General features: G+C 43.6%; 1 protein-coding gene across 5 annotated transcripts; it reads left to right on the top strand.

Annotated features, from left to right (window-relative positions):
- Positions 1-11,896: 11,896 nt before the first annotated feature.
- On the top strand, positions 11,897-113,710 carry LOC137571604 (transient receptor potential cation channel subfamily V member 5-like). Of its 5 annotated transcripts, none has more exons than XM_068280960.1 (16): positions 11,897-11,931; positions 23,192-23,234; positions 25,203-25,297; positions 30,563-30,676; positions 35,032-35,175; positions 41,999-42,100; positions 46,703-46,875; positions 61,511-61,657; positions 65,912-66,118; positions 67,556-67,642; positions 67,757-67,833; positions 103,402-103,567; positions 107,405-107,471; positions 109,270-109,535; positions 111,149-111,258; positions 113,483-113,710. In XM_068280960.1, exons 2-16 carry the CDS (start codon positions 23,209-23,211, stop codon positions 113,631-113,633), a joined length of 1,932 nt encoding a protein of 643 aa, XP_068137061.1. In that variant the 5' UTR covers positions 11,897-11,931; positions 23,192-23,208; the 3' UTR covers positions 113,634-113,710. The 5 variants fall into 5 exon arrangements, with proteins under 5 accessions (XP_068137061.1, XP_068137063.1, XP_068137064.1 ...); XM_068280962.1 differs by having other exon boundaries at positions 111,149-111,263; positions 113,483-113,549; XM_068280961.1 differs by lacking the exon at positions 11,897-11,931 and adding an exon at positions 22,979-23,028.
- The last annotated feature ends 229 nt before the right edge of the window (positions 113,711-113,939 follow it).

The raw sequence follows: 113,939 nt of genomic DNA, 5'->3' as shown, positions 1-113,939 counted from the left end.
AAGATAACAAAAAGACTGACATAACATAGGTATTGACAGATGTACAGTCCACAATAAGTGGGATATAGTGGTGAAGGGTTACACTATAAATATGAAGTATAATGGTGAAGGGTTACACTGTAAACTATGATGTTGTTTAGTGACCAGGTTTATGGTGGTGGGTACAAACATCAGTGAAAAGTATAATTGCAGGGTGAAAGCAGGTAAATAAATCACATGTAAATAAATAACAGCCTAGCGCTGTGTGCAGTCAAGGGAAAACATGATAGTCGGACATTAATAGTGAGAGCGCCATGTAGAGTAAACAGGAATAAAAATCTTACCTGTGAGCAGTCTCAGCAAGCTTAGCGCCTCTGTGCCTTGCTACTGTCTCACTGTTTGAGATATAGTGGGGCTAATAGATTAATTGGGGCTAATTAGCCCTAGTTTACGACAGGTGGGAAGCGCCTGTGAGCGTCGCGTCATTATAACGTCACACGCCTGCGCAGATTTGGACTAATGTCCAAGATAATAGTGGCAGTGTGGGCGGATGCGCGTGCGTCCTCGCTCCCTTACGCACGCGCAATAGGACGCGGAAAGGGGCAGTGTAGATTGGGCGGGTGTGCGTCCTCGCCCGCTCGCGCATGCGCGGTAGGATGCGGCGAGGGCGCTGCCGCCATGTTGGTTTAGGGAAGGGCGCAGCGGCGCCGTTATATTCTATGGCAAATACTCTATAAAGTGTATAGGGTTGAGGGCAAAAGAGGGGTTGAGGGGAAGCAAATAATAACACGTGGGGGATATAAATGTAAATGACGTTGGATGGTTGTTTGAGGATACATTATTATGGTATTTGTGGTGCAGCATAAATTAAGCAGTTTATTTTAAAAAAACGATTAGAGAATGATGACAATTATTGGGGCCCATTATTCTGGGTATTCTATTCTTAATGTGTTTAGAGGGACTGGGAGCTCCCTGTGGGTACCATAGTTGTGCATTATGCGATTTGACCTGAGACATCAAAAAACATAAAAACAAAAGTTGTAAAACATATAAATAAAGCGTAACGTATAAAAGATACCTTATGAAGAAACAATATTAAAAATGATGTTAAGGCATAACATTTGGAGTAAATATGCGCTATCTTGTCATAAAAGCACATTCTTAAGACCTAATAAAAATACACATGACAATACAAGATAAAAGAGAGGACCAATAAAATCGGATCGGATTGTGTGAATTGTTAATATATTTTCTCCAGCTGCTCGTTAAGGCCTGCTGGAGTGAGAGTTTTTAAAATTTGGATCCAGTACATTTCTTGTTTTTTTAAAAATTCAAAGGTATCCTGGCGTGCGTTAGGGACTTGCTCAATTAAAGTGATGTTAAATAGGGCCGGATCGCTGTGATGGTGTGTGGTGAAGTGTCGTGACACACTGTGTAGTGGATACTTTTTGAGAATGTTTCTTTTGTGCTGTCCGACCCTGGCCCGTACCATTTGTGTGGTTCGGCCTACGTATTGTAGCTGGCAAGGGCAGGAGATGACATAGATGACATTTCGGGATGTACAATTAATGTGGCTCTTGATGGAATATGTTGTGTTGGTAACGTAGGATTTGTAGTGGTCCGTTGTACAGATGAATTGACAGGCCTGGCACTTTTTGTTTAGGCAGGGGAAAGAACCTGGTTGTTGTAGGGTTCTTGTGTCAGAGTCTAGCGTTTCGCTGGTATTGACGCGACTGGGGGCTAATATGCTCTTTAGGTTCGGGGCTCTTCTAAAAGTTATAGATGGAGTTTTTGGCAGGAGAGGTAGTAGGTATGGATCTTGGCGTAAGATCTCCCACCTGGTATTGAGGACCTGTCTGATTTGGGTATGTTGTGAACTAAACTTCGTTATGAATCTAGGGGTACTGTCTTGGGATGTAGTGGTATTGGTTTTGGGTCTGGAGGAAGAGTGGGTAGCTTTCTGTCTGGCATTTTTGATGAGTTTACCTGGGTATTTTCTGGTTCTGAATTTGTCTGTCAGGATTTGGGATTGAGCTTTGTAGACATTTGGATCTGAGCAATTATCGTGTATTCTTTTATACTGGCTGTACGGTGTGTTCTTTATCCATGGTTTATGGTGGAAGCTGTCGAAGTGTATGAAGTTATTGGCATCTACTGGTTTGAAGAAAGTTTTTGTTTTAATTGAGTTGGATTCTATGTAAATGGTGAGGTCTAGGAAGTCTATGGAAATGGGATGTTGGTTATGGGTGAATTGAAGACCTGCAGCGTTGGTGTTGAGAAACTGAATGAATTGGGGGATTAGTATAGGATCTCCTTTCCATATGAGAAATAGATCGTCTATATATCTTTTATATAGTATTATGTTTTCATGGAATGGGTTGTTAGGACTCATTTTGAGTAGTTCAATGTAGCCTACTGCCAGATTTGCGTACGATGGTGCAAAGGAACTGCCCATGGCTGTCCCGCTGGTCTGTTGGTATACTGTATCGTTGAAGGTAAAAATGTTATGAACCAGAATAAATTCTGCACATTGTCGGATGAAATGTTGTTGGTTCAAAGGCATATCAAGATGAGAGGAGAGAAAATATTCAAGTGCTGCAAGACCGAAAGTATGTGGAATGTTAGTGTAGAGTGAAGTGATGTCACACGTAAGCCAACAGTAATCTTGTTGCCAGGTGTTGTTTTTGAGTAACTGTATGAGTTGTTGGGAATCTTTCAGATATGATGGAAGCTTTTGGACTAGTGGCTGTAGGTGCTGATCGACAAAACGGGAGAGGTTGCTGGTTATGGAATCTATTCCAGAAATGATGGGTCTTCCGGGTGGTTTTGACAAACTTTTATGAATTTTTGGGAGATAGTAAAAAAACGGGGTTCTAGGATGGTGATTTATTATAAAATTCCTTTCATTTTTAGAGACTATATTGTTCGAGAAAGCTGTATTGATGAATGATTTTAGTGTAAGATTATATTCTGTAGTAGGATCGTAGCTAAGTTTTTTATAGTGTCTTTGGTCACCCAATAACCTTTCTGCTTCTTCCATGTAATCTTTTTTGTTTAATATAACTATCCCCCCTCCCTTGTCGGCAGGTTTAATTACGAGTTCTGGGTTCCTTTTAAGGGTATTGAGGGCTGTACGTTCTTGTTTGGTTAGGTTGTGGTGGATTGGTGAATGGGCTAATTGTATTTTCTGTAGATCTTCTAGTACTAGTGAGTAGAATGTTTCAATGAATCCTCCTTTGGATGCTAATTTTTATCCCGTAGCATCCAAAGGAGGATTCATTGAAACATTCTACTCACTAGTACTAGAAGATCTACAGAAAATACAATTAGCCCATTCACCAATCCACCACAACCTAACCAAACAAGAACGTACAGCCCTCAATACCCTTAAAAGGAACCCAGAACTCGTAATTAAACCTGCCGACAAGGGAGGGGGGATAGTTATATTAAACAAAAAAGATTACATGGAAGAAGCAGAAAGGTTATTGGGTGACCAAAGACACTATAAAAAACTTAGCTACGATCCTACTACAGAATATAATCTTACACTAAAATCATTCATCAATACAGCTTTCTCGAACAATATAGTCTCTAAAAATGAAAGGAATTTTATAATAAATCACCATCCTAGAACCCCGTTTTTTTACTATCTCCCAAAAATTCATAAAAGTTTGTCAAAACCACCCGGAAGACCCATCATTTCTGGAATAGATTCCATAACCAGCAACCTCTCCCGTTTTGTCGATCAGCACCTACAGCCACTAGTCCAAAAGCTTCCATCATATCTGAAAGATTCCCAACAACTCATACAGTTACTCAAAAACATCACCTGGCAACAAGATTACTGTTGGCTTACGTGTGACATCACTTCACTCTACACTAACATTCCACATACTTTCGGTCTTGCAGCACTTGAATATTTTCTCTCCTCTCATCTTGATATGCCTTTGAACCAACAACATTTCATCCGACAATGTGCAGAATTTATTCTGGTTCATAACATTTTTACCTTCAACGATACAGTATACCAACAGACCAGCGGGACAGCCATGGGCAGTTCCTTTGCACCATCGTACGCAAATCTGGCAGTAGGCTACATTGAACTACTCAAAATGAGTCCTAACAACCCATTCCATGAAAACATAATACTATATAAAAGATATATAGACGATCTATTTCTCATATGGAAAGGAGATCCTATACTAATCCCCCAATTCATTCAGTTTCTCAACACCAACGCTGCAGGTCTTCAATTCACCCATAACCAACATCCCATTTCCATAGACTTCCTAGACCTCACCATTTACATAGAATCCAACTCAATTAAAACAAAAACTTTCTTCAAACCAGTAGATGCCAATAACTTCATACACTTCGACAGCTTCCACCATAAACCATGGATAAAGAACACACCGTACAGCCAGTATAAAAGAATACACGATAATTGCTCAGATCCAAATGTCTACAAAGCTCAATCCCAAATCCTGACAGACAAATTCAGAACCAGAAAATACCCAGGTAAACTCATCAAAAATGCCAGACAGAAAGCTACCCACTCTTCCTCCAGACCCAAAACCAATACCACTACATCCCAAGACAGTACCCCTAGATTCATAACGAAGTTTAGTTCACAACATACCCAAATCAGACAGGTCCTCAATACCAGGTGGGAGATCTTACGCCAAGATCCATACCTACTACCTCTCCTGCCAAAAACTCCATCTATAACTTTTAGAAGAGCCCCGAACCTAAAGAGCATATTAGCCCCCAGTCGCGTCAATACCAGCAAAACGCTAGACTCTGACACAAGAACCCTACAACAACCAGGTTCTTTCCCCTGCCTAAACAAAAAGTGCCAGGCCTGTCAATTCATCTGTACAACGGACCACTACAAATCCTACGTTACCAACACAACATATTCCATCAAGAGCCACATTAATTGTACATCCCGAAATGTCATCTATGTCATCTCCTGCCCTTGCCAGCTACAATACGTAGGCCGAACCACACAAATGGTACGGGCCAGGGTCGGACAGCACAAAAGAAACATTCTCAAAAAGTATCCACTACACAGTGTGTCACGACACTTCACCACACACCATCACAGCGATCCGGCCCTATTTAACATCACTTTAATTGAGCAAGTCCCTAACGCACGCCAGGATACCTTTGAATTTTTAAAAAAACAAGAAATGTACTGGATCCAAATTTTAAAAACTCTCACTCCAGCAGGCCTTAACGAGCAGCTGGAGAAAATATATTAACAATTCACACAATCCGATCCGATTTTATTGGTCCTCTCTTTTATCTTGTATTGTCATGTGTATTTTTATTAGGTCTTAAGAATGTGCTTTTATGACAAGATAGCGCATATTTACTCCAAATGTTATGCCTTAACATCATTTTTAATATTGTTTCTCCATAAGGTATCTTTTATACGTTACGCTTTATTTATATGTTTTACAACTTTTGTTTTTATGTTTTTTGATGTCTCAGGTCAAATCGCATAATGCACAACTATGGTACCCACAGGGAGCTCCCAGTCCCTCTAAACACATTAAGAATAGAATACCCAGAATAATGGGCCCCAATAATTGTCATCATTCTCTAATCATTTTTTTAAAATAAACTGCTTAATTTATGCTGCACCACAAATACCATAATAATGTATCCTCAAACAACCATCCAACGTCATTTACATTTATATCCCCCACGTGTTATTATTTGCTTCCCCTCAACCCCTCTTTTGCCCTCAACCCTATACACTTTATAGAGTATTTGCCATAGAATATAACGGCGCCGCTGCGCCCTTCCCTAAACCAACATGGCGGCAGCGCCCTCGCCGCATCCTACCGCGCATGCGCGAGCGGGCGAGGACGCACACCCGCCCAATCTACACTGCCCCTTTCCGCGTCCTATTGCGCGTGCGTAAGGGAGCGAGGACGCACGCGCATCCGCCCACACTGCCACTATTATCTTGGACATTAGTCCAAATCTGCGCAGGCGTGTGACGTTATAATGACGCGACGCTCACAGGCGCTTCCCACCTGTCGTAAACTAGGGCTAATTAGCCCCAATTAATCTATTAGCCCCACTATATCTCAAACAGTGAGACAGTAGCAAGGCACAGAGGCGCTAAGCTTGCTGAGACTGCTCACAGGTAAGATTTTCATTCCTGTTTACTCTACATGGCGCTCTCACTATTAATGTCCGACTATCATGTTTTCCCTTGACTGCACACAGCGCTAGGCTGTTATTTATTTACATGTGATTTATTTACCTGCTTTCACCCTGCAATTATACTTTTCACTGATGTTTGTACCCACCACCATAAACCTGGTCACTAAACAACATCATAGTTTACAGTGTAACCCTTCACCATTATACTTCATATTTATAGTGTAACCCTTCACCACTATATCCCACTTATTGTGGACTGTACATCTGTCAATACCTATGTTATGTCAGTCTTTTTGTTATCTTTATGCTGAAAGAGATTTTATTGGGACTATGTATAGATATATGTGTACATTGATCTATAAGCAATAAGCTCACTACCCTTATTGGGCCCGATTAGAATGAAATACTCAGTAGCTTTGTTTCTTCTGTCTACAGTTCATTTTGATTGCTCCTTTTATAGCCTGATGAAGTGGGTTGCACCCACGAAACGCGTTGCAAAATATTGGAGTTTGTAAATTAAACGTTATTTTGTCAAACTCGACTTTTTCCTGTGTCTGCACTGGGGAGGTAAGTCCACCTATTACCTCCCTGTTTTTAAACATTTTATCTGTTTTTATACTTTTGGCGCCTCTGTTACACTGCTGACTATATTGTATCCACCCCTGGGTGGAGGGGTTTTTGGCCCTCTTTGTTCCTGATCTACAGAGAGCGACTTCTTAATCCTGAGCGGGGACAGGTTTAATCTCCCCGCCTGCCTATACAGTGGTTGCCTGGAAGGTAACCCAGACTTGTGAGTATCACTCCTATTAATTAAATCACCCACATTTCATTACCAGTGCATACTACACCATATCGGGCTCTCGGTGTCTCCCTTCCCTTACATAAACAGCTGAAGGGTTTTTTTGTTTTTGTTTTTTACCTGTACACAGACACAGCTAATTGAAATGTATGCCCTGTTTGGAGACTCTTACTGGAGTGTAGATTTCAATAGCCTGTCACCACGCGCTGATGCCGCTTTTGCCGCCCTGACACCACTATACTCAGCTATCTCATGACAACTCTGAGCTAAGTGAGCTGGTCACAGTGATCAGATTAAAAAAAAAAAAAAGAAAGAAAGCGCTGGTCCTTAAAGGGGCACTATTGCTAATTTCATCTTTTTTAGACCCTTTAGCATAGATATGTGTTGTTGGAGGAATGATGTTTCTCAGTATGTAGTCTTATACAAATGTATTTGTTCACTGGTAATAAACATTTATAGCAAGGCAGTCACGTCAGTAGTTTTACCTTTCCAACGCCAATGTAGTCTAAACCATTATGTAATAGGGAGGCATCTGTTAGTGAGCTGCCGTTATTTTTTACCGCTCTGGCCAGCTCATTTATTTTCTTTTTTCCTTCTTGTAACTGCACTGACCTGCAGTTACTTAGCTCACAGCGGTCGCCGTAAAGCGAAGGACGCAGCCTCCTCCGTACAGCGTAAGATGTTGCTGTGAGCAGCTGAGTGTAGATACGCTGCCCGCCCTCCAAGGACCCCTTTTACCTAAGCTGGCAATGAAACGGACACCTATCATTGTCCGTTTCTATGGGAACCTGACCGGCTTCCGCCGCTAAATTGTGCAGTTCGGAAGCCGGTCAGGTTCCCATAGAAACGGACACAATAGGTTTCCGTTTCATTGCCAGCTTAGGTAAAGGGGTCCTTGGCGGCCGGGCAGCGTATCTACACTCAGCCGCTCACAGCAACATCCTACGCTGTACGGAGGAGGCTGCGTCCTTCACTTTACGGCGACTGCTGTGAGCTCAGTAACTGCATGTTAGTGCAGTTACAAGAAGGAAAAAAAATAAATGAGCTGGTCAGAGGGGTGAAAAATAACTGCAGCTCACTGATCAGTAACAGATGCCTCCCTATTACATAATGGTTTAGACTGCATTGGCGTTGGAAAGGTAAAACTACTGACGTGACTGCCTTGCTATAAATGTTTATTGCCAGTGAACAAATACATTTGTACAAGACTACATACTGAGAAACATCATTCCTCTAACAACACATATGTATGCTAAAGGGTCTAAAAAAGATGAAATTAGCAAAAGTGCCCCTTTAACAGGCCAGAACCTACCAGTCCAAAAATCAGTTATTGCACCTCCCTGACCCAACACCAACAAGAATCACTACCAAGCTTCAGAGCATTGAAATAACATTTGAAGTGAAAATTCTGTCTTCCATGCCAATTGTATGCAGCTTGAAACTCAGCCAATCAGTTTCAGCAGACATTTGCAGTCATGACAGAACTACAGTATTGGCATCTCAATACCAGAATCACAGCCTGGGGGACAAAGAGGAACATAAAGATCACCTGAAAAATGAGAGATGCTGTTGAGCGATTCACTCCATCAACCGCTACCCAATCTGGAAAAAAGGTTTTAGGAAGAATGACCCTCCAGTATTTCTAGAATATCACACCGGCTCACCCTTTATGCCTTTGTCTTCATCTCCACTTCCTTTACCCCCTCAGAGCCTCAGGACACTATTATTGGGCTTGCTAGTTCTACAGCTTTTACTGTTCTTAAAGGGACACTTAAGTCAAACAAAAAAAATGAGTTTTACTCACCTGGGGCTTCCAATAGCCCCCTGCAGCTGTCCGCTGCCCTCGCCGTCTCCCTCCGATCCTCCTGGCCCCACCGGCAGCCACTTCCTGTTTCGGTGACAGGAGCTGACAGGCTGGGGACGCGAGTGATTCTTCGCGTTCCCAGACACATTAGCACCCTCTATGCTGCTATATGGTATATGATATATGCTATAGCAGCATAGATGGCGCTATTGTGGCCAGAAACGCGAAGAATCACTCGCATCCCCAGCCTGTCAGCTCCTGTCACCGAAACAGGAAGTGGCTGCCGGCGGGGCCAGGAGGATCGGAGGGAGACGGCGAGGGCACCGGACAGCTGCAGGGGGCTATTGGAAGCCCCAGGTGAGTAAAACTCATTTTTTTTTTCTGACTTAAGTGTCCCTTTAATGAATGTAATAACATTTGTCATCCTCGACTCTTCTGTTTTTATAATGAGACTAAAATGTTACCGTTAGGTAAAAGTATAGGAAGGTCCACTATTGCAGGATATACATTGCCAACTTTCAGCTGTGCACTTATTTAAATTGACCATTTTGAATTTGTTTTTATAAAATGTATATTATGTACATAAATATTTCACAGTACAGAAATAGTTTTGATGTACTAATTTGTATTTTTATTGACACCCAAAAATCTTTCTGCGGTCCAATAAGAGGTACTTTGCTGATGCAGAGCTTTACATTCATTTCAGTAATAAATGTGTTCCTTTGCTGCAGTCGTTGTGTGCATCTCATGTTTTACATCATTTTGCTCTTGCGCTTTTCTAATATTAAGAGGCCAGAGCCTCCACTCTGACACATACAAATATAAATAAACACTCTTTCAAGCCTATGAGCATTTCAGTGCATGCTTTTCACCCTCCTCTTTGCATAACTAGGGTTATACAGGTGGCAGCCATTAGCAATTCCTCCTTTGCTGGACACCGTCTACTCCACCAGTTTGCCGGATTATTTGCCGGCAATATGAAAGGAAGGGAGGGGTTTCTCCAATAAATGTAAAATATTTTATATTTGTCATCATGCAGCTGAAAAAAGGCTGCTATTTATTATTATAATTTAGAAAATAGATTTTATTTCTGAAATCTTGTATTTTTAGTTTGGGTCCACTTTAAGTCATTTTTAGGAGAAGGAAGATAGATCCACTGGTTTATTTCATTAGTTTATTTTCGTCTCGGGTACCCTTCAAACAATACCAGTTGCCTGGCAGCCCTGCTGATCTATTTGGCTGCAGTAGTGTCTGAATAACACCAGAAACAAGCATGCAGCTAATCCAGTCAGATCTGACAATACTTGTTCGGGGTCTATGGTTAAATGTATTAGAGACAAAGGATCAAAAGGACTGCCAGGCAATGTGTATTGCATATGAAGAAATAAATATGGCAGCCTCCATATCCCTCATACTTTAGTTGTCCTTTAAGTAGTTTTACCTAACGTAATCTAGTAGGGGAATTGACTTTCTTTGCTTAGATGGTTTATGTACTTCATGTTATATTGTGCTTTATAAAGGATAGTACAAATAAAAAAGCAGTTTAAAGCTTTGGTATATACCGGTAAGCCAAAATAAATAACTCAATCTAGTTTTACTTTGGCTTGCAGTATGTTTTGAAAACATAACATAAACTGTATAAATAGTTTTTTTTTGTTTATACAACACTTACCATAACGTGATATGTCAGCTGATAGGAAAGCTGAAAAGGTGTGTTATTTAAGTGCCGTTGCTAATAGACCTTAATTGTATACGTTACATGAATTCAAGTGATCAGATTGTGTTAAAGGAATGTTACCACGCTGATGAATCCAAACACTTAATTAGGAAAGATTATACTGTCCTCTCCTGCTAAATGAATTATCATGACTCTAGTGGCAAGCTAAGGACTAGGAAACTCAAATGTATGCATTTTATGAGATGTTAGACCCATTCTTTGCTGAATGCAGAGCAGGTGCAAGTACTTATCACTAGTAAAACTAATGTGTATATGAGATTACAGAGAAGCATTTAATTAGGTGACACATTTGTAAAGATGGTCACAACAAGACAAACACCGATGTTATCACAGAAAATCCGATCTATGTCTACAAACTCCCTGCAGAATTGTGTTTGAAGCCCAGATATGAATCTAGGTACCTAGTGCTGCAATGCAGAATTCTCATTGGTTCAAGCTGTGGACCAATGTGGAGACCTGACAGTAGGTTTAAAGAATGTTTTGCTGGGGTCCTGGCAGTGTCAGTACTGTGGGGGAAGGTGCTTGGCAGAGCTGCAGTGGGGAACAGTGCTGTGGGGTCAGGGGTGCCTGGCAAAGGATAAATGGGGAGTAGCGAGTCTGACGAGGTGCAGCAGCCAGAGGTCAACTCCTCGACTAAAATAGCAGAAGACAGAAAAAACCATGGGGACAGGTCCTGAGGGTAGGACTTGTGGTGGAATTTAGGAGCCCCTCCTGATGTCCATCCCCTTCCAGGAAAATGGGTATAGAGGTTCACTTTCCAGCATGAATGTGAAAAGGTTGTCGCCGTAAATTGGGAGCTGGGGAAAGCCGCTAGCTACTATTGGGCAGGGGCTGATTCTGATAGTAGAATATCAGTTATTTTTACTAACACTCTGCAGCGCCCAAATTACATTGGGCGTCGCTATAGCAGCAATTAACATTGCAGTTTATGCAGTGTCCATTTTACCGTATGGCCACTGGTGCTTAAGTTATTTGCTTATAATATATATATATATATATATTTATTATTTATTATATTTATTTATTTTTTAATGGGAAGTGCCAGCCAGGGGGTGCAGATCTTCAAACAAGATGACAGATTGCTTTTAACCAATAAAATCTGGTTGCATCAAAAAGAATTTCTAATGATTGACATTGCTAGTGCATTGTGTGCTCATTTCCATGTATTTCATTTCATTATAGTTTGTTATTTAACACATAATAAGCACCTACTCTACAATAATGATCATATCTTGTGAGAAAACACAGATATGGGAGCTGTAGAGAGTGTGACAGGGAAGTCTCACAGGTCACTCACTCCCTCTACTCACCATCCCAGAAGTGGCCTCCCAGTTTCTTTTAATTACATAAACATCTAAAACTGAAGCTTCAAATACATGTGAACCAAGAAGCAGCAAGACAAGACATTGCTCTGAATCTTCACCAAGTACGGTAAGAATTGACAATTCTCCATATTTTCTTTTAAACTCTTTTACATCCTGAATATTATGTATGATTTATCCATTTTCTCTTTCAATCCATCACATTGGCATACTTACCTTGGAATGATAGATAGCAGTCACTGGCTACAATAAGCTATATTTTTATCATCATATATGATGGCATGATAAATAACCACCCCAGTTATCAGTTCCACAAATGTGGATTTCTGTGAATCGGACAAATAGAGATGTCTGTGGATTTTGACTTTGTTCATTTTCTTCTCTTTCTTTTTTTTCTCTTTTTTTTTTTTTAATTTTTTTTCCTCCTTAGGAAGCAAAATACATCTGAGCTGCAAATGTGAGGCTAGTCAGATTTGAAAATGAATGCTTAATTGCCTGATAGCTGGTGAATTATTCAGCTGTAAGGTATCAGGTGAGAAGAATTTCCAAGAACATCAATGAACTTCTATCAGCTATTGCAATTCCTGTAAAACATTATTCCTCTGAGACTCGGTTTACGCTGACCTTAAAAACGATCCGTTTAGCTGAATGTATCTAAGCACGGGAACCAATCCTATGTAAAGCAATCGGATCTATTCACATCAGTCCGTTTGTAATGGATCCGTTTAGCTCAAGTATATGGAGTCTGTGATAATTCCAAATCATACGGACTAAGTGAATATGTTACAGGTGGCAACCGAAATGCCAAGTTGATCGTTGCTAACCTGGCCTCTTCCTGAGTTGCTGTTTCAAGGAACACAGTTGTTAAGGCTCTTCATCGTGGTTGACTTCAGGGCCATCGTCCCAGAAGAACCCCTTTACTCAAAGAGCGACACATCAGCCAAACTGAATTTTGCCCATGAATATTTGAAAGAAAAAAAGAGTTTTGGAAGTCTGTGCTTTGGTCTGATGACCAAAAATTTATGGAGGACGCGCGCAGCTAGAACAGCGCAGGGGCATTGCTTGGTGACTCAGTCACCGAATAGGAAACTGAGCCATGGTGGGTGATTGGTGAGTGATGGCGAGGGCACAGGACGTCTGCAGGGGGCTGGGTAAGGCCCAGGTATGTGAAACATTTGAATTGGTATGAATAATTATTCATACCCCCGGCAAATTTTGACTTAAAGTCACTTTTATTCAACCAGCAAGTAATTTTTTGACGGAAAATGACAGTTATCTCTCAAAAGATAATAAGACGACGTACAAAAGGCATTATTGTGGAAAAAAAACATTTCTCAGTTTTTATTTAAATTTGAGCAAAAAGTGTCCAGTCCAAAATTATTCATACCCTTTACAAACTGTCACAGTCTGTGGGAAAATCCAAAGTTCTATACCATTCCAAATAGTCCAAGCTGTTCTAAAGCAGTTGTTTTGTGGACAGTCATGGCTAAGACAAAGGAGCTCAGTGAGGACCTGTGGCTGCGCATTGTGGCTGCTCACAAGTCAGGAAAGGGCTACAAGGCAATTTCTAAATGTTTCCAAGTTCCAGTGGCTACAGTGCAAAGTATTAATAAAAAAATACAAGATGTTTTGCACTGGAAAATCTCAGAGGATGTGATTGAAAGCCAAAAGTGACACCTGTGGTGGCCAGGAGGATAGTGAGAGAGGTGAAAAGGAATCAAACTATCACCACCAAGGCCATCCTGGTGAATCTGGGCTCTGCTGGTAGCGATGTCTCAAGGCAGACAATCCAACAGACACTGTGTACTGCTGGGTTCCACGGATGCAGACCAAGGAGGAAGCCACTTGTCCAGATAAGGCACGCAAAACCTCGCTTGGCCTTTGCAAATGCTCATCTGGACAAAGTAGAAGACTTCTGACCTTCAGTGTTATGGTCAGACGAAACAAAAATTGAATTGTTGGGTCACAATGATGTTTCCTTTATTTGGCATAAAAAGGAGAAGCCTTCAACCCAAATAACACCATCCCCACTGTCAAACATAGTGGTGGGAACCTAATGCTTTGAGGGTGTTTTACAGCCAATGGACCACATCAAACGACTCTATGAAAAAAGAGCAATACAATGACATCAGGCAGTCTGCAGAGAAACTTGGCCTTGGGCACCAGTGGACATTTCAGCATGACAAACACACAGCAAAAGTGGTGAAGAAATGGTTAGCAGACAACAACATTAATGTTTTAGGCTAATTTCACACCAGGACGTTGCGTTAGAGGGGGCGTTAAGGTCGCATAACGTCCCCCTAACGGAACGCCTGGTGGTGCTGGATCTGGACGTCAGAGTGAGCCGCGTTGTGCAGCTCACTCTGGCGTCAGTGATGCCGTGATGCGCACTCTTGTGCGCATGCGGCATCACGTGGTCCCGCCGGCCAATCGCCGCACAGAGCGGCTGCTCCAGGAAGTAAACACTGCACGTCATAACGTGCAGTGCATAATAATTAGCCATGTGCCTGGCCGCTCTCCGCTCCTCCCCCACATTACTGAGCATGTGCAAGCAGTCTAACGCGGCTTAGCCGCGTCCAAAGTACTGCATGCAGTACGTTGTCTTGTGACGCAGTGTTACAACGTAACGCAACGTCCGCACTGTGAACAGCCCCATTGATTTTTCATTACTGTGCGGTGGGCTGCGTTACAGGCTGCTCTAACGTGCGCCTGTAACGTCCCACTGTGAAACCAGCCTTAGAGTGACCCAGCCAGAGTCCTGACTTGAATCCAATTGATAATCTGTGGAGGGAGCTAAAGATCAGGGTGATGGCAAGAAGACCCTCCAACCTGAAAGATTTGGAGCTCATTGCTAAAGATGAATGGGCACAAATACCTGTGGAAATCTGCAAAAAACTGGTCTGCATTTATAGAAAGCGTAATAGCCAATAATGGCTTTTCTATTGCTTATTGAGAAGGGTATGAATAATTTTGGACTGGACACTTTTTGCTCAAATATAAATACAATGTTCCAGCCTTTAATCTGCAACCATGCTCTAGTGGACTTGGAGGTATGCTTAGGATCATTGTCATGTTGAAATGTCCAACATCTCCTAAGCCTCAGGTTTGTGACAGACTGCATCACATTTTCATCCAATATCTCCTGGTACTGAAGAGAATTCATGGTACCTTGCACATGCTGAAGCTTCCCTGTACCTGCAGAAGCAAAACAGCCCCAAAGCATGCTTGACCCCCCCCCCGCCATGCTTCACAGTAGGCAAGGTGTTCTTTTCTTCATAGGCCTTGTTCTTCCTCCTCCAAACATAGCGTTGATCCATGGGCCCAAACAGTTCTAATTTTGTTTCATCAGTCCACAGAACATTATCCCAAAACTTTTGTGGTTTGTCCACATGACTTTTGGCATACTGCAGTCGACTCTTCTTATTCTTTGGAGACAGCAAGGGGGTGCACCTGGGAGTTCTGGCATGGAAGCCTTCATTATGCAGTGTGCACAATCGCTTAAGCGCACATCCTAATTCGTATAAAAGTCCACATAAAAATCAATCAGGAGTTCTCATACGCCGTTCTCATATGCAATTTCTTGATCTCTTGTGCCACCATCACCATGGACACCCAACAGTAAACAGACCCACCAGATGTATTGGCCACTGCTAGACTGGCCAACCATGCACAAATCCAGGAGCCTCAGTACTTCAGGATCCTGGTACCTCTGTGATGCTGTCCATTTAGACCACCATCATTCTCCACATTATCCATGCAAAGTACCTCAAAGAAATAGCCTGCATAGCGTAACTCCGTATTAAACTTAAAACTTTAATTATAAAATTGCACTCACATGCTTCAAAAGGTATTGCACATATAGAGTTTTACGGGCTCTCCCCCGTTGCCTGGCAGGGCACAGTTGTGTTGTGTCCTCCAGCTCCCCCTCCACTCAGCTTGCAGAAACCACCGCCTCCACCAGCCGTTCACTTCCTGGTATGTCCAACCTCCCGCCCGATCGATTTCGTCACTCCCTCGTGACTCATCAGGAAATAGCCTGCATAGCTTCCCCCGTCGCCATGGCGATGGGGCGGGATGACGTCACCGACGTCGTGACGTCAAAGGGGATTCCGATCCACCCCACAGCGCTGCCTGTCACTGATTGGCCAGGCAGCGCACGGGGTCTGGGGGGGCGGCTGCGGCGACGCGGATAGCGGCGGATCTGGCGGGTAGCGGCGGCGATCGGGCACTGCACGCAGCTAGCAAAGTGCTAGCTGCGTGCAGCAAAAAAAAAATCATGCAAATCGGCCCAGCGGGGCCTGAGCGGTGCCTTCCGGCGGCATAGCCCGAGCTCAGCTCGGGCTTACCGCCAGGAAGGTTAAGAGTGGTAGTCTTTAAGGGGTTGAATAATTGTGTCAATGAAGAAATCACACAAAAAATGCAATACTGTATTACAAAAACAATTGATGACATTTTTGTTGCATTTGGTTCTTTAACAAGTCCTTGTAAGATTTCATTCTGAACACAATTACAAATGTACGCTAAATTCCCTAAAACCCTTTACAGCATTGGAGGTTGAATAATTTTGAACACAACTGTGTGTGTGTGTGTGTGTGTGTGTGTGTATGTATATATATATATATATATATATATATATATATATATATATATATATATATATTTATTTATATATTATGCACACGCACTGTGTAGCACTACTGAAATAAAATCAGCTTTTTCTTTATCTGTCTTCTGTAGGAAAAGGTAATTTTAGCACTGTGACATACAGTAGTGTTATTTTTGCATTGTCCTAGAATGTAGCAGCACATGCTTTGCTTTTCCCCTCTCAGCATTTATTACTGAAGTGATTTATTATAGCTGGTAACGGTGCAGCAATAACATTATCCTGAGCGGGTTCCATTGAGCTCTTCTCTCTGGCCAGTTTATCCCAGTGCATTAGTGTGTCTTAAATGAGGGCTTATGCGATCTGAACGCTGCCTAGCAAGGAAACCGCCACAGCAGGAACACTTGCACTGCTGTAACACAAATGACATAAGCATGCACTGTGCTGGGCAGCAAAGAGGCATGGAAAGCAAGCAGTTATATCACAAGCAGTGTGTCTTATGTATAAAGCAATATAAGCTAAATCCGGAGATCAGGGCACAGTTGTGTTCCTAGTCTTGGGCAGACAGGCATTCAATTGTAGAGCTGTGGAAGCTTCTTTTATTAGTTTTGTGTTCAATAAATCACTTTTGAAATATCTAGGCAGGAGCCCCTTCACCAGCTACTTCCTGCTGATGAGACTTTCAGAGCTGCAGCCTGTAGGCTTCTGCGAACGCTGTTGATGCTGTGCCAACCTGTAGACTGACTAGCAGGATGAGGCTGAGGTAAGCTGTGGCAGTAGCAACTCCTACATAGGGCCTGATACACAAAATGCACTCACTCCCTAAAGGGGCTCCCTGGCACTCACTCACTCCCTAAAGGGGCTCCCTGGCACTCACTCACTCCCTAAAGGGGCTCCCTGTCACTCACTCACTTCCTAAAGGGGCTCCCTGGCACTCACTCTCTCCCTAAAGGGGCTCCCTGGCACTCACTCTCTCCCTAAAGGGGCTCCCTGGCACTCACTCACTCCCTAAAGGGGCTCCCTGGCACTCACTCCCTAAAGGGGCTCCCTGGCACTCACTCACTGCCTAAAGGGGGCTCCCTGGCACTCACTCACTCCCTAAAGGTTCTCCCTGTCACTCACTCACTCACTCCCTAAAGGGGCTCCCTGGCACTCACTCATTCCCTAAAGGGGCTCCCTGGCACTCACTCACTGCCTAAAGGGGCTCCCTGTCACTCACTCACTGCCTAAAGGGCTCCCTGTCACTCACTCACTGCCTGAAGGGGCTCCCTGGCACTCACTCACTACCTAAAGGGCTCCCTGTCACTCACTCACTGCCTGAAGGGGCTCCCTGGCACTCACTCACTGCCTGAAGGGGCTCCCTGGCACTCACTCACTGCCTGAAGGGGCTCCCTGGCACTCACTCACTGCCTGAAGGGGCTCCCTGGCACTCACTCACTGCCTGAAGGGGCTCCCTGGCACTCACTCACTGCCGAAAGGGGCTCCCTGGCACTCACTCACTGCCTAAAGGGGCTCCCTGGCACTCACTCACTGCCTAAAGGGGCTCCCTGGCACTCACTCACTGCCTGAAGGGGCTCCCTGGCACTCACTCACTACCTAAAGGGCCTCCCTGGCACTCACTCACTACCTAAAGGGCCTCCCTGGCACTCACTCACTGCCTGAAGGGGCTCCCTGGCACTCACTCACTGCCTGAAGGGGCTCCCTGGCACTCACTCACTACCTAAAGGGCCTCCCTTTCACTCACTCACTGCCTGAAGGGGCTCCCTGGCACTCACTCACTGCATGAAGGGGCTCCCTGGCACTCACTGCCTGAAGGGGCTCCCTGGCACTCACTCACTGCCTGAAGGGGCTCCCTGACACTCACTACCTAAAGGGGCTCCCTGGCACTCACTGCCTAAAGGGGCTCCCTGGCACTCACTCACTGCCTAAAGGGGCTCCCTGGCACTCACTCACTGCCTAAAGGGGCTCCCTGGCACTCACTCACTGCCTGTAGGGGCTCCCTGGCACTCACTCACTGCCTGAAGGGGCTCCCTGGCACTCACTCACTACCTAAAGGGGCTCCCTGGAACTCACTCACTACCTAAAGGGGCTCCCTGGCACTCACTTACTGCCTGTAGGGGCTCCCTGGCACTCGCTCACTGCCTGAAGGGGCTCCCTGGCACTCACTACCTAAAGGGGCTCCCTGGCACTCACTCACTGCCTAAAGGGGCTCCCTGGCACTCACTCACTGCCTGAAGGGGCTCCCTGGCACTCACTCACTACCTAAAGGGCTCCCTGTCACTCACTCACTGCCTGAAGGGGCTCCCTGGCACTCACTCACTACCTAAAGGGCCTCCCTGTCACTCACTCACTGCCTGAAGGGGCTCCCTGGCACTCACTCACTGCCTGAAGGGGCTCCCTGGCACTCACTCACTGCATGAAGGGGCTCCCTGGCACTCACTCACTGCCTGAAGGGGCTCCCTGGCACTCACTCACTGCCTGAAGGGGCTCCCTGACACTCACTACCTAAAGGGGCTCCCTGGCACTCACTCACTGCCTAAAGGGGCTCCCTGGCACTCACTCACTGCCTAAAGGGGCTCCCTGGCACTCACTCACTACCTGTAGGGGCTCCCTGGCACTCACTCACTGCCTGAAGGGGCTCCCTGGCACTCACTCACTACCTAAAGGGGCTCCCTGGCACTCACTCACTGCCTGAAGGGGCTCCCTGGCACTCACTCACTACCTAAAGGGCCTCCCTGTCACTCACTCACTGCCTGAAGGGGCTCCCTGGCACTCACTCACTGCCTGAAGGGGCTCCCTGGCACTCACTCACTGCATGAAGGGGCTCCCTGGCACTCACTCACTGCCTGAAGGGGCTCCCTGGCACTCACTCACTGCCTGAAGGGGCTCCCTGACACTCACTACCTAAAGGGGCTCCCTGGCACTCACTCACTGCCTAAAGTGGCTCCCTGGCACTCACTCACTGCCTAAAGGGGCTCCCTGGCACTCACTCACTGCCTGTAGGGGCTCCCTGGCACTCACTCACTACCTAAAGGGGCTCCCTGGCACTCACTATCGGGGTCCCTGTCACTCACTACCTAACTGGAGGCGCCTGTCACTCACTAGCTAACCTGGGGGTCCCTGTCACTCACTACCTAACTTGGGGGGCTACCATATTAAGGGGGCATTCTGCCTATTTATGTGAAATGCTGTCTATTTATGTGCCTCATGACTGCTGAATTTGTCTTGTTGGGAGCCTTATGATTTGTTGGGGGCCTCAAGATTGCTGAATTTGTCTTGTTGGGGGCCTCATGATTTGTTGGGGGCCTCATGATTGCTGAATTTGTCTTGTTGGGGGCCTCATGATTTGTTGGAGGCCTCATGATTGCTGAATTTGTCTTGTTGGGGGCCTCATGATTTGTTGGGGGCCTCATGATTGCTGAATTTGTCTTGTTGGGGGTCACATGGTTGCTAACTGCGAGACTATGGGAAAAGCTGAATCCTTATCATATGAGACCATAGCATTAAACCTACTTTTTTAGCTTTTTAACCTTCCTGGCGGTAAGCCCGAACTGAGTTCGGGCTATGCCGCCGGAAGGCACCGCTCAGGCCCCGCTGGGCCGATTTGCATAATTTTTTTTTTGCTGCACGCAGCTAGCACTTTGCTAGCTGCGTGCAGTGCCCGATCGCCGCCGCTACCCGCCGATCCGCCGCAATTCCTCTCGCCGCGGCCGCCCCCCCCCCCCAGACCCCGTGCGCTGCCTGGCCAATCAGTGCCAGGCAGCGCTATGGGGCAGATCGGAGTCCCCTCTGACGTCACGACGTCGATGACGTCGGTGACGTCATCCCGCCCGTCGCCATGGCGACGGGGGAAGCCCTCCAGGAGATCCCGTTCTTTGAACGGGATCTCCGGATCTCCGATCGCCGGCGGCGATCGGAGGGGCTGGGGGGATGCCGCTGAGCAGCGGCTATCATGTAGCGAGACTTTGTCTCGCTACATGAAAAAAAAAAAAAAAAATTAAAAAAAAAAGATTTGCTGCCCCCTGGCGATTTTTTTGCAAACCGCCAGGAGGGTTAAAACAGAAAATAAAACTGGGAGGTTCTAAAAAATTTAATACATTTTTCAGGAGTAGGATGGATGAAATTGTTTATCTTCACAGTTTTTCAACTTGAATTTTGCATAATGTTAATGTAGGAGTTAAAACGTTTGTACAGTATTTAGTTTAAATTGCGGTTGCTACTTTGCGATAGATAAGTGACTTTTGGATTGCAGTTTGGGCACTAGGCCTCCAAAAGGTTCGCCACCACTGTCATAATCTAATGTCCCACCATTGCTAGGTTCATGTAAATTTGTCTCCACCCGGCCGTTACCACACCTATATTCTGGTCCATGGCCCACCCATTTTTCAGTGCTGCACGATAAGCACGCCGCACAACGTGATCCTCATATTTTTGGCACGCTAGCTGCAGTGTGCTGAATTCTGCTGCCTACAGTATGTACAGTATACGCTGTTCTCTAGTGCCTGCACTGTGTGCTGTTTTACCTCCAGTGTGTACAGTGTAAGGTGTTACTCTGTGCCTTTACTGATTGTAAACCAGCTATATTGTATGCTGATCCCTGCTACTTTCAGTATGTACAGTATTAGCTGTAAAGCCTGGTACACACATACAATTTTGATTAGCCAATTTTAACTCTGTTCATAAAATTCATTGTCTGTTGGCCCACTTACTGCACGGGGGTGGTAAAATTGGGGGTCAGTGATTGACCAATCAAAATTGTATGTGCGTATACATGTTTGATCTATGCCTATACTGATTGTAAATTATCCAAATAAAGGACAGGGAGCTCCATCCAATATTTCGATGGGCAGGCCCGTTCTCTGTAGCTTACACTGCTGCTAAGTTCATGTACATTTGGACCCACCCATGGCCACGCCCACTCACTGCATGGCCACGCCCATTTTTTGTCGCGGTGCATATACCTCCCCGCCTGGTGCCCACAGGTGCCCCCGATCTCCAAGGACCCTAGAAACGCCCCTGGTCGACCCAGAGAGGAATGCACTGCCTTAGCTGTGATAGGGAAAAGTTATGCATGCCCCCTCCAGGCTCTGTGTGTGTACTTTGTTTATCCCTCACAGACAGGTCTCTGCTCTGAGTTTCAGCTTGTCTGAGGCGGGAGGGAGCTGCCCATGCTGAGAAATGCCTGACTGGAGTGCAGATAATACACTATGTAATAAAAACTAGTAGTATACTTTAACATGAGATATATATATATATATATATATATATATATATATATATATATATATATATATATATATATATATATATAATACACACAAACATCACTTCCTGTTAGCAGCCATGTTTTTTGTTTGTAAACACAGCCTAAAACTGGCGATTAAAAGCCAGGATCACAGCGGGGTGTGGCGGAAACAGCAAAGGGGGATCCTATAGCGCGGCTTAACGGGGGTCCCTTCACCCCCAAATCCCCCTCGATACACCCGGGGAGCACTTCTTGGTTGGGGCAGGGCTAACCGCCGCAGCCCTGCCCCACGCGCGTCTGTCAGCGCGTATCTCCGCCTCTCCCCCGCCCCTCTCAGTCTTCCTTCACTGAGAGGGGCGGGGGAGAGGCGGCGATGCGCCGCTGACAGACGCGACTGGAGGCAGGGCTGCAGCCGTTAGCCCTGCCTCCAGGAAGGGAAATTCTGCGACCTTTCTACGACACACTTTTGCGGGGGGTGGGTTGGGGGTGAAGGGACCCCCGTTTAGCCGCGGGATAGCGGCGTTTTAGCAGGGGCACACGTGCTCCTGCTATTTATGAGCTCTGAAGCGAGATTTATTCTCGCTTCAGAGTCTCTTTAAGGGATCCTCAGATCACTTGAGGAGGCAAAATTAGTGATGCATTATAATTACCTATATTAATACGTTTCTCATCTTTATTTAATTTCAGGTCTTTATACATTCAGTTATTCTGTAAGTTGGCTGAAACTTTCCAGGCTAGCCACAAATACAGACTATCTGCATGCCAACATGCTCATTTCTACAGGCCATACTGTTCATATACAGTACATTACCTTTCCTTTTGTGTAATAGTTCACCAGGAATGCCTGTGTGGTGATTCTGGTGAAACCCCTCCTACAGTGTGTTGTTTTAGCCTAGGCTATGACAGCTTCCTGGCTGTTAACTTCCTTGCATTGTCAGTGATAACATTCTGTTGCCAAGCAAGAAGTTCCTCCCTCTGTGCATAAAATGAAAACCTCCTAGCTTATCACGTTGTTAGCAGACGTGTTTATAGATAAGGACAGTTTGCACTGTGTGTTTTTTTTATGCCTGCCAAAACTAAAGATTCTAATCTGCAGGCTCACAGAGGATCAAACAACATGAACCATAAGAAACAATCATTTGTTGATCTATCTTCTAATGCTTAGCTTTTCACTTTGCTATGTTGTGATTTTGGTTGTTTTTTTCCTCTACTACTCTTTCTGTAAAGTTGCAGCTTTTTATTCAAAGCCCAGTTGTTTTACTACCTCCTACTCATTTAAAAGAAAGTCTAAAATATTTTTGAAGAGATAAACATAAGGGCTTCACTAATAAAAATAATCTGCAGTGAGGAACAGAAAGGTGAGGCCATGTTTATGCCAAACTTATCTCTTATTAGTGTGTAAATGTTCTACATGTCATTGAATGATTGATGTAAAAGCAACTTTGCTGGACGTTAGGCAAGCACGCCTGAAATGTTGTTCTAACTCTTACAGCTTGTCTATATTCTCCATTTTATTTACAGGTGATAGATGAGTCACCATGCAGAGAGACCAACAGCCTTGTGGGTATGTTTTCTGTTTAACCTCTGGTTGTAATATGGAACAATAGCATTCTATTTACCACTGGTGGTCAGGTCACCCAGTTTGTGAACAAGGGATGACAAAGGTGGCCACCCACATCGTTATACAGAAAGTCCATACTTTGCTTTAGTGTATCTCCAGTGCGGGATCAATTCAAAGTAAGTAGTGGTCTGCATACTGCACTTATAAATATTTTTTTTTTCACTGTGAACAGAAGAAATGCCCATAATACATTTGACAATCGTTTCAGGGTCTTGCAAGGTTCCAATTGTCAAGGCAATAGACAAGTCAGGTATATACTTGAAATATACCCCTTGCATTGCCTTGACTAGGGGATCCTGTGTGACCCTCAGAATGACTGTTGGATTTGTTATGGACTTTTCTTTTGTACACAATAGGTGAAGTAGGATTGGTACAATGCACAGACCACTACATTCTTTATATACCACACCATCAAAGGGACGCATATTACATTCGAGGCCTGAAATCACTGTGGCAGTTACAGGGGGAGAGTGTCTGGGAAGAACACTCTGGGATTTACACCAGGATTTGCTGTTCAGTTGAAATAAAATTTAAAAAAAACGAATTTGTTAGCCTAAAATCAGCCTTGCTCTGAGAAGCCCGTGGCTTTACTGAACTGACAAAAAAGATATCAGAGTGTTGTGCTGCAAAAAGACTAGCTTTTGTTTTTCTGTTGTTGATTTTGATTTGGGGCAAACAATAGGTTTGATTCTTGTAGAGGGATTTTTATCTTTCAAGTTGTAGTTAGTAACCCAAGGTTTTTGAAGGTTTTTGTTCATCAGCTTTTCTGCAAATATTGTAAATAGCCCCAGTTCTTTGTACCCTGCCTGCCTTCTTACTGCCTCTGCCCCTGTGTTATATAACTTAATTATGTGTGTTATATAAATTCATTTTAAAGTAAACAAAGACAGTAGATGTGCAGAAATGGTCATATTTTATTTGTGAGCCATAAGAGTTTTGTTCTTAAATAATGAAAAAAAAATAAAACTAGGAACCCTGAAGTGTGGTTCCATACATAATGACCTAATTGCTCAACCTTCCACCCTGATGCAGTTGACATGTGACCCTTTTTGTGCCACCATATAATTACTCTAAATTTGTCCATGCCAGACTAACTAGAAAAGAGGTACGATCAGAGAAAGCTGCACACCACTGAAAGCAATAAAATGGTCTGGTTCTTTGAGTTGTTTGTAGCGGCAGTAGTGAGTGGTTAACACACTGTTCTTTTTTCTGCTGCTTATACATGTCTTACATTGTGACTGTCCTTGAAATTAGAAATTGGCACTGTATAACATTGTTATTAAGGATGGTCAATAGGATGCAAATAATTTTGAGTCAATGCAAGATTATGCAGTTTTTGTTTGTTTTGCAAAGTTTGTATGCAGATTTATTCAGCTCGAAATGGACCAATCAAATCTTGCCAAAGTGGAATTCATTTGGTCCATTTTCAAGCTGCATACATTTGCATTTAAATTTAGCATAGTCCTGCATCTACTTGGAGCTCTTTGCATCTCATTGATCATCCCAATTGGCAACCAGTGGAGGAATTTAAGGACAAGGGCAGCATCAGAGAAGCATGAGAACATGTCAATGAGGCAAGCAGCAAAATTATAAGGATTGAAGAAGTGCCAGACTATTCTTTGGCAAACTACTGAGGAGGAGGATGCACTAGTCAAGGTGGGATATGATCAAAGTGTGCACCACCATTTCAGTTCCATCTTGTTTGAGGTAGGTCAGATTTGAGGTATGTTTTGAGCTGGAGCACAAACCAGTCACAAGCAGCAGTGATTAAAAGCACTATTTATTATCCTTGCTTGTGTTTGAACACAGAGCCCGGCGATGAGGAATGATTCTCTTTCATGTGATACACTTCAGTATGCCTTGTTCTTTACAGCTGGAGCCTTTGTATATATTAATTCCTGTTTTTTATAGAGATCAGGTGGTTTTGTTTCAAGCTGCTGCAACCAATGACTTCTTAGCAATGAAGACACTCCTGCAAAGGGAAGATGTGGATCCAACTGTGAGAGGTGATCTAAAATGTGATCTATATGACATACAAGTTATTTGCTGGTGCTGTTCTTTTATGAGTGTCTCATTCTTATGGTTAGCTACTTGCAAAGCTATTTCGTGGTTGTCATCTAGTAGCCAGGGCAAAATACTACAGATATCTTCATATACAAAGATTATATATTAAAATGATTGGTTTTAGCAGACATGGTGGCCACACTTAAAAGACCACTACTGCAAAAAACTGTAAAATAAAATACATACACATAAGAAGTACATTTTTTTCCAGAGTAAAATGAGCTATACTTTCTCCTGAGTTGTTATCACGTACTGTAGGTATCTAAATATCTGGCAAATCTGACAGTTTTGGGACTAGTCCATCCCCTCGTGGGGGGAGAAGTGTCTTTTCCCTGTTCCGAGAGACTGGCGCAGAGAGAAAAATACATTCTGCTCTCTGCACAATTGTTCTAATGACTGCATCTGCTCAGCCACTGATAAGGAATCATATACGTTTTGTAGACAAAGATTTGTAGACAGTCTCTATTCAGTGTTTTGCAGGTCTTTTGTACAGTGCTGCTCTACCCCAGCCTTTCTATCCCCAACTACTGTTGGTTTTCTGTATGCCTTTTCTGAACACAGTGTGTCTGTATGGGTGAAAACATGCATGTTTTATTAAATAAGATAATGTAATTGATAGAGAAAATGAGTGCAGTGCTTCACTGCTGTCTGTTTTTATCTGCATGTGGAGGGGAAGGGGGGGGGGGACATTAAAGTGTGCACTAGCCAACTGAATAACATTGGTTCTCAGTTTACCTGTGCAGAAAGCGAGGGGTGGAGGGTGAGGGGAACTCATCCAAAGTTCCTCAGGGGTCCTAGTGATTTCTAGTTATGCCCCTGCCCCCTCTTGAACCCCTAAACAGAACCATTATGTTTAGTGCTTTCTCCCTCTCTCCCCTATATGGATTCCCAGGTGATCTAGGGCTTCACCTCAAATATAGCTTCCCTGGTGGTCTAGAGAGGGCCAAACATAGTGCAAAGTGGGGAACACACTTCTGGGACAAATTTGATGGCTCTGCGGGCCAAATTTAGCCAGCGGGCCAGAGTATGACATAGGGCTTGCCTTATTGTATGGACTTGAAAGAATTATAAATAAAGAATTTGAATATTTTTGTTTTAGTTTATTTACAGAAAGAATGCAACCATCTATTGAAGTGTCAGCAAGAATTTGAAAACTCTCTAACTCTTGTTTATGGGTAGTTAATGGTTCATTCACATCATTGGTTTTGCACATCATATTAAATTAATGTTTGTTTATCCACTCTGTGTAATTATTCTAGAAACTTATGTTAGTAATCACAATTTCTTATCTCATCAAATATATACAGTACTTCAATAAATTGCATCAAAATGATCTATTCCTTCCTAAAGGATTTAATAGGTTTTTAAATAGATATATTTTTTATATAAAGTTAATCCCTGCTAGGCAAAACTGAATCTTCTATAATTAGATCCTTAACTGATGCCAGTACATTACATTCACATTTATATTCTTCAGACAGCAAGCCTTAACTTCAAGTTTCTGGGATGTAAAGCAATTTATTGTTTTTAAATTGAAAGCAAAGGTTTTTGAAGCATTAAATTATGAATTATTAAAATGTAATTAAAATTGAGCTTAAGAAGCAAACCCAAAACTTTATCCCAAGCATCATGTACATGATTGGACTGATGTCTGCAGGATCATTAAACTGTCAGAAGGTGGGGGAGACAAAAACACCTGTAAGCTGCTCAAGGAAAAGCCTGGAATATAGGTCAAATATTTAGCTCCACTAAACCATACAATGAATTAGTTACATTCTAAAAGCACATATGCTGTTTACCTTTGCCACTGGATATTCATCTATTAAACACAGTTTTATAACTGTCGCTTGTCTTTACTTGCACATCTGTATTTATACATATGTGACACCTACACTGCTTGGCTTCCACTTCTGAAAGTGGTGTTTTCAAATCCCACTTCCTGTTAATTACAACACGCCTACAATTGGCTGTGCCAGCACAGTGACTGACACAGGCTGCTGCCCTTCTCTTCTGCATAAAACTAGAAGTGGATGACGTGGATAGTGAACTGCGCACCTAAGAAAACAAATGCACATTCTATTTCCCTGCTTCACCCTAGTCACTGCCGCGGTCCCTGCTATTTTGCTACCCACCCACCTGCTCAATCCACAGGTGCAGCAAGCTAGCCATCAGAATCAGAAGATTTGTGCACCAAGTACGAGGTTATTGTACATGGAATTGTTTTGGCACAGATAGGCTCAGTAATAGTGCAAACTGACAGACAAGGGTAAAATAAAGTGCAATACTCAATACATGGGTACATATATACATAGACACATATGCAGATAGGAAGGCTATTGGTTATGGGTGATGGGGGTGCAGAGTTGAGGAGCTGGATGGCATGGGATAAGAGAGAGTTTCTGTGTCTGGCAGTCCTGGTGGAGATGGACCTGTAGCAGCGCCCCAATTTGAGTAGATTAAGATAGCTGTTGTTGAGGTGGTGCTACCCTTATGGCTCTGGATAGCAGTCTGGAGGAGTGGAGGAGGTCAAGTGATGAGAGGGGGTTGCCGATGATCCTCTTCACGACATTGATAACCCTCTACAGTTTATACCTGTCGTTCATGGAGGCACCTGTGTACCATATGATTATGGACGAGCATAGTATTGGCTGGATAGTGTAATGGTTAAGGGCTCTGCCTCTGACACAGGAGACCTGGGTTGGAATCTCAGCTCTGTCTGTTCAGTAAGCCAGCACCTATTCAGTAGGAGACCTTGAGCAAGTCTCCCTAACACTGCTACTGCCAATAGAGCGCGCCCTAGTGGCTGCAGCTCTGGCGCTTTGAGTCCACCAGGAGAAAAGCGCAATATAAATGTTCTGTGTGTTTAGTATTGACTCTAAGTTGTCGTAGATTAGAAGCTTGTCTGAAGGTCCTGCAACATGCTGACTTTTTTCAGTTGGCATAATGCACAATGTCACAATGTTATTCTGCCATCATGCACTAGCAAGTACATTTGGGTCATGAAAAAGATCCTGTCTATCACTTTTCTTATGTACACTGTTTATATTCACTTATCAGTTTGATTGCTATTAGAATGTGCCCTGTTCAATTCTGTGTTAAGTTAAGCCAGAGTTATGTGGTCTGCTCAAATCAGAATAAGTGGTGGATGATTTAATCACATCATAAGTGACCATCTATAGAAGCATGGCTTTCCAAATCAAAAATGCCCTTTTTCTGGGCACTGGGCAGTATAACCTTAAAGTGAATCTTAACTGTCGAGGAAAAAAAAAGTTTCAGCCGTCCTGTGCCCTCGCAGCTCCTTGAGTGTCCTCCGGTCCCCGCCGCAGCATAGTTTCCTTTTTGGCTGACTGATAGTCGGCGCCCGGCAACGCGTCCTCTTCTTCGCCTTCCCCGCTGACAAGCATGTCATGCGCATGTGCAGTACGCTTGCGCATGACAGCGGGGAATCACACCTGCGTCGCCGTAAGCTTTCTGCACATGGGCGGTTCTGAAAAGACTTAACTGCTCATTTGCAGGAGGCTTATGGCGATACGAGCGCGATCAAGCCGGGTGTGCAGATGGGGGCGCACACGCGCAGTTATGCACATCTTTGCCAGAAAACGCCAGGCCACCAGCAGGCCCATGGAGGGGACTCAGGGAATGCCGAGGGACCTTGCGGGCTACAGGGAGCTGGAGTGCAGATTTTCATTTTAAAGGTCTGCTCAGGGCCCCTTTAAATATACTAGGTTTATAAACCTAGTCCGAGTTCCATTTCCAGTTATTCTGCATCAGTGTTTACGGAACACAAGAACGAGCTTTGCACAACCATATACAAATTGGTACAGCATTGTAGGAGCTGGATTGACATGGTCAGGAAGCGGTAACTGAACTGATGGAAATCCTGGCTGCTATGTATATCTATACGCAGGACTGGAGTCTGTCAGTGACATCATTGACCATAAAAATGGGCTTTTATAGATCTTAATGCCATTGAGGGAACTGGTAACATAGCATTTGGGATCCCTTACGGTCATCAAAGCCACAATTTGCACAGCGGCCTATGGCACCACCCAAATAACAGGTGCGATCTGTGCCTAAATTAACTAATTCAGACCAAAACCCCCTGATTCCTCCTATTTCTACCGAAAACTACATTATGGTCAGGGGCGTAACTAGACTTAATAGGGCAAAAATGATAGCATGGGGTTCCCTTGGTCCCCGAACCCCATGAGGGTCACGTGATTGGGAGCATAGCATTCTGCTGTGAAGCCCGCGTCTAGAAGCAGGAAAAAATTTCAGACGCTTCCACTACTTGCAACTCTGCATGGCAGGAGGAGGTGTCAGGGATGGTTTTTGTGAGCAAACATGGAGGTTTTCTTGTTGATTGGCTGCACTTGCGGTTGGGAAGAAGAAGGAAGAGGGGCTCCCAAAGCCTCTGGGCCCTCCTGCCATGGCAGGGGTCACAGGGGTGATTGCTACGCCCATGATTATGGTATTGCTTTAGGACTTGTCCTCCAGAAATAAAACAGCCTGCCTATCCAAGACATTTCACTTATATTCATGTAGTAGGTGAGATAGAGTTGAGAAAGACACACACAGATTTATTGATATATTAGATAGCGAGTGAAAGGCTTGAATCGACAATGAACTTCTTTTCCGTTACCTTTTTTCTCTCTGAGGATTATAACAGAACAAATGAAGCCAATGAGAGTTATCTGGGAACCTAGTGCGATGAATGAATAAAACAGCTTAATCTCTAGCTTTCGATACCTGCACAAAGGTGCCTAGCAACAGAGAGCATGGTCATTATGCCTTCTAGTCAATGACATCCATTCAGCGACGACACAAAAGGTCTACAGACTTTCTTATGTTATCAGGATAATAAGTTCTTTTGCAGCGAGTGGTGTTAAATATATCAGGCCAATGCCTAGCCTAGTAGATTATTGCCTGCAGAGGACTGACGTTTCAGTGTCTCCGCTCTACCTTCCGTCCTTCCATCCTCCCATCCCTGCTAAAAGCACTTGGTAATGCTTGGGTGAAGAACCACACTGCTATTATTTATACATTTCGCAAAGTGAAAACTAGAAGAATGCTTCAAACATTTATTCGTCTTCTGTGTTGTTACGTAGTTATATGGAAATCACACGCACATAGCACTGAATGGACTGAAATATTTTTTTCTTACATTCGTTATGAGTGTGTCTTAGACCTGATTTTTTTTTTCTTAGGTAGTCTGGGAGAAACAATTCTACATACGGCAATATTAAATGGACATAAGGAGGTCCTGAAAGTCATATTGGAATGTGCGCCATCATTAATGACTGAGCCCATGACATACAAAGGTATGGATATTTGCTGCACACACTGGGCTTTTACACAAAGTGGAGGGAAGGACAACCACCCAATCTCCTCTGCTTGAACCTTAAGCGTTCACCTTTAGAGCTATCCTGCTTCTATGCACAGGTAGTACCTGTATACATCAGAGCAGGATCATCAAACAGGCAACCTAGGTAGGTGCTTTGGGGCCTAGTGGGTGTCAGAGGGCTCAACTGCCACCTTCTTTAACTTTTCAAATTTCAGCTTACCAAAAGGACCACAAGGGGGCCCCCAAATCTACTACCTTCCCTAGGGCCCATTACATCTAAATCCATCTGTGTACCTTATAGATAACACAGGAATTAGAAAATTGAATCTTATAAAAATCTGGAAATAGAAGGAGGCTTGATCATTTTTCAGTGGTTGAAGCTGATTTTTAGGAGTCTGCAGTGAGTATGACAAAGTTTGTGGTTGTGGTGAGAAGAATGATAAACGGTTAGATGTGATATACAGTGGGTTGCAAAAGTATTCGGCCCCCTTGAAGTTTTCCACATTTTGCCAAAAACATAAATCAATTTTATTGGAATTCCACGTGAAAGACCAATACAAAGTGGTGTACATGTGAGAAGTGGATCGAAAATCATACATGATTCCAAACATTTTTTAGAATAACTGCAAAGTGGAGTGTGCGTAATTATTCGGCCCCCTGAGTCAATAAAGCAGAGATACCGAGAGCCCAATATAGTGTAGTGTAGTATGTATTGGATCAAGGATGAAAAAATGGCAAGTAAGTATTATACTTACAAACGTGGGTTACCACTTAGGCAACCACTGTATAGGCAGGTGGGGAGATTAGACCTGTCCCCACTCAGGACTAAGATGTCGCTCTCTGAAGAAGAAGAAAAAGGGTTTATCACCCTTCCACCGAGGGTGAAAATCTTGACAAATGGATGTACAGAGGCGCCAAAAGGATAAAATATGATAAAATGTTTAAAATATTTGAGTGGCGGCGGTGGACCGACCACTCAGAAACAGACTTGATGCTGTCGTTTATAACAAAAACAATTTATTTACATACTCCACGAACAACAACCGCAATGCATTTCAGGGGCACAATTCCGCTTCATCAGGCATTAAACAACGGTAGTATCACACAACTGCAGGTCCGAGACACACATTGGCACCTCTGTGGCAAAACCAACTTTTGGTGCAATTACAGCTGCCAGTCTTTTAGGGTATGTCTCTACCAGCTTTGCACATCTAGAGACTGAAATCCTCGCCCATTCTTTTTTGCAAAACAGCTCCAGCTCAGTCAGATTAGATGGACAGCGTTTGTGAACAGCAGTTTTCAGATCTTGCCACAGATTCTCGATTGGATTTAGATCTGTACTTTGACTGGGCCATTCTAACACATGGATATGTTTTGTTTTAAACCATTCCATTGTTGCCCTGGCTTTATGTTTAGGGTCGTTGTCCTGCTGGAAGGTGAACCTCCGCCCCAGTCTCAAGTCTTTAGCAGACTCCAAGAGGTTTTCTTCCAGGATTGCCCTGTATTTGGCTCCATCCATCTTCCCATCAACTCTGACCAGCTTCCCTGTCCCTGCTGAAGAGAAGCACCCCCAGAGCATGATGCTGCCACCACCATATTTGACAGTGGGGATGGTGTGTTCAGAGTGATGTGCAGTGTTAGTTTTCCGCCACACATAGCGTTTTGCATTTTGGCCAAAAAGTTCTATTTTGGTCTCATCTGACCAGAGCACCTTCTTCTACATGTTTTCTGTGTCCCCTACATGACTTGTGGCAAACTGCAAACGGGACTTCTTGTGCTTTCCTGTTAACAATGGCTTTCTTCTTGCCACTCTTCCATAAAGGTCAACTTTGTGCAGTGCACAACTAATAGTTGTCCTATGGACAGATTCCCCCACCTGAGCTGTAGATCTCTGCAGCTCATCCAGAGTCACCATGGGCCTCTTGGCTGCATTTCTGATCAGCGCTCTCCTTGTTCGGCCTGTGAGTTTAGGTGGATGGCCTTGTCTTGGTAGGTTTACAGTTGCTCCGTGGGATGTTCAAGGCTTTGGAAATCTTTTTGTAGCCTAAGCCTGCTTTACATTTCTCAATAACTTTATCCCTGACCTGTCTGGTGTGTTCTTTGGACTTCATGGTGTTGTTGCTCCCAATATTCTCTTAGACAACCGCTGGGGCCGTCACAGAGCAGCTGTATTTGTACAGACATTAGATTAAACACAGGTGCACTCTATTTGGTCATTAGCACTCATCAGGCAATGCCTATGGGCAACTGACTGCACTCAGACCAAAGGGGGCTGAATAATTACGCACACACCACTTTGCAGTTATTTTTTTCTAAAAAATGTTTGGAATCATGTATGATTTTCGTTCCACTTCTCACGTGTACACCACTTTGTATTGGTCTTTCACGAGGAATTCCAATAAAATTGATTTATGTTTGTGGCAGTAATATGACAAAATGTGGAAAACTTCAAGGGGGCAGAATACTTTTGCAAGCCACTGTAATATCACATAGGGCACTTTGGCAACATGATAAATTAATCAGCATCAGGTGGGTACCAATAATTTACCCCATCTAAATGGTGTATGCCCAGCATTAAAAAGAGTTTAGGACAGCAGAGGCAGCAATGAGAGTGTGTTTGTTGCTATGGATTGGAGGGGAGAAGGAGAGGGATTATTCCTGTCTTCCCTTTGCTGAGCCATTTTTCATTAAATGTTTCTACAGTGGACCTTTTACTTATATTATAATCGTATGTATAGATAGCCTAGGCAAGAAGTTTTGAATCAGGATGATACCATTTATTGGCTACCTTAGAAGAAAAAACAGAAAGTTTACTCTTTTTCTTCTAAGGTGCCCAATAAATGGATGGTATCATCCTGATTCAAAACTTCTTGCTTTTACTGATGGCTAACATGGTACAATTCTCTCTTGTTAATATAGATACCCAAGAAGTAGCATAATTTGTTACCAAAAAGAAGACCTGCAGTTTAATTCTGTTAACTTTGCCTTAACAGTGACATTTGAGATTATTGTGGCTGTGTGATGCCTCTGGTCAAATGTAAACTGTGTAAACAGAGGCAGGGAACCTAGGCACATGCATGGCTCCTATCACTGGGAAAAATATGCCCCCAAGAGAAAAGATAATATGGCTGCTCCCATTGTGGTGGATCCACAAAAGCAAATAATTTTATAATGACAATTTCAAATCCCATGGCAACAGGTCCACTGTTTCGTGAATGGAACAGCCACTTCTCCAGTTCTGTGATTGGCTGATAGCAAACAGAAATTACATTTTTCACATCATCATAAAAGATGATACCAAGATTCCAAATATATGTTCACAGCCTTGCAGGCAAAACTAGTTACAGCTTCCTCTCAGGACCGGAGTCCAGTTTTACTTGTAAGGCCTCCTTCACACTTTGTGCGCTTCTGTCCGCTTTTTTTTTCAGAACATCAATGTTAGGCCTCGTTGACATCTAGCTAGCGCAGATGGCTGTGCGATCCGAATGCAGCGCATACGATCACACGCCATCTGCGCCGCTGTGCTGCTGTGATGGGATCAGCTCTGCGCTTCCGGACAAAATGCAGACAGCAGTACGCAAGCGCTTCCTAGCGCATCGTACTGCTGCGCAGCGCAGTAGATGTGAACGGTAGAAGGGCTGTCTATGCCCTTCTGCCGTTCCTGTGTTTCAGCACATCATACGCGCTTCCAAATGCGCATGGAAGCACGTATGATGTGAACGAGGCCTTACAGATACAAGTTACTGAAAAAAAGTGAACAGAAACGGACACAAGCGCACTGGTGTGAATGAGGCCTTAGTATTTGAGACACAGTGGTATGTTGATGCCTACCAGTGTGTGTGTGTGTGTGTGTGTGTGTGTGTGTGTGTGTGTGTGTGTGCTCATGTGCGCGAATGTGTGTTTCTGTCAGAGGATAGGGGGTTAGTGTGTGTGCGCGAATGTGTGTTTCTGTCAGAGGATAGGGGGTTAGTGTGTGTGCGCGTGTGTATGTGTGTGTTTCTGTCGGGATCGATGGTTATGGGGAGTAAATCTGTGTTTTTTTTCTGTGTTTGTAATCCATTTGAGACTACTGTCACACTGGCAAGCACAATCATACCAATAATAGCTGACAGGAGTTTAACGTTTCCTACTCTATATGAAAGTGAAAACATGACACAGATATGTAGAGTTAGTACTGTGTGTAGTGTTTGTGAAAGGGAAGTACATGTAACTTGAAGTAGTCGTCATTTAGGGGCTTCTGGGATCTCTAGGCAAGCAAAGTTCACTTATCCTTTATATCCTACACAAATACTCCTCTATTTGCAAGTAGTAGCAGCTATTCCTTTCTTACAGGTGAAACCTCTCTGTACACAGCACTTCAGAAGAAGGACCTGGAAATAATTAAACTTCTGCTGAAGACTGGAGCAGACCTTAGTTCCAGACCTTCCTGTAGCTCCTGTGCTTCAGAGATGGAATGTACCGGTATGTTCTACTTTGGTAAGTAAGGAGAATACAACTTATATGGTCATCCTGAGACACTGTTACTTCTTGTCTTGTGGTCCTACTTCAACAACAGGAAAAATAATTCAAGTGGAGATGCCAGTGAATCCAGTATCATTGTAATACAGAACACAATTGTGGTATCTTATCTTCTAATAAGATTTGAAGGGTAATATTGTGCTACCACCTATCAGCACTTCTAGACTTTTACTGCTTGAAACAATGAGACAAGGTGTGCATTAAAACACACACGCACGCACGCACGCACGCACGCACGCACGCACACACACACACACACACACACACACACACACACACACACACACACACACACGATCGTCCCAGGTAAGGCCTGGGAAACCCCAGTGGTAACTATTGCATGCAAAACACGTTAACTATTTTGGCAAATCTACTGCCTTAATTCACTACTTGCATTGATGTTTATGCCAGAGATGAAGTGTTAAGAATAGGTCAGGAATGAAGGATCATGTTAGGACTAAGTCAGGGATGAAGGTTTGTGTTAGGACTCGGTCAGGGATAAAGACCCATATTAGGAGTAGGTCAGGAATGAAGGTTTGTGTTAGGAATAGGTCTGGGATGAAGAATCTTGTTTTAATAGGTCAGGGATGAATATCTGTGTTAGGAATAGATCAAGGATAATTATTTGTTTTGGGAATAGGTCAGGGATGAAGTTTTGTGTTAATAATCATCTATGCCTTTTATTCAGTTTACTTTTCTCCTAAGTTTTCTAAGGAGATCATTTTTAATCTTCTGTTTTAAATTACTTTACAAATTCTGCATCTGAAAAAGTGCCTAGAAGTGGGTGAAAAGCACTGTCAAAATAATTTTCAGTGTTTTCCTGCTTGCTGGAGGCTTAAAATGCATTTACTAAAAAAAAAAAAAGTATAAAAGCATCGCCTAGGAGAAAACTTAGGAGAAAAAGTGAATCGAATAAAGACCCTTTATCTCAGGTAACACGGTGAATTGCTGTGTCTTGATCATTTGATCAATTTGTTTATAAGAAAAATGTGGAATTTAGGAAAACAATAAGGCCCGGTTCACATTAGCAGTGGCCGTCCGGAATCGCCGTGCCGGAGCCGGACCGCTTGCAGAACGGACGGAATGGACGCACGGCAATAGCAATGAAAGCCTATGCATCCGTTCACATGCGTCCGTTCTGCCGGACCGGATCCGGACCGGATCCGGACTCCGGCGTCCGTTCCAACATGCGCTATTTTTTGGTCCGGCTCCTCCGGCAGCCTTATCCGGAGCGGAGCCGGACTGCACCATCCGGCCAATACAAAGCAATGAGAGCCGGAGAGCGCACAACACACTGGCTACAAAAACCGGACGTTCTACCCCACTTCCTATGCATTTTGGATGGGGACCACATGGGCCCAGCGTTCAAAGAGTGGGGCAGCAGCGATTTCATGCTGGAGCTCGTTTTGGCAGCAACATGTCTGATAACGAGGAGGCGAACAACAGGAAGGAGAGAATTCCCAGTTTTACGAGTAAAAAATGCCTGGATCCATGGTCCCAACTGCAGTCTCTGTATCCACGGATGGTCTCCACACGTCCACCTGTCTCCAACAATGACCCCAGACCCTTCTGCTGACCTCCCAGACCCCAGGTATTAACAGGATGGTATCTCCTTAAGAAACCGGATCCGGACCGCAACCGTGTTCACACCGCACGGAAACCGGATGCAAACGGACCGGATCCGGACCGGATCCGGATAGGAACCGTGCGGATCAGGTCCGGTCCGGCTCCGGTGCGGTCCGGACATCCGGTGCGGTTTTGACAAAACCGCAAGTGTGAACGGGGCCTAACCAGTCAGGTCAGCAAGTGCGGCTCCAACCAATTAATTCATTTATAATCATTCAATATTATTTTTTCTTAAATCTATTTTTAGTGCTGAAGATGATAAACTTAATCAATAATGAAAACAATCACCTTTATGCTTGTTCTGTGATAGGACATAGTGGAGATCTTGTTTTTGATTACAAACGCTGTTCACTGTAACAATCACAAAGCCTACGCCCTCTGTAGATGCACTTGAGGCCAGCCATACATAGAGCACGATAATCACTGCCTATAAACTCTTCAATGTCTTTTCAGTACTTGTAACTAATGACTTCGGTAATCACGTCTCATTTTCCCACCACCATAAATATTCATACCAATGTGCCTTCTGTCTCTCCTGCATTTGTGCCAAGTTCATGAGTTGCTTTTAGTGGAATGAAAGTGTATGAAGGTTTCTTCCATTCACATCACAGCTCCATAGGTACTCAGCAATCATCTGACTCATTGCTAGTCCAAATCATTGTTCATTAGTGTGTAGCATGCACTTCATCACTGTAGCATTTATGGCTTCCAAATCTCTGCTGCATTTAAACCAAAGGTATATTTACTGCACTGTGACAGAAGGATGACAGTGTTAAGGTCACGATAGGCGGAATAGCAAAAGTTATTTTCAGCTGAACTACAGATATCATTTACATAAGATAGCCTAGCCACTGTATTTTGTTCTGACTCTGCTTAACCTGGATACAGGTAAGGCTAAATTCACTTGGACGATTAATTCAAGCGATTACCAACCAGTAATCTCATCTAATCTGCTAGATCTGCTGCTATTTAGTTGCTGCATATTGCAACTGAAGGGTGGTGGTAAAAGGGAACCTAAACGGTGAAGGATATGAATTTTTCCTATTAGGCCCCGTCTACACGATACGATTCTTTGTGCGATTCGATTACGATTCGATTTACGATCCGATTAAATCTGACATGTCCGATCGGGATTCGATTCTATTCAATTGGATTTGCCATTGCTTTACAATGGCAAATCGAATTGAATTGAATCAAATCCCGATCGAACATGTCGGATTTAATCAGATAGTAAATAGAATCGTAATCGAATCGCACAAAGAATCGTATCGCGTAGATTGGGCTTTAAAATGATTCCAGTTGCCTGACTCTCCTGCTGATCCTGTGTCTCAAATACTTTTAGCCAGAGCCCCTCAACAAGCATGCAGATCAGGTGCTCTGACTGAAGTCATACTGGATTAGCTGCATGCTTGTTTCAGGTTTGTGATTCAACTACTGCAGCGAAAGGATCAACAGAACTGCCAAGCAACTGGTATTGTTTAAAAGGAAATATCCATATCCCTCTCAGTTAAGGTTCCCTTTGAAACCAATCCTAACTGCTCTTTTTGCCAATGTTTGGAAGTGGTAGATGGCTGTGCACGCAGTGTCTGACAGAGGTGATCAGACACATACAACATGATTCCCACATCCTGCCACAAATGCTACAGCCACCCACAAATGCCTTGTAGTTCAATAGAGTGGCTGGAAACTAGTGACTGTACAACCTGCTACCATTCATGTGAACGTAAAAGTCATGCAATGTGACAAAACTTAAAAATAAACCTTAAAGGAAGCGCAAAGTGAGAAGGATAAATGGCAAAGGCTATTGTGCATGTGCAGTCTGTTTTGAGAATGCTTCTTGCCTGGCTGTTGTGCTGATCATCTTCCTCTAATACTTTCACTGACCCAGGTGGGGAAAGTGCGTACGTTAAAAAGGGGCGCTGGGAAAAAAGGGCGCCGGGTTTTTAACGATAAGCATGGATAACGTTTAAAAATGTATTGTACTGTATTTCGTTTAAAATTAATGTTTTATAAAGTTATAAATCATTAAATAATGTGCATTAAATCGGCAATTGTAAAAACGTTAATCTTTCGTTTAAATAGTGAAACATATAATAACGTTTTAAAAAAAAATTACTAAGTAACCCTCCCTGTACCTACCCCTAACCCCTAGACCCCCCTGTTGATGCCTAAACCTAAGACCCCCCCTGTTGGTGCCTAAGTAACCCTCCCTGTACCTACCCCTAACCCCTAGACCCCCCTGTTAGTGCCTAAACCTAAGACCCCCCTGTTGGTGCTTAAACCTAAGACCCCCCTGTTAGTGCCTAAACCTAAGACCCCCCTGTTGGTGCCTAAACCTAAGACCCCCCTGTTGGTGCCTAAACCTAAGACCCCCTGTTGGTGCCTAAACCTAAGACCCCCCTGTTGGTGCCTAAACCTAAGACCCCCCTTTTAGTGCCTAAACCTAAGACCCCCCGTTGGTGCCTAAACCTAAGACCCCCCTGTTGGTGCCTAAACCTAAGACCCCCCTGTTGTTTTTTTCGTTTAAAAATAATGTAAAAAAAAAAAAAAAAAGTACTGTTTTTCGTTTAAAAATAATGTTTGAAAAAAATATTGTACTGTTTTTCGTTTAAAAATAATATTTAAAAATCTATAAATCATTAAATAATGTGTAATCATGAGAAGCAGTAATAAAACATTAAGTCTCCGGGCGCCGCTTTTAAAACGTTATTTTTCTCCGGCGCCCTTTTTTCCTATCGGGCGCCCATTAAACGATATTTATTATAGGAGTGAATGGCGGCGCCCGATTTGTCCACTAGCCTCAGGCGCCCGAATTTACTGTTTCCGGGGAAAGTATGCAGACAAGGTAGTCTGACTTCTTTCTGCCACCACTGACACCAATACATACATGCTTGGTTCAGGTGTGCAAATCAAAAACTACTGATGCTAAGGGATCCAAAGACCATATTCTTTTTATTTCAGATTTCCTTTTCTGCTCAGTTTTTTTTTTTCATGAAGGTTTAAAAAAAAAAAAAAAAAACAGGAATGCTTGGAGATTTGTGATTAGCAGTCACATGACTTACATTGCTGCTTTGTGTGCTCATCATCCCTTTGGGTGGCAAGCCTTTGCATACTGAATATTAGGTGTGGCCTAACTGCCACTTACCACCACTCCTGATCACCTGACCATGTTGGTTATTCCTAGATCTCGAGTATTTACCATTATTTAATCATTATGCATATTAGAAATACTCCTATATTAATGTACTGCTGGGAGAAGGGGAAGCAGGAAAAACATAAAAAGTAAGCCCGAAAGCGGATTTTAGGTAACCTTGTCCATAACTAAATCTTTATCACTTTACCTTTATCGAAATCAATATTGCTGCAGGGACACTGAACAATAAATCCTACCAGAAGATTTGCCTGCTGTCACATGTTGTCATTGTGTTTACTTGTTCAAAAGTGGATTTAGCTCTTGAGCCAGGGTACCTTATGGACCAAGAAGATCCAATAGCATGACTGGTCAGTGGCATGGATCATTCATAGTATTCACAATGGAGATGCTTAGAGATCTCTGAAGATGCCTCAAGGCGCCTATACATAAGTCTATATTCTCTGGCAGATTCAATCACTGTGATTGAATCAACTGGATAATACTGCCCCAACATGCCCACCTGATCATAATTTTGATCGATTTCTGGCCAAAATCGACTAATTATTTATCAATTCAACTGGGTGGAAGATCTTGCTCACATGGAAGTAGGTTGGGGGTTGAGAACGAGGAACAGTTTAATCTTCCTGGGCTTACTGAAGGGGGCATGGGGGGGACTGTACAGGAGGTGTAAAACATCAAATAGTGTTTAGTGGTTGGAAATGTTCTGGTTATAATCACACACTTACCATGTTTACTGCACTTTTTCTTATGTTCTGCCCGTCTGCAAACATCTACAAGCTGCATTGCTACATGCACCCTCCCAATGTACCACACTCCATATTCATTTCACCTGCTCTGCTTTCCTCACCTTGCTCAGCCTCTCATGAACTGTTAGCTCTCCTGAAATCTCTCTCTCCCCCCAGCAACTCAAAAAACTCCCACACATTTAACTCTCATTCCAATTTGCTCACTCTCTCCCGTCTCTTACTTTGCAGCTGGTGATATATCACCTAACCCCAGGCCACAGCCTGCTGCCAGACAAGCATCCCCTGCTCACTTGGTCACAAACCTCACAGTCCTCTGTCCACTAATAGCCTCAACATCCATCTTCGCCCCCGACCTTATTTCCATCCATCCCACCCACAAACACATGCTCCCCCTACCCTTCGGTCTCTGGAATGCCAGATCTGTCCACAATAAACGCCTGCACCTTTCGTGTCCTCACTCCACCTCCCTCCCTACAATTTACGAGGTCCACACCATCTGCCTCTACTATCCCCTCCCAGCCATTGTTGCGGTCTATCGCCCTATGTCGAGCTCCATTCCACACTTTCTAAACAACCTTGCCTTTTGGCTCCCACACATCCTCTCCTCTGACTTCCCCACAGTCATCCTTGGGGATTTCAACCAATGAAAATTCTCCCTGTTGCTGAGGATTCTCATTGGTATTTTGCAGCCCAATGGAGATCCCCATGCTTATGCCGGCAAATCGAGGTGTGTACGAGGAGCCGAGCAGTGACGAGTGGCAGTGGGACACATGACTATTACGTCACGGCAGCAATCGAAACATGCAAAGTGCATGCGGCAACTAGCCTAGTGAGAATGGACAGTGTCCATTCTCATTCATAGACTTTCATTGCATACATTTTCCTATCCGGTCCAGGAAAGTGTGCAAAGTTTGGACTGTACGTTCCACTTATCGTTCAGATTGCAATGCGAAGCAAGCAGGTCCGTTTATTTAAACAAGTGGAGTTGGATCCCAATGTCCCAAACAGGTATGTTTATTTAAGCACGTGTGAGCTGGCCCTAACCCTTGGTGACCTGCTGCCAGCAGTAACGTTAATCTTGTCATGCGGTGTCTGCGCACAGCAATTCTACTTTAGCTTCATTCATCAACCCCTTAGTTTGCAAAAAAAGATACAGTAAGCTTTGAACAAACATGCAAAGGTCACCATTCTGACTGATTATCAGCATTCTTCTCAAGAATAGAAATCCTAAAAAGATGTTTCTTTCTTATTCCAGGTGAATATCCCTTGTCATTTGCAGCCTGCGCAGGAAGCGAGGAAATCATGAAGCTTCTGCTGGTTGATTATGGAGCACCTCTCAATGCACAAGACTCACTGGGTACCTTTCAGAATCTTATAGGAAGAGATGACAAGCATTCCTGCTATGCTATTTCACAGATGCTATTCAAAAAAAAATAATTAACTGAGCGGAGTAAAACCTCTAATCATAGTAACATCAATAATACAATAATGATTATGAGGAGTTATCTGAGCCTGCTGGTTATTTTCAATATAGGCTTGGCAATCACATAACAAAATATTTGTAGAAGATTCAGTTCCATCTGGATATAAGGTGTTCTGGCACAGGATCTATTGCTAGACTCAGATGCTCCATTTATTTGAAAGGGCACAGAACTTATCTGCACCAAAACTATCCTATTACATAAGCAGCAGGTGCCGGGATTGTAAAGCACTCAGTGCTTCTCAGATCTGTTCATTTTGGTGCCAAGCAGTTTCAACACAGACTTTGGTTATACTGTGCCAAATCAGGTTATGTGTGCGCGGGAATCTACAGAAATCTAATAGACACCTGTAAAAAGTAACAGTAAATAGGCGCACAGGCGGGGAGTTGGTCGACAGATGCATTACTGATAACTGATTAGCCAATCAGATATTAGGTAAGGAAGGAATAAAGGAGCCAATCATCTTTTTGGTAGATAATTGTCTACAATAGTGATTGTTTTGGTGCCATGAGGGGGTAGGGGTGAGGTTAGTGCAAGGCACTTGGAGGGGGGTTAGCGTTAGGTATTAGGCATTAGGTGGGATGTTAGGTACTAGGAAGGGAGGGTTCAAGTGAGAATGGGTAAGTGCATAGTAAAATATCGGTACTGTTAATTACAAATATTTTCACTAGTGCCACCATTTGTCACCCAGCTTAACCAGCAGTGCTGCAATACATACTTGTACGGTGCTTCTCCTGAGCTGAAGAACATGAATTACACAACCCAGCCTGCAACCCTGTATTAATCTGAGACACAACTATGTGCTTTGAGTCCTATGGGAGAAAAGCGCTTTACAAATGTTATTGTATTGTATTGTATTGTATTGTATCCTACAAACCTGGCATGGAGTTTTTTTTTTAATTTGTTCTTGTTGTGGATATTTGCACGTGAAAGATGACCTCTTTACTTACTATAGAGATAAGGTAAATTGTTTTTTAGTTGCTGCTATGTTTATACATTTACACAGCCTGTCTCTTTAAATGTCTGAACTTGTAGCCTGACATTATTTCAGTGTTTATGGTTTCATGTGTTTTGCTTTGAGGTGTTGTGGCAATTGGCGCCCCTGTTGGCAGTGGTGAGTTGGAGTGCTGTATGTAGCTGCAACCCTCAGAAGCCTAAGGCTCCCTACTCGCAAGTTAGCTCCTAAATCACATTGAATACCTACGGGTAACTTTCGGAAGAGGTTAAGACAGGGATGTAAGGGACCGCCTATGCATGATGTCCCTGCATAGCAAGTAAATGCAAATGTGTAGAGCAAGTGTCTCTTTCACTGATAATGGAGATCACCTATAAGATTCAGTTCCATCTGGATAGTGGATAGTGTGATAGTGGAGTGTACCTTGGAGTTCAGTTACTGCAACGCTATTACCTTAAAGCGGAATATAACCCTGCATTTCAACTTTGCTCTAAAACATTATTTACAGCATATTATATGCAAAAAGCATTTTTTTTTTACTAGACCAGCATTGGAAGGGTTAAACACAGAGGTTTTAAGTTCGTGCAGACATTCAGATAGTTACATTCTATTTAGTTAGTGTGTAACTGTTTATCAATAGATACATCTCTTTGGCTGTCCTCCAAGCTCCTTCTCAGTGAGAGAGATGAGTCACAATAAACACATATTTGTAAACAAAAAGTATCTAACTCAAGTTCGGATTCTCTGCAGAAATCTCCAGGGACTTTAAAGCCCTGTGTAACCCTTCCAATGCTGGTCTAGTAAAAAAAAAAATGCTGGTTGCATATAATATACTGTAAATAATGTTTTAGAGCAAAGTTGAAATGCAGGGTTATATTCCGCTTTAAGGCACTGTAGGCACGTGTCTACAAGTGCCTGATGATGGGAAGGCGGCTAACTCCCTTTCCCTAGTCACTCCCTCCGTACAGTGGCTTGCAAAAGTATTCGGCCCCCTTGACGTTTTCCACAATTTGTCACATTACTGTCACAAACATAAATCAATTTTATTGGAATCGCACATGAAAGACCAACACAAAGTGGTGTACACGTGAGAAGTGGAACGAAAATCATACGTGATTCCAAACATTTTTTACAAATCAATAACTGCAAAGTGGGGTGTGCGTAATTATTGTGCAGTCAGTTGCCCATAGACATTTCCTGATGAGTGCTAATGACTAAATAGAGTGCGCCTGTGTGTAATCTAATGTCAGTACAAATACAGCTGCTCTGTGACGGCCTCAGAGGTTGTCTAAGAGAATATTGGGAGCAACAACACCATGAAGTCCAAAGAACACACCAGACAGGTCAGGGATAAAGTTATTGAGAAATTTAAAGCAGGCTTTGGCTACAAAAAGATTTCCAAAGCCTTGAACATCCCACGGAGCACTGTTCAAGCGATCATTCAGAAATGGAAGGAGTATGGCACAACTGTAAACCTACCAAGACAAGGCCGTGTACCTAAACTCACAGGCCAAACAAGGAGAGCGCTGATCAGAAATGCAGTCAAGAGGCCCATGGTGACTCTGGACAAGCTGCAGAGATCTAAAAGCTCAGGTGGGGGAATCTGTCGATAGGACAACTATTAGTCGTGCACTGCACAAAGTTGGCTCTTATGGAAGAGTGACAAGAAGAAAGCCATTGTTAACAGAAAAGCATAAGAAGTCCCGTTTGCAGTTTGCCACATGCCATGTGGGGGACACAGCAAACATGTGGAAGAAGGTGCTCTGGTTGGATGAGACTAAAATGGAACTTTTTGGCCAAAATGTAAAACGCTATGTGTGGCAGAAAACTAACACTGCACATCACTCAGAGCACACCATCCCCACTGTCAAATATGGTGGTGGCAGCTTCATGCACTGGGGGTGCTTCTCTTCAGCAGGGACAGGGAAGCTGGTCGAAGTTGATAGGAAGATGTATGGAGCCAAATACAGGGCAATCTTGGAAGAAAACCTCTTGGAGTCTGCAAAAGACTTGAGACTGGGGCAGAGGTTCACCTTCCAGCAGGACAATGACCCTAAACATAAAGCCAGGGCAACAATGGAATGGTTTAAAACAAAACATATCCATGTCTTAGAATGTCCCAGTCAAAGCCCAGATCTAAATCCAACCGAGAATCTGTGGCAAGATCTGAAAACTACTGTTCACAAACGCTGTCCATCTAATCTGACTGAGCTGGAGCTGTTTTGCAAAGAAGAATGGGCAAGGGTTTCAGTCTCTAGATGTGCAAAGCTGGTAGAGACATACCCTAAAAGACTGGCAGCTGTAATTACAGCAAAAGGTGGTTCTACAAAGTATTGACTCAGGGGGCTGAATAATTACGCACACCCCACTTTGCAGTTATTGATTTGTAAAAAATGTTTGGAATCATGTATGATTTTTGTTCCACTTCTCACATGTACACCACTTTGTATTGGTCTTTCACGTGGAATTCCAATAAAATTGATTTATGTTTGTGGCAGTAATGTGACAAAATGTGGAAAACTTCAAGGGGGCCGAATACTTTTGCAAGCCACTGTATGTAGAGTCCAGAGCAGGAAGTTAATGAGAGGTTACTCACACAGCTCTCAACATTCCATTGACGAGATTTCCCTTTAGTTGAGGACACCACTAGCTACTTCATAGTGAGTGCACCTCTGGCTACCTAATGATAAGGGACACCTGTAGCTACCTATGATGGGCAAGGGAAGTACGGGAAAAGTGACAGCTGGGCCAGCCAGCACACTTGCGGTGGGGTTGTAGGTTCATGGAGGGTAAAGTCTAGGGTACCAGGACATCTGTGCCTATAGGCGCCTGTGATGTAAATCCAGGCCTCTTGCTATGTGTGTGCAGTGTACATATGAACAGTACAGTACATGCCTTTAACTGGATGATTTGTCCTACCCTGCAACCATACCTAAACATTGCAAGGTTCTGTTGCGTTTGAGTCATTGTCATTTCACTCTCAATTCATATAAAATATGAAAGAGCAGATCAGGAGGTAAAAAACAAACAAAAAACAAGCATAAAAATAATTGTTCGCTGATGTAAGTGGCCTTTGTTATGGTGCAAGAACAATACATGCTGTCTATGACTGCAAGAAGGGAAAGGGAGGCCGGCACTACTGATAACTGCTTTAATCAATATAATGCTGATACATAACATGTAGCACACAAGCTGTGTACATATACAAAGTTCCACGTACCAGGATGGGTCCACAATGTCAGGTGATGGTGCATGCCGGGCACTAAAGCCTTTGTTTGACAATACATGCTGTGCAGCAAAGCCATAGCATCCAATCAGCTTTGAAAAAGCTGTAAGCTGACAAACCTGTAAAGGTAAGTTTCTGATTGGCTGATATGTAACACTGCACAGCTCTGACACTTGTACTTTATTTCTTCATACCTTATTTCAGTCTATGTTTGAAGTTGTAGATCATTGGGTAAAATAAGACTAAAATGTGACAGTGGAGATTTGGTGTAACAAACGATTGTTCAATTTGTTTTAGGAAACACTGTGTTTCACATCCTGGTCCTGCAGCAGAATAAAGAGCTGGCATGTCATATATATGACTTGATCTTAGACCTTCTGCCACTTAGGGAGTCCCAGTGTGCTGAACTTCTGGAAAATAATGATGGCTTTACTCCATTAAAGTTGGCAGCCAATGAGGGAAACATAGAAGTAAGTCACTATGGTCTTCAATTATTCATCTTATTCTCAATTCTAACTATCAGTATTGGCTGTCTTCCTACTTTGTTAACTTCCTGAAATCCGATTTTATTGTGAAAGCATAAATAATGCAGTGTGCTGCCACATCGGAGAGATGTGTGCAAGGGGTTTGGAAGGAAAATTATTTTGACACAATAGAGCATTTAAAAACACATATTTCCACTTCAATCCATGACAGCACACAAGAGAAAAGGAACTGCCCACCTTAAAGGGAAAGGAAACATGAACATATAAAAAAAATGTTGTCACACTTCTGTTAACTATTGGTTTTCTGATCGTAGTGCAGACCGGTAGCAGCATCTAGAATTTTTTAAATTCTCTCCCTGTCATATGTATTGCTTGCAGCCCTAGATACCATTTTCCCTCACCTCAGAAGCTTTGATGGGCCTGTAAGATGCTGGTTTAATAAGGATTGTAGGTAGCTATCTTCTCTTTTTTTCTAGTTAAGAGTGAAAGCTAGCAGTGGCTTAAGTCAGCTTTCACAAATGTTGACTTCCAGAGCGGATCCAGGGAGCTTCTGTAGAGACTTTGACTATTTGCATATGTCAAATCTTCAGCACGCATCTCCACAGGCATGAAGTGGATTTTAGTGTCATCTTGGGTCCTTTCTGCACTTCTGCGCACACACACACACACACACACACACACACACACACACACACACACACACACACACACACACACACACACACACACACACACACACCAAACACCACACACCACACACACCACACACACCACACACACCACACACACCACACACACCACACACCACACACCACACACCACACACCACACACCACACACACCACACACCACACACACCACACACACACACACAAACAGTATATAGACTGCTGGACACCAAAAGACCGAGAAATTACAGTTTTGAAAGATAGTAGCCTTAAAACTCGTACAAAGGTGCAACCTTTCCACCCAACTGTTGTCCAAACTTCGTCTGTTGGACAACAGCTGGGCATGTGGACGTGTGACAAATGACTAGATGAGTGACTGATAACAGATAGTTTTCCAGATCCAACAGGTGGTTCGACTGACATGACTGTTGGGCTGATACCGTGCAGTGGTCCATGTGTGTACAAGTGGTTTGAATGACTTATACTTGTTTTGAATGCAGCCATATCATTCAGTCTGTCGCTCGCTTGCATGCATAGTATGTAAATGAATTGGTCATTCAGTTGGTTAGTACGCAGAAAATACAAGTCGTGCGATAGCTTGGTCGTGCAGTTGGTAATGTCGTCGAGTTGGACACAACCTGATGACATGCATAAAAGTTGCATGTGAGTGAGTACGAGCCTTAAGACAGCAGCTATCAGGGAGGTAGAATGTAGTAGGCTGCATCAGCTCTTTCCACTGCCAATCTTACTGCCACCTTTAGTTTTGGATTATGAAACTCCTACTCGGCAAACCAGATGAGACAGGGATACCTACAGTCCAGTATGGCCCAGCAATGCAAAATTCCATCAAGGGCACAGCTGTATCTACTGTCAATTTACAGAAAGTAAGAAAATTGGTTTCCTCAGAATCTGGGATAGACACAATCCCACATTTTGGTTAACACAATGGGAAACTTCACACTAGTAATTGAGTGGTTGAATCTTAACCAAGAAGGCAAAAAAGAAATTATTAGTTTCCAACTGAGGAAATCTATGGCCTGCTAGGGGATATTGAAGTAACTTTGGATTTAGGTATGATTGAAGTTAAAAGATAGAAGACAAGCTGTACGGAGGTCATAAGGAACCACAATTATTTTTCTGTTCACCTCACCATACAAAGCTTAACAAACATAAAATGATGGCAAAACTTGTAATACTAGAATTCATTTTGTGAGAGAACATAGTAAGTTCTGGAGTGAAATGAAGCCCTACAGGCCATTTCCATGTTGACAAAAAACAAACAAACCTGCATTACCTTTCAATCACAGAACAACCCAAAGGATTCCATGGGGACAACACAAAGCATATGCTTAAAGAGGAACAGCAGTGAAAATAACATCATGAAAAAATGTTTTTTACAATAATTATTTATAAATGATTTAGTTAGTGATTTCCCATTGTAAAATCTTCCCTCACCCTGATTTACATTCTGAAATGCATCACATGGTGACACCTTTAATGCTGGCAGGTGATGTCTGTGGAAGGAGATGCTGTTTTTTTGTGCAAACTGCTGCTATTTCTGATCATGCAACAAGGCTCCTACAGTGTGATGTCAGTACCTAGGTACTGACATCACACTGTGGGAGGGGTTTCACCACAATATCAGCCACACAGAGCCCCCTGATGATTTGTCTGAGAAAAGGAAAAGATTTCTCATGGGAAAAGGGATATCCCCTACTGATTGGGATGAAGTTCAAGCCTTGGTTACAGGTACTCTTTAAATAAACCCTTTACTACCCCCCTATCAGTGTTGAGTCACCAAAATGCAGGGATCGATTTTAACACCATGCCAGTTGGAAACATGCATTGTCTTTTTTACAGTGACCATACTTTTATGTCATGTGGTTTACTATAGTTGCATACCTTACATTATTAAATTAGAGAAAAAAAACAAGACAATTATATTTCTGTGAAATAACTGCAATGAAACACAGACTGATTCCCCCAACTGAACAGTAAACAAGCACATGTTAAAAAAAATAATAATGAAAAAACAAACAATCACACCTCTACTAGTGTATGTCGTAGTACTTTTGATGGATAACATAAGGTTTAATACATAATCACAATTGCATAACACTTCTGGATGTAAATGTTGTTACCTGGCTGTAAATAATTCCAGTTTCCCACTTCAAACCATAACAGCACACAAGAGAATTAGCATAGATCCTACCTCAGGATGGGACGTTAACAGGTCTTTAGTAGCAACATGCTGGACCAGACACCACATTCACTCTGACATGAGTCATGTTTACTATAAGTTCATTCATTGTCATGGTAGCACCATGGAAGGCCACTGAATGTAAACTTATGTCAGATACCCAGTCCTGTGCTCCACCCACACAAGGAAGCCCTGTCCACACAAGCTTAGGGATGCTATAAGTTCAAAACCAAACTATGGAAGTATTATGAGAGTATGTTATTTAAGCGGAGCATTTCAGGTGAACAGACAAATGAATGAGCTAAAATAAAGTGAACACCCTAGCATACAGCAAAGCCACCATAATAGTAATACTTGAGTGTTGCTTAACACTGCATTGTAGACATTGTCGTTTGCTCTGTTGCTGTCTTTCCTTCGGATGGGCTTACAATCTAATCTTTTCCCTGCCGTAGTTACTTGTTCATCAGAGTCTTAAGCCTCATCTACACGCGTACATGAGGCTGCGATCCGGCGGCTCGATTAGCCGCCGGGTGGCCTCTTCCGCGTTCCCGCCACTTCCTCCGCATTCGATTTCCCGCTCGTCCCCGCCGGCGCCGCTTATCTTCCGCTCGATTCCCTGCCATTGTCCCTGTAAGGACTGGTCACTTTACAGACTCACTGGACCTTCAGGAATGACCTAGAAATAATACTCTGTGATTTCTTTACCAGTACTGGTTTTGAATCTGAGTCAGCCACAATTAAAGACGCACAGACAGGTTGTGACCGATAGACAGATTGAAAATGTATTGCCTTTGATCATTATTTATACAGTCATTTGTACATCCTGCACAGCCGCAGTAGACATAGAAATTCCAGCACATTTACATAATACATGCTTTACATAATACACGAGAGGGCTTCATAATAACTAATTTAAATGAGAGAACTTTACCAGCATAACATATGACATCTCTGCAGGTGTCAGAGTGGCACAATAAAAGTTTCCTGTAAGTTGAAGAGATGGACAAAGATAGAACAGAATTGAAGAAGTGAGAATGCAGTGTAGCATGACAGATACAACTTTCAAGCTCTTAGCTAGTTAGAAACTATATTATACATGGATTCTAAGATGGCTGCAGAAGAGACAAAATGGCTGCTGACAGTGTATATACTTATGCTTAAAATTCCTTACAATTCCCTCCTTTTTAGACATTTTCCAAAGGAAAAATGGCTACACAGACTATGCTAGTGCTGTCCCCCAAGGATTAGTATCCTGGGGGATGCCAATTCTTGCTTTTCTTGATACACTCTAATTGTATTTTCGCGGAAAAGGATAATCATATCAATGTCAATCATTTAGACTTATACAGAACTAACATATCAGTGGGCAAAATTCTAGCCACAGTCTCCCAATGAGATAATGGACATAACATGAAAAGTTGTTTGCAAAATTAACTCTAGCACAGTACATGATTAGCAAACTGATCTTGAACAACCATTTAAACAATGGTCAACCAACTCAAACTAACCATACCTAGCCTGCGGCAGGAACACTTCCCCTAGATCAATACAAGAAAGAAACTGTCTTATATCAGCACTTCGTCCAAGAGAAGCTTCCATCTGCTCCTGTCTAGAAAAAGGCTTTTCTAAATACTAGGCCTTAGGTAGGCCAAGGTCAAAAACCCTTATGATAGCAACTAACACAGGCATAAGGTGGCTATATTTGGGAGAGGGTGGTTTTGACTCTACAATTTAGTTCACAAACCGTTTGTGAGGCATGGCAGACCACTCATCTTCCATCAACCACTGTACTCCAAGCTATCTCTGCATCCTTTACTCAAAGTCACACACTCCTGTTAACCCAGGGGGTGGACACTAACCCAACTACAATCATACTCAGGCCTTAATGCCTAGAGTACAGAGGCTGAGATCAGAAATACAGGAGTACTGCCAGAACTCACCAAACAAATCAAAACGTAGCTACAGGCCTCAGTACAGGACATATTTGTGAGAAGGAATGCACAGATCACAGCAGGAGACTTAGGGAACAAGGCTACATGAGACCATCAACATCTCTGGCCTTCCAATTATCCCATATTAAATATCTCAAGGCAACTATGTTGCTGTGAAATTGTAGTCCATCACACCAATCATACCGACAGAAGCCTGTTATGCTTTGCTTGCTCAGACAAACAGATACAACTCTGATTTAACAAGGGTAGGGAATGTTAACTAATTGACCTTTTTTTACCACAGTAATGGTAAATATCTATACAGACACCCTACAAATCAAAGCAGAAAAAGATGTAACTAATAGCAACTGCTGCCATAGATACTCTTTCAAAGATTTAACCATACTAGACGGACTCTGCTAATCACACATATGGACACTCAGCAATTATACTCATAGTCAGGATAGGACAAAATATAATACTCTAGCAAAGCTTAGCAAGACAACTATGGCCAACTTGAATCTACTAAAGACCAAGGTACCAAAAAATAGGAGACTTGTTCCCTGAAAATTGCCCACTGAGATCAGCTCTGCTGAATTATATGTGTAGCAACACGTAAGCGTGGGTATGTAGATATATATATATATATTACTGTCTGATAAATATACACTTTTATAGTTATCTGGGTTGAAGAGAGATGTGTGTACATAAAGTTTAATCAAAACAAAGCACCACACCGGCCCATTTTACTGCTGATCCAGAGGAAGGCGAAAAACCCTTATAAGGCATAGTTTTATTAGCCCCATAAAGGGAAAATTCCTTCCCGACTCCAAAATGGCAATCAGAAAAAATCCCTGGATTATTCAGCATTTGGCCTTATTTAGTAATTGAGATAAAAATATCAGCTCATTACATATCAACCCATTATCTAACTTACAAAAACCCTAATTCTAATTTTTACTTAAAGAATGATATAGCAGAGATGAAGGCTGTTACTTATTCAGAAAGCAGTAACCCATAATGTGACTTACAACTAGCTCTCTTTCTATCATATCCTTAATATAGTGACCCACCCCTCATAGCAGCTGATTCAATCATTGATCTAAGATCGGCATTGAAAATATCCAATCCTTGATCAGACAAGTGAACCCTATCCGGGCGGAATAAGTTAGGCCGGGAACCCTCAAGCTTATTATGCCAGTAAGAAAAACCCCTTATAGCTGGCAGGGATCTAGATAATGCCCTATTAATGAATGTCTTAATGGCCCTTAATCTATCTTGGGGAAAAATCCACACCCGTCTGGGAATGATTTCAGAAAAAACCAACACACATTGGGGAATGATCTCATGAATGCGCATAAAATCATATTTCATGCGGTGTAACAAATCAATAGTGTTAGCTTTACCCACGTCGTTCCCACCCAAGTGACAAATAAGAATGTCTGGCATAGGAAATTTCCGCATTAAAGAAGTAACCCTACCAAAAAACATATTCCAAATCATCCCTCTAATACTGAACCAATAGATCATGAAGTTATTGTTAGATAACCCAAGGTTTTCCCCATAGTCACTATTAGTAGCTTTCCTACGAGCCCAATACACATAAGAATGTCCCACAATCCATACAATCTTCCTGGGTCTGAGATCCAGATCTTGTTCCATTCTTTAACAGATGACACACGCAACTATGGAACTGATGAAAAAGTCTCTTTTGGGGATTCAGGCCTTAGTCGAACTATTTCACCCAAAACAGTGGATCCAGTAAGAAATCCTTCTGTTAAAGATAGACTCAGGATAGCCCCAGACTCCCTCTGGATGGATGACTTCCGGATGGCTCTGGTCAGGTAGTCAACCCTTATCCTCCTCAGGATAGATGTCTGACAAGTTGTTTCTGAAAGAATAAAGAAAAATGTGTGAGCATCATGTTTTTCCCAAAAATCCAATAAATCATTTATTTTTCCTAGTATTTGTAATACTAATATGATTCATACTCTCCACCATGAACTTCAAAACATACTTAGCGGATTTTTCTATGATCCTAACGGATCTCTCGCAATACCCCGTTCGCATGTCGTCGAGTCGCTGTACCCGTGCGAGTATGTGACTCCATACATGGCAGAGAGGATAAATTCCCAATGAATTTTTACACCATAATGAATTCCCACTTTTCCATTCTTCCATTACAAGTCACACTCTCATTCCATCATACCTTCCACAATCATACCAAACCCTAAATAGTGATGTATTGAAATAACTTAGGTGGCCCTAGTGCAATATCTACCTCACTACCCCTTCTTACTACACCACTACATGAAATGACATGACACAGATCACTAGGCCTGGACAGGGCTGGGCATGTGTATAGACAACAAACTAACATGACCGTTCCATATACCTCCTTTCCCTCATTTGACCATACATTAAAGTTATTTTAATGTCTGGTCAGAGTTAGTAAGCTATAAGGCATACTATGAGCAGGGTCCCAGTACAGCGGAACAGTGGCCAGCACTGTCTCCCTGTAATAGGGTTGGGTCCCCTTTCAGATTTAAAGCTACAGACATACAAAGAACATCTATAGTGTCCTTTTCCCCATAGTGCGCTTAAGGTACTATACCTATGGTTGTCCCCGAGACACACTTCTATAGGCACACATACAAAGAACAGCACTACAGAGACTAGGCTAAGGCCTCCTTACTAAACAGACACTGACCTATAGATCAAGCAGAACTGAAATTAAAAATCCTGTCAGGGGTAAAGCATCTAAGCAGTACACTATAAAACAGTGTATTTTTTTCCTGGAGTCTTCAGAACAGTGAAAAGTCCGTAAAATAATTGTCATACCAACATCAAATGATTCTGCAGTTTGTAAAAAAGGTTCAAGCACTAAAATAAGCTATTTTCCTAAGGATAAAAAATGTACTTATTTTCCTATGCTGAGTGTAAGGATTTATTTTAATTTACTTTAAGGGTTTTGGGCTTAAAAAAAAACATATATTCTCACTAAAAACATGAGTGACTTAGAGTCAGAGCCTTAAACAGCTCTCTGCTAATATATTTGTCATTAATTACATACACACAAAGATGTTGTGTCACCCGGAGAGGAGATATTAATTTAAAGGAGATGGATTTATGAACAGGAAGAGGGGTTATTAAGGTCAAAACCCCACTATTGGGAAAGAATTCCCATAATCTAAAGGGTGATATGAAATAAACAGCAAGTGTGACCCAGAACTACACATGCGATCTTAATTGACCTAAAACTGTATACCTGTCCTGACTATTTAATATGTCCTCAATGTTTTCCATAAATTTTCCCAAATGAATATGGATTTCACAGTTTCACAACATCCACTAAAATATAAGTACAAACAGTATACAATGCATTATTTTTTTTCAATAGTTGCATGACATTTAGAAATATTGAAGTTACAATAACTGTGCTTTATCAGTATGGCTTGGAGGAGGAGCAAGCCCAGAAAATTCGTTCAACTGGGTGACCAGGCCAGTGAAGAATTAAATCAGACACAGTTTAGTTAGAACAGCAAGTAACACTTCAACAATGAGTTACAAACATCATTACATGCCTTTTCTGCTGCGATTTATATAAAAAAATACAGCCTACCAACTATGATACAATATTCAAGAAGGAACTTATTCATGGAGAACTATTGAGTAAATCATTTGAATCTATATGCTTCAAAGTTACAAGCTATATAAATTCTGTTCAAATATGAACATTATTCTAACAAACTTATGGCAAACTACCATTACATGGGGAAATGATTTAACTCTACTCACTTGTATAAGTCTGGGTGACAAACGCCATTACTTAATTAATCCACCTTAGACTAAGGGAATTAGGTTGTACTAAAACTCAATTCTCGTTACACTATGAAACTAATCGCCTTACAATGTTACTCAAATCTCTGACTGGTCAACATCTGCACGGAGTCTGCATGGGTTTCCCCCAGGCACTCAGTTTCCTCACCCAAAAAAAAACCCACAGACAAATCAACCGGCTTCCTTCCAAATTGGCCCCAAACTATGATATATGATTTCACTATACTACCTATGAAAAAATATCAGAACCCCTTTTGGACACGTATAAAAACTCCAAAAATCTATTCTGCAGTATGGGAAACTTCATTCATATACATATGGACCTGGGTGACAGTTGGTAATTTTAATCTAAGGACACTAAGTTTCAGGGAAAAAAAAATCATTCTCAAAAAACTTCCTATACTAGACTTTTGGACTTATTTAAAACTGCCACGTGTGTAGTGAACACAGAAACAGGTATATTAAGGAAAGATAGGGACAAGAATTATTAGGTCATTATTTACTAACCTCTACATCTAACTAAGAGAAAAACCTAAGATGTTGTTTAGATACATATGACAATTAAATTACGTTCTTACACATTACGTATTCAGAATGCACTTTCTTTTTCTTCAGCAGGAAAAAAAACTAGTACGTTTAAGTAATTAACCGGGCGGAAACACCAGTTACTTCCTCATTTTACTGCTGATGGCATAGCTTCCCCAGAGAGAGAGAAAAAAAAACTCACTTTTAAAAAATGACATTTAACCCTTTTTTTTTTTTTTTTTTTTTTTTTTTTTTAAGACTCTGCCAGACTGCCACTATCAAAAATATATCCGTATATATGCAGAAATACCTGATATTTCTCCACATCTATGGACATATATGTTTCTTAATTAATCTAATGTTTTAATGTTAGACCCCATTAGCTTAAAAAGTAATAAACTTTTTACTTCCTCATCACACAGATGTTGGCGGGCGCAGATTAGATCACCTAAAAATGACATGTCCTCATCTTTAACCCTTTCAAACTTAAAGGGGAATTCTAACACTATTTAATAAAACTAATACTTTCTGATTATTTCAGAATTACATCTGCATTTAGCTAAAAAAAAAAATCATTACCCATAACTCTGCAGGATCAGTCTAACTAATTAAAGAAGTAATCTCCTAATGAGAAAGAAGAGAATCTAGTTTAAAGAGGCAGATATACCCATGGTTTCAACACATAATTTAGCGGGTGCCCAGTGACGTAACTAAGGAACTGAGGGCCCTGGTGTAGGTTTTACATCAGGCCCCCCCCCCCCCCCCCCCAAGAACTCTATACATAGCAATTGATACAGCGCGCCAAAATTTGCCAAAGACAACTACAGTGTCAGGGATGCAAGTAGGGGAGTGTGTTAAGGATTGTTACTATTCAAAACAACTATAGAAGTGATTATTACCACTACAGGATCAATAGAGAGGACCAATAGAGAGCTAATACTGTGATAGAGGGTGGACCCTTCGGGGCCCTTGTGGACCAAAGGCCTTGGTATGGCCACTACCTCTGTACCTCCCCCTTATTGCTACGTCCCTACGTTTATCATCTCTCTATCATACATATCACAAACATGTACTCATTACAATCTCTCAATTTACACACATATGTGTCAGTCTACATACAATACATATGAATACATTATGATACATGTTATTCCATAACTATATCCTAATTTACAGGAAATAATTATATTACTATATTTCTGAGATGGTTCTTTTACAGAAAAACTTATATCACATGACCCATGGATAATTCAGACAATTTTAATGATCGGTCATCCACAAAAACCCAGCATAACAGATCTTTGCCAAAGGTGGCGTCTGAAACCAGTTTGTACGTACATAGAATTTATACTGGCGATTTCAGTAAATGACCGCTCTTATCCGAATCCCATGTGTGTCCTTAATATTAATTTTACTAATCCTCTCTCAGAAATGCAGTAAGATTCTTATAACAATTTATATCGTCGCTGGCGCAACTTATAGACAGAGGACAGACATAAACCACACATTACTAGTCAACTATTCGGTAAAAATAATGCGGGGCAAATTCTAACCAATTCTTTGCCCCTTGGTACATATATTGATAATCCCAGTTAGTATTATGTGACAAATCTTTTTTTTTCCTTTAAACATAAGTCTTTAATTAAGTCCATATGAATTAGACTATTACTTCCAATTAGGGGGAATTGTGGGCTAAAATTCATTTCCCTTGTCTTTTCCACTATATTTTCTACCCAGGGGTGAACTAAATATCTTTTTCCAGATACTCTTATAACAAACTCTACACATGACTCAAAACTCATAGGCGTAGGGGCAGGAATTAACTTAACAATGTTCTGGCCCTCTTCACCCAATTCAAGTTTATAATATACTTTCTTGGCCATCTATTAAGGTTACTATATTATTAAAGAAATATATTATTGAAGTCTAGGGATTCTTATATATATTATTCAAGTCTAGGGATCCTCTTTAAACCCAATCTACTATTTATTATTACAGAAAACCAACCAGACACACAACCACAAGTATATATGACAAATTTCACACCATAAAACACATAGAACAAATCACAGACTCATTTTACATAATCAATGTAGATGTCTATGTGTAAAGAATACAATACAGTGGAGCCAAATCACTCTATATAATGATTTTGGACTTGAAGTTCCACACAAATGAAAAACAAAAACCAACAAATTATCTTATACTTCTATGCAACAGATGTAACATAAACAGACAAATAGACAGAACATATATTAGAAATCACAAAGTATTTGAACCCACATAATCAATATGTACTATGGTGCCTATCAAAACCCTTATAACTCTTATGGCCTATAAATTCCTATATTCCTTACTAAAAGGAAAATAAACTTCTTCCCTAAAGAAGCCTATTTGCTGAGTTGATCAAACCCAGAACATACAGATTTTCCCCAAAAAAATCTGACACCCAATTCATTCAGACTTTTACCTAAAAAGTCCGAAAATTTTTAAATTTAGACTTATCAAAAGTCAACCTATTACCTGTCATCCCCCCTTTTTTTTTCTAAATTAAGGACTATATATTTAAACTATACTATCAAAAATCCAGACCCCAAGTCTGAATACTATTCAAACCCTGAGTTGCCTGCATCGACATTCACGACAATTTACATAAGTAATAAAAAGTCTTCAAAACAAAGACATAATTAGTACTTACGTTTGAAGTGAAGTGCGAAGAATCCCGGACGAGCCCCCAACTGTAAGGACTGGTCACTTTACAGACTCACTGGACCTTCAGGAATGACCTAGAAATAATACTCTGTGATTTCTTTACCAGTACTGGTTTTGAATCTGAGTCAGCCACAATTAAAGACGCACAGACAGGTTGTGACCGATAGACAGATTGAAAATGTATTGCCTTTGATCATTATTTATACAGTCATTTGTACATCCTGCACAGCCGCAGTAAACATAGAAATTCCAGCACATTTACATAATACATGCTTTACATAATACACGAGAGGGCTTCATAATAACTAATTTAAATGAGAGGACTTTCCCAGCATAACATATGACATCTCTGCAGGTGTCAGAGTGGCACAATAAAAGTTTCCTGTAAGTTGAAGACATGGACAAAGATAGAACAGAATTGAAGAAGTGAGAATGCAGTGAAGCATGACAGATACAACCTTCAAGCTCTTAGCTAGTTAGAAACTATATTATACATGGATTCTAAGATGGCTGCAGAAGAGACAAAATGGCTGCTGACAGTGTATATACTTATGCTTAAAATTCCTTACAGTCCCCTCGCGGGGAGCGAGCAGGGAATCGGCGGAAGCAAGATCCGTCCTGTTGGATCTTATCAATTGAGCCACATCAGCGGCTCGATTGATAAGGAGCATCGCGGCCGCATCTACGTGTGTAGATGCGGCTTAAAGTCAAGTCAGTTAACTTATCTGTATGTTTTTTGAGATGTGGGAGGAAACCAGAGTGTCTGGAGGAAACCCACATAAACAGGGGGAGAACATTAATACTCCATGCAGGTATTGCCCTGCCTCACTTTCAAACCAGAGACCCAATGGTGCAAGAAAAGAGTGCTACCCACTATGCCACCAAGGTTCTGACTCCATTCCTCATGGTCTCGAACCGGAGCTCAACGGTGTACAACCCTCTCCCACTGCCCTGCTACAGTTGCAGCAGTACAGTCAGTGGCATAACTGCAATTCATGGGGCCCCCAGCGAAACTTTGATGGGGCCTCCCAATGTTCCCTCCCCTTGGGGCCCATCTCACAAGGGTCATAAAGTAAGGGTGACCATCATGATCTTCACGCCCATAAACAGGGCCGGATTTGTACTCCTTACCGCCCTAGGCCACTGTCACCAGCCGCTCTAATTTAGTATAGGTAACGAGATGACCCCGCCCTTCCCTCCAGTATAGGTAGCCAGATGACCCCTCCCCCCTTCCCTCCAGTATAGGTAGCCAGATGACCCCTCCACCTTTCCCTCCAGCATAGGTAGCGAGATGACTCCCTTAATCCCTCCTTTTCCCACTCCCCCCCCCCCCTTCCTTTCAGTATAGGTAGCAAGCTCACCTTCACACCGAACAGCCATCAGTGTCACTTATTTCTCCGCTCGTCTCCAGTGCAGAAGCTTCCTCTTTCTTTCTGTCTCCAGTGCTGCCTAAGTCCATAGCCGCTGACCACAATGCAAACGTGCACAGAGAGCAAGGTGGCTACTGCACAGGCTTCTAGCAGCAGAGTACCGCGGTCAGGCACTTGCCTGATCTCCCTGCATTGCAGCATTTGCAAGCTTGCAAATGCTGCACCAGTTTAGTCTTCTGCTTTGGTGCTCTTGCTCCTGTGGTGCCTAGGTGGCCTTGGCCTAAATCCGACCCTACCCATAGCAAGTGTAGCCACAAACACACCTGATCTGAAGTATAGTCCCCTGTATCAGAGGGAGGGAAGGTTAGCTTCTGGGCCCCCCTGCTATTGCAAGTGCTGTTCCATTCTAGTTAAGCCTCTGAGTACAATAAATGCAATTTTTGCCTGGAGTTAAAGAGGAACTCCAGTCAAAATAATGTACTATAAAGGTGCTTCATTTTTACAATAATTATGTATAAATGATTTAGTCAGTGTTTGCTCATTGTAAAATCTTTCCTCTCCCTGATTTACATTCTGACATTTATCACATGGTGACATTTTTACTGCTTGCAGGTGATGTCAGTGAGAGGAGATGCTGCTTGCTTTTTTATTTCCCACAATGCAACAAGGCTCCCAAAGTGTGATGTCAGAACCATGGTCCTGACCTCGCATTGTGGGAGGGGCTTCACCACAATATCAGCCATACAGAGCCCCCTGATGATCCATTTGTGAAAAGGAAAAGATTTCTCATGTAAAAGGGGGTATCAGCTACTGATTGGGATGAAGTTCAATTCTTGGTTACGGTTTTTCTTTAAGTTTTAAACAGAAAAAAGAATATGAAAAAGTCTGAAGCTGTCACATAGAGCATGTGCAGTTATATATATATGCTATCACAAAACACCATATATTTAGCACAGCAGGCTGCGTTAGAAATTATACATTTCAATGTTTGCTGAATATTTCCCACTTCCTACCGGTGTGATTTACTATCGGTATATTTTACTAGGCCAGATGTCTGAATACTTAGCTTATCATCTTCCAGCACTACATTCATCAGCCTCAGCACTCTCTACACCCGTGACTGTCACCGCTAATTATCTCAGCCCTGGAAGCCTTTAAAAGAGTTACTATGATACTTCCTCTTATCATTTAATACGACTGTTATATGTTTATTGAGAGAAATCACCTGGCGGTCCTGACTTTTTTTTTTTTAAGCCTTCCGTTATAATTTATCCACAGAATGACTTGGCTGACAAGCTGGTGCATAATTAATGTACACCATGTTGGCAAGGACTGCAGTCAGGACTCTAACCTGTAAATTGTATTTAATCACAGATGTTCAGCTATCTCGTTAAGCGGCAGAAGAAAATATACTGGACAATAGGGACCATCTCTTACAGCATTTATGACTTGGCAAATATTGATACGTGGAGGGATCAGAAATCAGTTCTGCAAATTATAACTTCCAGCCAGAAGCCTCAGGTAAATGCATGACAAGGGTGAGGTATGGGGCTGTTATTACAAAAAAATGTTGAAAGCGTGCAAATTGCTATAGCTGCATTTTTCTGGCACTTTTTAGGTGATTTTCAGAATAATACTAGCAATCGTTCAGGGATTGCAATTTGCAGGCTTTTATGGGGTTTTTTTTTGGTTCTGAACTTCTTGGTAGAAAAATCACTGCACAATCACATTTGTACAGCGTTTGAAAAATTATTTTGCATCGATCCTATATTTTGTATTGAAGCTCAAATTTCTAAAAAAAGCGCTGTAGGACACAAGATTGCAGTTTTGGGAAATCACAATTGCTCTCTGGGAATCGCCTCCATTGACTTGCATTACCCTAGCTCTTTTGGAATTGGCTGGGATTCCAAAGCATGGCTGAAGCAGCTCCTGTGGGTCTCAGTCTTAATGGAAATTCTACTATTGCATTGTAAATATTTTTAATGTTTACCGAACAGGCTCTTGGGTATCAGTCTCTGAGCTTGTCACGTATGGTATTGAAGATAGAATGACTTGTTTGTGTCTTTTTTTCTATGCTACATCCTAAAATATTTAATGAGTGGAATAGTGAATGTTAACAGTGACCACAACCAGGGCCGGATTTACCGTAAAGGCACCGTAGGCAAGTACTTGCCGGCGGCCTCTTGCCTTACCTATGCTGAGTCCCAAGCAGAGTGTAAATAAGAGGTTACTCACCCTGCTCTCAACATTAAACTGATGAGCTCTCCTTTCAGTTGGGGCACCTCTAGCTACCTAATTCTTGGGGGCACCGCTAGCTGCTTTATACTAAGGATAGCTCTGGCTACCTAATACTACGGGGCACCTGTAGCTGCCTATGACAGGCAAGGGAACTAGGGGAACAGTGAAAGCTGGGCCAGCCAGCAGACTTGCGGTGCAGTTTGGCGATTGTTTCTAGGTTCATGGAGGGTGAAGTCTATAGTGTCAAGGGGCATCTGTGCCAATAGGCTCCTGTGATGTCAATCTGGGCCTGACCACAATTAATTAGTACTGTCTCTTAGCTTATTTACGCTGAAACCACAATTGATTTATTATTGCTACACAATCCATAGTCCCACTCTTGCTAATACATACAGTATCTGTACTGCTTTGTGTAAATATCCTCCAAATACTTTCACTTTATTTTCCTTCAATCACTGAAACGCGGAACTTCAATGTAGGATTGGAGCCCCAGGGCACTGTCAAGAATGAAGATACAGTAATCCCTACTATAGTGTATTGCCAGTTATAGGTATGTTTGGGAGGGGTTACTGCCAAGTCTACTGAGAGTCACTTGTCAAAGGAAAAAAAAAACTTCCACTCTTGTTCCTGTGTTTTCCTAGGTTTACAAGGACCAGGCATGATAATATATTATTATTATTATTTTTTATTTATATAGTGCCAACATATTCCGCAGCGCTTTACAAAGCACAATAAGACGACAAGGGGAACATAGATATACTAACAAATTGTAAAACAGAGTTCCAAGCAGCACAAATATTGTGACAAAAACAGTAAACATTAGGAGGAGGACCCTGCCCTTGCGGGCTTACAATCTAGTGGGTAGTGGGGGACACATTAGGTAAGGGGGTGAAAGATGGATGAGGCAGTGACCCTTTGCCTCTGATTACATTGTGTCAAATAAGTAAATAAGGGCTATAGAATGTTATAAGCTTGTCTGAAAAGTTGTGTTTTAAGAGTGCGTTTGAAGATGTCCAGGCTTGGAGCATGACGTACAGGCTGTGGAAGAGAGTTCCAGATAAGAGATGATGCTCGTGTAAAGTATTGGATGCGAGCATGAGAGGAGGTGATCAGCTTAGAGGCCAGGAGAATTTCTTGGGAGGAGCGGAGGTTGCGGGAGGGACAATATCTTGAGATTAGTGATGAGATGTATGGAGGAGACAACTCGTGGAGGGCTTTGTATGTTAGAGTCAGGAGTTTGAACTGGATCCTCTGGGTAATAGGTAACCAGTGGAGAGAACGGCATAGTGGGGCTGCATCGGAAGAGCATGTGGAAAGGTGAATAAGGCGGGCCGCTGAATTTAGAAGGGATTGGAGAGGACCATTATAGCGAATATATGTCTAAGTGCTCTCCAGGCGGTCCTACACTTCACTATTAGATTCATGTTTGTGCATATTCTGCACAAGGAGGACACAAAAATTCATTAGAACTGGCAGCCCACTGAAAATCCATCTATAGAGCATTTTTCAAAGATGTTTGTGTCTGGAACACTGTGCACGATCATCCAATGGTGCCCTGCATTGCATTTCTTCTTAACATACTGCATGCTGCATTTTTGAAGGAAAGTAGAATAAAAATGCACATGCCCTGGAAAAAAAAATAGCTTAGGCGCATCTGAATTTTTGCAAGTGCCTAAGTAATGTACTGTCAATCAGCTGTTATGTGGGGCTCTTTTACACTATATAGCATTGCATCTTACTTTAGAGGACCACTATAGCGAAAAATAATAAAGTTTACAATACATGTGTAGGCATATATTTAAGTTGTACATCTCAGAGTAAAATGCATTATAAATTACTCTTTTTCATGAGTTCCTGTCACTAACAGTAGGTACTAAAGATCTGACAGTTCCCACATGTTTTGGATTAGTCCATCTGCTCATGTGGGATTCTCAGAATTTTCTTTATCCAACTGCAAACATAGTGTGCAATTAAGTAAGGGCTCTGACTGGTATATTTGTATAGACCTCTTCCAGGGTGTGCTTTTGTAAAGAATGAAGGAAATACTGAGAATCCACATGAGGAGATGGACTAGACCAAAACTCGTCAGATTTTTAGTACCTACTGTAAGTGTTTTATAGTACAGTTTACTCTGGGACAAGTGTACAATTCATATGTTTGTATACTCATGTATTTCACATTTTATATTTTTTTGTGATGGTGATCCTTTAAGTCATGAGTTAATCTGGTTTTGCTTTTAAGTTGAAAGCTTATTTACTTTGTCAGCCTTTCCAGAAAACTGAAATGAGAACAGTTACTCCTACCACAAACACTGTAATCTCATTAGTTCAGAGTGCTCAGCATAGACTGTATTTTTGCTTTGTTTTATTTTATTGCCTTATACCTTCAGTAGTTAGAAAGAGAAATGAACATGTGCCCACTGTAAGTAATCACATTCCATTATTCTCCTAGAATAGCTTTTATTGGTCATTTTTCACCTGCTGCATGTTGACTTAAAAGCTCGCTGCTCGCAATTCATTGTAGTGGTGTTTCTCTTCACGGCTAATTGATGTTTTCCTTTCTCAAGTGCCTGCGCTGCATGAGCTGTATAGGATTAAAAGCTCTCCTATAAGCGGATTATCTAGAACAGGACTCATGATGGAGATGTGCATTTTCCATATTTTTATTTACTAGTTCCCAAGACACTATTAAGGGATCCAGCACTGATCAAAGTCACAGTATTAGTGTAAAAGAGCATCTGAAACATTTAGTCTATGGATCATTTACAGGGTTTAGAACATCCGTTTCCCACCACCACCACCACCACTACCCACACAAGTTCAGTAGTCTACATTTTCAGAAATAAATAATATAAATATGACTCTAGCATTACAGTTGTTGGTAAATGGTAATAGTAACAACAAAATCATTTATGCTGACATGGAAACACATGATCCCAATGATTGGCATGACAGATACGTTTAAAGGAGTTATCAGCCAAAAAATGCTGTCGCCCCCCCCCCTCCCCCCACTCTACTTACCAGGGGCTTCCTCCAGCCCCTTGCAACCGACACATCCCACACCGCAGCTCCGTTCTCAACCGCCAGCCCAAGGTCCCCACCGGTGCAGAGGCCAACCTCAAAGTCGTCCTCTACTGCACCAGCGCAGCCATCAATCAATTCCACGTTGTCCGGGGTGTACTGCGCAGGTGATGGGTAGTTGTTCAAATCAGGGTTTAACTAGTGCTTAGTTTCAGGTCAGTGTTAGGTTACTTCCAGCCACTGGCCCAGACCTGCGCAGTACACTCCGGACAACGTGGACTTGATTGACAGCTGCACTCACGCAGGTGCAGTAGAGGATGACCTCGAGGTTGGCCTCTGCACCGTTGGGGACCCCCGGCTGGCGGCTGGGAGCGGAGCTAGAGGAAGCCCCGGGTAAGTAGAGCGGGAGGCAGCATTATTTGGCTGATAACTCCTTTAAACCTAATCAGTATAATTAAGCTATTATATCATTGCTTTTTCATTAGTTTTATATCTAACCTTATATCTAACCTTCTAGGTCCGAAAACTTGTTGATGTAACACCAGTCAAAGAGCTGCTTAGTCAGAAATGGAATTCTTTTGGCTATAAGGGTTTCCTTGTTTGGATGTTTAGCTATGTTATCTACATGGTGACATTCACGACTGTTAGCCTGTACCGTCCACTGAAGCCTCTGGGTGCTGATAAAAGTGACAACATCACCGTAATGATGCCAAAAGCTATTTCTGTATGTTGGTTTCATTGTAAAGTCGAGTTAAGACCTTTTTAATAGTAGTGAACAGTGTTTTCTTATACTGTATGTTCATGTATATATTTAGCAATTAAAATAATTTTTAACCCTGTATAAAATTTTATTATTTTATTTTATGTAGCACCAACATCTTCTGTAGCGCTGTATATGCGTAGTACAAAACAAGTATTGGGGAACATACATACATGCATGAGAAGTTCAAGACACTGTACAGTCATGACATTCAGTAATACAAGTACAAATGCATGCATAGTTAACGTGTGGATTGAGATATCACTAAAATTGGTAAATGTTTATATAGTAAATTACAAAACAAAAAAAAACAAAAAAAACCAAGGTCCCTGCCCTTGTGAGCTTACAATCTAGAGCAGTGATGGCTAACCTTGGCACTCCAGCTGTGACAAAACTACAACTCCCATCATGCCTCTGCCTCCACAAGTTATGCTTAGAGCTGTCAGAGTATTGCAATGCCTCATGGGACTTGTAGTTCCACCACAGCTGGAGTGTCAAAGTTAGCCTTCACTGATCTAGAGGATAGTGGGGTGGAAACAATAGGGAAGGAAACACAAGGGTTAGTGGATGAGCCAGTGAACTTCCAGTGCTACCTATAGCAACTTATAGGCTTGTCTGAAAAGGTGTGTTTTTAGACTACGTTTTAGAGAAGGTTTGAAGGTTTCCAGGCTCAGAGCATGATGGTCAGGCTAGGGGAGAGGAGTACAAAAGACGAGGGACTGCCCATGAGAAGTCCTGAAACATGTAATATTTAATAATATATAATATAATAATATTTTTATTTATCATTTGAACCACATAAGTGGTTCTCCTCCATGCCTTCAGCCACTTCTCAACGACTGCCCAGCCACCATGACCTCACTCCCACCTCATTACATGTATGGTCTATTGGTCTCTCTTTCACTACCTTGAAACAAGTACTGTGAGGCGTATCTCCTTCCCCCAAAGTAACCACTATATACCCCAGGATTATCATGTATCCCTCACCACAATATTGCAGTTTTCTGCCATTGTGCCATCCCCCCAGTTTTGCAATATACTCCCTGTAATCGTATTCTTCAGTACTAAAACATTCCCGTGTAGTGCCCCTTCATCCATTATCCACCTAAGATCATAATGCTGCTCTTTTGATGGTAGTGTTTTTGTCTGTTATGCATGCTGTACAGAAATTGGTGGAATATAAATGAAAATAGTAATAACGTCTGTGTTATTCCTGCGGTATAAGTTGGGGTCACACGTTAACTCGTGGAAAAACAAAGTCACTAGGATTTTATAGAGGGTTAATATTAATACTTTTTTTTATTAGTAAAGATAATATACATTGTATTTTTAATTTAAATAATTTAAAATAGTCATTTTTCTGTATTAATTGTACATTTTGCAATACACTTTACATTTTAGGAATCCTATGAATGTACGGAAGACTATCTGAGGTTGGCGGGGGAGTTAATTACACTGTTTGGAGCCATCTTCATACTTCTCATTGAGGTATATTTGTAAAGTTTAATTGGTTGCCCATGGCAACTAGTAAGCTATAAACCTTAAAAGACTATTTCTAGCACAATACTTTATATTTTTATATTGTTTTCTTCTTCCCTTCAGACACCTCTGCTTATTAAATTAGGCCCAGTAAAGTACATTGGAAATGCATCAACTGGTGGTCCTTTCTCCCTTCTAATGTAAGGTACCATGGCAATAAATCAGCATGATAGTCCTTAATAGTTTAAAGAAAATCAGTTCTTGCTTTTTATGTTTTTATTGAAAACATGGGTGACATGAAGGTATGCAGAGATGCCAACATGCCCATACACCTAACGATTTTCCCACCGATATACGGCCGATTTGATTACAGTGATCGAATCGGCTGTGAAATTGCCACGCACACCACTGACAGAACGATCGATTTCTGTCCGAAATCGATCGTTCCCGTCGATCCGTCCGTGTGGAAGATTTTTCTCGATCGCCGGCGGGTCGGGAGTGCGTCGATAGCGGCGTTCGAATGCCCGACGACCGACGCAATACAGCGGGTATACATTACCTGTTCCGGCCGGCGGGAGTCCCCTTGTCCCCGCTGTCTTCTTTCCGCGCTGGGTTCCGGACCGGCTGCAGCTACACAGAACTTCCTGTCCCGTCAGGAAGTTTAAACAGTAGAGCACCCTCGACTGTTTAAACTTCCCCTGGACAGGAAGTTCAGTAGCTGCAGGAATGGTCTGGAGGCCGGAGTGGAGAAGAAGACAGTGGGGACTCGCGCTGGCCGGAGCAGGTAATGTATTCAGAGGAGGGGAGGGGGGGTGGGTCGGCAGCTCCACAGATTGTGATCAGTTTCAGGCTGAAATCGATTCACAATCTGTTTGCAGTATAGGTGGCCATACGATCCCTCTCTGATCAGATTCATTCAGAGAGGGATCTATCTGTTGGTCGAATCTGATGGCAAATCGACCAGTGTATGACCACCTTAGATAGCATGCAGACTGCCCTGACAGCTCCAAGTCCCAGAGGCCCTCCCATAATTCACTTGCTTCAGGAGCCTTAACTTTATCTTGGTTAACTCTCCCCTTCTAGACTCCTGGGCCTTACTATTGACCCATCACTGTGACTGGAAAACCAACTAATTCACCATGAATGTTAGCAGTTGGAAATGGGTAGGTTTAGGCACAGAAGGTGTGGAGTTAACACGTTGACTGAAATAGTTTGCCTATATTGGCCCGTTCACCCCAAAAGCACTGCCTAGTTTTCCTACTACTCACTAGTCTTTGCATTTAAGGACATGACACTGTGTAGAAAATGTTGTGGCATTCCCATTCATTTGTATTGAATGGGGTGTGCCACTCCATATGCTGCAGCAGCATCATCTATGTGAGCAGGCCTTTAAGCCTTGTACATTTTTGATTAGCCAATGATTGGCCAATTTTATCACTTCCATTTAGTATGAGGGCCAACAGCGTTTTGAATACTATGAAAAGATTGGACAATCAAAATTGGATGTGTATATGCAGCCTTAGAGTGGCGTATCATGCAGACCTATGTAGGCCCCTCTAGAAACGTGTATATCACCTCTTTTTACAGCTAAACCAGTAAAACAGATGCACAAATGCAGATTCACTTTCATTGTGCCAGTATGCCCATATGCACTTGAATCATTGGTGCATGTTGAGGACATGTGCACTAAACTGTGTTTAGTGAAAAAAAACAACCAAAAAAACATGTAAACTGTGTAGTATTTCGGCCCCATTCCCACAAAAAAATAAAAGAATATAAAGGCCATTAACTATTTATCTCCCCTACCCTGCCCCCATATTTATCAAATTAAAAAAAAAAACTTTTACAATTCTGTCACTTTTTTTTAACAACTGAATGCATACATTTTTATGTCAGGGACTTAGCTTTTTCTGTATATGTGCCACAATAATATATTATTATTATTTTATTACAAATTAGGGCTTAGAGTACAATGAAAAAATCAAAAAATATTGTCGCCATACATTGTTCTAGGGACATAATTTAAATGTTGTATTAATCATGACAAATGGACAAATAAAATGTGTGGGTTTAATCTACAGTTGCAATCTTCTTAAAGACATACAGTGCTGTCCCAGATAATACTCAGGATATAACCACAGCTGCCAAGGTAACCAAATTCCACTCTGGCCCAAAGAAATCTCACTAATTCTCAGCGCTTTATCCAGTCCTCAATGATAGAATGATGCTAGCTGCAGCCACCCCGTGCTCAGACAGAACAGGTGGCCACCACCAAAGTAAAAGCCAATACTCTGTTAGCTACTTTGAAATATTAGTCTTTATTACTAAAAACAGCTTAAAGGAACTGTACAGAAGGTACTCACATTAAAGGCCCTTGTGACAGGAGCGACTCGCTCCTGACGATGGCGGAACGCCGAAACCTGTCGAGCTTTGGAGGCTGGGCATTGCCTGATGACATTAATGGATATGCATGTGCACTGGATGTGCTATATGCTGTTTATCTACTGAAGGGTCCCTGTCATAAGGGCCCTCAATGTGAGTACCTTCTGTACAGTTCCTTTAAGCTGTTTTTAGTAATAAAGATTGTAATATTTGAAGGTAGCTAACAGAGTGTTGGCTTTTACTCTGGTGGTGGTCACCTGTTCTGTCTGAGCACAGGGAGACTGCAATTATCATCATTTTATCTACAGTCACACATTTTATTTTAAAACTACAGTATATTGTCTGAAAACTGAGAAATAATGTTTTTTTTCTTTTTATTCCTGTTAAAATGCATAAAAAAAAAAGAAAAAGAAAAAACAGGTTAAATACCCCATCTGCTTGGACTGAATACTGTAATGGTAGTCTAGCCAAATATGTGAAAACCCAGCATGTCTTCTTTGCTCTAAAAGATTATTTACAGCATATTATATATTACCACCATTTTTTTTTTAGTAGAACAGCATTCAACTAGTTAAACATAGGACTTACAAGCTCCCTGCAGGAAAGCTGGACACATCCGAACTGGAGATAACATTATCTTGTGTTTACTCAATTGTATCAAGTGAGGAATGTAAACATTCTCTGGCAATTCAGACACTCCAGAACACATCAATTACTATTGAAAATACTCGGGGAAATATAATATAAATACGTATTCCTAACGGGAAAGGCCCCTTAGCCCACTGAGGGTTAAAAATTAACTTTTATTCAGTTCAATTAAAATATAAATAGCAGCGTAATTCACATATACAAGGACAGTGCTGTACAGTCATGTGTTCATGTATAATGACACACAATGTGTATGTGAGTGAGGGGCAAGCGGGTGTCATGTAAACAAACCTGCTACCCTTTCTCTGTTGCAGGTGTCCGCACAGGCCCAATCTACAGTGGGTTGCAAAAGTATTCGGCCCCCTAGAAGTTTTCAACATTTTGTCATATTACTGCCACAAACATGAATCAATTTTATTGGAATTCCACATGAAAGACCAATACAAAGTGGTGTACACGTGAGAAGTGGAACGAAAATCATACATGATTCCAAACATTTTTTACAAATAAATAACTGCAAAGTATTGTGTGCATAATTATTCGGCCCCCTTTGATCTGAGTGCAGTCAGTTGCCTATAGACATTGCCTGATGAGTGCTAATGACTAAATAGAGTGCACCTGTGTGTAATCTAATGTCAGTACAAATACAGCTGCTCTGTGAGGGCCTCAGAGGTTGTCTAAGAGAATATTGGGAGCAACAACACCGTGAAGTCCAAAGAACACACAAGACAGGTCAGGGATCAAGTTATTGAGAAATTTAAAGCAGGTTTAGGCTACAAAAAGATTTCCAAAGCCTTGAATATCCCACGGAGCATTGTTCAAGCGATCATTCAGAAATGGAAGAAGTATGGCACAACTGTACACCTACCAAGACAAGGCCATCCACCTAAACTCACAGGCCGAACAAGGAGAGTGAAAGAGTGGCAAGAAGAAAGGCATTGTTAACATAAAGCATAAGAAGTCCAGTTTGCAGTTTGCCACAAGCCATGTGGGGGACACAGCAACCATGTGAAAGAAGGTGCTCTGGTCAGATGAGACCAAAATGGAACTTTTTGGCCAAAATGCAAAACGCTATGTGTGGCAGAAAACTAACACTACACATCACTCTGAACACACCATCCCCATTGTCAAATATGGTGGTGGCAGCATCATGCTCGGGTGGTGCATCTCTTCAGCAGGGACAGGGAAGCTGGTTAGAGTTGATGGGAAGATGGATGGAGCCAAATACAGGGCAAACTTGGAAGAAAACCTCTTGGAGACTGCAAAAGACTTGAGACTGGGGCGGAGGTTCACTTTCCAGCAGGACAATGACCCTAAACATAAATCCAGGGCAACAATGGAATGGTTTAAAACAAAACATATCTATGTGTTAGAATGGCCCAGTCAAAGTCCAGATCTAAATCCAATCGAGAATCTGTGGCAAGATCTGAAAACTGCTGTTCACAAATGCTGTCCATCTAATCTGACTGAGCTGGAGCTGTTTTGCAAAGAAGAATGGGCAAGGATTTCAGTCTCTAGATGTGCAAAGCTGGTAGAGACATACCCTAAAAGACTGGCAGCTGTAATTGCAGCAAAAGGTGGTTCTACAAAGTATTGACTCAGGGGGCCGAATAATTACCCCACTTTGCAGTTATTTATTTGTAAAAAATGTTTGGAGTGATGTATGATTTTCGATCCACTTCTCACATGTACACCACTTTGTATTGGTCTTTCACGTGGAATTCCAATAAAATTGATGCAGTAATGTGACAAAATGGAAAACTTCAAGGGGGCCGAATACTTTTGCAAGCCACTGTATATCACCCCGGGAGGAAACATGACTATGCACTCCCTATCAGAAGGTGTAAATACACCTGGCCTATCTGGGACACCAGAAACGCTCACATACACTTCAGGCAGTTAGGCGAGATGGGTGCATCACCCCCTACAACGCACACAAACTCGACATGTTTCACCCGTAAAAGAAAACAAGCTTCATCAGGAGAAAATATACATATATACAGTGATATCTAGTGAAAAATAACAAAAACCCCCACCATAAATCACAAAACTGCCAGCATAACAGCCCCTGTCAGGTGAAACATGTCGAGTTGGTGTAGGGGATCACCAACGCACCCATCTCTAGGGATGATCGGAAAGAGGAAATTCCGTTCCGCTGGAATTCTGGAATTCCGCCAGCGGTAAATTCCGTAACTGTTACATTTCCTCCGATTTTCAGTTCGCAAACCTCGAACGCGAACTTCCGCAAAAGTTCGGTTCCCGCATACTTTTGCGAACCGCAATAGACTTCAATGGGGAGGCGAACTTTGAAAACTAGAAACATTTATGCTGGCTACAAAGATGATGGAAAATATGTTTTAAGGGGTCTAACGCCTGGAGGGGGGCATGGCAGAGTAGGATACACACCAAAAGTCCTTGGGAAAAATCAAGATTTGATGCACAGCAGCAGAAATCACATTGCATGCTAAATTGGTGGCCTAAAGTGCTTTAACCACTTAAGGACTGCAGTCATAAAACCCCTTAAGGACCAGAGCCTTTTTTTCCATTCGGACCACTGCAGCTTTCACGGTTTATTGCTCAGTCATACAACCTACCACCTAAATGAATTTTACCTCCTTTTCTTGTCACTAATACAGCTTTCTTTCGGTGCTATTTGATTGCTGCTGCGAGTTTTACTTTTTATTATATTCATCAAAAAAGACATGAATTTTGGCCAAAAAATGACTTTTTTAACTTTCTGTGCTGACATTTTTCAAATAAAGTAAAATTTCCTATACATTTGAGCGCGAAAGTTATTCTGCTACATGTCTTTGATTAAAAAAAAACCATTCAGTGTATATTTATTGGATTGGGTAAAAGTTATAGCGTTTACAAACTATGGTGCCAAAAGTGAATTTTCCCATTTTCAAGCATCTCTGACTTTTCCGCCCACCTGTCAGGTTTCATGAGGGGCTAAAATTCCAGGATAGTACAAATCCCCCCCAAATGACCCCATTTTGGAAAGAAGACATCCCAAAGTATTCAGTGAGAGGCATGGTGAGTTCATAGAAGATTTTATTTTTTGTCACAAGTTAGCGGAAAATGACACTTTGTAACAAAAAAAAAAAAAAAAAAAAAAAGTTTCCATTTCTTCTAACTTGCGACAAAAAAAAATGAAATCTGCCACGGACTCACTTTGCTACTCTCTGAATACCTTGAAGTGTCTACTTTCCAAAATGGGGTCATTTGTGGGGTGTGTTCACTGTCCTGGCATTTTGGGGGGTGCCTAATTGTAAGCACCCCTGTAAAGCCTAAAGATGCTCATTGGACTTTGGGCCCCTTAGCGCAGTTAGGCTGCAAAAAAGTGCCACACATGTGGTATTGCCGTACTCAGGAGAAGTAGTATAATGTGTTTTGGGGTGTATTTTTACACATACCCATGCTAGGTGGGAGAAATATCTCCGTAAATGACAATTGTTTTATTTTTTTTACACACAATTGTCAATTTATAGAGATATTTCTCCCACTCAGCATGGGTATGTGGAAAAATACACCCCAAAACACATTATACTACTTCTCCTGAGTACGGCGATACCACATGTGTGGCACTTTTTTGCACCCTAACTGCGCTAAGGGGCCCAAAGTCCAATGAGTACCTTTAGGATTTCACAGGTCATTTTGAGAAATTTCGTTTCAAGACTGCTCCTCACGGTTTAGGGCCCCTAAAATGCCAGGACAGTATAGGAATCCCACAAATTACCCCATTTTAGAAAGAAGACACCCCAAGGTATTCCATTAGGAGGATGGTGAGTTCATAGAAGATTTTTTTTTTTGTCACAAGTTAGCGGAAATTGATTTTAATTGTTTTTTTTCACAAAGTGTCATTTTCTGCTAACTTGTGACAAACATAAAATCTTCTATGAACTCACCATACTCCTAACGGAATACCTTGGGGTGTCTTCTTTCTAAAATGGGGTCATTTGTGGGGTTCCTATACTGCCCTGGCATTTTAGGGGCCCTAAACCGTGAGGAGTAGTCTTGAAACCAAATGTCGCAAAATGACCTGTGAAATCCTAAAGGTACTCATTGGACTTTGGGCCCCTTAGCGCACTTAGGGTGCAAAAAAGTGCCACACATGTGGTACCGCCGTACTCAGGAGAAGTAGTACAATGTGTTTTGGGGTGTATTTTTACACATACAGATGCTAGGTGGGAGAAATATCTCTGTAAATGACAATTATTTGTTTTTTTTACACACAATTGTCCATTTACAGAGAGATTTCTCCCACCCAGCATGGGTATGTATAAAAATACACCTCAAAACACATTATACTACTACTTCTGAGTACGGCGATACCACATGTGTGACACTTTTTTGCAACCTAGGTGCGCTAAGGGGCCTAACGTCCTATTCACAGGTCATTTTGAGGCATTTGGATTCTAGACTACTCCTCACGGTTTAGGGCCCCTAAAATGCCAGGGCAGTATAGGAACCCCACAAGTGACCCCATTTTAGAAAGAAGACACCCCAAGGTATTCCGTTAGGGGTATGGTGAGTTCATAGAAGATTTTTTTTTTGTCACAAGTTAGCGGAAAATGACACTTTGTGAAAAAAAAAAAACAATACATATCAATTTCCGCTAACTTGTGACAAAAAATAAAATCTTCTATGAACTCACCATACTCCTAACGGAATACCTTGGGGTGTCTTCTTTCTAGAATGGGGTCATTTGTGGGGTTCCAATACTGCCCTGGCATTTTAGGGGCCCTAAACCGTGAGGAGTAGTCTTGAACCCAAATGTCTCAAAATGACCTGTGAAATCCTAAAGGTACTCATTGGACTTTGGGCCCCTTAGCACAGTTAGGCTGCAAAAAAGTGTCACACATGTGGTATCGCCGTACTCAGAAGAAGTAGTATAATGTGTTTTGTGGTGTATTTTTACATATAACCATGCTGGGTGGGAGAAATATCTCTGTAAATGACACATTTTTGATTTTTTTTTTACACACAATTGTCCATTTACAGAGAGATTTCTCCCACCCAGCATGGGTATGTGTAAAAATACACCACAAAACACATTATACTACTTCTCCTGAGTATGGCGATACTACATGTGTGACACTTTTTTGCAGCCTAGGTGCGCTAAGGGGCCCAACGTCCTATTCACAGGTCATTTTGAGGCATTTGTTTTCTAGACTACTCCCCACGGTTTAGGGCCCCTAAAATGCCAGGGCAGTATAGGAACCCCACAAGTGACCCCATTTTAGAAAGACGACACCCCAAGGTATTCCGTTAGGGGTATGGTGAGTTCATAGAAGATTTTATTTTTTGTCACAAGTTAGTGAAAAATGACACTTTGTGAAAAAAACAATAAAAATCCAATTTCCGCTAACTTTTGACAAAAAATAAAATCTTCTATGAACTCATCATACACCTAACAGAATACCTTGGGGTGTCTTCTTTCTAAAATGGGGTCACTTGTGGGGTTCCTATACTGCCCTGGCATTTTACGGGCCCAAAACTGTGAGTAGTCTGGAAACCAAATTTCTCAAAATGACTGTTCAGGGGTATAAGCATCTGCAAATTTTGATGACAGGTGGTCTATGAGGGGGCAAATTTTGTGGAAACGGTCATAAGCAGGGTGGCCTCTTAGATGACAGGATGTATTGGGCCTGATCTGATGGATAGGAGTGCTAGGGGGGTGACAGGAGGTGATTGATGGGTGTCTCAGGGGGCGGTTAGAGGGGAAAATAGATGCAATCAATGCACTGGGGAGGTGATCGGAAGGGGGTCTGAGGGGGATCTGAGGGTTTGGCCGAGTGATCAGGAGCCCACACGGGGCAAATTAGGGCCTGATCTGATGGGTAGGTGTGCTAGGGGGTGACAGGAGGTGATTTATGGGTGTCTCAAGGTGTGATTAGAGGGGGGAAATAGATGCAAGCAATGCACTAGCGAGGTGATCAGGGCTGGGGTCTGAGGGCGTTCTGAGGTGTGGGCGGGTGATTGGGTGCCCGCAAGGGGCAGATTAGGGTCTAATCTGATGGGTAACAGTGACAGGTGGTGATAGGGGGTGATTGATGGGTAATTAGTGGGTGTTTAGAGGAGAGAATAGATGTAAACACTGCGCTTGGGAGGTGATCTGATGTCGGATCTGCGGGCGATCTATTGGTGTGGGTGGGTGATCAGATTGCCCGCAAGGGGCAGGTTAGGGGCTGATTGATGGGTGGCAGTGACAGGGGGTGATTGATGGGTGGCAGTGACAGGGGGTGATTGACAGGTGATCAGTGGGTTATTACAGGGAAGAACGGATGTAAATAATGCACTGGCGAATCGATAAGGGGGGGGTTTGAGGGCAATCTGAGCGTGTGGGCGGGCGATTGGGTGCCCGCAAGGGTCTAATCTGATGGGTAACAGTGACAGGTGGTGATAGGGGGTGATTGATGGGTGATTGATGGGTAATAAGTGGGTGTTTAGAGGAGAGAATAGATGTAAACGATGGATTTGGGAGGTGATCTGATGTCGGATCTGCGGGCGATCTATTGGTGTGGGTGGGTGATCAGATTGCCCGCAAGGGGCAGGTTAGGGGCTGATTGATGGGTGGCAGTGACAGGGGGTGATTGATGGGTGGCAGTGACAGGGGGTGATTGACAGGTGATCAGTGGGTTATTACAGGGAAGAACGGATGTAAATAATGCACTGGCGAATCGATAAGGGGGGGGTTGAGGGCAATCTGAGCGTGTGGGCGGGCGATTGGGTGCCCGCAAGGGTCTAATCTGATGGGTAACAGTGACAGGTGGTGATAGGGGGTGATTGATGGGTGATTGATGGGTAATTAGTGGGTGTTTAGAGGAGAGAATAGATGTAAACGATGGATTTGGGAGGTGATCTGATGTCGGATCTGCGGGCGATCTATTGGTGTGGGTGGGTGATCAGATTGCCCGCAAGGGGCAGGTTAGGGGCTGATTGATGGGTGGCAGTGACAGGGGGTGATTGACAGGTGATCAGTGGGTTATTACAGGGAAGAATGGATGTAAATAATGCACTGGCGAATCGATAAGGAGGGGGGTTGAGGGCAATCTGAGCGTGTGGGCGGGCGATTGGGTGCCCACAAGGGTCTAATCTGATGGGTAACAGTGACAGGTGGTGATAGGGGGTGATTGATGGGTGATTGATGGGTAATTAGTGGGTGTTTAGAGGAGAGAATAGATGTAAACGATGGATTTGGGAGGTGATCTGATGTCGGATCTGCGGGTGATCTATTGGTGTGGGTGGGTGATCAGATTGCCCGCAAGGGGCAGGTTAGGGGCTGATTGATGGGTGGCAGTGACAGGGGGTGATTGACGGGTGATTGATGGGTGATTGACGGGTGATTGACAGGTGATCAGGGGGGATAGATGCATACAGTACACAGGGGGGGGGAGGGTCTGGGGGGGTCTGGGGAGAATCTGAGGGGTGGGGGGGTGATCAGGAGGGAGCAGGGGGCAGTTTAGGGACTAAAAAAAAAAATAGCGTTGACAGATAGTGACAGGGAGTGATTGATGGGTGATTAGGGGGGTGATTGTGTGCAAATGGTGGTCTGGGGGGTGGGCAGGGGGGGGTCTGAGGGGTACTGTGGGCGATCAGGGGGCAGGGGGGGGCAGATCAGTGTGTTTGGGTGCAGACTAGGGTGGCTGCAGCCTGCCCTGGTGGTCCCTCGGACACTGGGACCACCAGGGCAGGAGGCAGCCTGTATAATACACTTTGTAAACATTACAAAGCGTATTATACGCTTCCTATCCGGGGATCGTCGGGTTAACAACCCGCCGGCGCTTCCGATTGGCCAGCGGGTTGACTGCGCGGGTGGGCGGAGCCTATTGCCGGTGGATGCGCGCGCATCCCAGCGCGCGATCCCCGGCCAGAGAGTGCCCCAGGACCTGACGCCAATCTGCGTTACGTGGTCCTGGGGCTGCCACTTTGCCGCCGCCAATATGAAGTAGGCGGTCGGCAAGTGGTTAAAACATCTTGCATGTGTATACATTAGTCACGTAGAGTGATTAGTGTACTGCTTCACACTGACAGACCAAACTCGCTGTGTAACGCACCGCAAACAGCTGTTTGTGTAGTGACGGCCGTGTTGGACTGGTGCGCTCCATGGCCAGAGTGCAGGCGATAGCGGTTTTCAAGCCCATATGGTCGCCGGGCTGAGGTAGCTCAATGACAGAACAGTAACTGTCCAGCTGATCGAATTTGGTCTGTCCACAATGAAGCAACAGTATATAACTATTTGGCAATAAAAGGTCATAGGGCCACCATATTTATACCAATATGCAAAATCAATTTAATAATTTTTATGGTGTGTGCGCATGCCTGCCTAATTTTTCTGCGTGCACTGCAGCTGCAACAATAAAACAAAAGGCATGTACATGTGTCAATTCCCCTTCGTGATCGTTACCTTGCCGCGGAGAAGGGGCTTGCGTATCACAATGAAGCAATGACTGCTGCCTATATGAGTGTCTCGGGGGGGGGGGGGGGGGGGCACACCCTAGATAATAAGGTTGTTGCTTCATTGTGGAATTAAATAGGAAGGTGATGGTGCTTTGTGTTAATGTCCCTGCATAATATAGGGTGGGGCCAACCCAAATATCTAAGAGTATATAACTATTTGGCAATAAAAGGTCATAGGGCCACCATATTTATACCAATATGCAAAATCAATTTATTACAATAAGATTAAATACAAAGCACAATCGCGTACGTTAAAAAGGGGCGATGGGAAAAAAGGGCGCCGGGTTTTTAACGATAAACATGAATTACGTTTAAAAATGTATTTCGTTTAAAAGTAATGTTTTTAAACTTTATAAATCATTAAATAATGTGTATTAAATCGGCAATTGTAAAAACGTTAATCTTTCGTTTAAATAATGAAACGCATAATAACGTTTAAAAAAAAAAAATACTAAGTAACCCTCCCTGTACCTACCCCTAACCCCTAGACCCCCCTGTTGATGCCTAAACCTAAGACCCCCCCTGTTGGTGCCTAAGTAACCCTCCCTGTACCTACCCCTAACCCCTAGACCCCCCTGTTAGTGCCTAAACCTAAGACCCCCCTGTTGGTGCCTAAACCTAAGACCCCCCTGTTAGTGCCTAAACCTAAGACCCCCCTGTTGGTGCCTAAACCTAAGACCCCCCTGTTGGTGCCTAAACCTAAGACCCCCTGTTGGTGCCTAAACCTAAGACCCCCCTGTTAGTGCCTAAACCTAAGACCCCCCTGTTGGTGCCTAAACCTAAGACCCCCTGTTGGTGCCTAAACCTAAGACCCCCCTGTTGGTGCCTAAACCTAAGACCCCCCTGTAATTGTTTTCGTTTAAAAATAATGTAAAAAAAAAAAAAAAAAAGTAATGTTTTTCGTTTAAAAATAATGTTTGGGAAAAATATTGTACTGGTTTTCGTTTAAAAATAATATTTAAACATGTATAAATCATTAAATAATGTGTAATCATGAGAAACAGTAATAAAACATTAAGTCTCCGGGCGCCGCTTTTAAAACGTTAGTTTTCTCCGGCGCCCTTTTTTCCTACCGGGCGCCCATTAAACGATATTTATTATAGAAGTGAATGGCGGCGCCCGATTTGTCCACTAGCCTCAGGCGCCCGAATTTACTGTTTCCAGCACAATCCCCTAGATAATTCCCTCAAATAATCACAAAAACCCTCCCCACATTTAAAAAGCAAATCATGCGGATCCTAAATCATGCATGAGTGGTCCAATGCCTATAATTGGGTAGAAAATCAATCATTGGTTTAAGCCTGAAAGGCTATATATTCACCTCACATTCGCCCGCGCATACATCCACCTTCCAAACTGCCACAATGTCCCAATTGTATAGTGGGGGCCCCCCTCTCTCTCTCCCTTTGCCCGTTATGAGCTGTGGAGAGTTTAGCTTTCAACTTTCAAATCACAAGTTCCAGTATAAGGAATCAGAATTTCCGGATATCTTGTCACATCACAGCCTTGGGTATAATGCATTTGAAAAATGGATGGGTCTCACCCGTACAATGGTTCCTTATATATCCATCCAGTACCGCTTATTCCTCACGGAGGATCCAATGCTTTGAGGCCATGCGCATGGTAACTCCAATGTCCCCGCAAATTGCCGGTATAGATTACTCCATTGCGTGTGAACTCAACACGCGAACCACGCCAGCCACGCTGGTACTGGTACTGGATACAAGGTTGATGCGGCCGCTGGAGGTGACGTCACTGGCACGCAACCACTCAGCCAGACGGAACTCCGCCCACCGACGCGTTTCACGCCCACATTGGGCGTTTCATCAGGGTATGGCCTATGCGGCCTTTGCATTCGCTTAAAAACAGTCCCATAGCTCCTCCTATTGTGTAACCATAACAACCAATAGGCTTTACTTGTTAGTTCATACGGAGGCTGTACTGGGCCATGGATACAAACATATCAGTTCTTATTATTGTAAATATAGCTTCCAGAAAAAGTTCCCTCAGGATGTCACTGCCATTATGGAGGTAGATATATATATTTTGATCATTCAGGGCAGATCCGCACACATAAAGATTTATGCAAAAACCAATGTGTGCATATTGGGCAAATTCTCAGAAGGGACAGTAGAACAAAGCGGAAGTCCGTATCTATCCGTGGCATAGTACATCAATCACTGCGGCACCATTCACACTGCATGCACTACCCCTGCAGTATATATTTTATACATAACATACAGTGAATTTGCCTAAGATTGGTTCCAATACTATCTGTATCTATTATGTCTCAGAAACGGAGAAAGATCCAATTCCGCATTTAGACCTAGGGGGGTCACTGTACCTAACTTGAAGATCCACATTGCTTCCTTGCAATAGAGAACCTCATCAAAGTCCCCCCTCCTCCCAGAGATCTTTAGATTATATAGTCCCTTCACCACTGTTCCCCTCAAAGAGTTGTCATGATATTCCCTACAATGGTCATATATTATCCCTGTAGCTTTTCCTCCTGTGATTTTTCCAAAATGTTCTAATATCCGCTCCTTTAAACTTCTTTTTGTCTTGCCCACGTACATGAGTTTGCATGGGCATTGAATTGAATATATCACTTTAGTGGTGTCACAGTTTATGAAGGACCTGATTGTAAACCCGTTTTTTCCATCACTGCTATGAAAGACATTAGTGCGTTCAACATAGGGACACAGTTTGCATTTTGAACATTTATACATTCCAACTGGCCTCCTACGGTCCAGCCAGGTTGAGGGGTTTTTCTGTATCTCACTATGTACCAAATAATCTCTCAAGTTAGGTGCCCTCCTGGCAGTGATAAGGGGGCGTGGCCCTACAACTTTGGCAACCTCCTGGTCAGCAATCAAAATGGGCCAGAATTTTGTAAGTAATTCATTCAAACCCTCCCAATGGGATCCAAACCCAGTTATGAGCCGCGTATGTCCCCCTCCCTCCGCACTTCGCGGCATCCCCCTGGGGGCCAGCAATTCTTGCCGGTCCTTGCCCCAAGCCCTCTTAAGTGCCCTGCGCAGAACTGAATGGGAATAACCCCTATCCCGGAATCGTTGGTACATAAGTCGGGATTCCTTTTTGAAATCCTCATCTCTGCCACAGTTCCTACGTAGCCGGAGGAACTGACCATAGGGGATACCTCTCTTAAGGGGCACCGGGTGGTGACTGGCGGCATGTAGAAGTGCACTTGTCTTCCCAAGAAATGATTGCCTTAAAAGAATTGCAACAGGCCCCTAAATTGATTATAAAACCTAGTGATAAAGGGGGCAATGTTGTCCTCATGGATGAGGAGAAATATATTCAAGAAATTAAACGCCAATTGGGTGATTCCAATACCTATCGTAAACTCAGAGATAATCCATTTCCTATTATCAAGGACAGGGTGAATGGCCTATTGGATGATGGACTAACTGAGGGTATTCTGACCAAACAAGAATGGGAGTACTTGATGGTAACTACATACAATATCCCAACAATATATGTTCTTCCTAAAGTACACAAATCAATGGTGGACCCACCGGGGCGACCCATCGTGTCGGCGGTGGGTAGTCCGACTCAAAGATTGGGCCAATTTATTGCCCAAAAGATCAGCCTATTGGTACGGGCACTGCCATCCTATGTGCAAGATACGCGGGATGTTTTGGGAGTTCTGGACGGTTTTTTGCTGCCCCCGGGGTCCCTCCTTGTGGGGATCGATGTTGAATCCTTGTACACTTCGATCCCGCATGAGGAGGGGCTCCGGGCAATGTCCCTCTTCCTCCGTGAGCGGTATCCCTCTGCAGTGGCCCATAATGCCTTTATTGTTGAATCTATGGAACTGATCCTGACCCGTAATTGTTTTATTTTTGAGGGGCAGTATTACCATCAATTGAGGGGTACGTCCATGGGGGCGTCGTGTGCACCAGCCTATGCATGTCTCCATTTGGGACTCTGGGAAAGGGAGGAGGTGTTTCCAAGTCCCGAATATGGTGCACACGTCGCCCTCTGGATTAGGTACTTGGATGATGTACTGGTGGCGTGGACTGGAACAGCTGTGGAGCTTGGTGAATTCGTGGCCAAACTGAATCAAAATAGTAGAAATATTAGACTGACATACATATTTGGTATGGAAATCTCCTTCTTAGATCTTATGTTGAAAGTGGAGGGGGAGACGGTTGTGACCACGTCTTTTCGTAAGCCTACGGCTGGGAATACACTTCTACATGCCGCCAGTCACCACCCGGTGCCCCTTAAGAGAGGTATCCCCTATGGTCAGTTCCTCCGGCTACGTAGGAACTGTGGCAGAGATGAGGATTTCAAAAAGGAATCCCGACTTATGTACCAACGATTCCGGGATAGGGGTTATTCCCATTCAGTTCTGCGCAGGGCACTTAAGAGGGCTTGGGGCAAGGACCGGCAAGAATTGCTGGCCCCCAGGGGGATGCCGCGAAGTGCGGAGGGAGGGGGACATACGCGGCTCATAACTGGGTTTGGATCCCATTGGGAGGGTTTGAATGAATTACTTACAAAATTCTGGCCCATTTTGATTGCTGACCAGGAGGTTGCCAAAGTTGTAGGGCCACGCCCCCTTATCACTGCCAGGAGGGCACCTAACTTGAGAGATTATTTAGTACATAGTGAGATACAGAAAAACCCCTCAACCTGGCTGGACCGTAGGAGGCCAGTTGGAATGTATAAATGTTCAAAATGCAAACTGTGTCCCTATGTTGAACGCACTAATGTCTTTCATAGCAGTGATGGAAAAAACGGGTTTACAATCAGGTCCTTCATAAACTGTGACACCACTAAAGTGATATATTCAATTCAATGCCCATGCAAACTCATGTACGTGGGCAAGACAAAAAGAAGTTTAAAGGAGCGGATATTAGAACATTTTGGAAAAATCACAGGAGGAAAAGCTACAGGGATAATATATGACCATTGTAGGGAATATCATGACAACTCTTTGAGGGGAACAGTGGTGAAGGGACTATATAATCTAAAGATCTCTGGGAGGAGGGGGGACTTTGATGAGGTTCTCTATTGCAAGGAAGCAATGTGGATCTTCAAGTTAGGTACAGTGACCCCGCTAGGTCTAAATGCGGAATTGGATCTTTCTCCGTTTCTGAGACATAACAGATACAGATAGTATTGGAACCAATCTTAGGCAAATTCACTGTATGTTATGTATAAAATATATACTGCAGGGGTAGTGCATGCAGTGTGAATGGTGCCGCAGTGATTGATGTACTATGCCACGGATAGATACGGACTTCCGCTTTGTTCTACTGTCCCTTCTGAGAATTTGCCCAATATGCACACATTGGTTTTTGCATAAATCTTTATGTGTGCGGATCTGCCCTGAATGATCAAAATATATATATCTACCTCCATAATGGCAGTGACATCCTGAGGGAACTTTTTCTGGAAGCTATATTTACAATAATAAGAACTGATATGTTTGTATCCATGGCCCAGTACAGCCTCCGTATGAACTAACAAGTAAAGCCTATTGGTTGTTATGGTTACACAATAGGAGGAGCTATGGGACTGTTTTTAAGCGAATGCAAAGGCCGCATAGGCCACACCCTGATGAAACGCCCAATGTGGGCGTGAAACGCGTCGGTGGGCGGAGTTCCGTCTGAGTGGTTGCGTGCCAGTGACGTCACCTCCAGCGGCCGCATCAACCTTGTATCCAGTACCAGTACCAGCGTGGCTGGCGTGGTTCGCGTGTTGAGTTCACACGCAATGGAGTAATCTATACCGGCAATTTGCGGGGACATTGGAGTTACCATGCGCATGGCCTCAAAGCATTGGATCCTCCGTGAGGAATAAGCGGTACTGGATGGATATATAAGGAACCATTGTACGGGTGAGACCCATCCATTTTTCAAATGCATTATACCCAAGGCTGTGATGTGACAAGATATCCGGAAATTCTGATTCCTTATACTGGAACTTGTGATTTGAAAGTTGGAAGCTAAACTCTCCACAGCTCATAACGGGCAAAGGGAGAGAGAGAGGGGGGGGCCCCACTATACAATTGGGACATTGTGGCAGTTTGGAAGGTGGATGTATGCGCGGGCGAATGTGAGGTGAATATATAGCCTTTCAGGCTTAAACCAATGATTGATTTATACCCAATTATAGGCATTGGACCACTCATGCATGATTTAGGATCCGCATGTTTTGCTTTTTAAATGTGGGGAGGGTTTTTGTGATTATTTGAGGGAATTATCTAGGGGATTGTGCTTTGTATTTAATCTTATTGTAATAAATTGATTTTGCATATTGGTATAAATATGGTGGCCCTATGACCTTTTATTGCCAAATAGTTATATACTCTTAGATATTTGGGTTGGCCCCACCCTATATTATGCAGGGACATTAACCAATACACAAAGCACCATCACCTTCCTATTTAATTCCACAATGAAGCAACAACCTTATTATCTAGGGTGTGCCCCCCCCCCCCTCCCCGAGACACTCATATAGGCAGCAGTCATTGCTTCATTGTGATACGCAAGCCCCTTCTCCGCGGCAAGGTAACGATCACGAAGGGGAATTGACACATGTACATGCCTTTTGTTTTATTGTTGCAGCTGCAGTGCACGCAGAAAAATTAGGCAGGCATGCGCACACACCATAAAAATTATTATAGCGGCTGCTGCTAGCAGCGGCCTTAAAAATTCAGGAATCCGCCTGGAGTCCTGGTGGACCCTGTTGGTGGTGGCGGAGAAGGCAGTCAAGCGGCCTGCAGGCAGAGATGCTGTGTGGGGAGCGACTTAGTCTTGGGGCAGGCAGTCACACGGCATGCAGGCAGAGATGCTGTGTGTAGGGACTGATTTAGTCTTCGGGCAGGCTTGACCGTGCTTTGCAGACCACATGGTCAGATGGACCCATGACCCAATGCTGTGTGCCAGAGATGACACCACTTGCCTTTCAACATCATGGTACAGTTTGGGTATCACCTTTTTTGAGAAATAATTGCAGCCTGGTATCTTCCACTGCGGTTTGTGGCTTTGCTTTTGTGTGCTGCTATTCCTTAGGTGGTCATCCCATTGCAGTTTGTGCTTTGTCATCATGTGCCTTCGTAAGGAAGTTGTCCCTACACGGGTCTTGGTCTTTCCATGGCTCAATTTTTGGTGGCAGAGAGTACAGATGGCATTGCTCTCATCTGAAGCAGCCACACAAAAAAATTTACACACCACTGAGCCCTGGTGGTGGCGGTCGACTGAGTGTTAAGTGGGGTGCCAGAATCAGTGCAGGAGGAGGAAGATGTCACGCTTCCGTGCGGAAGCTGAGGAAGATGAGGTGTTTTGTGTTAAATAGTCACCTACGTCCTGACAATCTTGGGGTTGATAGCATGTGCCTTCTGAACACTGGTACTTTGGTCCAGTGCCACATGAAATCATGAGGTGCAGTGAACAGTTATGCAGTGGCTGGTATCAATACAATGTGCAGCTGTCAGACACACAGGTACCGTGGACAGGTGCAGTGACTGGTATATAATATAACACTGCTTGTGGTCACGTAGGTAGGTGCTCTGAACAGGTATGCAGGGATTGGTATTACAAATGTGCAGCTGTCACACACACAGGTACCGTGAACAGGTGCAGTGACTGGTATATAACACTGCGTGTGGTCACATAGGTAGGTGCACTGAACAGGTATGCAGGGATTGGTATTACAAATGTGCAGCTGTCACACACACAGGTACCGTGAACAGGTGCAGTGACTGGTATATAACACTGCGTGTGGTCACATAGGTAGGTGCACTGAACAGGTATGCAGGGATTGGTATTACAAATGTGCAGCTGTCACACACACAGGTACCGTGAACAGGTGCAGTGACTGGTATATAACACTGTGTGCGGTCACATAGGTAGGTGCACTGAACAGGTATGCAGGGATTGGTATTACAAATGTGCAGCTGTCACACACACAGGTACCGTGAACAGGTAGTCACTGAATGTGCTGGGCCTGGCAGTGGCACAGTAGGAATTACCAAGGGGCCAAGGGCCAGCTGCGACTGACCGACAGGGCTGTATATGCAACAAGTGTCTGTGGGACACACACAAAAAAAAAATAGATCACAAGAAGGACAACATTAGCTCTCAAAAGAGCTGTTGAGTGGTGCTTTTTAGCAATAAGTATCAGCAAGGAGCAAGCTAACAAGAGCCTAACTAAGCTTTTCCTAATTTCTCTGCAGCAAGCTTTCCCTTCTCTAATTACTGCAGCCACACGAGTGAGTGAAATGGCAGACACTGCCTGCCTTTTATAAAGGGGGGAGGGGGCTCCAGGAGGGAGTGTAGCCTGATTGGCTACCATATGTCTGCTGACTGTGATGTAGAGGGTCAAAGTTGAGCCTAATGATGTAGTATAGGTGGTGGGACGAACTTGCATATAGTTCGCGGTTCACCGCGAACCCCCGAAGTTCGTGCGAATCGGTTCGCATGCGAACCGTTGGAGCCATCACTAGTCATTATACATGAACACATTACTGTACAGCACTGTCCTTGTAAATGTGTATTACGCTGCTATTTATATTTTAATTGAACTGAATAAAAGCTAATTTTTAACCCACAGTGTGCTAAGGGGCCTTTCCCATTACGGATACGTATTTATAACTCCCGAACACAGACAGAGAGAGTCAGAGAGCATTTCTGGGTACATTACAATATGAATACACCAGTTATGAATAAAATACAATGTCAGCTCTCAGAGCAAAAAAAATGAACTTTGGGAACTTGTAATTTCTAGTGAATCAAGCCCATGAAGTGCTAACTGAACAATGGCCTCAATTCACTAAGATCATGCTGGAGATAAGGCAAGAGAAAACTTACCTCCACACAGTAAGAGAGTTATCTTATCTCTTCATTCCTTACGTTACCTCTTCTGTAGTTAATTTACCTCCTCTGTAGTTAATTTACCTCCTCTGTAGTTATTTTCCCACGCAGTTAATGAACAGCCTGTCTCGAACTATGGAGTTATTTTAAGGATTAAAGAGTTAACTTAAAGACAGAAGAGTTAACTTTAGGTTTGCCTAAGGTAAAATGTTTCCTGAATACTACGGCCTCAATTCACTAAGATCATGCTGGAGATAATAAGGCAAGCGAAATATTACCTCCACACAGTGAGAGAGTTATCTTATCTCTTCATTCCTTAAGTTACCTCCTCTGTAGTTATTTTACCTCCTCTGTAGTTAATTTACCTCCTCTGTAGTTAATTTACCTCCTCTGTAGTTATTTTCACACGCAGTTAATTAACAGCCTGTCTTTAACTCTGGAGTTATTTTAAGGATTGGAGAGTTAACTTAAAGACAGAAGAGTTAACTTTAGGCTTGCCTGAGGTAAAATGTTTCCTGAATACTACATGCCTTATCACCATGGTAACAACTCTAGAAGAGTTATTAACCTCCTTAGCGGTAACCCCGTGTGTGACACGGGGTAAGCCGCCGGAGGGTGCCGCTCAGGCCCTGCTGGGCCGATTTTAATAATTTTTTTTTTGCTGGACGCAGCTAGCACTTTGCTAGCTGCGCCAGCACTCTGATCGCCGCCGGCCCCTTTGCGATCGCCGCTATCTGCTGCGGCGCGGGCCCCCCCCCCCCTCCAGACCCCAGCGCTGCCTGGCCAATCAGTGCCAGGCAGCGCCGAGGGGTGGCCCGGGACTCCCAATGACGTCCCGACGTCAGTGACGTCGGTGACGTCATCCCGCCCCGTCGCCATGGCGACGGGGGAAGCCCTCCAGGAAATCCCGTTCTTTGAACGGGATTTCCTGATCGCCTATCGCCGGAGGCGATCGGCGGGGCTGGGGGGATGCCGCTGAGCAGCGGCTATCATGTAGCGAGCCCTCGGCTCGCTACATGATAAAAAAAAAAAAAAAAAAAAAAAAAACTGTTGCGCTTCCCCCTGGCGGTATTTTTCATACCGCCAAGGGGGTTAAAGACAGGAGATAGGCTTAGTGAATTGAGGCCATTGTCTTGTTACATGAAAAAGCCCTACTCTAGTGGATACCAATTTAAATTTTTTTGATTGCTCTTCAAGGATAATTGGTGTATGGACTTATAAGTTATTGTCAAAGATTTTATCAATGTTTGTGTGGCCTTATAACCAATGTGGCGCACAGGGGGAATATTTTACTATTGCATGGTTAAAATCTGTGTGTGAATATATGACTCCTGTGAGGGACAAGGGGAATAGTTACAAGCTTTTTATCTTAGCTATTTACTAGCATAGCTTATGCTGGTGCGTGCATGGTACATAAGGATGTATTTTGATAGTTCCCTAAGGGCCCATTCACACTTACGCGATTAGCTGGTGCTTCCCACTAATCGCTAAAGCGATAGCACTTTTTAAAGCGCTAGTGCTATCCAACCCTATGGCAGTGTTCTCACTGCCGTGATTGGCGCTGATCGCAGGCGTTTTGCTATTAGCGCTAATCGCAAAATGGGTTACTTGCAGCATTTTCTGGGCGATTCTGCTTATAAAGCTGCTGACCTCGATTGCTCTGCAATCACAGAAGTGTCCAGTGATTTTTACCGCGATAATTGTTGTAAAATCACTTCAGCAAAACGCTAGCACTAAGCGCTAGTGTTTTGCTATTTCAGATGTGAACAGGGCCTTAGGGGATTATTCCACTGTCCCAGGATAGGAAGTTGGGGCATGTGATTTAAATCCCAAAAAGGCATGACGCACTGAATGCTTGCATGTACTATGCATGTTACAGGGCCAGAGTTGGGGCACATACTAACATGGGGGACCTTCTATGCAGTGTATGTGACTACGCAAGAGACTTTATTCTTGTAACAAAGGCCCTAGCTTTTTACTTCGCTGTAGGATAACACTGGTTCCTGCATGTGTTGTGTGAAAGAATTTGCATGAGAATTTGCATGCAGGTGTGCGAAGGGTTAATTGACTTTGCTTTGTATTTGCCACACCCACTCGAACCTCCCTATTACATATTAAAATACTTAAGTGTCCTATCTCAAGGCGAGGAGTCTGCATTCAATGTGTTTTTTCTTGAATATTTTCTATTGTTTGGTGAGAACTGTCCATATAAGCACTGTACTGACAAAAGAACAGTTATAAAAATAGATTCTTACATTTGAGCACACAGAGCCAAAAGCCTTATTTATAATTTACACTAAACAACATGTGTGCTTTTAGATTTTACCAACTCTAGTTTTGGGTTCAGCTTTAAGGTATGAAAGTGCTTTGGCATTAGTATAAATATATTTCTTCCTGGAAGTCTGCTATTATTGAATGAGAGAAATCTCTAGTTCTGTGGGAGTTTAGCTTTACATTTGTTTCGGATTTGTTTGTGTGCTAGAAACTTCAGCTGCTGTTTATTAATCGGTGTTACGCATTAGCATTTTTGCTCATCTATTTGCTTCCATCTCTTTTGTGAGATTTTGGCAAGCGGCTTTCAATACAGGTCGCAATTTGTAGGTAAAATGTCGCTTTTTACTGCTATGTCTACCACAAGATGTACAGAGAGGCTGCCACACATTTAACTCCAGTAAAAACTGTTAACAGGGAAAGGACAGCAAAAATAAAAGAGGATATTTCTAACTCCAGGCTGGTGAACTCAAATTAGAAAGAAAAAGCATCTGCTTTTAAAGTGTTTGCTAAATTTTAAGATTTTTGCTTATGTACAAAAAAAAGTTTTGCTTTTTCAAAAAGGTCTAGTAACAGAAAAAGCTAACGGTAAAGTTAGTGTTTAGAAACAAAAGGAGTATGTATCATTCAAATTCAGGAAAATGAAACAAAAAGTCTTAGGCCCCGTTCACACTTGCGGTTTTGCAAAAACCGCACCGGATGTCCGGACCGCACCGGATCCGGATCGGACCTGAACCGTACGGTTCCTGTCCGGATCCGGTCCGGATCCGGTCCGGTTGCATACGGTTTCCGTGCGGTATGAACACGGTTGCGGTCCGGATCCGGATTCTTAAAGAGATAACAACCGGTATAAATACCTGGGGTTCTGGGAGGTCAGCAGAAGCTCTGGGGTCATTGTTGGAGACAGCTGGACGTGTGGAGACCATCCTTGGATACAGAGACAGCAGTTGGGACCATGGATCCAGTCATTTTTTACGCTTATTACCTGGGAATTCTCTCCTTCCTGTTGTTTACCTACTACTATGTGGGGAGAAGGCGTGCTCCTCGCAGGAGATGGTGGGTGCACCCTCTACTAGCCAGGAGGCAGAGGAAGGGAGAGTTCCAGGCCCTCTACCGGGACCTCAGACGACACCCACAGAAGTTCTACAGCTACACTCGGATGTCTATTCCCCTGTAAGTGTATAGGCCTAAATACACCAACCCCCACCATTCCTAAACACCCCACCCTCACCCCCACAACACCTCATCCCTGTATACCTAGCTAAACACACCACCCTGACCCCCACACCCCTGTATACCTAGCTATACAGTACACCCCCACCCTCCACAACACTCCCAAACCTCTGTAAACACACCTCCCCCATCCTCCACCCAACACCTTGTCCCACAACATACTTTACAGCTTCTTCCTTTACATCTCCTGACAGGTTTGATACCCTTTTGGAGATGGTGAAGGATGACCTTAGGAAGAAGGATACCACGTTCAGGAGAGCAGTCACACCACAAGAACAACTACTCATCACACTGAGGTATGTAAAAACAAATTTTTTTATTGCAAAAACAACCACTTTCCAACATGGAAACATTCTTCCAACATGGAAGACAAAAAATTAACATATCTATGGTATAGCCCGGTCAGTTTTAAGGAACACCAACCACCAACTTTGTGCTGGAAGAGTTGTAGGGCATAGCTGCCCAAGTGTCTTTCGGGGACACCAGGCCCTAAAATTGAAGTGCTTCAAAAACCTAACCACTGGCACAGGACCCTCTGAGCCATGGATGAAGGACACAGGGCAGTGAAAAGGCTAGGCCTCTCACCGACCAGTGAAGGTGTCCTTCACCCATGGCTCCAAGGGTCTTGTGCAAGTGATTAGGATCAACAAAGTAAGGAACAAGAGGAATCAAAGGCACAGGTGCAGGACTACAGGTGCAGTGCAACAGGCACAAGGTTGTGACCCAGGTAGTGTCTTTCGGGGACACCAGGCCCTAAAATTGAAGTGCTTCAAAAACCTAACCACTGGCACAGGACCCTCTGAGCCATGGATGAAGGACACAGGGCAGTGAAAAGGCTAGGCCTCTCACCGACCAGTGAAGGTGTCCTTCACCCATGGCTCCAAGGGTCTTGTGCAAGTGATTAGGATCAACAAAGTAAGGAACAAGAGGAATCAAAGGCACAGGTGCAGGACTACAGGTGCAGTGCAACAGGCACAAGGTTGTGACCCAGGTAGTGTCTTTCGGGGACACCAGGCCCTAAAATTGAAGTGCTTCAAAAACCTAACCACTGGCACATGACCCTCTGAGCCATGGATGAAGGACACAGGGCAGTGAAAAGGCTAGGCCTCTCACCGACCAGTCAAGGTGTCCTTCATCCATGGCTCCAAGGGTCTTGTGCAAGTGGTTAGGAACAAGAACAAAGTGAGGAGCAAGAGGAACCGATGGCAGAGGTGCATGACTACAGGTGCAGTGCAACAGGCACAAGGTTGTGACCCAGGTAGTGTCTTTCGGGGACACCAGGCCCTAAAATTGAAGTGCTTCAAAAACCTAACCACTGGCACATGACCCTCTGAGCCATGGATGAAGGACACAGGGCAGTGAAAAGGCTAGGCCTCTCACCGACCAGTCAAGGTGTCCTTCATCCATGGCTCCAAGGGTCTTGTGCAAGTGGTTAGGAACAAGAACAAAGTGAGGAGCAAGAGGAACCGATGGCAGAGGTGCATGACTACAGGTGCAGTGCAACAGGCACAAGGTTGTGACCCAGGTAGTGTCTTTCGGGGACACCAGGCCCTAAAATTGAAGTGCTTCAAAAACCTAACCACTGGCACATGACCCTCTGAGCCATGGATGAAGGACACAGGGCAGTGAAAAGGCTAGGCCTCTCACCGACCAGTCAAGGTGTCCTTCATCCATGGCTCCAAGGGTCTTGTGCAAGTGGTTAGGAACAAGAACAAAGTGAGGAGCAAGAGGAACCGATGGCAGAGGTGCATGACTACAGGTGCAGTGCAACAGGCACAAGGTTGTGACCCAGGTAGTGTCTTTCGGGGACACCAGGCCCTAAAATTGAAGTGCTTCAAAAACCTAACCACTGGCACATGACCCTCTGAGCCATGGATGAAGGACACAGGGCAGTGAAAAGGCTAGGCCTCTCACCGACCAGTCAAGGTGTCCTTCATCCATGGCTCCAAGGGTCTTGTGCAAGTGGTTAGGAACAAGAACAAAGTGAGGAGCAAGAGGAACCGATGGCAGAGGTGCATGACTACAGGTGCAGTGCAACAGGCACAAGGTTGTGACCCAGGTAGTGTCTTTCGGGGACACCAGGCCCTAAAATTGAAGTGCTTCAAAAACCTAACCACTGGCACATGACCCTCTGAGCCATGGATGAAGGACACAGGGCAGTGAAAAGGCTAGGCCTCTCACCGACCAGTCAAGGTGTCCTTCATCCATGGCTCCAAGGGTCTTGTGCAAGTGGTTAGGAACAAGAACAAAGTGAGGAGCAAGAGGAACCGATGGCAGAGGTGCATGACTACAGGTGCAGTGCAACAGGCACAAGGTTGTGACCCAGGTAGTGTCTTTCGGGGACACCAGGCCCTAAAATTGAAGTGCTTCAAAAACCTAACCACTGGCACAGGACCCTCTGAGCCATGGATGAAGGACACAGGGCAGTGAAAAGGCTAGGCCTCTCACCGACCAGTGAAGGTGTCCTTCACCCATGGCTCCAAGGGTCTTGTGCAAGTGATTAGGATCAACAAAGTAAGGAACAAGAGGAATCAAAGGCACAGGTGCAGGACTACAGGTGCTGTGCAACAGGCACAAGGTTGTGACCCAGGTAGTGTCTTTCGGGGACACCAGGCCCTAAAATTGAAGTGCTTCAAAAACCTAACCACTGGCACATGACCCTCTGAGCCATGGATGAAGGACACAGGGCAGTGAAAAGGCTAGGCCTCTCACCGACCAGTCAAGGTGTCCTTCATCCATGGCTCCAAGGGTCTTGTGCAAGTGGTTAGGAACAAGAACAAAGTGAGGAGCAAGAGGAACCGATGGCAGAGGTGCATGACTACAGGTGCAGTGCAACAGGCACAAGGTTGTGACCCAGGTAGTGTCTTTCGGGGACACCAGGCCCTAAAATTGAAGTGCTTCAAAAACCTAACCACTGGCACAGGACCCTCTGAGCCATGGATGAAGGACACAGGGCAGTGAAAAGGCTAGGCCTCTCACCGACCAGTGAAGGTGTCCTTCACCCATGGCTCCAAGGGTCTTGTGCAAGTGATTAGGATCAACAAAGTAAGGAACAAGAGGAATCAAAGGCACAGGTGCAGGACTACAGGTGCTGTGCAACAGGCACAAGGTTGTGACCCAGGTAGTGTCTTTCGGGGACACCAGGCCCTAAATTGTTAGTGCTTCTAAAACCTAACGACTGGCACAGGACCCTCTGAGCCATGGATGAAGGACACAGGTCAGTGAAAAGGCTAGGCCTCTCACCGACCAGTGAAGGTGTCCTTCACCCATGGCTCCAAGGGTCTTGTGCAAGTGATTAGGATCAACAAAGTAAGGAACAAGAGGAATCAAAGGCACAGGTGCAGGACTACAGGTGCTGTGCAACAGGCACAAGGTTGTGACCCAGGTAGTGTCTTTCGGGGACACCAGGCCCTAAAGTTCAAGTCCAGCAAAACCAAAAGTTAAAAAGCCCTGTGATGGTATCCTTCCTCCGAGGATCGGAGGTATTCAGAGGAGCATGTCCAGGAACAATTTGACTTTTTTTTTCAAATTGTATCGGCACCACTACTAGAAAAGGTGGGAGTTGCTGCCTGGAAATCTGGACTCTCTTGGGTGCTGGTCGTGGATGAGCTGGACCCTGACAGCGGTGGCCCATATTGACTGCCTCTGTAGCCGGTGTACATCTGTGATGATTGCCAGGTGGGCACCGCTGTTGGTTGTGGGGGTCTAAAAATTGGTGGTTGCAATAATGGCGTGTCCATGTGCTGTTTAATCACCTCCAGCAAATTGGAATGGCACGCCATCAGGTTTTGTGAAGGCACCTTTTCTAGATATGGTATTAGAGACATCACAGTGTGAAAACACGGGTGTGCCTGCAATTTCAGTAGTTCCTTGCTTTGTTGATGCATTTGCTGCATCATGTTCTGCAGCTGGCCCACCGACTGATGATGCTGCGCACGCAGTTGGTCGATTTCTCCTCTGTGCATCTCATGCATCATTTTAAGCTCGTCCCTGTAGTGCCCATGTACAGCGTCGAGCTCACATTGCAGTGTAGTGATGTGGGACTTGTACTGCTCCATGATATGGCCCCTGTCCTCATCTTGCAACTGCCGGGTTATGAGAGTTTGGTGGCTCTGAAGAATCCCGAGAAGTCCGGAGACAGCCCCGGACATCTCGGACTCTGTCTCTCTCCTTGTTGGGGGGAGGGTACCTCGACGCCTCACTGGTGTGGTGGTCCTCACTGGTGGTGTGGCAGCATCTTCCCGTCCTCTGGCCTGTGTCGGGGTTGCCCTGCGCGCTGGTTGTGCTGCAGTCTCTCGGTGCTCCTCACTTTGTTCTTGTTCCCCTGGAGCTTCCATAGCGGTCGATTGTGGAGGTTCAGCTTCTTCCACACTCGGTCCTGCAACCTCAACATCCAAGCTCTCTTCTGCCAAGTCATCATCAAAGGACGGAGTTGTGATTAAGGACTCCCTCCTCCTACTCCTCGCCTCGGGGCAATAGGTTACATCGGCGACGTCATCATCCACCAAGCTCTCCTCACTGCTGAACCGTGCCTCCTGGGTCGGTTCCTCTTGCTCCAAATTGTCTTCAGTCCTGTAGATAAAAAAAATATTTATTGGTGTGCCAAACAGCATGTGGCGTCAATTCACAGAGCTAGCAAACACTAGCAATCACTTTATCACCCGTTTCTACCCAACATTTGATAAAGCTTGTGAGAAAAGTTCGCTAGCCATGGGAATTGAGGCCATAGCAATACATGGCCGAAGTCATGGTAAATGAGCTCTCAGTTCCTGCCCACAGTAGTGGTACTTACAGTCTAGGTTCCAGGCTTGCATTGATGAAAGACAATTGCTTGGCAAATTGGTAGTCTTTTTGGCGCCTTCCCCCGCCACTGCCACTTCGTTCGGCAAGTTTTTTCTTCCGTAGCCATTTCACATATGCATCCCGTATATTGCGCCACCTTGTCTTGTACCTTTCTCCTGTAACGACATGAAAAATTGATTTCGATTATTTCTCTTGTAGGTACATCGCAACTGGACAAACATATACATCGCTACATGTCACATTTCGTATTGGGAAGAGCACGGTGGCAGGCATCGTCGTGAGGACTTCGAGGATCCTTTGGACGCGACTGAGGGCCAGATACATGCCTGTGCCGGACACCACGAAATGGGAGGAGATCGCCCAGGGCTTCTGGACCGAGTGCAAGTTTCCTAATTGTGTTGGCGCACTGGATGGGAAACACATCCGGCTTCAGAAACCCGTGGGGAGTGGCAGCCATTATTTCAACTATAAAAAATACTTCAGCATTGTTCTAATGGCAGTGGCAGATGCGGACTACAAGTTTGTGTACGTGGACGTGGGGTCGTACGGTAGTTCCAATGACTCTGGAATTTTCCAGCGTACGACCCTTTGCCGGCTGATGGAGGAAGGCAGACTGCGTCTCCCCCGTGACAGACCCTGGCCTGGGACAAGGGCACCGGCCTACCCCTATGTGTTTGTGGGGGACGAGGCCTTCGCCCTGTCCGACCATGTAATGCGTCCGTACCCAGACAGGGGACTTGATGCCAGCCAGCTACACTTCAATGCTCGGTTGAGCCGTGCAAGGAGAATGGTGGAGTGCACATTTGGGATCCTGGTGTCAAAGTGGAGGGTGTTCCACACGCCCATGCTGCTGAAACCGGGCAACGCAGTTGTCGTGGTGAAGGCAGCATGCATCCTCCACAACTTTGTGCGGCAGGAGGAAAGAGAGACTCCGGAACCCCCGAATGTGCTTCCACTAATGCCCCTGCGGAGGTATGCAACCAGGCCAAGGGTAGTGTCACTGCGGAACAGGGACCAACTGAGACTTTATTTTACAACACCACCTGGACGAGGGTGAATGTTTGGTTTTTAATATGTTTTGTTGAAATGTGTTTATTTTGGAGTTTCAAGTTTGAGTGAATTTAAATGTATTAATTTTTTACAATAAATTGATGTATAATAATTGGTCATTGTGTATGTTATATGTGCACAGGTGGGGTACATCGCAGGTGGGTGGGATACATCACAGGTGGGTGGGATACAGCACAGGTGGGTGGGATACAGCACAGGTGGGGTACAGGTGGGTGTGATACAGCACAGGTGGGGTAGAGGTGGGTGGGATACATCACAGGTGGGGTACTGGTGGGTGGGATACATCACAGGTGGGGTAGAGGTGGGTGGGATACATCACAGGTGGGGTACAGGTGGGTGTGATACAGCACAGGTGGGGTAGAGGTGGGTGGGATACATCACAGGTGGGGTACTGGTGGGTGGGATACATCACAGGTGGGGTAGAGGTGGGTGGGATACATCACAGGTGGGGTAGAGGTGGGTGGGATACATCACAGGTGGGGTACAGGTGGGTGTGATACAGCACAGGTGGGGTAGAGGTGGGTGGGATACATCACAGGTGGGGTACTGGTGGGTGGGATACATCACAGGTGGGGTACTGGTGGGTGGGATACATCACAGGTGGGGTACTGGTGGGTGGGATACATCACAGGTGGGGTACTGGTGGGTGGGATACATCACAGGTGGGGTACTGGTGGGTGGGATACATCACAGGTGGGGTACTGGTGGGTGGGATACATCACAGGTGGGGTACTGGTGGGTGGGATACATCACAGGTGGGATACATCACAGGTGGGGTACAGGTGGGTGTGATACATCACAGGTGGGTGGGATACAGCACAGGTGGGGTACAGGTGGGTGGGATACATCACAGGTGGGGTACTGGTGGGTGGGATACATCACAGGTGGGTGGGATACATCACAGGTGGGGTACAGGTGGGTGGGATACATCACAGGTGGGATACATCACAGGTGGGGTAGAGGTGGGTGGGATACAGCACAGGTGGGTGGGATACATCACAGGTGGGTGGGATACATCACAGGTGGGTGGGATACAGCACAGGTGGGTGGGATACAGCACAGGTGGGGTACAGGTGGGTGGGATACATCACAGGTGGGTGGGATACAGCACAGGTGGGGTACAGGTGGGTGGGGAACAGGTGGGTGGGCAACACGTGGGTGACACAAATCCATAGCAAAAGTTGAATACATCACAAGCTTAAACCACAAGCCCCCCCAAAAAAACTTCTAGTCAACATACCCTCTGTGCCTTGCTGTCTCTTGCTCAAGTTCTCAAAGTCCTCCACATACAGCTTGGCAATTTTTTTCCACAGGCCTCTGCATTTTTTGATGTTGCTGTGGTCCGCATCCCCCTTGTCCCACAGGGCTGGTACCTGCTGCACCTGTAGGATGAGGTCTTCTGATGTGTAGGGCCTCACCCCCTCGCTATCAGACAGATCCTGCTCCATATTGCTGCCAAAGAGCTCCAGCATGAAGTCACTGCTGCTCCACTCTGTGAACGCTGGTGCCATGTGGTCCCCATCCAAAATGGCCACCATACCATAGAGTCTGCATAGGAAGTGTGGTACAACATCCGGTTTTTATAGCCAGTGTGTTGTGCGCTCTCCGGTTCTCATTGGTTTCCATTGGCCGGATGCAACATTCCGGCTCCGGTCCGGATACGTCAGCCGGACCAGCCGGACCAAAAAATAGCGCATGTTGGAACGGACGCCGGAGTCCGGATCCGGTCCGGCTCCGGTCCGGACGAAACGGACGCATGTGAACGGTCGCATAGACTTTCATTGCTATGCCGTGCGTCCGTTTCGTCCGGTCCGCATGCGGTCCGGCTCCGGCACGGCTCCGGCACGGCGATTCCGGATAGCAGCCGCTAATGTGAACCGGGCCTTAGCAAGGCGAGTTATTTACCCTAGCGATAGAATAGATACCAACTTTCCTCAGTGGTCCCAAAATCCTCTATGATATTCTTCCAAGGTTGAAGACTCAGCTAGACTTAAAGAGAACCCGAGGTGGGTTTGAAGAATGTTATCTGCATACAGAGGCTGGATCTGCCTATACAGCCCAGCCTCTGTTGCTATCCCAAACCCCCCTAAGGTCCCCCTGCACTGTGCAATCCCTCATAAATCTCAGCCGTGCTGTGAGGCTGTGTTTACATCTGTAGTGTCAGTCTCAGCTGCTCCCCCGCCTCCTGCATAGCTCCGGTCCCTGCCCCCGTCCCTTCCCTCCAATCAGCAGGGAGGGAAGGGATGCAGGCGGGGGGCTGGAGTTCTACAGGAGGCGGGGAGAGCAGCAGACTGACACTATAGAGATAAACACAGCCAGCTCTGACAAGCTGTTTGTCAGCAGCATGGCTGTGATTTATGAGGGATTGCAGAGTGCAGGGGGACCTTAGGGGGGTTTGGGATAGCAACAGAGGCTGGGCTGTATAGGCAGATCCAGCCTCTGTATGCAGATAACATTCTTCAAACCCACCTCGGGTTCTCTTTAAAGAAAGCATCAGCCAAAATAAGCTTCCCTCCGATCTACTTACCTGGGGCTTCCTCCAGCGCCACAGCTCCGCTCCCAGCTTCCGGCCCGGGGTCCCCGCCAGTGCAGAGGCCTACCTCGAGGTCATCCTTTACTGCGCCTGCGCGAGCGCTGCTGTCAATCAAGTCCATGTTGTCTGGAGTGTACTGCGTAGGCACAGTAGTTTTGCGCCTGCACAGTACACTCCTTGAGGTTGGCCTCTGCACCATTGGAGACCGCGGGTCGGCGGGTAAATAGATCGGGGGGAAGTTTATTTCGGCTCACGTTTCCTTTAAAGCAGTGTAACTATATTATTACATTGAAGCAATAACAGTGTACTGATTAAATAGGCACAGTGACATTTTAGGATTAACCTATTTTTAAGTGTCTTAAAGTAAACCTGATATAAAAAAAAAAAGTTAAGATATATGTTCTAGAGGCTCATCAGACCCCTACAGGCATTTGTCTGGCCATCCCTCCATCTTGCTGCTAAATGCCCCTTTTAGAACTTTTCAGGAGGTATGCATAGCCCATATGCTCTCTGTACCCACTCCAAACTGTGCATGCAGGAGTACAATACAGGAAGGGGGGGGGGGGGGGGCAGAGTTGTTTGCGCATCCACCAGGAATGGTGCCATTGTAGTCATATTGTATCAAAGTGTTGGATCTTTAGATATAATAAAATATTTACAAAAATATGAGAGGTGTACTCACTGTTGTGAAATACTGTGTATGCACATAGAAAAAGATAAGTACCCTGAATAGTGCCTGTTGGAATGTATAGTGCTTTCTTGACAATTATCTTTTTTGTTTCCTTTTTTTTTTGTTAAAGTGGACCTGAACTCAGAACTTCCTCTCTGCTCTAAAATATAAGCAACAGCATAATAACTTTTAAAGAAAAAAAATGTTGTTACAGCTTGCAGAACTCGTGCAATAAATCTGCTTCCTGCTTTCATAAGAGCAGACATCCTGTGTTTACATAATAGCTGGGTCTGCCGAGACTGACACATTTCTGTGCTGATACAACTGAGAGATCAAATTACATTTGTGATTACTTACAGATGAGGGGGGAATTAGACAGGCTCTTCTCTCTAAAAACACATGGGGTGCATTTCTCTCAGTTTTCCCTGTGTCCTGTGCAAGAGTTCAGGTCCACTTTAAGTAAAAGTACAATTTCTCTTTCGACTACTAGTTTTGATCTAAAGTTTAGAGCATGTATTAATCTATGGTTAAAGAGGAGGCATGTGACATAAACGTGTTTGTACAGTGCAAAACATATTAATAACCAGGCTGTTTTACTTTTATTGTATTATTTTTCTGCCTGAAAGAGTTAATGTTTAGGCATGGAAGTGAAAGCTTCTGTCTTGTTGGTACCTTGTCAGGAATATAGTATATATTATATTATAGTATATCACTGATAAGCAAATTACAGCCATAAAAGTGTTCCTGGCAGAATACAAATACTGAGAGCAGAGGGAGATAGATAAAGGTCAATAGTTCATGTATTTCATTCAGGACACTAAAGGGGCCCATACACCTAACGATTTTTCCGGTGATATACAGGCGTTTCGATCACAGTGATCGAAACGGCTGTGAAATCACCGCGCACACCGCTGACAGAACGATCGATTTCCACCCGAAATCGATCGTTCCCGTCGATTCCCGACGACCCATCCGTGCGGAAGATTTTTCTCGGTCGCCAGCAGGTCGGGAGTGCGTCGTTAGCGGCGTTCGAATGCCCGATGACCGACGCAATACAGCGGTAATACATTACCTGCTCCAGCCAGCGCGAGTCCCCTGGTCTTCTTCTCCGCTTCGGCCTCCAGAGCTACACAGAACTTGCTGTCCCGGCAGGAAGTTTAAACAGTAGAGCGCCCTCTACTGTTTAAACTTCCCCTGGACAGGAAGTTCAGTAGCTGGAGCGGAGAAGAAGAAGACAGCGGGGACTCGCGCCGGCCGGAGCAGGGAATGTATGCAGAGGGGGGGAGGGGGGTCGGCAGCTCCACAGATTGTGATCGGTTTCAGGCTGAAATCGATTCACAATCTATTTGCAGTAAAGGTGGCCATACGATCCCTCTCTGATCAGATTCTATCAGAGAGGGGATCTATCTGTTGGTCGAATCAGATGGCAAATCGACCAGTGTATGACCACCTGTATGACCAGTTTATTTTCACCCCAGGTTCACTTTAACCTCCCTGGCGGTAAGCCCGAGCTGAGCTCGGGCTATGCCGCGCAGGAGGATTTCTCCGCATCTATTGGGGTGATTCGCCCCATTCAAAGTGCTGTGCGCGCAGCCAGCACTTTGCTAGCCGCGCGCACAGCTTGATCGCCGCCGCTCTGCGGCGATCGGCCGCACGCAGCGGCGAAAGAGGGCCCTCCCCCTGCCAGAGCCCTGCGCTGCCCGGACCAATGAGTTCCGGGCAGCGCTATAGGCCGGATCGGATGCGCCTGACGTCAGGACGTCGGCTGACGTCCATGACGTCATCCCGATCGTCGCCATGGCGACAGGAGAAGCCAAACAGGGGAACGCGTTATATACGCGCTCCCCTGTTTGCTATTAGTGCCGGCGACAATCGCACTAGAGGGACACATGCGCCCTCTAGTGGTGTTTCATGTAGCTACCACTCTGGTAGCTTTACATGAAACAAAAAAATAAAATTTAAAAAAAAAGGATTTTTGCCCATGTGGCAAAAAAAATTAACCGCCAGGGAGGTTAAAGTAGAAAACCTCTTTAAAAGTCTGATAACCTTTTTGTGTGAAGTTTTGGCTGCAGAATATATAAGTGAAATGAAAGCTACATTTTACAGCTCCGATGCACTTAGAACTATTACTGTAAACACAGCATTCTGAGAAGTGACATAAGGACAGTGGGAGCACGGAGAATATCTTTTGCTTACAATGACGACATATAAATGCATAAGTGCCAGCTACCCTGTGTGTTCTATGCTACGCAGGCTTCACCGCCAGCCCTCAGCATAAAAAGAAGCGTATTTTATTCTGATCATGATGCAGGCACATTATGTTTTTCAAGCAAAACGAGCAATGTTTATCAGCTCCCATATGTACAGGATTACACCTTCTGCTGCTGCGTATTCATAGCGATGAGATGGAAATGGAGACAACTGCTTTGTCTTTCTATAGAGTCAAAGCTATTAACCCTAGTAAAAGGCCCACCATCTTCCAGCCTCTTAAATCCTTGTTATTACTATGTTAATCCGCCGTAATTCCTCAACTTTGTTTATAAATATCTTGCGACAAGCTGCCTTGCCTGATCAGAAGATGCCATCAGAGGATTTTAATAGGCAACAAATTGCCTGGCTCTGGTGTGATTCAGCAGCACAAGGTTGCCCAGGTAACACAAAGGTCTTTAGGTTGCAGCTTATTAAGTTATATTGTTTCCATCAGTTGTAGCTAATTTACCCAGCAATCCTGAAATCTCAGCCTATACAAAGGAATGTCAACGTCTTTACTGTGTGTACTTGTTGTGCTGACTCATTTCTGGGAAAAGATCTGCATGGCCGCTAACAAGGTGCTGTTTTTCCGTAGGGTGGGATATTCACTGTTAATTTTCTCGGTGGCGGTTCTGAGAGTTCTTGGGCACGAGGGAGAAGCAATTCCGCTTTCTCTGGCTTTAATAATTGGATGGTGCAATTCAATCTACTTTGCCAGAGGATTTAAAATGCTGGGCCAATTTTCAATAATGATTCAAAAGGTAAGATGCCGGAATGTGCTTAATGGAAACCGAGCTGCAGAGAACTTATGTGACCACATTTATCTTCCTCTAAACAAGTGAAGTGCGCTCTGTACCTCTGGGATCTGGCTGGAGGCTGCAGCACACGCACAGGCTTTTCATATACTGTGTGCTCCTTGCATTGTACTCAAGACAATATGAAGACTCCTCTCACATGAGAGCTGTTTAAAGAGGAACTCCAGTGAAAATAATGTAATAAAAAAGTGCTTAATCTTTACAATAATTATGTATAAATGATTTAGTCAGTGTTTTCCCATTGTAAAATATTTCCTCTCCCTGATTTACCTTCTGACATAAACCACATGGTGACATTTTTACTGCTGGCAGGTGATGTCAGTGGAAGGAGATGCTGCTTGCTTTTTTGGTAGTTGGACCCATCTGTGAACAGCTGTTATTTCCCACAATGCAATGAGGTTCACAGACCAGAAACTGTCAGGACTATGGTCCTGACATCACACTGTGGGAGGGGTTTCACCACAATATCAGCCATATAGAGCCCCCTGATGATCTGTTTGTGAAATGGAAAAGATTTCTCATAGCAAAGGGGGTATCAGCTACTGATTGGGATGAATTTCAATTCTTGGTCATGGTTTCTCTGTAAGGAGGGCAATTTGGTTACTTAGTAAACGATACACATTTTCCAAAAGGCATCTATCCATCCCTCCATCCATGCATTATTATTCTTATTCTAATTTTAGTTTAATTTTTAAAGTGCCAACATATACATAGCTCTAGAAAATAAGTAGGGTTACAGACATTAATCTTTTCGGGACCGGACAGCTCTGGCCTCTTAATGATCAGAGTTGTCCTTTCTCCTTTTGTGCCCTGTGATTACTGTGATTGGCTCACAGTAATCACGAGGTCAGGAGCCAATGAAACTGCCTCCTGACAGAGATGTGGAGGATTTGCTGTTGGTGAGACAGCAGATGAGCTTGGGCAGCGATGGAACATTGGTGTGAACGGCAGTGAGTGAGCGGTGGTGGTTTGTTGCAATCTACATCCTGTCAGAGCCGCACAGCCACCATCAGGACGTAGATTCCAACCACGTCGATCCGGAAGCAGATTAAACAGGGATGACTGAACAGCCCTATGTGATACAAGAATCATGGTCATGGAGATCAAGTAATTCAAGTCTGTCAATGGTATGTGTGCGTTATAATGAGGATGTGTGTTCAAGGAGGATACATAAGAGGGGAGGTACACACTAGGTAGGGAGTGCAGGGGTGCTCAGCAGATGGGATGAGGGTGTTGGTACAGGAGTGTAGATCAGAGTGAACAGGTGCATTTTTGAAGGCTTGCTTGAAGGTGTTGAAGGAGGGGGCAAGCCTAATAGGTAGTGTGCAAGAAAGGATGTGCAGATGAGGATGATCTGTAAAAACAGTCCTTTACAGAACTACTTTGGGCAATATGGAATTCGAGGCAGATTTTGTAACCCCCCCCCCCCCCCCCACCACATAATTACATACTTTTATAATAAAAGAATTATAATTATCTTAAAGTCCTAGCCACATTTTGTTTAGCTATTTCCTCCCTCTTTCACCAAAGGCTGTGTCTTTCATGTAGCTGTGGTGGTTGCAGGTATAGAGTGAATACATGGCTGGGGTGAGTAGAAAGTGGAGTGGATCAGAGAGTAGGTTTTGTTACAGAAATTTGCTGAGGAGTAAATATTAGGAACAGTAGAAAGGTGGAGGGTTTAGGGATATGTACTATGGGTAAATGATGGGGGAGGGGTAGGGGGTAGTGATGGCAGAACCGTTTGCTTGGCCCCCATGCTACAAGACCCCCGACCTCCCCCTTAACTCTGACATGCTGCCCACTGCACTATAACAGCATTATCTCCTAGGAGAAAACTAAAATTGAATTGGATCAGGCCCATAGGGGCTGTGTATTGCTTGCAGGAGAGCACACAGTGGGAATACCAAGATAGATGGAGAAGAGAACATAGTGAAAGTAAGGGCAGAAAATGGCTCCTCTCAAGAGACCTCCAAACATTTCTAGAGGGGTAAGTGAGCCAGCAAAAACATTTTAAAACACAGTGAGGATTTCTGTATGGTTAGCAATTTAAAAGCTTGATTGCAATCTCATGCAGGTGCTGTAGTAAGATTAAAGTGAGTCTGAAGCTAAAATTAAAAAAACAAAACAAAAAAAACACTTACCTAAGGAAAGGGAAGGCTCTGGGTCCTGTAGAGCATTCCTGTTCCTCTCCAGGTCCCCTCGTTCCATCACTGGCTCCCCCATAAGCAGTCTCCGACTGATGGGTCAGAGACTGCACTCTGTTGATGCAGTAGGCTTCGGAAGTCTTCGGGAGCCTGAGTGCTCCCAAAGATGGGCCGCTCTGTACTGCACATGCACGAGCGCGTTCTCACATGGACTCGCGCATGTGCAGTAAGGAGCCGCTCATCTTCGGGAGCACCAACATCTTCCGTAGCACTATACATAGTACAAAACAAATATTGGGGAACATATATAGTTGAAGAGTTCAAGAAACTGTAGAATCATGATATCTAGTAATACAATTTACCGTATATACTCGTGTATAAGCCTAATTTTTCAGCACATAAAATGTGCTGAAAAGTTACCCCCCTCGGTTTATATGCGTGTCAGTGGAGCAGAACAGATAGAGTAACAGGTATTGTTACTGGTAGAGGAGCGTAAGGATTGTGCACTAGTGATCCTGATCTTGCCAGCTGCCTCCCTGCTGTGTCGTTGCCCCACATCCCCTGCAACATAGTGTGCAGAGTGCACTGCTCAAGACTACCTGCGTCCCCTGACTTGGGGAGCGAAGTGTGTCAGTCAGTAACATGTCAGCGGTGCAATGATCGGGGATTCTTTCTGTGTGGCAATCGCAGTCTCATATCTGTGACACCATCTAGTGGGGTCTTAAAACATAGCTGTATCATAATTTGGGCACATCTGGCTATCGGGTGAGGGGAGGACTTGTACTAGGGGCACATCTGGCTTCTGTGGAGAGGGGGCTTATAATTGAGTCAATCATTTTTCCCTGGATTCTGAGGGAAAAGTGGGTACCTGGGCTTATACACAGGTCGGCTTATATGCGGGTATATACGGTATATAAATATATAATTAATGTGTGGTTTGAGATCTCATTTAAATTGGTACATGTTCATATGGTAGAGTACAAGCAAAATAAGAAACAATAGGAGGAGGTCCCTGCCCTTGCGACCTTACAATCTAGCTTGTGAGCTTACAATCTCCAAATAATCGGGGCAAATACAAACTAGTATATTTAAATGTATTGTGTTCTCACTATGGAACAAGTTACTGTTAAATTTGGGCGCACAGACACTCTTGCTATAAATCAATGCCATTTCTTGTAGTTGCACAAAGATACACACATAACAGATACACACCTTCCTGTGGCATTGAGTCATCTTCTCAGTAGCCATGTACGGTAATTCAGAAAATGATGCAGGAAAGATGACAACTAAATGGCTTATATGATACAAGGTCCTGGCAGTCACCCCCAATAATTACAGATAAGTGAATCATAAAAAACCTATCTGCTTCTGCCTCTTGATATCAATCATAAAGAATAAAAATTAATCTGGATTTCCTGTGGCTCGGTTGGCTTATTTCTAGCATTCATGAGACATCTCTAAAAATCGCATTTGCCTGTCTCTCGGTGTAACCATGTGTGGCCAATAAAATCCAGGCAATCCGCACTGAACCTGGATTCATAATGTTCACTTCTCTCTCTGCTAATAATATTTCTGTTCATCTTTTACAGTTCACTAATGCATATTAACATGTCCTTTTTTTCCATTTCTCTTCCTGCAGATAATCTTTGCTGATCTTTTATGCTGGTTCTGCTTAGTGTTCATTATTATAATTGGCTTTAGCTCCGGTAAGACTTTTTTTTAATTATTAATTTATAAATCATGCAAAAATACAGTAAACAAACAGGTACTGCTATTACTTTGCTAAACCATAACCAAAAACTGAGACAGTATTTAAAATGTACTCCATTAGTAAGTGGGGAGCACAAACTGCTCACAACCTACCATGCTATCATACAACTGGTGTCTCTATTTCTGGGTACCACATTTTCACTTGCTTCTCTAACTTGTGTCCAGATTTGTGTCCTACACTTCAGGGACGATTTTGTACGATGGTTATTGGGAGCATCTGTTGTTAACATGTGTGCTCTTTGTAAATGTACTTAGGGTCTCTGTAGCAGTGAATGGCTTTTTTTATTTATGTAAGTATTTATTTAGCATCGACATATTACACAGCGATGTACAGAGTATATTGTCTTGTCACTAACTGGCCCCCAGAGGGGCTCACAATCTAGTCCCTACCATAGCCATATGTCTATGTATGTGTCGTGTAGTGCATGTATCATAGTCTAGGGCCAATTTAGGGGGAAGCCAATTAACTTATCTGTATGTTTTTGGGATGTTGGAGGAAACCAGATTGTCTGTAGGAAACCCACGCGACACAGGGAGAACATACAAACTCCTTGCAGATGTTGACCTGGCTGGGATTTGAATGGGGACCCAGCGCTGTAAGGCGAGAGCACTAACCACTACACTACCATGCTTCTTATTTGGATTTTAGGCCACCATTGATGTTGTTGGGTCACATTACCCAGCCACGCCAACCTTGTGGGTTTATAACTATAGCCAAGGCTTGAAGTATTATAGTATATCAGTTGAGGACCAGAGTTTGAAGAGCATGGATGCTGCTGACAGTATATCTGTTGTTAACCTCCCTGGCAGTATTATGTCCAGATTTTATGGGCCTAAAAGTGATGCAATTTTTTCATATGCTTTCAGACCTTAAAAGCATTAAAACAATCACATCAAAGTGAGATCTGTGGCAGTCCTTGAACTTACCCACCTCCCTGGGATCCAGCACTGGAATTCTCCCTCCAGGCAGCGCTGTACCCCTATAATGAGATTACTGTCTGTTGTCGTGAGGACAAACGGCGATCTCACCGAGGGATCCAGAGCCTCGAAAGAAGCATAGCTGCCAGTGTCTGGATCCTGGAGAATGTGAATTAGAGAAACCTGCTGCACTGCATTGTCTCTGCATTACTCCTAGCGGCTACCAGGCTCGGGATTACCACTCCTGGCTTCTTTTTTGCACCCGGAGCCTGCCTCGGGGCTACCACAAAGGAGGTTAACATAGAAGACTGCAAGCAAACTGGCAAGGCCAAAGAAAAGTTACAACTACAGGCAAAATTAACAAAATTATTTTCAGAACTTGGAAGAAGACTTGTGGAACACCGCCTAGCAATAGAGAACATTTCCAGAAGAAATGGCAAATCACAACAGGGGTTCCTTAAATAATAGGAAGAGGGCAAGGGGGGAGGGTACATTGTTTTTTTTAATCTGTAACAGATAAACAAAAATATTAATAGAATGCATATCTGATCTTGCGGTGATCTTTTACAAACACTTTACCTTATACATTTGACCGGTTGAATATTTATAAAGCATTCCAGCATGTGTTCTGCTTGACTTTTTAAATTTACAGTGGGAACAGGGTTTACATAGAATTAAAGGAGTTGAACAAATCTATGTTCTATTGGCTGAAGAGCTTGTCAATCTGAAGGAAACATCATTAAGGGAATACTTGATAGTTTAGGCTGCCATTAGATTATGTATGATTTACCTAACACAGTGTTCTTGTATCTGCAGCATTTTATGTCATGAACCAGGTGATGGATCTTGAAAATAACATCACTGTACCTGACTTTGCTAAGACTTTATATGGCTCCATAGAAATGATGATGGGATTGACTAATCTGGAGGTTCCCACGGCCACATCGTGCCCAATGATCTATGTGGTCTACTCAGTATTCATGCTGCTTGTATACCTCTTATTGCTGAACATGCTTATTGCCATGATGGAGAATACATACTGGAGAGTGGCGCAGGAGAGAGAAGAGTTGTGGAAAATACAGGTACTTGACAATGACAACACATAAATGCTGGGTGAGAAGAGATACAAAAGATGGTCAATGCATATCAAATATATAATCACACCCACCATTCCTACAGCTACCTACAGTATTCTCAGTCTTTTGAACATAAAATTCATGCTCATTCGGCTTGAGATCAGGTGAATGATTTGGATTTTGCAGTATATTTCTTGTCCAGGTCTTTAAAAGCTATTGGATGCTTTTATATGTTTAGTATCATTGCCTATGTCTTCTGTGAAATGCCATCCTATCAGTTTTACAGCATTTGGCTGAAGATGAGCACAATTCATCCCATCGTTTCTCTCATATTATAAATAAACAATCGTGACGTAGTTCCACTAGTAGTCATACATGCCCATTCCATGATACTGCCACCATCATGCTTCACAGATGGTGCGGAATACGTTGGATCATGAACAGCTGCTTTTCTTCTCGGTTTCCTTTTTATTTTTTTTTCAACATTCTAATACATGTTTATTTTACTTTTATTTGTCCTAATAGTACTGTTCCTGACACAGGGAAGGCATTTTAGATATTGTTGTTGCTGAAATCACCAGTGTGTGCCTCCTCCTAAAGCCCTGTACACACATTGACCACCTCTTCTAAAAATCAGTGTACAGCAGCATGTGACCACCGCATGGCTAGCAATGTGCCAGGTGGATCAATTCTGCGGAGCGATGGCTGATAGCTTTGTTCTCCTCGCTTGCTCTGCCCATTGTGGGATGTCTCATCTGCACCACTCCATCAGCCCTCCACTACTCTTCTACAGTATATACTGGTAGCCTTGGCTCACCGTTGTCACCTGAGGAATGGGGTCTTGACCCCCGTTGGGGGACATCAATCTAGCGTGTGTACATGCCTTTAGAATGTACCAGATAGTTAATATTTTTTAATGGGATTGTTGCACAAGGAACACACACTTGCCTGAGCTGTGAACAAGCATTTTGTTCCACATGAAACAGCTGGTAGCATTTCTGACTCCTTAGTCCCATTACAACCACCTGCCTGAGTGTCAGGGACAGTTTTAGGGACCCCAGGGCCCTGGGGCAAACTGAAGTGGGGGGCCCCTAACCGCCGCCCAACCCATTAACCCACTGCTCCCCGGGGCCCCTGCATGTGTAGCAGCAGCAGTAATTTCTCACCTGTCCCGGTGGGCGGCAGCGGCTGCCCAGTCCATGCACTCTTTGCCAAGATGTTTGCTTCCTGCTCTATGACCCGGTGCGTGTTAGAAATGACTGCTGCTGCTACACTTGCAGGGGCCCGGGGAGCAGAGCAAGGTGAGCAGCATTTAGCAGGGTCGGCAGTGTGGGGGCCCCTGCAGAGGTCAGGGCTATTGCCCCCTTTGCCTCTATGGCAGCGCCAGCCTTGCTGAGTGTCCCACCTTTTGACTGCCATCGGTAGGCTGGATTACCTGTACTTCTGCAGTGACTCAACAAATCGCAAATGAATCCTTGTTGAATAGTGTGAATCATTCTCTTTCATCATGCCTAAAATAGCAATAACTTTATCAGCCTCCACAAAATGATGGACCTAACTGTATATACAGATAAATAAAGAGGCACTGCTCACTTTTGATTCTCAGTTCTATATTTTAGGTTGCAGCTACTATTCTCCTGCTGGAAAGTCATCTCCCAAGATTCCTAACAGTGCGCACTGGCATTCCTGGAAGTTGTTTAGGGTTGGATGATAAAAAATGGTACCTTGGGTAAGGTATATGCATAAGGAAAACAATTCAGCATCTTTGAATTGTATCATATACTTTTTAATTAAAAAGAAACAGCATTTTGCCTTCCCCTTCTGATTGCAAGTGCTACCAGACCAACACACCAGGCATGATAGCTGACCTCTCTGTGCCAGGGAGAGTGCAGCAGGGATAGTTAATGAGATGCAAATAATTTTGAGTTGATGAAGCATTATGCAAATTTAGTATGCAACTTTATGCAGCTTTAAAATGAACCAATCAAATGCTGCTGAGGTAACATTTGATTGTCCCTTTTTCAAGCTGCATAAATGTGCATATAAAATTTGCATAATCATGCATCAACTCAAAATTATTTGCATCTCATTGTCCATTCCTAGCGTGCAGGCCTGCAAACCAAGCATACAAGTAAATGTATGTAAGTGTTCTCTGTTCACTCTCATTCCTAATCCCCTGGAAAAACAGTGTTTGGCTGAGTTGGATCTTCTATTCCCCAGATAAGTTGCAGCACAAGGACTCCTTCTCCTCTAGTCTCTTCCCAGTTCCATACTCTACTATCGGCTAACATGCTATATTCTATTATCGGCTTTGTGATTGTAGTTTTGTTGTGTTTTTTTTTTTAGCCCAGTTTTCCATCAATTTTCTATCTCTAAATGAAGCCCTTCTACTTCCTAATGCTTAAAGGATACTCGAGGTGACATGATGAGATAGACATGTGTATGCACAGTGCCTAGCACACAAATACCGGTAACTAGGCTGTGTTCCTTTTTTCTTTCTCTGCTTGAAAGAGTTGAACATCAGGTATGGAAGTGATGGTTTCTGTCTGGGTTGGACTGGGTCAGGTAATAGCATAACCTTCACTTATAAGTAATTACAGCCATAAAACACTGTCCTGTCAGTAAATGACTTCGAGTAGGAAAGAGATAAATAGGGTTAATAGTTCATAGATTTGAGCTCTGGCAAACTTCAAGGAAGGTGTCATTGAGCAGATACAATGAAACAGTAAAAACTTAAAAAGTAGTTTTAAATATAAAATAAAACTGTGGGATATCTAAAAGAAAAAGTCATTTTTTTAGGAGGAGGAGGAGGATGGATTTAATTGTTTTTCTCATCAGTTTATTTTCACCTTTGATGTCCTTTAACTTAAACTCTCTACCCCCCCCCCCCCCCCTTCCATTGTTATGCTTCATGTTAATGTGAATTTCATCCTGTCTCCAAATCCTAACCCTCCCAACGCAAACCAGTAGCACCCTTGCAGCAAACCTAATGCAAGGGACTTTATCGACTGCTAGGGGCTGTAAGAAGCCCCAGGAAAGTAAACCTAATCTTCCGCCTTTCAGCTTGGATGTCCTGTGACCTTTCCTTCTAACACAAAACTCTTCCTAAACACCGAATCCTAACATTTCCATCCTGACTTATAACTCTATCCTCTCTCCACTCTATCTCCTAACACTAACTATCCTAAAATTACTCTTATCCTCTAAAGCTGGCCACTAACGGTCCAATTTCTAGCGAAAAATCGTTCGAGCGATCATAAATTCTGATCGGATTGGTTGTAAATAATCTCCATTGGTGGACACAATCGATTATGAACGAGTAAAAAAAATGTCGCCCGAATGAATTTTCGTCGAACGAAAATTTGGATTTTCTTGGTAGTCGTGAAGCAAAGATTGGTTAGTTGATGGTGTAGTGAACGATTTTTCGTCCGATCAAAATTTCTGATCGCTCGAACGATTTTTCGCTACAAATTGAACCGTTAGTGGCCAGCTTAACCTTACGCTCTGAAAAATCCAATCAGGATTTTTACCAGATCACAGAACATTGCCTAGTTGTGCAGTAATAATAAATCCCCATTTTTGTAAGCATCCAGACTGTGAAGTACATATACACATCCAATTTTGATTGACCAATAACTGACCAATTTTATCCCCTCCACGTAGTATGAAATCCAACAGTATTATGGATGAACAATACTATGAATAGATTGTGTAGGTAAACTTTATACTACATGGAAGTGGTTAAATTGGCCTGTACTATGTCTAATGTCTGTACTAGGCTCAAGACCTCCTAACAGACCTACAGTCCTAAACTCTAGTGTAGTCTGACTATAAATGAGAAACACTTACAAATCATTTCCGGCAATGAGGCCCAAGTTTTGGTGCATTGTTTCTTTGAACATCGCTACAATCCTGCATTTATAATGAAAATCACATTTTTCTTTCCATTATAGGGTTGAAGAAATATTAGATGATTATATGCCAGAAAGAAATAAGCTTCCAGAAGGACTGTGTACAAAGTCTACTCTCTGCTGGAACAAGATCAGAAGAAATATTTCACTGATAATCAGTATGAATGACAATACAGAAATAACAGTATTGTAAGACCGTTTTTTGCACCTATCAAATGAAAACTACTAAAACAAAGTGGGCAAAAACAATATTAAAATTAAAATGAGTAATTGTGTCTTTGCTCGGGTCCTAAAAAGTGTTTAATCAATAAGGTATGAAAATATAATTGCATATGGGCCAAGGAGTTTCAAAAGGTAGAAGTAACATATTAGGACTCGGAGGCTTGCACTTGCTTGCACAAATGAAGTGAGTGGGATAATGGAGGCTGCCACATTTATTTTCCTTTAAGCAATACCAGTTGCCTGGCTATCCTGCTGATCGTATGCCTTCAATACTTTT

The sequence above is a fragment of the Hyperolius riggenbachi genome, chromosome 4 (genome assembly GCF_040937935.1).
Source record: "Hyperolius riggenbachi isolate aHypRig1 chromosome 4, aHypRig1.pri, whole genome shotgun sequence".
NCBI lineage: Eukaryota > Metazoa > Chordata > Amphibia > Anura > Hyperoliidae > Hyperolius > Hyperolius riggenbachi.
This window is presented reverse-complemented; position numbering and strand designations above follow the sequence as displayed.

Bases quoted from the DNA above. Each gene is read 5' to 3' on its own strand.
- LOC137571604 (XM_068280960.1), top strand. From the start codon at position 23,209: ATGCAGAGAGACCAACAGCCTTGTGG. The intron at 46,876-61,510 runs GTAAGTCACTAT...ATTTAATCACAG, and splicing joins CCAATGAGGGAAACATAGAA to ATGTTCAGCTATCTCGTTAA. The intron at 107,472-109,269 runs GTAAGACTTTTT...TTGTATCTGCAG, and splicing joins TATAATTGGCTTTAGCTCCG to CATTTTATGTCATGAACCAG.